The 125,687-nt window shown below is 47.6% G+C and overlaps 3 protein-coding genes and 1 long non-coding RNA gene across 6 annotated transcripts; all 4 read left to right on the top strand.

The window, feature by feature from the left end:
* The first annotated feature begins 4,360 nt into the window (after positions 1 to 4,360).
* LOC126530339 (sperm-specific sodium:proton exchanger-like) lies at positions 4,361 to 52,802 on the top strand. Of its 3 annotated transcripts, XM_055070272.2 has the most exons (20): positions 4,361 to 4,413; positions 11,313 to 11,567; positions 17,724 to 17,994; positions 21,237 to 21,380; positions 21,950 to 22,121; positions 22,664 to 22,745; positions 22,870 to 23,054; positions 23,603 to 23,689; positions 25,540 to 25,634; positions 25,801 to 25,861; positions 27,344 to 27,622; positions 34,827 to 34,892; positions 37,296 to 37,508; positions 38,343 to 38,480; positions 39,044 to 39,169; positions 39,298 to 39,393; positions 40,008 to 40,187; positions 45,370 to 45,507; positions 48,937 to 49,134; positions 52,042 to 52,802. In XM_055070272.2, the coding sequence occupies exons 1-20, from the start codon at positions 4,407 to 4,409 to the stop codon at positions 52,213 to 52,215; spliced, it is 2,967 nt and encodes a 988-aa protein (XP_054926247.1). In that variant the 5' UTR covers positions 4,361 to 4,406; the 3' UTR covers positions 52,216 to 52,802. The 3 variants fall into 3 exon arrangements, with proteins under 3 accessions (XP_054926247.1, XP_054926248.1, XP_054926249.1); XM_055070273.2 differs by lacking the exon at positions 34,827 to 34,892; XM_055070274.2 differs by lacking the exon at positions 40,008 to 40,187.
* A 17,969-nt stretch (positions 52,803 to 70,771) lies between these two features.
* LOC129384646 (sperm-specific sodium:proton exchanger-like) lies at positions 70,772 to 91,504 on the top strand. The gene is made up of 11 exons (XM_072288319.1): positions 70,772 to 72,437; positions 73,389 to 73,454; positions 73,560 to 73,618; positions 77,357 to 77,611; positions 80,222 to 80,362; positions 81,113 to 81,211; positions 83,765 to 84,035; positions 89,459 to 89,602; positions 90,172 to 90,343; positions 90,886 to 90,967; positions 91,092 to 91,504. Coding segments are annotated over exons 1-11 (1,527 nt in total). The 5' UTR covers positions 70,772 to 72,435; the 3' UTR covers positions 91,328 to 91,504.
* Positions 91,505 to 93,054: 1,550 nt separating this feature from the next.
* Positions 93,055 to 95,299, top strand: LOC126530286 (uncharacterized). The gene is made up of 3 exons (XR_007599388.3): positions 93,055 to 93,137; positions 94,978 to 95,072; positions 95,239 to 95,299. It is a non-coding gene; the product is annotated as an uncharacterized lncRNA (long non-coding RNA).
* Positions 95,300 to 96,745: 1,446 nt separating this feature from the next.
* LOC129384648 (sperm-specific sodium:proton exchanger-like) lies at positions 96,746 to 122,077 on the top strand. Its single transcript, XM_055070240.2, has 10 exons — positions 96,746 to 97,051; positions 104,020 to 104,223; positions 106,566 to 106,778; positions 107,599 to 107,736; positions 110,658 to 110,783; positions 110,912 to 111,007; positions 111,670 to 111,849; positions 117,157 to 117,294; positions 118,443 to 118,640; positions 121,459 to 122,077. Exons 1-10 carry the CDS (start codon positions 96,746 to 96,748, stop codon positions 121,630 to 121,632), a joined length of 1,773 nt encoding a protein of 590 aa, XP_054926215.1. The 3' UTR covers positions 121,633 to 122,077.
* The last annotated feature ends 3,610 nt before the right edge of the window (positions 122,078 to 125,687 follow it).

Raw genomic sequence — 125,687 nt, 5'->3', positions numbered from 1 at the left:
TGCTTGCTTTAGGTCTGAACATCGTAAAAAAAAATAAGACTTTTTGCCAAATTCGGAAGTAATTTCCCGCAAAGATACTTCATTTCGTAGTCAAACATTTTCTTTAGCATAAGTTATATCAAATGAGAAAAATAGTAAAAAAGTTTTCTTGGTGAAACGCTAACAATGTTTATTTTAAAAAATTCTGAAAACGCAAATTCTTGTTGCTTTTTCACTGAGCCAATTAAACGCGCAAAATTAATAAATGAGCTCACCCATTACGTCACATGAAAGAACAACGGCCGTAGAATATTATAATGTAAGCCATTGTACCCAGTTTCACACTTGATTAAAAATTACCTGAAACCAATTTTTGATTGTTCGCGGAAACTTCAAAGAGCGCTGAGGTCACCGCAATACTTTTTATGTGAAAAATACTTCGGTGAAACCTCATGCACACGATCACCAACAAGCCCAATTTCTTTTTCGACAGAATCAGTGACGGTCACTTTTCGGGTCGAGGACGTTTCTAGCGTAATGACACACTGCCAAATGAACTTGCGAGTCCCTGTTCACAGGGTGAGACCTGTGCTGCTTCAATTGCTAGAGACGTACGAATCAGACGACGAGCTCATGCAAGTCGTGGTCGGTAAGATGGAAAAGCAACACTCAGATACTGCCGCCTTAACATTCCGGACGTAAACCCGTGAGCAAAAGTACACGGACCAGGGATTGCCCGCTAACGCTGATTTTTTCCTCTGCCTGTGAGTGCAACTTGAAGTTGATTGTGAATGCAACTTGATTTGAGCACTGCAGTCCAAACTTGGCATTGCGAACCTTCCAGTGTACTCGTAAATTTAAGTTTATGCATGTTAATTACAAAGAAATGTAGTTTTTTCGGTGACCCTGTGGTCCGTATACTTTTGCTCACGGGTGTACAACACAAGCGCCTGTTCTGCAATGAAACATCTCGCGTGGGATAACACAGGTAGACCAGGCAGCACATCTGCATCGGCTCAAACATGGCCCAATGCGGGCCGAATACGGCACCAGCACTGGAGCGACGCCTGGGTGATGAGCTGCCCACTTCTGAGCTGGCCCATTGTTAAAACCAGAATTGGGCGAACAGCGTGCCACTGTATCGGTCAAGATGTTGCTGTCGTAGGGCCAGTGCTGGGCCATATTGTTGCTATGGTCAATGCCAGCGCTGCGCCAATGGCCGCTGTATGAAGCATACTGTAAATGCACTGGCTGGAGAGTACGCAGCCATTACTATATACCCCGAACCTTTTGCCGTCAGCATGTTTGATAGCATTCTTCTCCGATACTGTTATATCAGTTAATAGTTAAGAAAACGGGACAGAAATATATTCGCGCAGGAAGCAAAAGTACTGCATACATGCAAATGAAAACTGATAAGAATACTGAACGATATTTTATAACAATTTATTTACAGACATCTGAAGTGGATTCAGATGGATGACGGTGTGTTAGCCAGAGCTCCGAGAATAGGAATTGGGTAAAGTGCCGAGGGCGGCAGGCTGGCCAGGGCCCTGATGATGGCGGGCTGGTTAGAGCCCTGGAGGCAGAGATGAAACAGAGAGCTGACAGTGGGGCTGGCCGGAACCCCGAGGGCAAGCATCAATGGGCTGTCCTGCTGAAAAAGCTGGCGTGAAGCGTCTCTTCCTGACACCATCCCGGCCAATAGACCCTGGCAGCCATCTTATTGTGAAATATTGAGCTCACGTTATGTCGATACCTTTTTGTTCGCAGATGACATCTGTAAAGAATACGAAGGACACAATTTAGTCGAACTTGCGTTGGAGTAAAGCATCTGCAGAGGACTTCAACAGTGCAAAATGTGGACTAAGTTAGCTGTGGCTACCGTGCGTATGACTTCAAGTTTACGAATGCCCTTTCACCGTTCCTGCCGCGGAGGCTTACCTGACGAGGTTTTGGCTGTAGAGGCTGTGTTCTCGTTTTCCGCGCTGTGCTGGTTTTTGCCATCTCATGTGCGAGCGCCCCGGTATTGAAGCTACTCTGGGGTCCTACCATGAAAATATATCGATTTACGAACACTAGGCCTCAGGCTCACCGCAAAGCAATCTTACTCGGCTGTTGAAGTACCTGTGGGACTTTGACAATAAATGAGGCCATTTCTCACCAACATTACAGTTCTGCTGTTTTCTTAAGGCAGTGTCTTCTCTCGCAGTTACGCTTACTTTTCCGTATCGGGTATGTGTGCCCCTTTTGTGGGCCGATCCAGGAAATCGTGCAATCTGAAAACGTTACGGTGCTCCAGAAGATAGATCTGGTACCGGTTGCACCGGTGCTCCAGCTGATATCGGTACCAGTGGTACCGTGGTTATAAGGGGAGCATTCTCGAATTCCTCCCTCTTGAGAGCTAGCACTTTCAGGCGCAGGACGCTGCTGCGCCTGTGGTCGAAGGCGCAGACGCTGCATGCCGTTTGAAACGCGGTGAGCCTCTCGGGCTAAATCGTACAGTCCGCGCAGCCTATTTTCACCCGCAACTCGCTCTCAGGAAGGCATTGTGCCTCATCGACATCACCTAGAGGTTGCATCGCGTTTCAACGTTTTCGTTATTGTTCCTTTTCCCAAACAGATAAGTGCGCCACCGAACTTTGTAAAAGCTTTTTGTTTTATCGCATCTGTTGCATCAATGCTGCCGACTGCCCTTCCTTAAAGCTAACGTTTCTCGACTTCCTTCTGTGACTCTGCGGGTACTTGCTGCCAACTGCCGCTGTAATGCCGAGTAAACAATTCGGGTTACCGGGTATATGTGACCACCGAGCATGTGCCCATTCTTGGCTATATCTCCGAAATGTGGATGTACCACTGTGACACCAGAAGCATAGAAGTCCTGAAAGTATTCATATATGTGCCGTATCTCTCTGTACTAAGACCTCAAATCAATGTCCTATTAGTGGACAAGTGTCATACATCGCCTGGGCTCTTGCGACGTCGACAGTTAGGAGCTACAAGGGACGTTGAGGCTGCGCTCATGTTCATCCTCTACTGCTGCTACCTTGCTAACTCAACCAAGCTTTGCGTCATTTAAATTCCGGGAATGCGTTGGATCCGCGCGGTTTCTAGGCGCACAAGAGAAGAAGAAGAAGAAGATCCGGTGTTGGTTTCACGAGCTCGAGCGTGTCGCGAGGCCCTGCACCGAGAAGAAGACGTGAGCTCCCGTTCATGGTGCGGCGGGGTTCGATCGAAGCTCTGCGCCATGTAAGTTTCCTGGCCCTAGCTCCCTTCCAGCTACTGTTGATAGCTTTCATTCCGTAGTCGGTCGTCAGTGGCCCACAGCAGGAGCTCCTGCTAAGAGCCAGCATCCTATTAGCTCTTTTATGGCGGACTAACAATGTCACCAATCGCCAGTGCGTATCGTGACGCAAGGCAAACTTTTCTTTACATCGAGACTGATGAGAGCTAGATTATTTCAACCAAGTGAGCGCATAACTTTCAAGCTGGCGGAAATGAACAGCCCGGACAAAACATTGCCAGAACTTTGTCTTATACCCTTACGGATGTCACTTCGCTCTAGGCAAATTAACCATCCGCCTTTCGAGGAGTAAAAACAAAACTTCCAAAGGGCAGCACCGCGACTTGTCTCCGCGCATACTGCAACCGGTTCTCAAATTCATCGCGCGTTTTTTTTTTTTTTGCGTAAATTAGCGACGCCATATTTAGCCGCTTGACACTTGCCTTTTCGAGTGGGTGTGGTGGATATGAAATAAAGTCCTTCGATGGCGCCTCAACGTATTCGGCTGGTCCCACCCCTCTTATACCCCCTTCCTTTCACAAAGACACATAGCCCTTTCCTACAAAACGAGCATCCCAGCATTTCAGTGCCTGGAAAGTTGGTTCTTCGTGTTGATTTTATGGCTTCATCGTAACGATTTGTCTTTCGAGAGGCCTTTCAGATGCTTTAGTTACGCCGGCAATCTATATTGTATGGCATCTCTTAGTTGCCGGCAGGTTTCTGTCCGGTCGAGTAACTCTATTCTAATACGGCGTTGGGCAATATATGACCAAGTGAATGACAAAATTTATTAGGATATAATCGCCTACTACTTTTTTAAAAAAGTTACGAATTAGACAAGGTTTTTAGCAACCTAAGCTCACGTAACCTTAAGAAAAAACTTCTTTGAATATGCCTACGCATCCATAAATTTACCCACAGGGATGAACTCTTGGACGAAGTTTCGGAGCCAGTCATCGAATATTACTCAAAAGATTCCGCAGAAGAGTGAGTCAGCGTTTCAAATTTCATTACTTCGACTTGGGCTTCGAAGATACGTTCACTTTCTGGTACCTATATGCTTGTTAATTGTTCTTCGCATTTCTCTTGCAGTGAGGAACACGACTACAGAACGGACTACCTGAAGTTCACAGTGTTCCTTATCATGGCATGTAAGTGGAAGAGATTGATCTAATCATTGTTCTACATATCGCCAGATAGGGTAGTCGGCCCGCAACCTTGCAATTCGTCTCAGCTTGAGGCAAATAAAACCTCTAAGTCACCGATATTCCAAGAACAGTGACGTGCTGTAGCCGAGTGCAGCTCACATGGTGCGGCTGCTCCTCACGCCCCCCGGCAACTAACTACAGATTCACTAAGGGCGTACAGACTTGAGCACCCCGTAGCATGCCACCTATGCTGACATGCTGTAGCTCTGTGCCAGGTCGAGTTGCATAGGTCGTTAAAAATGGCGTGAAAACTCGTCAACCGTGTCCGTTGTTTATGTATGTGTGTTTTGTGTCGAATGTTTTGAAAGGTAAATGTTTAGGACACAACAGCGAGAAGGGACCGTTCGACGATAATGCGCTAAATTTACGGAGCGCATTTTGCTTAGAGCAATGTTTTGTTCTACACTCTGAGCATGCGCAATTGATACTGCCTTTTTTTAAAAAAGCAAATATTAGAGCAATAGCTTTCTTTGGCTCTCTTGGCCGTGGTAGGTCGATGGTGCGACGGTAGGTCGGACATGGGCGAGGGAAGTCGAGGAAAGGCGCCAAGGGAGAGGACACGTCCCCTCGGGCGACACTTTCTAGATGGCATGTCTGTGCACTCTGCTTGCCTCGGGTACCCCCTTATAGTACACTGAATCTCGGCACAACCGAGTTGCGAAGAGGGGCGAGGAGGGAAAGTGGAGGGGAGGGGGGACAACCTGTTCTAGATGGTGGGGGGGGGACGCACTGCCGTTCGTTCGTCGCAGGCGACAGTGAGGGCGCGTACCCTTGGGCAAGCGAGTGGCTGCAATTTGAGGCGAATGCAGAGAGGTGCAATTCTTGAACTCTCTCATTACCGCACACATGCACACACGCATCCAGGATATATGGGGGGTGTTCTTGTGTGGATGCCTGTGTGTGTGTGTGAATGCGAGAGCGCAGAAAGTTCACCAACGATTAGGATGGCGGACATGAGCGCCATCTGGTGGTGCTTCAAGGTGGTTTCCTCTGCTTTCCCTCCTCGCGCTCTCTTTACTACCTTCTTTCATCCCCCGCTGTGCTTTGCGTCCGCCCTTTCATTGTTCCCTGTGCTCGATCGGTCGGTTACGCCGAGGGACGCTGACCCTCAACGCAGGAACGGATGCCTTAAGGCCACTTTACGTGCACATCAGCCAGCGTCGGCGGAGGCTGGCGACGCCAGGTTCGTTACGTTACGGTGGCGCGAAAACCGACCCTCTATCGTTAAGCCCAGTAAGGGGCTTTATAGTACGCCGCGTGCGCCGCGCCGCGCCGCGTAGATGCGCATGCGCGTTTTATGCGGAGCTACGAGTTTCAGCATCATGAGAAACTGCGAGCTCGCGCTGCAATGCGCAGGGGAACGTGCCACCACCAGCGGCGAGACGCGGGCGCGCTGCATTCTGGGCCCGGACGAAGCCTGCGCGGAATGCAGCATGTCGCATCTTGCGCAGGCTGCAGCCGGGCTACAGCCTTGCCGCGGGTGCACGTGCGTTAACGCTACGTCGGACTACATCATCATCATCATCAGCCTGATTACGCCCACTGCAGGGCAAAGGCCTCTCCCATACTTCTCCAACTACCCCGGTCATGTACTAATCGTGGCCATGTTGACCCTCCAAACTTCCTAATCTCATCTGCCCACCTAACTTTCTGTCGCCCCCTGCTACGCTTCCCTTCCCTCGGAATCCAGTCCGTAACCCTTAATGACCATCGGTTATCTTCCCTCCTCATTACATGTCCTGCCCATGCCCATTTCTTTTTCTTGATTTCAACTAAGATGTCATTAACGCGCGTTTGTTCCCTCACCCAATCTGCTCTTTTCTTATCCCTTAACGTTACACCTATCATTTTTCTTTCCATAGCTCGTTGCGTCGTCCTCAATTTAAGTAGAACCCTTTTCGTAAGCCTCCAGGTTTCTGCCCCGTACGTGAGTACTGGTAAGACACAGCTGTTATACACTTTTCTCTTGAGGGATAATGGCAACCTGCTGTTCATGATCTGCGAATGCCTGCCAAATGCACCCCAGCCCATTCTTATTCTTCTGATTATTTCACTCTCATGATCTGGATCAGCAGTCACTACCTGTCCTAAGTAGATGTATTCTCTTACCACTTCCAGTGCCTCGCTACCTATCGTAAACTGCTGTTCCCTTCCGAGACTGTTAAACATTACTTTAGTTTTCTGCAGATTCATTTTTAGTCCCACCCTTCTGCTCTGCCTCTCCAGATCAGTGAGCATGCATTGCAGTTGGTCCCCTGACTTACTAAGCAAGGCAATATCATCAGCGAAGCGCAAGTTACTAAGGTATTCTCCATTTACTCTTATCCCCAATTCTTCCCAATCCAGGTCTCTGAATACCTCCTGTAAACACGCTGTGAATAGCATTGGAGAGATCGTATGTCCCTGCCTGACGCCTTTCTTTATTGGGATTTTGTTGCTTTCTTTATGGAGGAGTACAGTGGCTGTGGAGCCGCTATAGATATCTTTCAGTATTTTTACATACGGCTCGCCTACACCCTGATTCCGCAATGCCTCCATGACTGCTGAGGTTTCGACTGAATCAAACGCTTTCTCGTAATCAATGAAAGCTATATATAATGGTTGGTTATATTCCGCACATTTCTCTATCACCTGATTGATAGTGTGAATATGATCTATTGTTGAGTAGCCTTTACGGAATCCTGCCTGGTCCTTTGGTTGACGGAAGTCTAAGGTGTTCCGGATTCTATTTGCAATTACCTTAGTAAATACTTTGTAGGCAACGGACAGTAAGCTGATCGGTCTATAATTTTTCAAGTCTTTGGCGTCGCCTTTCTTATGGATTAGGATTATGTTAGCGTTCTTCCAAGATTCCGGTACGCTCGAGGTCTTGAGGCATTGCGTATAGAGGCTGGCCAGTTTTTCTAGAACAATCTGCCCACCATCCTTCAGCAAATCTGCTGTTACCTGATCCTCCCCAGCTGCCTTCCCCCTTTGTATAGCTCCCAAGGCTTTCTTTACTTCTTCCGGCGTTACTTCTGGGATATCGAATTCCTCTAGATTATTCTCTCTTCCATTATCATCGTGGGTGCCACTCGTACTGTATAAATCTCTATAGAACTCCTCAGCCACTTGAACTATCTCATCCATATTAGTAATGATATTGCCGGCTTTGTCTCTTAGCGCATACATCTGATTCTTGCCAATTCCTAGTTTCTTCTTCACTGCTTTTAGGCTTCCTCCGTTCCTGAGAGCTTGTTCAATTCTATCCATGTTATACTTCCTTATGTCAGCTGTCTTACGCTTGTTGATTAACTTCGAAAGTTCTGCCAGTTCTATTCTAGCTGTAGGGTTAGAGGCTTTCATGCATTGGCGTTTCTTGATCAGATCTTTCGTCTCCTGCGATAGCTTACTGGTATCCTGTCTAACGGAGTTACCACCGACTTCTATTGCACACTCCTTAATGATGCCCACAAGATTGTCGTTCATTGCTTCAACACTAAGATCCTCTTCGTGACTTAAAGCCGAATACCTGTTCTGTAGCTTGATCTGGAATTCCTCTATTTTCCCTCTTAGCGCTAACTCATTGATCGGCTTCTTATGTACCAGTTTCCTCCGTTCCCTCCTCAGGTCTAGGCTAATTCGAGTTCTTACCATCCTGTGGTCACTGCAGCGCACCTTACCGAGCACGTCCACATCTTGTATGATGCCAGGGTTAGCGCAGAGTATGAAATCTATTTCATTTCTAGTCTTGCCGTTCGGGCTCCTCCATGTCCACTTTCGGTTATTCCGCTTGCGGAAGAAGGTATTCATTATCCTCATATTATTCTGTTCTGCAAACTCTACTAATACCTCCCCCCTGCTATTCCTAGTGCCTATGCCATATTCACCCACTGCCTTGTCTCCAGCATGCTTCTTGCCTACCTTGGCATTGAAATCGCCCATCAGTATAGTGTATTTTGTTTTCACTCTACCCATCGCCGATTCCACGTCTTCGTAGAAGCTTTCGACTTCCTGGTCATCATGACTGGATGTAGGGGCGTAGACCTGTACAACCTTCATTTTGTACCTCTTATTAAGTTTCACAACAAGACATGCCACCCTCTCGTTAATGCTATAGAATTCCTGTATGTTACCAGCTATATTCTTATTAATCAGGAATCCGACTCCTAGTTCTAGTCTCTCCGCTAAGCCCCGGTAGCACAGGACGTGCCCGCTCCTTAACACTGTATATGCTTCTTTTGGCCTCCTAACTTCACGGAGCCCTATTATATCCCATTTACTGCCCTCTAATTATTCCAATAGCACTGCTAGACTCGCCTCACTAGATAATGTTCTTGCGTTAAACGTTGCCAGGTTCATATTCCAATGGCGGCCTGTCCGGAGCCAGGGATTCTTAGCACCCTCTGCAGCGTCGCAGGTCTGACCGCCGCCGTGGTCAGTTGCTTCGCAGCTGCTGGGGACTGAGGGCCGGGGTTTGATTGTTGTGTTCATATAGGAGGTTGTGGCCAAGTACTGCACCAGGGTGGCCAATCCTGCTCTGGTGAGGGAGTGTGTTACCGGTTCTGGTCACCGGCATCAGGCCACACTCCAGGCCTGTTTATGCAATTTTATCAACACGCGGATTTTTTTTTTTTTTAAATCCGGTGGAAAATTGCGCGGCACCGGGGTTCGAACCACGGACCTCTTGCACGCGAGGCGGGTGTTCTACCTCTACGCCACCGCTGCACAAGCGTCGGACTACAAAGTGGCCTTAAGAGGCAGGTTCAGCTCGGGTGCTCCTACATAATGCACGTAAAAGGAGAATTCGTTTTTCTCGACAACTACTGCACCAAGTTTGACGAGGTTTCTAGCATTTCAAAAAAAACTTACAATCTAGGGACTGTTGATTTCGAATTTTTCATTTAGGTGGTAAATTTTTTATTAATATTGCCAAAATTGCAAATTTTCAGAAAACAATACCATCAAGTTTACAACTCTAACTCACCAACGAAAAATGATTCCACAATTCTGTGAATTGCATCTAATAGTACACCTGAAGCGGACAAAAATGATATGCTACACATGAATCTCAAAAAAAAATGTCGTTATATTGAGATGCAGCTTTTGCAGAACTCTTGTGCACAACGTAACCAATTGAGATAAGGTATAAATTGACATATAGAACTTGTCCGCTTTGAATGGTCTAATGGATGCCGTTGACAACACCACGATATCTGGTCTCGATGCAGAGCTATTGTCAACTTCGTGCTTCTATTTTTTTTTTCGAACTTCCTAATTTTTGAAAATTCTTTAAAAAAAATTCAGCCCCTAAATCGAAATTCTGCTTCAACAGTCACTAGAATTTAACTTTCTCTCTCAAATGCAAGAAATTTAATTGAAATCAGCCCGAGGGTTGCCTCACAAAAGCATTTCTGCGTTTTGCATGGATTTGAATAGGCCGCGTCGTAGTTGGGCCCGTGCTCAAGCTTCCTCTGAAGAGCTGCGCTCTCATATTTCGCGTAACTACTTCAATAGGAGTGGCGGGGAGGAACCGGACAGAGGAGGGGAGGCTGTCGCGGTGCTTGTTAGTCGCACGTCCCGCTGGCCGCCCGGCGGTGACTGGCCGATAGTGGATGGTGCGGCGGACGAGATACACCCCGGGCGCCGCCTAGGGTTCCGCCTAATACTGACGGCGATGACCACGACGAACCTTCACGGCGGTCACGAAGGAACTACGCGAACGCGCCGAGGGAAAGCTGATGATACAAACTTTTATTATAATAGAGGAAATATCCGAAGACGGGTGGGGCCCTTAGTCCAGGGCTTCAGTGCTGACCGCTGCTGCCTTGGCCCACGCAACCAGTCGACGTTGGTTGTGTCGGTGCGTCGCTTCACAGTTCTCTGGAGAAGGGGAGGAAACTGGGGGCGGGGGGGGGGGTGGTATGGGTGAGGTGCACAGACCCACGTGACATGGTATAGGAAGGGGTATTCAAAGCAATGTGGGCAGCTAGCTGGATTCACAGTGGGATAGAACTTGTGGAGGAAGGCGAGGTCCTTATAAGTGCGTGATTGTAGCTAGCGTGAGATTACGGCCTTTTCCCGCGTTAGGCTCCGGTTTGCAGAGGGGAATCTATATCTCTGACCTCGTCGATGAGTGAGGATTTCTGAGTACTGATTATGTACGGGAAGAAATTTGGGAGGCCTGGTCTGATCTGTTTCTTTCTTTTTTAGGTACGGGGTGTGTGCAGGCTCGGGCTACGGCATGGGCTTGCAGGTCTACAGCTGCAGATTCATGGCCAACGACCGAGATGGGCTTCCTTTGTAGGAGCAGGGTCCGGAGACATGTTAAGATGCGTAGAGCGCATGGTGCGATGTCGCCGGCGCGGAATCCTCGCAGGGCAACCGACAGGAAGGGCGTATCCCCTCAGGCAACCAAGTTGAGGGTGTGAGCGGCAAGGAGGGAGGAAGATTTCCTTCACGACTAACGTTTGGCATACAAGCCAGGACATGCTTTTAGAACACGGTGTTATGAGATAAAGCTTGATCTGAAGCGGCCTCTGTGTGGGGGTCCCGACAGAGCATCAGTGAAATACCTCGTTTTGAACTGGGACATAATGGTACGTACAGTCACCGTCGAACTTAATCCGAACGCCCGTTAGAAGTTTTTCGTTTTTTTTTTTTCCTGTGTAGGGTGCTGGAGATTTCTGGTTGGAGTGCCTTGCACAGTGCTAGCTTAATACGTCTTTCTTCCAAAACCCACAGCTCCTCACAGAACGCGTTTGTTAAAGCTAAAGCGCCATACTAGATGTGTCTTCAAAGCTGGGGTTGGCCCTGACGGTGGCTTGTACCACGGCATCGCACGGACGGCGTTTCTCGCGCAGGTTTCTTCAAGGCGTTCCAGAAGCAGCTGCGCGTGCCCTACATGAGCTGGGTGTTCCTGCTGACCACGGTCCTGCTGTGCCTGATGTCGATGACGGGCCCGCTTCGACGAAGCAGCGGCCTGGAGGCTGCGGTCGGCGTGCAGGCCATCCGCGCTTTCCTGCCGGCATTCGTGGTGCACACGACGCAGGGCATCAACAACTACATCTTCCGCCGGTGCCACGTCGAGATCATGGTCTTCTCCGTCGGAACATTCAGTACGTTTTACACTGGGATCGGGGCCGCGATTTCGCAGGCGGCTTAGCGAAGACTGTCTTCATATAGACAGAGCCACCTTCGTAACTGTATTAGGCATTCGCAGGCGACGGGCTTACACTGTTTCACAGCAAAGCTGTATGCCTCTACCCCCAAATGCATCTGTCGTGTCCGTGGGCAAAAATGTGGGCCGATCCCGGAAGTGCTGCAATATAGGGCCGACCTACGGCGGAGGTGAAGCAGGCTTCAAGCACTTCGCTCCTCATAATGATAAAAATAAATAATAACAAATGAAATAAATCTATCAGGACTCATTGTTTCAATTAGATGGGCGTACTGGAATCGTTTGTAAACAGCACACGGACTTACGAGTAGAAGGCATTGTCATATACGCAAAGGACAATATATACGTACAACTATACACCGTTACCTCGTAAGAGCACAACGCTAACGACCGTTGGGATGTCTGTGCCGTACAAACGAAAGACAGAATATGTATACACTGTGTATATGTATCCAGTTACACCAGAGTGCGATATCGAGACGTTCATGACCACGCACTTTGCATACTAGGTTAGCCGTGATGACAGTATGCCCATGTGATCATCGTTGGATACTTCAATCTGGGCATTTAGAAACCATTCAAGAAATTGTTTGCTCAGTTTGTGCTGGAAGGGTTCAGTTTGAAGTGCCACACTAATCCAAGTCGCTCAACGGTCGGGGGTAGATTTAACTTTGGCGAAGATTATGTCTAAGTTTGTAACCGAACCAATCAGGAAATATCACGGTAATCACAAAGCTAGCGTCACTACCACTACAAAATTATGAAAATAATGAGCTTCGCTGGCCGTCCACCATTCCACAGAGTGGAATGGCTCCTCAGTTTTTTTTACAGCGAAGGTGTTAGGCTCTAATTGGTGGGAATTTCTTGTGTCCGCATCCGTTAGCAAAAATTTGGGCCCATCCCGGTGACAGTGCAGGACCAGGAACAAAGTCTCGCGCCCCCGTAATGAAGAGGCTTCAAGAACTCTGCAATGTGAAGCGAAAAGTGCATACATTCTTTGGAATCACGCATACAACATACAGAACAGCATACGTTTCATTAAAGGACAAGCTCAAAACAAGCACCCGAACCACACAATTGATGATAAGCTGCTCCTGATAACAATGCGAAGCACGCAGTGCCCCCAGCACACGTTTTCCGGTAAAGATTACTCTTGCTCAAGCTGCCTGGGCGACGGCAGCTTGCGACGTGGGGAGTGACATTCGTAGCCTTCCGTATACAAGATAACCAGCCTAGCAACTGATTTCAATTTTGTTGCAGCACTGTTATGGGTGGCGGCGTGCTGTCAAAGTTACCGATACTCCTATTACTACCATTACTCTAAAGCAATAAAGCATTGCATACTCCCTTAAGCAGTTGTGGCGGTGGTTTTCAAAAGCTTCGCTGGACATCCACTTTCCCAGGGCCGGGATGGCGGGTCAACATTTTAAACCAGTCCCATCATTTTGGCCAAGTAAATACGGTGTTGTACAAGAGCTAGAGGTTCGCGCAGTTATCTTAGGAATCAAGGTGCGCAGATGGCAAAAACATGGCAAATAACACCGGGGAGTTATTTTAATAAACAAGGAGAGTACACTGTAAAATAGTTTACACCATTAAAAGTGAATCAGGCGCTAATTATTTTGCTGTGTAGATGACATAATGTCAAGTAACACTGCACCTCACCGCTCTATCGGTTTTAACCTGGTCTGTTTTCGTGACGCGTAAGCTCTGAAGGGCACAGCACCTAAACACGTGTGACGCGGCATTTTCTGAACACAGGAATTCATGTTAATTTCTGGTCTGCACTTGTTAATATTTTTACTAAGTGTGGCGTGAAAATCTTACGGTATATAGTGGCCTTCACTCTTACCGTCCCAATTAGAGATTGCGCACTCGTTTTGATAATTCAAATATATAAGAAAGCTTTTTCGCACAAGTGTTGTCTTCTACCTGTGTAAAAAGACAAAATGCGGATATGTACAAGCGGTCAGGTAACATGCCCGTTAACTTGCGCATTTAGCGTCCTTGAGAATAGTAAGATACAATCATCATGCAGAAGATCGCACATTATACACTCGGGGCTTCGCAGTATTCCAGAGGGGCAGCGGCACATTGCAAGAGCAGTGTTAGTAATTATGAAAACCGCGATCATGAATAATTCATTAAACAAAGCAGACCATATATGTGCCTTGTACACATGCATCCAGTTTTGAATTGAGGGTGGTGACCGCTATGTAACGCTGGTATTCCGGACCGAAAAGGTTACTTAGGTAAGTTTTGACATTGCACAAATCAGTGAGACCGAAATACGAACACGGAAGGTTTTTCTGCGGTGACAAACAACAAACGATCTGCACGGCGTCCAGACGGCATGCGAATTGTGGTGGCTATAGTGAGTGGGAACGAGGGTCTCGATTGCGATATTGCTTCCTGTGTAACGGCGCGCTCGTCTCGTGAATACACGTTAAATCGAGAACATTAAAGAAAAATGCATACTCATTCACTATACTTTGAAGACAGCTCGCACAGATCGTGCATGTTCGGGTGAGAAGTGTCGCATTTCCGCAACTTCAAATTCCGGTTGCGCAGCCATCACCATCGTGATGGCTTCCGTGTACGCGCTCCACAAGGTGTCTGACGGAACGTGGAGCATCAGGGACTGCGTCTTCTTCGGCCTCTTCATGTGCTCTGTCGAGCGGGTACCCTTGAGCAGCGTCATCTTCGACGAAGGTGGGTGTCACGAAGTCGAAGAAAACTTGACTTTGCAAACCCGGCTTCGTCACGAGGTGCATGGGCGATGAGATGGTGCATAGGACTGATCAGCACTAAAAAAGATAAAAAAGAAGAAAAGAAACCGAGGAGTGCCAATTTCACAGTGTTGTACTTGACGCTACCACGAAACAGCTTCCGCGTAGGCGCACTGACATTTTTCAGTTTAATGAAACGCCCGAACTTTGAATGTACCTTCTAAATTTAAGATTGTTTGGGTCACCATTAGTCTTGTGCCAACTGAGAGGCAAAGGTAGCTTTAGAGTAACAGAAAACCTTCGCTGGCATTTGGATGGAGTGACAGCGGAGGGCGGCCGAAACGTCAGACGTGCAGATTATATCGAAACTGTCGTGGCGCCCATGGCATGCTCCGGGATGAGAAAAAGAAAGTTGAATGCATGAGGAATAGCTTAATTCTGGAAACAATAGCAATTTAAGATCAACGAGCAGCTGTCAGGACCTCATTGATACACCTCGTAATCACACACACACACACATCTCGGGTTCACATTCCTTTAAAAATAGATCCAAATCGTGAAGATGCGTTTCACTGCATCTCCTACTCAGGTGCTGGTTATTTAAAAGAAAACGTAATCCGTTGATGGGAAGCGATTTTGCCGCAACATTGCAGCCCTCTTGGTTATTGTTTATACTAGTTCATAATGTAGCAAGCATAACGAAAACCTGTTCATCGCAAGATTCTTTTTTTTTTTTTAGGTCGCTACCCTGTAATCGCCACAATGATTCAGTCCGAGGCCCTGTTCAATACTGGCATGGCGTGGTGCGTCTTCGGCTTTCTTGGAGGAAACGTAAATCGTAAGTTAGATTTCGTCTCGTCACTTTGTCGAAGATGTGACCAACGCTGGGCCAACGCTGTATTTACCTCAGCCGGCAGCCAGTGTTTTTCATGAGTGGACCCATCTTCAAGCAGGCAATGACCATATTGCCCTTGCCACGGTACGTTGGCTGCGGACAGCAGTTTCGCATCGTGCAGAACCAAGCGCCTTTCCTTTCTTTAGATCACTATCAGCGGTTTCGCACTTGATTACCGCTGATCTGCTCTAATCCGTTACCGTGACCCAGATTTTTTCAGCGCGCAGAAATCGCGAACGCAAACGGAATGACGAGCGCCAGTGCGACCCCCCCCCCCCCCCCCCCCCACTGTCTCGCGTGAATTTTCGTTAAATTTAACCTCAACGAGTTGAACGTGCGTAGACGTTGTTGTTTAGATGCTACGAAAAAAACACCACAACAACGTTTGAAGGAACAAACGCCAGGGCAAAGGGAATTTCTGTGGGCGCAGTTATTTTACGGGCGCTGGAATTATCTGTTGATAGAGTGACGGAATGCGTTCACAGAAAGCGGCCAGTATACAGGCACTGTGTTATGGAACCACTAAAAGTATCCGTTGAACGAGACTCATCAGATGTGCCTGGAGGTATAGCGCTACGCGGTCTTCGAAAGACTTAGCCTCTCATTGAAGATTTGCTATTATAATGAAGCAAACGAACGCGTCCGCCGGCTTGGCTCCTAAAGCCATCTTTTCGAGGACTAAATGGTACTTCTGAAGTGATGTTTGAATAGATGGGGCGCCCCTGCCAACTTTAGCCAAACTGCTAAAGCAAAAATTTGCCAGCCCTTCCACTCTGGGAAGAAGGACGAGCAGCGAAGTATTATTAATATTATTATTATTATTATTATTATGTCGTCTAGGTGACTGTGACGTAACCACAACACACAACGCCCACTCGTGGTAACAGTGCGTATAAGACGCAGGTGGGCATTCAACCGAGCCTCGACGTGAGCGACGATACGCGTTGACCAGGGCGCCGTCCAAATGGGTGCGCGAAACAGAATATGTTTGTAATTTGCGATTAAGCGTGCTTTCTAGTTACTGAGCTGGATGAAACTTGGAAGGACTAGAGCTCTATTCTAGTGGACAAACATGGGGCTCTCTCTCTGTTTCTGTGCGGTTATACAAGCCCGTGTGTTCAGAGCAAACGGGAATTCCCCAATGTTCACAACTTCACTGTGAACTGCGTAGTTGTGACATGTACATGAAACTTGGCGCCATGTTAAAGTCGTCTTAGCGGCAAATTATCGTATAACTTGTTTTGGGATAGTCTTGATAAAACAATAGTTGCCGCCATTTTCTGTAAACATACGCCCTCCGTAGACGGCCATGTTGTGACAGCATGACGGGAGTTTTGTAACGTTTACGACTTCACTGTGAACTAATTAAGACGAGTAAATGAAACTCGGCGTAACCATAGAGTCGCATTACCTGCCCAATTTCAGTTATTCTTTTCCGATATGCCTGCGTTAGATGGAGATCTACAGAGCATTCGCGAGAAACTGGAGACATTCTGTTTTCGTGTCTACGCGACGCGTATAGACGGACGGACGTCGACCACCACCCGCAGGATAGCTATGTACAGCTTCGCTGTAAAACATCGTACGATGTACGATTATGAGACCTACGGCATTCGGTCATAGCTGCTCTTCCGAAAGAATTTTGTGTGCAAACGAACAACAAATAATGATAATTCAGTGGGCAATTCACTACTGACTGATAAAAAAGAAAATCAAGGTGTCTTAGGACGACGAGCTACGGCACAAGATAGTCAGGTGAAGGCTATTCATGCTTATATGGCGTGTCTGAAAGCGGCAGAACCCGTTGAGCATTACTGTTCTTGTATGACATCATGGCGTATATATATATATATAGCAAAACCTGTGCAGATACCCGGACGAGATGCAGGAAAGGGGAATGGTATACAGACGTTATAACCGAACATTTACTCGTTTTAAGAAGGTTGTTAACACTAGCATTAAGCAAGTCAGCTGTTTAGGCGCAGGAAATGCAAACGTGTGTGACCAACACAGCCTAGAACGAGAAAAAAGGGTATAACTGAGGGGCCCGATTTTTATTAATCGTATCCTGAGAAGCCAACAAACTAAGACACCAAGGAAACCAAAGAGGGAATTACTTGTGCTTAGTGATTGAATTAAAGAAATGATAAATTAATGGCAATGAAAGTGTATAAAAAAACTACTTGCCGCAGCTGGGGAAAAGAGAGAGAGAAAAAAAGAACAACACATGCGCGAGCGTATTTGAACACAAGAGAAACATGTTTAAACGTGTGTGCATATTGTCGGTAATCTCCGAGCGCACATCGTTTACTTTGCGCTTCTATCATGTCCACTCTCTGTGCCCCATTCAAACGTTTGTGCTGTTTCTTTTTTTTCAACGTTGTCGACAAACCAACTCGCCCAGCTTCCCTTCTTGCGTTCCCAACGTGTTCAAGCCGCGGTTGCGCCCATCCGCCTCCGGTTCTCGCAGAGTACTACGACGTGCTGCTCTTCCCGGTTCAGAACCAGCTGGTGGCAGTCGTCGTGGGATGCGCTCTTGGCGCGGCCACCATGAGCGTGCTGAAGATGATGACCTACGGCGACGACTCGGTCGTCGTGGTGGTGATGGGCGGCACCTACCTCACTTTCTTCCTGCTCGAGTCGGTCAACAGCTCGGGCGTCACCGGCGTCATCGCGTACACCATGGTGGTCTCGTCGGATCGACTCATCTCCTGTTCGGAGCTTGAAGGCACGCTCGGGTCGTGAGTGTCTGTTACGTGTTTGCTCGCGCATTAAAACAACAAAAGTCGCAGTTTTTTTCCGAAAAGCAAAGCGTCGATTGCGATTGCAAATTATTAGACAGCTATAGGAAGTAAGGCTAGTAGTTCTATGTGGCGCGTAAACCGCTCTAAGCATTCGCTTACTAACTAAACTAACAAACGCGCTGTCACGCGCGCACAGGCAAACACGAACATATCTCAAACGATGACTTTGGGTGTGAGAACGCTAGCGTGAAGGAATAGCGGTAGCAGCACCGAGCGAATCGTGCTGCCTCTCGTTTCAGTGCAAACAAGACGCGTGTGAACACAGCGCACACGAAGCCATCCGGTATTTCGGGTCGCGTAGGCTTCGAACCCATCGCAGATTGTCTCCAGGATAGGGCGAGGGAGCTGGAGCAGAGATGTAAGCCGCGGTTTGATTGAAAAAAAAAAGACATTGAAAATTTCAGAAAAAAGTTATTTTTCTTTTTTCAACCAGGATAAATGTGGAAAAAAAAGAGAAAGAGAAACAGCGCTTCCCCACAGAATTATTTTGCGACAATGTGACTCCTTTCGACATATCTAAAAGTTTGGTCAAAAGAAAGAGTTTGGTAGTCTGCGAAGCACCTGGATATATCCGCGTGGTGGCCGTTGAGCCCCCTCGCCTGTCGCGTACTGCAGATTCCCCCTTCTTCTTCTGCATGTGAGAGATACTGGTCCGAGTTTGGAATTGCGCACACCAAGGTACGCAACAGGCTCGCAGGGGATCGACTGCAAGAACGTGTGTACGCGCACTCAAACCTAAATATCTGGAAGGCTTCGTCCACTGCACAACGAAGTGTTGACGCGTCAAGCGGAAATGAATCGGGCACAGATTGATACATATGTCCGTCTTGAAGCCTTGATGTGAAATTATAGTGCCTTGAGGTGAAATAGTGCTTAGATGTTCTACCTGGAAGCACTGCTTGGACTTTTGTGATGCAAGAATGTAACAAATATATCCTTTTCAGTGTTAGATAAATGTATCGGGTTTGTCGTAGCCCCGTGCGCAATCGGCTTTTTCCCCCAGTTTTTCGCAATTTCAGAAAAACAAAACATGAAAGAAACTAGTCGTTTCCACGTCCCTCAAAATTTCACGAAACATTTTATTCCTAAGAAGGAGTAGACTAGGAGATGCGCACTAACCTGCCCTCTCTATCCCCCTTGCGTGCCTGAGACGACCGCCCACCCTCCCGCCTTCCTCCCTTCCGCGCGCGAGAAGGCGCCGTCACATTGAGCCGCCATCATTCTTGGTTCACCCTCGCAGCCTTTCCCTCGCACCCTACAGCATACGGCGCGTGGCCGCGATATTATCGCACTTGTACTTTATACGGAACCTCACGGCGACGCCGACGCCGCCGCCGACGGAAATTCGCCTCGAGTGTGCATATAAATTGCTATCTCAATAATAAGCGGGACAGCGTTGTCATACGCCACCCTTTTTGCCAGTATTCCTATTCGCTAGACTATCAGCGCATCAAGCTAACTTTCGGCGCAGGACACGACCCCATATTCGAAATTTCACGAGCATTGGTCAACTTATTAGCCGGTAAGACGTCATCACTTACGTCGCGTTGAGGACGCCATGTTGCAGAGCGAACGCGGTGATCATTTCGATCTGCTTACTTCCCGTTAGTAGTACAGCAAAAACTATATGAATAGGACAACCAAGTGGGGCCGGCCCGTGACGTCACGGGAATACTGCTTGTAACTAAATTGACGTCATATTTACTGCGCTTCGGGAGTAGTGCGGCATTTTGGAATGGCCCGCAAGCACCTGTGATTATTTTGGAATGTGCGGTGATGCGTGCACAACTAGCGGGACAAACTTCATCTGCGAGCTTAAATTCTGCGACCGACGACTGTGCTCGTTTCATTTCGAATGTTGCTCGTTCTTCTCGGCACAAGTTCACTGAATTAAGAGTTAGATTCGTATCCGGAAACTTTGGCAGTGTTATGGTCTTACCGTCACTACAAACCGAAACTAATGCTGTTTTTTTTTTTCGATGGAAGTTGTTCAAGTCATAGTAGAGGCGTGCTGTCTAGAAGGGATACTTATAGCTATAATGTCACTGTTGCGCGCTACATTCTATAAGCATTGCAGCTTTCCCAAAGGTACATATTTTCATTCTTATATATAGGTAAACCGTAGCTACTACTTATTCTAACCGTAAATAACGATAATAGCTGCGTGGACCTGAATTCTATGGTAAATGCTTCGCTAACTTGGTTATTTAAGTATGTCCGGGCAGTGTACCACCTTCAGCCGCATGCACGTATTGTTATGCATTCCGTAACAAGACGCGTGGCGCCACAGTTGTTGTCCGTCCTAGGAAAAAATTGTCTGATTTAAGTCATTAGCCTGACCCATTTAGGCGTCGTATTAGACTTTCAGGGCCAATTACCCAATATTTATGGCACATTTCTATTATTTGTCTAAATTACGGAATTAGCTTTAAAAGTACGAAAAAGTGCGCTTTGATGAATGTTTCTGTGGTTTGGAGTGTAGGCAAACGACAGGACGATGCTTCACTGGAGCGACAATTCGGCACGGGAGTGGTGAGCTTGCTTGACTTATTCAGCCCACGCATGTACTTACGTGTGGGCTGCGCTGTCAATGCAAAACACACGAGTGCCGAGTACGCGCAAACTCTTTCCTCTTGTATATGTCGCACGTTCGCATCGACTTTACAACAGACAGCTTGCGGCTTGCAGCACTTACACATTTTTATGCGCCTCTATGATTTTAAAACATTGATATAGCTTCAGTCAGCAGTTTCAGCTACAGCTACAGCGAAGCCATTGCCGTACATTTGTGCTTTCTCGTTAACATTTAGTAAAGCAATGAACGGGGCTAGCTGGTGGACATTCATGATTATATTGCGCTTAGTGATACATGGCGAACCTGCGTCCGCATCCTGTCCTTTACGTTCGTGAGTGTATTACTAAGCGCAATATAATCATAAATTCTCTTTAACATTAGACTGCACAGTCTTCATGTGCTGGCTATTTGATAAATATTGTGCCAGTATCGCGTTCACTCTCGCTCCCCGACCTTTTTATTTAGCGGTACATTTTTGTAGAGCTCAGTGTGGTACTCCAGTTTGTAGCGATGTTTCGCTGCCAGATTTCGTCTCAACGTCCGCAGGACTGAAGCCTATATCCGAGCGATGACCCACGGGTGACCCCGCTGCGCCATTGTGCAGGTGCTGGTCGGTGATGTTGGACTGGACCGGAACGCTGTCCACCTTCATCTGCGCCTCGTTCACGGCCTACATGCTTGTCTACTACCTACGCACGTACAACTGGCAGGACATAATGCTTTGCTACATCGCCAAGATGAGCATGCGGTCAGTGCCCGCTTCAGCAACCCACATTTTTTCCACGTGCCTTATATTGCAGTCATGCGAATGTTGGCTGCGGCAGAAGGCAATGAACATGTTACCAAAAAAATGAAGAATGTACAATTGCTCTATGGGATGTTGGAGAAGTGCACTCTCATTTTCTGAAAGTTCTGAGCGTAGCAATTTAACTTTTCGCCGTTACTGTAGTTGGTGACAACGTAAAAAAGCTCAGTGAGAACACCACTGCCAAATTCAAAGATAGTATGTAAAGATGCGCCGGTCAATCACACGAATCACCAATCACTTGCAGTGAAATCTTAGGCTGTTGCCGAATGTAGGTGGTATGGGTCGTAATCTCTCAGCGCACAAGAATTCGCAATAAGCGTTTTTCTTCTTTCTGCTTTGTGAGATGCGACAAGGTGAAGGGCTTCGAAGTCATAGAGGCGGGTTCATTGATCGTGCTATACATGCTGCCGCGCAGCTCAAGCCAAAGTCCTAGGGAACACGCATCAAAATAATCTGCCGTGCGATGTCGTCCTACAGTTTCGCGCACCTTTCGCGCATTTGTAACGCAGGTGCCTCGCGGTGTTGATGATATACCCGTTCATCGGCCACTTCGGCTACCGCATCACGGCCAAGCAGGCGATCGTGCTGGCCGGCATGGGCCTCAAGGGCACCTACATCGTCTCCCTCGCCACGCTCTACCACATCACGTACCAGGACATCCACGACGAAGACCTAACTAAGGTCAGGACTCCGTTGGTGGTCACATCTTAGACGCACGGCTGCGATATATAGTCGCAGGAAAAAATCTCTGGGTGTTCGGCCTATATATGAAATGCGAGATTTTCCCCCGATTGGTATAATTGTATTGCAAGAAGGCACTTCCATCGGGATTGCCTAAATCCTTTGGGTTCATGTTCATTTTGACGGCCCGAACGCTTCATTTACGACCTCCCCGGTTTTGCGAAGATCGAAACGATAGCGTATCCGCGCAACTTGGTTTAACGACGCGGCATCACAAAAGATGGAATTGACAACACGAACGCTGCGTTTATACTACACTTCCCGCCGCCTGCGTAGCATGCTTCAGCGCCTGCTATAAACTATAATGAATCATTATGAACTTGCTCCCAGTTTTCTATAAGATATATCAAACTGTTCACCTTCGCGGCTTGCTTCGGCACTTATAGAGCTTCTGTTTTAAAAGACCTCACTGTCTAGTGGTTAACGTTTTCAAACCGTTCCCTGGTAGCGACGTCAAAAACGACCATCCTTTCCGTTTGCAGTCGTTCATGTACGTCACCTCGGACATGGTCCTCACGCAGTTCATAAACGCCTCCCTCGTTCCGTTCCTGCTCAAGATGCTCGGTAAGCTAACGCAGTGCACCCACCAAGACGCGGAGTCGACTTCCACCTTGTCTTCATAGTGCCATGACTCGCTTTGCTTCGAGCGACAGCGCATCACGAGCATACGCTCCCGGTGCGTTCACAGGCATCCTCGACGTGTCCGAGGTGGAGTGGAACACGATGAAGGACGCCGTGGCGTACCTGCAGGAAGCGGTGGACGTGGCGGTGCATATGAGCCGCCACAACCCGTACTTCCTGGCCGCCGACAAGACCTGGGTCCTGCGCAACACTCGCTTCCGGAACCCGCTCGACGTCGTGCCGCGATACAAGGCAAGGCTCCCACCGGTCTGGCTTTGCCACCTCTTGACGCGTACTACTTAACTACATCCCGGCCGCGACGTGTAGAGAACGTTGTGGGAAGCGCGCTTCTGACCAGGTTCAAGCGCTGCGGTAATTGCTTTTGGGACCCTCGCCACCATGGACGTAAGGCCGAACCAAGATGTTATGGACTCGCGCACTTTTCCTCCGGCCCGGACCGCAGGCCACAACTCGGTCCGCGTGCAGCGTCTGTCAAAGAGGATGAAGTTGGCTCCCGGCCGCGCAGCGCGTGCGAAAAAAAAAAATGAGAGCGAGAGAGAGAGAGAGAGAGAGAGAGAGAAATACCCTCGTCGAATGCAAAGTACGAGGAAATAAACAATGCGTGGCCTCGATAACCTTGCAGGAACATGCGTTATAAACAAAAAAAAAGAGAAAGAAAAGGCCGCGATGATTTGCGTGTCACTGTTTTACTATTAAACACGGATCAACAACGCTCAATCGTGCTATGCGTTTTATTCATACAACATCCTCCTTTCCCTCTGGTTTTTTTTTTTCGGCAGAGGAAGGAGAAGGCCCTCTGGCGCAGCTCCCGCAGGAGACACCACGCCGAGATTCTCGCGGTAGAGAACGTCCTCCGCATCGAATCGGTGAGTGTAGTGTTGCACCAGTGCAGGCATCGTGCACGCGTCTGTTTAGTGCGCACCACGTGCACGAAGTGCAAAGTGCATTGCATCTAGTTCGTTGCCACCCCAGTTATAGACACGATTCTGGTACTAATGCCCCCTTCAGAAGGTCGTGTTAGAGATGTCTAGACCGCTTTCGGGAGCAGCGTGGTCTTCAGCTGGCCTGAAAGCGAGCGAACGCCGTTAGTTCGCCTGGTTCTTTTCGATTCCTAGGTCTATGAAGTCCTTAGATAAAACAAGTATCTGCGGATCAGCATGTCGTGCTTGCTTGTGGCACGCTACTCGTACGTTCTTGAATTTCGCCCCCATCGAAATGCGGTCGTCGTGGCCGGGATGAAAAAAAAACATGAAATTAGTTTCCTTTGCTTTAACAAGGAGCAGTACTGCGTAGTTGTCCAAGCGCAATAGATTAGAACGTTACAAACCCTTCATAAAACTACCGCGCTAGAAAGTAAGACCGGAATAATAATTCAACACACCGTCCCTTGAACGCACGCAGCGTCGCATATATGGCCTGTTAAAACTGTCGAGCGCCTCTGAAAATTAACGCGCCATTCATTTTCCGCAGGTACTTGAAAACGAGACACAGCCGCCTAACCGCTCTACAAATAAATCAGCTGTTGCGGTGCCGTTCCGACCATCTTCTAATGTTGTAGGGCATGGGCGCGGACTCGTTAGCTTGTCTTTTCGGGCCTCCCTGAACGTCCCGACGTTCACCCTAAGCCGCAGCCACAACATATCGTTAAAGCTTGCGTATGCTTTTCTGATCGATGTCGACGATTGACATTTTGCTTACCGATGCCGCTTCCAGACGAACACTTCGGCTCCAACAAAGTGCGCGATACAAACCTTTCATTGGCACCGTCACATGTTTGCCGATCGAGAGCTCAAACCCCCACTAGTTTTTAGACATGGGTCTGTCGGAAAGGAATGAAAGACTGATTCCATCCTTCGCCGCTCCATTGGTGCACTGAGGCACGCAGGATATCCTGTTGCTTTTAAATTGTTTTATTTTCATGGCGTAAGTGCAAGCTGTCAAAACATCAGAAACGCGCCCGCACAAACGGAGCCATACGGAGACACTGCGGATAATCCTTGAAGCATTTTCTTTACTGGCCACGCCGCGGCGCGACCGTTTGTGTACTACTATTAGTAGTAGTACGCAACTACTTGTTGTTCTACAATGAGGTCCCAGAGGGTGGAGTCCTCAGACCAGGGCCCCATTTGCTGCTGGCCCGGTCAATCGGGTATCGCTGGTAGTCCAAGGCCGTGCTGGAAAGAGTGGCTTCCCACTGGGATGGGGAGGCGTTGGGTACTTTAGGAAGGCTGGGTGGTTTGGAGCATTCCCACGTAGAATGGTAGAGGTTGGGTTGTCCTCCACAGAACGGACATTTCTCGGGTCACTGGACAGGGTAGAAAGTGTGGCGGAAAGCAAGGATGGGGGACGTATTAGTTTGGAGCTGGCGCCAAGCGGCTGCATCTGCGCGGTCTAGTTTCACGTGTGGCGCAGAGAATGTTCTACGGGATAATCTGTAGTGTTGTAGCATATGTGTGTATCTAAGTGGTATCTTTTCCGCCTTGTCTGGGTTGGACCGTTTGTGTCCATTGAGAATAGACGTGCCCTAGACGTTTTCTAGACGTCCCTTTCCTTTTACATTTGAACTGCTGCCCGAAGAATTTCGACATCCTAAGCTCTCTGGGCCTTGTAATTTTACGAGGGAGACGCAATGTCGTCAGGACAATGGAACACACATTATACCTGCGTATTCCTTGGGAAAAGGTACATAGCTACAACATTGCGCATCTTCCCACAGGTGAGCTACTGTCGGCAGCACAGGCAAGGAGTGGTCCAAAAGCAGACATTGATGGCCCTGCTTGCAGCGCTTCAGTATCCATACGACAAGAAAATGTGAGTCCTTAACCACGCCAGTCATCTTTTATTCGGCGTGGCTGTCAAGTGCGCACATGTTTTCTCCAACACAAGATAACATGTTTAATATTAGCGGGGTACACCTGGAAAGCAATTTAAGATACGTTAGATTTGAGTAATAATGGCAAAACTTTGTCTTCGCCAGATACCTGGACATCGACATCATCAGCTCACTTGTCGATGTTCCACAATGGATTCTCTGGGTGGTAAGTGACTGCATTAAATCTACGTACATGTGAGTAAAAAAAAATCAGTATGTCACGAAGTCTGTAGTGGGGATTGAGTTATCGCCTATATATCTTAGTGCTCTTTTTCTCAGTGCCTCAACATATATAACAGGAGAACGATAGTATGAAAGCCATCTGCTGGGCTTTATCGCAGGGAATTTTTGGCGTAGCTGGTAAGTCCAGAATAGCCATAGGAAATGAGCTGATCACGTTCGTTCGTTCGCAATCATGCAGCCGTTGTGGAGCATACATGCCGTAGTAGATGCACGATGAGAATGGCTATTAGGAGAGTGTATATATTCCCCCGTTCCCTGACTCGTAACGCTAATGACGTGGAAGGATAAGAATCTTACTTGATCGTTCATTCTTTTTTAACATGCCATGGATATGCTCCGCTCTTCAGTTAACAAAAAAAAAAAAACATGTAACGTTTCTCCGGTGCTGGGTGGGATCGAACATGCGTGATATAAATTCAGACAATCTTGTGTGAATATACACAGACGTGCGCCTCACAGACTTCGTGGCGGCAACGCTAGATGGCGCAAAGTGTCGAGAAAGAAATGCGAGAGAGGAACCCGGCTGCATACGCACCTCACACAAGACGCGTCTCTGCGGTGACAGTGCGGTGTGCCGCTAGATTGTTTCAAGGCTAATCGTACTAACGTCGATGTTCACCGTGAGATGAATTCTGTCTGAATTTTTTTGTGCCTGAAATTTACCCACATATGACATGATGACTGTCTTTGTTAATGCTATGGAGACGTGGCTGGACTAACAGCTGGGACAGTGCGCAGGCGGCTGGAGCATTCAATGACATTTACGTTTATTTTACAACGTTCACATCGTTCTCTAAGGCACATCTCCACATTGTCATTTCGCGATTGATTTTAGGAATGGTCAAGTGCATAGCAGTACCGACCAGTAACTACTACCAACGCTTTCAGTTTCTTTTTATTTGCCGTGAAAGTACAAACAGCAGCATTGGGTAGGCGTCTCAATGAATGAAAATAATGCTTTGTTCCCCGGTTGCGGCTCCTTCTGAGTGGCCAGATTAAGGAGATCTAAAGCACACGCTGCGAGGTAGCGGATCGGTTGCGGTTTAGGGTCGCTATGCCTAACTTTTTTTTTTCCGTACCAACATCCTAAAAACCGTCACGAGCGAAGTCGTCTTTTTGCGCCGTTCTTGCGGCCTCGTATTTTTTATCTTTCGTCCCGTGTTCGCCTCGGAAAATTGCTTTTATACATCCCGGGCGAGAGGACCTGTCAACTATACAGGAAAGAATGCCCGAAAATATGCTATTTGACGACGCTCGCGCATGTACTCGTATACATCTCGTACTCGTACCAGCGTTTTTATCCTAACAACTTTGAAATACTGCGCGCACGTAGACACGTTACGAGTGATAGCGTTCACAAACGGTCATTGAATGCGGGTGGCGCGGCCCTGCGGCGTGCTCTCAGAAGGACCGGCTGGGCGAACCGCTCCACGAGGAGACCGAGCTGGACGACGAGTCGGTCTCGCTGTCCGAGAAGGTGGCCAAGCCGCTCAACGAGCGCCTCATGGACCTGTTCGAGCACGAGTGCTACGAGGTGATCATCACCAACACCACGCTGGCCTTCGTGCTGCTCCTGGTGGGTCTGCTGCGCGCCGCCATCTACAGCAACGAGCGGTACTTCACGATCGTCATGCTCGTGGAGTTTCTGTACCAGACGGCGTTCTTCGTCGAGGTCGCCACCATGGTCAGTACCCCTGCCGCTTCGCTCGCAAAACGTTATACCGTTAACAAGCTTCAAAAGCAAATATAGCTTGCGACCTTTCCTGCGGAAAGAAAGAGCAACTGTTCAATCAAATAAGTATGCTGTCGAAACAAGAACACGTGGATGTGGGCGTTTAGCCATCCAGTTTTTTTCAAGCACAGCACCTCGTAAGCACTGACGTATCTGTCACAAGCGGAACTTTTATGAGCAGGCGCGAAAATTAGCCAGCGAGTGTAAATACAAACATTGTCGCGGCAATAACCGCTATAGAGCAAGTATTGGATGTATGGTTAATACTACCGCCGCTCAGGTTAGGAATCAATTCGCACACAAATTATGTGTATAGTAAGATCAAGAGCTCAAAAAAGCTCCTCTGATTTTACTTGTAGCGCCCGCAACTGCTACGATCATAGGTGGCGCCCACGTCTAGAACAAATCAAGAGCTCAAAAAAGCTCCTCTGATTTTACTTGTAGCGCCCGCAACTGCTACGATCATAGGTGGCGCCCACGTCTAGAACAACGAAGGAAATAAATATGGTAGCGGGGCGTGTCGGTCTTTCTTTCGCGCTAGGCAGTCGTGACGCGGACGTGATACTGAGGAGCGCGAAAGAACGAACAACCGACACACAAGCTGAAGAATTGATCACTGCATCCTACGCCCCGCTAACCTCTATTTATCCTTCGTTGTTCTAAGGTCACTAAATAAAAGTTTTCAAGGTAGCGTCACTCCGCCTTTCCTGCTGGTTTCCTCCTCCCCGAACTAAAGCCATTCAATAAAAAAACGAAAGTAGCGCCATCCTTTGAATATTGCCGCCGTAATTCACGCTTGTTGCTTTCTTTCCACTCCGACAGCAAGAAATAGGAAATCAACCATCGCTTAGCCTCGCATCATGCTGAGGGAAGAAAATTAGGTATGATTTGTTGTTATTGAGATCAGCTCTTTGTTTTGACGCCGTTAGGCCTACACAGATGATGCCGAGGTATAAAAGAGGTTTGAATTTAACCTAGCAGATGACACCACAGCCTTGGCGCTGAGGATGCAATTACGATGCGGAACGCTTTTAAAGCCTAATGGTTCATTCCATTATTATTTTCTACTCCGCCCGTGTACAGCACGCGATGCTGGCAAGGAGCAAATGCCAACTAAACGCCGAGCAGACGACACGGCGTGGGTGAGCATATTAAGAAGGACGTTTATCACTTTTATTGGCTAAGCAAACATGATTGAACTGATGACAAAAAGTGTACTGTAAATAAACGAAGCGCGAGCATTCAAGTAAACGCGGCCTATGGTTACAGCGCCGAAACATTTATTGTTGTGATGCATCATCGACGCCGGCATCGGGCTTCGTGTTCGCACCGACAACCTAGCAGCTTCGGGGCTCCAACGCGGGCCGCGTTTCACTCTAAAAAAAAAAAAAAAATTGAGCGCCCTTCCACTACTGTGAAGAGGGATGCAAGCGAAGCTCGAAATCCACTTCTCTTGGTTGTTGTAACGCCTCTGCTTCACGCTCTCTCCCGGTGAGGTCGGCACGTCGACGACGAGCCCTTTCTCAAGCGGGTTCCGGGTGACGTAGTACATCAAACGCCGCCAGTTCCTCGATCGAACTCGCGATGCGCGGCCGACCCATCGCAGCTCCGATAGTGTTCTGAGGCGAGAAACACTCGTTTCTCTCACGTTACCTAGACGCACGACTCCTATTGGCGAAAAGAATAACGTCAGTAGCGCGGCGGCGCAGCAGGATTCTCCGTACAACGGGTCCATTGCTTGTCTTTTTTTGTATAGCAATCCGTGGACGCGTGCAGTTCTGAGAGCAGCTTTTTTTTAGCGTTACATCGCCGGCGCACGCTAGCGTATACAAGTTTCGCAGGAAAAAGAAGTATTCACAGAAGTGTACTCTGTCTCATAAGCAGCGTTTAGCAGAGCCGAAAGGCTGCTCGGCATGGAGACGCAGGTGCTCGCACATCATCATCATCATCATCATCATCATCATCATGGTTACGCCCCTTGCAGTAAAAAGGCCTCTCCCATACTTCTCCAACTACCCCAGTCATGTACTAATTGTGGCCATGTTGTCCTTGCAAACTTCTTAATCTCATCCGCCCACCTAACTTTCTGCCACCCCCTGCTACGCTTCCCTTCGCTTGGAATCCAGTCCGTAACCTTTAATGACCATCGGTTATCTTCCCTCTTCATTACATGTCCTGCCCATGCCCATTTTCTTTCCTTGATTTGAACTAAGATGTCATTAACTCGCATTTGTTCCCTCACCGAATCTGCTCTTTTCTTATCCCTTAACGTTACACCCATCATTCTTCTTTCCATAGCTCGGTGCGTCGTCCTCAATTTAAGTAGAACCCTTTTCCTAAGCCTCCAGGTTTCTGCCCCGTACGTGAGTACTGGTAAGACACAGCTGTTATACACTTTTCTCTTGAGGGATAATGGCAACCTGCTGTTCATGATCTGAGAATGATTGCCAAACGCACCCCAGCCCATTCTTATTCTTCTGGTTATTTCAGTCTCATGATCCGGATCCACGGTCGCTACCTGCCCTAAGTAGATGTATTCTCTTACCACTTCCAGTGCCTGGCTGCCTATCGTAAACTGCTGTTCTCTTCCGAGACTGTTAAACATTACTTTAGTTTTCTGCAGATTAATTTTTAGACCCACCCTTCTGCTTTGCCTCTCCAGGTCAGTGAGCATGCATTCCAATTGGTCCCCCAAGTTACTAATCAAGGCAATATCATCAGCGAATCGCAAGTTACTAAGGTATTCTCCATTAACTCTTATCCCCAATTCTTCCCAATCCAGGTCTCTGAATACCTCCTGTAAACATGCTGTGAATAGCATTGGAGATATCGTATCTCCCTGTCTGACGCCTTTCTTTATTGGGATTTTGTTGCTTTCTTTGTGGAGGATTATGGTGGCTGTGGAACCCCTATAGATAGCTTCCAGTATCTTTACATATGGCTCATCTACACCCTGATTCCGTAGTGCCTCCATGACTGCTGAGGTTTCGACTGAATCAAATGCTTTTTCGTAATCAATGAAGGCTATATATAAGGGTTGGTTATATTCCGCACATTTCTCTATCACCTGATTGATAGTGTGAATATGGTCTATTGTTGAGTAGCCTTTACGGAATCCTGCCTGGTCCTTTGGTTGACAGAAGTCTAAGGTGTTCCTGATTCTATTTGCGATTACCTTAGTAAATACTTTGTAGGCAACGGACAGTAAGCTGATCGGTCCATAATTTTTCAAGTCTTTGGCGTCCCCCTTCCTATAGATTAGGATTATGTTAGCGTTATTCCAAGATTCCGGTACGCTCGAGGTCATGAGGCATTGCATATACAGGGTGGCCAGTTTTTCTAGAACAATCTGCCCACTATCCTTCAACAAATCTACTGTTACCTGATGCTCTCCAGCTGCATTCCCTCTTTGCCCCTTTGCATAGCTCCCAAGGCTTTCTTTACTTCTTCCGGCGTTACTTGTGGGATTTCAAATTCCTCTAGGCTATTCTCTCTTCCTTTACCTTCATGGGTACCACTGGTACTGTATATATCTTTATAGAACTCCTCAGCCACTTCAACTATCTCATCCATATTATTAATGATATTGCCGGCTTTGTCTCTTAACGCATACATCTGATTCTTGCCTATTCATAGTTTCTTCTTCACTGTTTTAGGCTTCATCCGTTCCTGAGAGCACGTTCAATTCTATCCATATTATACTTCCTTATGTCAGCTGTCTTACGCTTGTTGATTAACTTGGAAACTTTCCAGTTTTCTTCTAGCTGTGCTTGCACAAGGTGAATATAATTCGTACATCAGCTATCACGCCCCATTTGCGTATTGTCACGCAGCGACGGACGATGCGGACGCTACATGGCGTCGGCCGCAGGCGACAAAACGTGGACGAAAACACTTTGATGATGTGTTCGCCTTTCTCGTTGTCCGAGGCGCCAGTAGCTTCCACAGAGCTGGGAGGAGCTTCTCATGCGGATTATTGCTAGCGCATGCGCACTAGTTTGCAATATGTTAAATGTCACCTCTAGCCATTTAGCACATCAAGTGCAGGCAGTGCACCAATCACAGACTCGAGTGAAGTAGAAAATAGAGTCAGCGCGAGAGTGAGGAAGACGGCGCAAAGAACGACGAGTGTTGCTACCTTGTAAACTTCCTTCATCGAGGGACGTTACGTTGTTCTATATGCGGGCGCCAGCTGGCGTCGTAGCAGACGCGGGCGCTACGTACTATGTATCACGAAACAACTAGCCCAGTAGCAATCCTTGATGAGTTCTGCATTTCGTCTCAGGCGCTGGCGGGTGTTCATTTGCTTCTGCGAAACTGCTTTCTTTAAAGAGCGCGCTTAATGAGTCGATTCGATAATGAGGCATTTGCTTCATCACTGTAATATATCTTGAGTACTGTTGCTCGCACTACGCGAACTGTAATTGGTAGAAACACCGTGTCTTCACATTCATGTGCCATTGTCGAGTCTCGTCTCGTTGGCGCTGCATCAGTATTCCGAGATAGCATGCAAACAAGCCTGCATTGCAGCCTTCGTGGCACGACAAGTGGTTTTTATATTATTAGCGCAGGTGGTTGGCAGATGAATAAAGTTTAGTAACACCAAGCTTTATAAGTTCGACCCCTGGTAAGGTTGGTTTGAACAAAACATAAATTGACGAAAAAAGAACGACCATAAGAAAGGACGCATATTTGACAATGACTAGATAACACACTTGACTACACTTAGCATTTCCGTTTTTCGTTGATTTGTAACACGTGTATAAATTCGGCGTGGCTGAACACAAAGCCTGAAAATATTGACGTTGCCTGTATCCTTCCTTGCCTATATTGTCAGAGTTGGTTTTTTTTGTAACGCTTTAAGGGCTCCGTGTCGCAGAATATCCGGTGTCGGCGTCGGTGGCGTTGTCAGTATGAGAGAAATCATCCGGCACCACACAGGCCTTCTGCGTGGCGCATAGGCATTACTGAAATAATTGAATATCTCTAAGTAAAACGCGTCAGCAAATTACTAAAGTACGACTTACACACGACATACAGAAATGATAGCGCCGTAGTGTAGTTTGAATATACGAGAAAACCTAATTCTGCTCCGCGGAAACTAAACCCGAACCCCTTTTCCAGTTGCCGGTTGCGGTCTGTTTTTGTAGGAGCGGTGCGCCCCGCTCGGTTCCTTGCAACGCCTTCCAGATGGCGCTCGCGTCCGCGCAACCGCGGCAGCGGTGGCGCCTGCCGGGTGGGGGGGGGGGGGGGGTGAGGAGAACAATAAAAAACCCAGAAAAGTCGCCTTCGTGCATATCGTTCGCAGCCAACGTTTCCAGCAGAACATCACCGTTACATAAGCGTGAAAAGCAGTCGGAGATCCTTGAATGCTGTCACGTTCCACTCTTAAAGGCGAAGCTTAAAGGGACGCTGAAACGACTTTGACGATTTTCTACAAACGTACTGAGTCGTTAGAGTAGATCCTTCTGATCAAAAATTGACGCATCTATGTGCTCCGCGTAAAGCGTGTAATTTATTATAAGGTTTTAAAAATGTGCATCACTGTCGATCGCGGCACACTGCTCGGCGGAATTTTAAGCCGCCCCTACCCATATGAAGTAAATCACCCATTTGACGTCATGTGGGCGAGCTATCCGATTGGCTGCCCAGGGCGCGTCATCCATAATTTTTCCACCTTTATGGTGAACAAATGATGTTCGTAATAGTTGGAATGTTAGTTAATTTGTTTCTATAAAGAGAAAGTAACAGAAAGAGAATTCACAAGAAAATTTCTCACTACACTTAAGCTCATCCGGCACACAGCGAGTGTCGTCTGCTTGTGTTACAACGTGTTCCACTTTGACGAGAGGTCCGCGGTCGGAGTAGGTCTCAGTCTTTTCGCGAGCACTATGATTCGACTTTGTTGCGTTGTGGACTGCAAACGTGGCGAGTGGCAATACGTCAAGGTGCGACATCGTGTCCCTCTGCAAGGCAGCAGACGAGCGGACTGGCTGCAGCGCATCGGACTGCCGCTATCCGATCGGCGACAGGATTTGCGCGTTTCTGGCCATCACTTTACACCGCAAGATTATAATGCAATAGCGTTTCGCGAGTGCGGTATTAGGGCAAGCGCAAGTGCAAGGGGACAGGGCCTGGCGCAAACGTGAAGGGTCTGCACGGTGCAGCCACATGGTGGCACAGAGCTCAACCACACACAGTAGCAGTAACGAAATGTATTCTTCTTTGCTGCTGGCGTAAATTTTACGCAGGAGTGTAACCCTTAAGACGTTGTTTTTGTAAATGTTTAGAATGTTTTACAATTGGTTAGAGCAATATTAGCTCTTTGTTTGGCTGGTTAAAAACGTTTTACACCTGGTTAGAGCAATATTAGCTCTTTGTTTGGATGGTTAAGCTCTGCGCCAACGGGTGGCTGGGCCGTGGAGACCGATCAGGCAGCTCACGTACGCCTACGATAAGGTTCCTTCATCAGCTTGAGTTTATGTATTCACCGTTCCGTCGAAACGTTCTGCTAGTGTGTGATTACCGGAATACACGTTCGGCACTACGACAGAATGCTCGCAACGCACGCTGCTTCGATAGCTCACGTTTGGGGTCGACTTCCGAGCAGCTAGCGGAGAGTTTGGAGAGGCTTCGCGCCCTCGCTCCTAGAGAACCGGAAGTCGACGACACGACGTGCCATCATGACGCAGAGCCAGTGAATGCGGAGCTAAGCCCCGATCACTTGGCGAACGAGTTGAGAAGAAAATGCATGACTATGGAGGAGGGTAACTTGTAATCGTCCGTAGCTCTCTTAATATGAGACGTCTCACACAAATTGTGGTGCGAATGATTAACTTTAGCTGCACCCTACGCGTCTACAAAGTTTGTCCGAACCATCTCAGGGGGGCTTTAAGCCTCCTCCAATTTTCTTCTTGCTGCAAGTGACCTGGCAAAAGTCTCATCACGGCAGCGATAACATGTGCTTAGGCGAACGTCGTTATATTTAGCCAAATAATCTGCCCGTGGCGTTTCGCAGCTGTCGGCGTACGGCCAGAAGGTCGTCAACTTGGATAACTACAACAAGCTGGACCTGATTCTAATGGCGTCGTGCATGGCGGTGCTCTTTGTGCATGTGCTCGTGCATGTGGTTGGTCTGGGCGTGAGGCACGAGCAGATGCTCTGCATCCTCTTCATCGTGGTCATCTCCGCCCGCTTCACGCACGCCATCAAATACGTCGAGGTACGTGTGCACGGACAGAACATGGCCTCAGAGACACGCGCCACAACAACACATTGCCACATTCGGACAGGTTGCCGAGTGTGGTGGGGTTGTAATTTTGAACAACGAGGGCGAATCAGAAAGTATTTGCCGCTATTTCTTTTAGCCAAATTACGGCTGTAAATGCGAAGTTAGCGTATCGATTCCCAGCGGTGGACCTTTCTTGGACCGCCCGGCCTTATCTGTGGGTAGCTCCGCGGCACGGCTCTGCTATCAGTTTATTAGATTTGGCGGTCGTAGCTGTAGAGATGAACTTGGGACGACAGGACTAGGCGAGCAGGCTTTAATTGCAGGATTTACATTTAAAACAGGACATACATTGGCAGCCTAGCGCGACTCCCATATGGAGCCCGCAAGACTAACATAGAGCAAACAGCTTACGAGCACACAGCTCACTAGTGCATTTCTAGCCTGACAAAGAGCACTCAGCTCCCGACAACAAGCACGACACGAGCACACACTAGCAGCCGGCAAACGCTGCTTATAAGCTCTCCGCTTGACGTCATAGTTCGACGTCATCGTTCGACGTCACTCTTCGAGGTCCCCGTGGACGGAGTCCCAGTGGACGGAAACGTTCGTCCAGTCATTGCAAACTAGCCGCCCCCCCCCCCCCCCCCCCCCGCAGGACGGCCCACACACACAAAGGCTCACACATTTGAGTGCCCCGTGGACGGAAATGTTCGTGTTGCACACACACACAGGTGAAAAGGCCGGACAGTTCTCGGTACCGCCCAGCTTTCAGTGCCGACGTCAGAGGGCTTCGTAGAACTCTGCTTTGTCCCGGATGGCTCGGCCAAGTACCAATTTGCTGAGTTGATCGCGCGCCACGTGGCTGCCGGCCCTTCGCAGTTCTCCGAAGGGCGCCCCGTCTGGTGGGCTTGGAACATGTGCAGCGGGCTGAAAGCTGGCACGTTGCCACCCCGTAGGGCCATTCTTAACAAGTTGTTGAAGATGGCACTTGTGCTTGCCGCGTCCACGGCGTACAAGCAACGAAGTGTGATTCGTTTTCTGTGGAGCAAGGGACGATCGCAATTCACAGGGAAATGCAGCCCACGTATGAGGAAAGGTGTCTCGCTTTGAAAGTGTGAGGGTGGCGTTGTGAGTTCGCAAAAGGCCGAGAATACCGACGGTGGTTCCGCAGTGAGCCAGACGAATCCTACCACAGGGGCATCAAAAACGTAGTGCTGCGATGGGTCAAATGTTTGAACCGGTGCGATGACTTTGTGGAAAAATGGAGTAAGGTGCGTAGAATAGTACGTATGTTTGTAAGTACCTGTATATGCCATATTTTGGCTAATAAAGAAATAGGGCCATAGACTTTCTGATTCACCCTCGTACTTCACCACTGAAGCACGCAGTTGAAATAGCGGTCAGACACGCTTCTATACCTTGAAGCTAGAAATACACGGCGTTTTATAAGCAACAAAAAGTTATGACAAATAAAACGATTCGTTACATTGATTTCAATACCTTTAAGCTCTCTACATGGAGGTTCATATCAGCAAGTGCACGCCACACAGAGACAAGAACATGTGCGGAGCGTTTCCGTTTGCGCATTACCAGTTCTCCTAATTGATATAAAAGAAATGCCCTACAGCAACGAAATGTAAATATTGCCCGAATTGTGATTGGTAGTTCTCCTTCAAGGAACAGCGCAGAAGCTACACCATCGCATCAACTGTTCACGCTGAAAGCATCGTGGATGATTGGCGTGGCAAAAATAAAGAAAAGATAAACATAAAATTTTCCTACAATATATTGGCGGACTGTTTCTGCATAGGCTGCCAAAATAAAATAATTTCAATGTTCAGTGCACTGAACATTGAAGGATCTGCACTGAGCACCCTTTTTGAGTATGCCGCTCTTACCAGCGCAAGAACAGCTAGAGTTTCGACGATAAACCGTATTATTACCGCACATTGGTTGCTTAACCATGCACCCAAACTTAATACCCACCTACGAAGCCACTCTGAGAATTTTGGCATACGCACCCGTTGAAGCCCGTGCGTACACACACACACACACACACACACACACACACACACACACACACACACACACGCACACACAGAGAGAGAGAGAGAGAGAGAGAGAGAGAGAGATTATGGGATTACAGTTACAGGTCCGTGCAGACGGCGACAAAATTTATGACGTGCTGACGAGCTGTTTCGGAAATTTCAAGGCCACCCGTCTTTCTTTTCTTTTGTTTCATCTTTTCTGGCTTACCTAGCAGCGTCTCGCTGCAAAGACGGCTTATTATTTTTTCTTTTGTATTGTAGAAGGGTAACTTATACTAACGCAGCTTAAGTAATTTTTCGTTTTAGTGTCCCATCAAAGCAAAGTGTGCTTGCAAATGCGTCGCAGCTGCTTCTGGTCCAGTGTGCGGAGCTGATCCACAGGGCGCTGGACACTGTCATCTACTCGGCGTACGAAGCGGGCCACGCCATCGTCATCGGCGAGGAGGAGGTCCAGAGGAACGTCTGGAAGTTCGTCGAGTCGGCCGACATTGCCATGGAGATCCGCGGCCGCGCCACTCTCAACCGGCTGCTCGTCCTCCAGAAGCTCGCGGAGGTGCAGGTGTGCTGTGTTACTCGCTCGCAACCTGGAGCAGGGGCCGCACAAGGGCGACACTCGTGTGTTCGTGACGCAATTAAGGAGCGCACTGGAGCAACCTAATTGCACCCCGAGGACATTTTCGCGATGTACAGTGATCAGCGATTCGAACGCAACATCCTGTGCGCGTGGCTGCCGGGGTTATTCGCACCACTGGCGGACGCTAAGGCTCACAGAACTGATGTTCCATTGTAGTATAAAGAACACCATACGTCACTACCAGGCTTAGCCTGCCCTTGTTAACTGACATTTGAATGAGTTGCATGAAAGTTCTTATCAGTGAAGGAGAAGAGTCCCCCGCCGTGGTTGCGGGATCGAATCCTGGCCACGGCGGCCGCATTCCGATGGGGGCGGAATGCGAAAACACCTGTGTACTTAGATTTAGGTGCACGTTAAAGAACTCCAGGTGTTCCAAATTTCTGGAGTCCCCCGCTACGGCGTGCCTCATAATCAGAAAGTAGTTTTGGCACGTAACACCCCATACTCTTTTTTTTTAAGGAGAAGAGGATCCGAGGGTCTCGATTTTGTAAGTCGATCACAATCATAGAGTCACTCGTTTTTTTAATTTGTTTTCTTTTATTCCAGTGTAGAAATGTTAAGCTAAAAGAAAGTGACAGTAAACGAAAAGGCATGCCCAAGTGGGAGCTGAACTCGCAACATTCCCATTACGCGTGCGTTGCTCCACCAGTTGAGCTACGGCGGTGGCTGTTACAGCGTCTGACCCTTGGAGTGCTAGCCTTGGAGTCTTATCAGCGACACACGTGTTCACACGAGATGCGGTTTAAACTCCTCCTGCAGTCTCGCTTCCCGGGAATAATGGTTTCGTTCCGGAGCCGCCAGGCCAGCGCCACGATCCTGAACGACCTGACCAAGCAGATCAACGAGATGCAGCGCGACGGCGTTGTCGATTCCGAAGACTACAAGTGGCTGCGCTTGGTAAGGTGACCAACGGAATCGTGTGGTTGACGCTAGCTCCCCGTGTCAAGCAACTTTCGACTAACGTGACTCGTGAGCACGGGTTTACAAAACCTTGCACCTACTGGGAAGAACGAAAATACTCCTGCAAGAGGCTCCCTTGGCAGCTCAATACGCTTAGTACCACACTTCCTAGTACACTCAGGGCACATACACATGCACTTAGCGCTGGAGATGTTGAGGACACACAAATAATTTAATCAAATGACTATATCCCTGCTCAAAACTCTCCTCGATTTCCCCTGTGCCTCGAACAAATTTGTGCCGGCAGTCCTGTTGACTATGGGTTCAAACAAGGTTCTCTGCATTCTTCGTAATTGTAATGAATAACTATGAAATTAAATCCAAGTTGTAATGTGAACCCAGTTGTGTTACTGCATGGGAGGCGTGAATTTTCCTGGTACGCATAAGAAGGGTTCTAATAGTTAGAACAATTTCTTTAACGCGTCGTTGGTGTTCGATAATGTCGACGAGTCGATAACCCAATGCTCAAGCGTTTTCCACCTCCTCCATCTTTCACGCAGGCTGTCAAGGACCGGCGCATGTACATCCTGTCCGAGGCATGTAGCTTGCCCACCAGCTACAAACCGATCGCCATGCTCCGGGTCATTCCGTGGATCAACTCGGACAGCATTCGGCAATTTCTAGCGGTAAGTAAACGCGGCTAGGCCGTGGCGTTTGTTTTAAATAGACTCTACATCAAGAGACCGAGACCTGTCCGTTCTCAGTGCTTTCGCAATTACGCTCAACTTTCCTGTTCACAACCTTTGTCCTTTAGATCAAGATCAAACCGGTGTCCTTTGCTCCAACCGAAGTCATCGTGGAGAGGAAGGAAGAGAATGACATCATACTGACCTATTCAGGCATATTGAAGGTATGCATGGATCGTGAGCTGTTAACTGGTGGCACCAATTTTATATTGACAAAGGGCGATGCAGCGTCGAGAATATTTGCTTACGACAAAAAGAAAATGAGCTATTGATCGGTAAACTGCGAAAAATCGGAGACGTTTCTTGCGCCTTGAGCGCAGTGAAACAAATGTGAAGGTGTGCTGATACGCCTAGAAACCATGTCACATAATCGTTGCTTGCACACGGCGCAGTTTCATGGTACTTCTGAGGGCGTACGATATGAATAATCAGTTGCTTTCTTTACAGACGCTTTTTTCCCCACAAGGGCACATGAACGCATCCCAACTATCTACGTTATGCTGCTGGAACGCATAATCTTTTCTGCCGTATACTATTGAAAAAGGGTTAAAGAACTTGCTTGAAACACCATGCAACGTGCATTACTTCCTGTTTGCATCAGACATACATTTTCTTACGTGTATCGACCGCCCTTGAGAATTTCACACTGTATTAGACGGAACACACTTCGTAACTCGCATATACAGCTGCCCGCTAGTTGCCCAATTAAACCCGTCGCGCTCTGTGGATATCATCTCGATCGTCACGATAGACGCCTATGGATCGGTGGTCTCTGCAGATAGAGGGGGAGTACGAGGAGGTTGGCGACGGGGCGCTGCCCAACTCGGCGTCGACGCTGTTCTTCTTCAACGAGGGCTACTTCGTCGACTACGTGCCCGCGCCCGCGTGCATCGGCGACCTCGGCCTCGTCACCGAAGAGCCCTCGATCACGCGAGTCATTGCCGAGACGCAGGTCAACGTAAGCACGCGCTCTCTTCCTCTTCAATAGTTGGTTTTGTGCGTGGTGTGTACGGGGTGGTTATCTTTCACGCGACTCGCTTTGAAGGTCGGAGAGGCGGAAAGGAGCACGTGAGTGCCGCTGCAAATCGGTCCCAAACTTTCTTGGCAGCTGGACACGCGGAACGCAATTTGTGCTCTCATAGCGGAACCCAGTTCTCGCATTGTAAGCGAGCCACGACTCGAACGAAGCTGGGCCTACACTCCACCGAGTCGAGTGCAGCGCTGCTCTTCGGCTAAAAAGGACACTGCGCTTCTCAAGAATTTCTATGGAGTGTCGGTGAAGCGTAGTAAGCACTTCTGTCGAGGGGCGGCGTCACCGTCTGCTTTATTAGTAGTCAGAAAGTGAAAGAAACAGAGATGTCGAATTGGGTGCAAAGAACGGAAAGAAAAAAGACCATGGAGATTTACAAGAATGGGAGGAAAGAAATGAAAACGCACGTTTAAGTATTGGTGCAAATAGAGCAGGGAAGAGATTGCTACCACCGGATCCGTTGCAGGCATAGGTAGCGGTACCAGATAGAGAGGCTTTGAGGAAGAGAAAGAAAATATTAGGGCGATGTATAAAAAAATGGCTAGTATGAAAGGTGTGTATAGCATACCTGATTAGCTCAAGCAGGCTAGATGACTATTTGTTACCGCCCCCTTTCATGGCTGATGCCCATAAATCCTCCTCCTCACCAGTTGAGGCGAGACGGAGTGTTGAGTGGAGGAACGTTCTCGTACACGGGGGTTCATCACTAGGCGTTTTGCTTGGTTGGTGTTCTACAGTGAGCTAACAGTGTAAGGGTGGGGGGCGTAAGGTCCCTGGACAAAACCATGGAAGGACTCTGACAAAACTTAAAGGTAGCGACATTCCTCCTCGCCCGGCCTCTCCTTCAGCTGGCCTTCTCGCAGCTCGCTCTTTCTCTCGCGTAGCTCGCCCTCGCAGTTGGGCCGTTCGCTCGGAAGCCACCCATAGAGTTACACGAGGGGAGACATCAAAAATTATTGTGGGGTGTTTGCGCATGAATTTTTACCGCAGTTAAGACTTGACCATTGTGTGCTCTGCTAGCAGCGATGATGGGACGCTATGAAACTGGCCGAAGCAGATGTCTTTTGTGCTTTTTCAGCGCGTAACTGCACGCTTTCTAGCTTCGGGTTGGCTGCCAGCTTCCAGTTAGAAGAAGGCTCTCGAGCCTAGTTTGGTGCACAAATTCCTTTTAATGTAGAGTGCTAGCACAAAAATCAGAATTCTGTCTCGCCAATAATGTATACCTAATGTACACGATGTTTATATAAATGCCAGAGCTTTGTTTGAGTGTTATGTTGTCCACTGCCATGCATTGCACTCGTAGGCAAGAACACTGTCGCGGCTTGCACAGATCAATCCGCTTCGCGAGTCATTTCTATTGCATTGATCTAATTCTTTATTTGGCTTTCTAAAGACCTTTGCCGATCGTGAAAGGGCGGTGATGAACGTTTCGCTGGTACACGCCAAAGGTACAGGTGTGCAGCACTATGTAACTACCCATTCAACGACTCGGATCCGTTTGCGCTGCTCGAAGTGCGTACGTGTGTACGTGCGTGTAACCAATCGATTGCTGTGTGTGCAGCTTGCGCAGCTTCATAATTCAATCATCTTAGTACCACGATGACCCAACGCAAGGCGCGTGACCTATGCGCCTGAATAACGCGAGCGTCATATATATAGAAACGTGCGCGATCAACGCGGAGCATCTCAGCTATTCTCGTCGTTTCGTCATGACGCTGGCATGTCTTTACGGTAGTGAAACTGGTCCTACGCTTTTATGACAAACTGGTGCCGTTGGTTTTCAAGCGCAACCATCACAGTGAAACCTGTACTTGATTTCTTAACAAAGCGTATGCAGGGACGAAAGTTACTCAGAGAAATGGTTTCCATCAATGAGCACTTCCCCCTTCACGCAGTTCCAAGTCAATATGAGCCAACAAACTGGTGCACCACTTTATCCTGCCGAGGCGGCGAAGCGGAGAAAGCCTACTCACAATAGTCAATCATTTGCGCTGGTAGTGAACAGCTTGTCCCCTCACAATATATTTGCAGAGCCTAGCAAAAGCATGGGCTTACAAAGCTACGCACTACAAAAGTACTACAACAAAAACACGTGTTACGTTTCTAGCACGATATATGACAAAACACAGCCTACGTACTCCATAGCTTCTTACACCTGTTGACGATAGCGCGATCAGGAAAACAAATCTAAACGAGCACCGGGAGTAGCACCCGTACATAAGTTTACCCATGCCTGAGCTCCGTAACCCGTCAACAAGGCAAAAAAAGCTCCGTTCGTACACGTTTGCACCTCCAGTGCTCTTAAAAGTAATCCCTAACATAAAACAAACAAAAACTGAGTTCTTCAAAACTCGACGGCCCACGGTCATGGTGGTGAGTACGCCGAGACGCGAAAATAAAGGAAAAATAGAGAAAAGGGCGCGGGAAATACCACGTGATGGCGCTCAATCAAGAGTCGCAGACCTCCTGCCTCCTCTCAGGCTCCTCGCAGCAGCGGCGGCGGCAAAATACAAGTATGTCGCTACCTCTAAGTTTTATTCAGGGACCTTAGGGAGGTGCACCTGGGAACGCCGTGATGGTGAAAGATTGATCTACGGCGGAATAATGCAGGCATCCACATTCAGCGAGATATTTATGATGCACTATACATGGGTGGCGTGTATGGCCCTCTCTCTCCGCTCGAGCACACACGTATGCAGGGTCAGCAATATCTCGCCACTTTTTCAGGCGAAGCTTGTATTGCCTCACTCGTGTCGGTGTCGCCGTACGGAAAAATCTAAGCCGCGAGAAAATAAAAATTGTTTGTCGGGCTGCGGAGTCGAGCCACTGACCTCGCGGTGGCGAGACCACCACGCTAACCCATTCGGCCACTGTCGGTTCGTCAAACGTCACCTTTAAAGTGGGGTTTTATACGCACGAAGAAGTAGACGCAGCGCAAGGCGCGAGCCAATCACAGGCCTCCCCTCCCTCCGGAGGAGGGAAAGGATGTTATCGCGTGTTCGCTCGCCTCGCGCCCGCCGTCTTCCGTCTATTCAGGCCCGGCAGCCAGATGGGGAGGCCGCGCTTGATTCGTTCTGCCGAAGAGCAGGCTGCGTTGAAGGAACGGGAGCGGGCACGCGTCGTGCGTTCTGCCGAAGAACAGGCGGCGCTGGATGAACGCCGCCGGGAACTCGCTCGAGAAAGGGCTCGTTGTCGACGTGCGCACCTCACCGTGAGGGAGCGCGAAGTCAAAGCGTTACGACAACGAAGAACCGCGCGTCTCGAGCTTGGCTTGCACCCCTCTTCACAGTAGTAAAAGGGCGGTCATCTTTTTTCTAATGTGCATACCTTTTTTGTAAATTCATATTGCAGATCATAAATAGGCCATTTTGCAAAATAGATAGCACGTCGTAAAGCTTTTCTAGCATCTAACTGTGCAAGAATAACCGCCGCTTACGAGCTGTGCCTGCCACTCCATACTGAAGGATTTAGGATCACGCATTTTAGAGCAGGCAAATGTGGATTGGCTATAACACCACGTTTCGAGCCATGGGGTTGCGCTTTGAAGCAAATACAACCAGAATATAGACACTATGGAGCGAAAGAAAGATTTATCTTCGTTACCTGCCGGCATGCTATGGGTGTTAGATAAGCATTCCCCACTTCATGGGTCATTCGTTGCACACGCCGTATCCGTATAAGCGCGTCATAACTATCGATACCTCAGCAAGCGATGGGGCTATTGAGAGACTGTTGCCATATCTTATATTGCGCTCTGCCCGCGCTAAACTTAGAGATGTATACCTGCCAACCTGAGTACTTCGTTGATGGGGAGCTGAACCACGCGGAAAAATGGGGAAGGAGGGGGGGCAGGCGACGTCAAAAAAAAAAAAATTCTACCGTGTTTCCTGCACTGCAGCAACGTATTTGAATGGCGGACAGTACAGTTACTAGACGTCTCGGGGCTCGTACTGTGACCCGAAACGGCGCGTATAATTAAAGAACATGCACTATGTCGCAAAACATTGGCAGCTTGACACACTTTAATATTCGTCATCGCACAGCAACACTGTATGACGGAGAAGCTAACTTAAGAAAATCGGTCATAATGCAACACATAGACCTTTGTGTCACGCGAATTCCTTCGCACCTATCACGATCATAAGCGAACTGAAGTTAGGGCTACGCTGGCTGCACACAAAAGGCTTGGTCTTAAAGCGTACTTCGTCTAGCTATCAAGCGCGTACTGGTAATCACGATGTGGCTGGCTGCATGACGCGTTTTGTTTTGTTTTTCTCTCAGTGGGATTGGGTCAGTATTTTGGGAGGTTTATGACCGTGTTCATACAAAAAGATATTGATTTACGACACCAAGGAGGAAAATTACGCGCACACTAAGGTTGGAATGAGTTCGTTCTTGTCTAACGTCACCTTTGTTACTCGCCAAGTAAACTTTTTTTATTAGTAATTTTTCTTTACTTGCGTCCGAGCAGCGTGCTTAGACTAAGCTGCGTAACTTTGCTTGATGTACCGTGCTTTGAAGTTTGTAAACGATTACATAGAAGTTTACAGAAGTTAGCTTCGTGAGAAACTTCTCTAGCACAAGCAAAACGAGAAAGTGGTAAATGAGAACTGAGTAATGGGGAATGATTAGAAGGCGGGTACAGTTCACTGCAACGTCCCAGCTGGTTAATTTGCTTGGCCCAATACCATTAGTCAGCTATCAATATCCAACTACCAGGCTAGATTACATTCACAAAGGACCAGCTTACACATTAAACAGAACAATCAGGGTTGTTTTTATTTCCAAGTACTTAACTCTGGCCTAAAAAATACAATACGAAGGGTTTTGTGCATAAGGTAATAACTAGCAACATGACATACATTACACAGCAGAATTTCAAGCACACATTAGCGCTCCCCTTTTCTCTCCCTACAGAAAAAAAAAGAAAGGAAAGGAAAGAAGAACGTTCCCATTGATGCACTCATGAATCTAATAATTAGATTGCAGCTTGTAAACCTCCCTCACTCCTGTAGCGCCCTTCGTAATCTTCAGTGTCGCGAGCCCCATAAAGACAATGTTCACGAAACATCCCATAATTTTCAACACGCTCTTTTTTTCTTTATTTCAGGCCTATATGATACCAAGAGAGCGAGTGATTGAAGCTATAGGAATCTTCACAAACGCACCGAGTTTTCTTTACGACATCTGGGCGTACATTGCGAGAAATATAGGACTCTTGGTTCTTCAAACGCATCCCAAGTACCAGGCAAGTGGGATACCGCAACATTATTATTGAGACGTATTCTTTGAAGAACAGTGTTATCCGGAGTGGAATTGTGTTGTCCGGCAAAAGATATGCCCTATAACATAATACGTAGTTCTAGCGCAGCTCGATGGACCCTTGAATGAGGCCACGCACCAAAGGATTTGGGGGGTGCTGGCTGTGACTGTGGCACCCGGGCAAGCACTCTGTCCTACAAGTATACGATGTTTTCTGAGATAGAGAATCCTACATCGAAAGGGAAAATTCTCGACCACCCGAATGTAGCACTGAGCTACGAAGGAAACCCACATGGGTTTCTCAGAAAGAAAGCGTCTCAGTTGAGGAAAAAATTTCGTCCTGCTCCCGGATTCTCTAGGAGAAACGCGTATCGGTTTTCTTTGTAGCTTCGTGATACATACAGGTGGGTGACCAATTTTCCACTTCCGTGACATTTCCTCCGCCTTGCGAGATTCCCAGATGATGATGATGATGATGAAAAAGATGATGAAGGGGGCTATGGAATAGAGGGTGGGGGGAGGAACTACTTGAAGTAGGCCTCCTTTATCCTCTCAGCCCACTCCAGGATGGCCTCCTGAAGATTGGGCCTGGAGCTGCGCAAGGCAGCCTCCCGTTGCTCCTCACTAGATATTAATTGCCTGAGGACAGGGGGAAGGGGGTGCTTAGGGCACCCCCACATGATGTGGTTTAAGTCTGCTTTGGGAGACACAGAATTTACAAGAGAGAGAAAGGTAAATGGCGGGATGAATGCGGTGGAGGAGGTAAGGGGACGGAAAGGTGCGAGTCTGCAGCTGTCGCCACAGAACTTCACACCTACGCGGGGATTTGCCCATGAGTGGCGGAAAGGTTAAGCGGTCTAATCGGCAGTGTGTGAAGATGTCGTGGTAAGTAATAAGTCGATCCCGCGCTGTAAACGGCGCCTCCTCCGTGGCGAGGTCCGACACATCTGATGCCTGTGCCCGGACTGTAAATCCTCGGGCACTGGCATGAGCCGCCTCGTTTCCGGCAAGGCCCGCACGCGCGGGAGTCCAGATTAATGCCACAGTTTGATGGAAAGGATGGGCCAAGAGGAGAGAAAGGGCTGGCTTAGAGACCCTACCCGCTCCGAAGTTATGTATGGCTGCTTTGGAGTCGCTAACGATAACTGATGAATTTGGGATTGTGAGGGCCAGGGCTATGGCCGCTTCCTCCGCCTCCTCCGAGGAAGAGCCAGGAATGGAGGCGGCCGCAGCGACCTGGCCGTGAGAGTTAATGACTCATATTGCGTAATGATTTCTGTTCCCATATTCGGCGGCATAAACATAGAGCACGTCTTTTGAGGTGGAGAATTGTTTTTGGAGAGCCTTTGCTCGCTGCCTCCTGCGCTGTTTGCGGTGCACAGGGTGCATGTTTTTAGGAAGTGGGGGGATGCAGAGGTTCTCGTGTATGTGATGTGGAATGGTGTATTTAGTCTTGATGATGGGTGCCGGAGTGATAGAAAGAGTTTGTAGAATGTGTCGACCTGTTGCAGTGTTAGAAAGTCTGCTATATTGGGATGTGAGGTGGGCTTCTGTGAGTTCAGTAAGTGTGTTCAAAGTTCCAGTAAGCATTAGCCTTTCAGTGGAGGTACGTATGGGGACCCCCAGAGCGAATTTATATATTTTGCGTAAAAGAGAGTCGATCTTATCTGATTCTGATTTAAGGAAATGTAGATATGGTGTTGCGAATGTAATCTTACTGATAACGAAGGCCTGGATCAAGCGGAGAATTTCGGCCTCCTTTAGTCCGCCATGTTTATTGGACACGCGCCCTAGAAGGCGCAGGGTGTGATCGACTGTGGTGTGGAGTGTATGTAGGGTATATGTGTTGAGCCGGTTGCTTTGAATGTGTAAACCGAGCATCCGGAGCCTGTCCACTCTAGTAACGGGGATGTGGTTTAGAATGGCCTGTATACTAGACATGTGTTTTCCGGCCCCCCGGTGGGATGGCTCGGATTTCTGAGGGGAGCATGTGAGATTCATAGCCCCTGCATGAGCCACGACGGCGTCTGCTGCGGCCTGTAGAGTGTCTTGAATCTCTCCGTCGGAGCCGCCAGTCGTCCAAAGAGTGATGTCATCGGCGTAGAGTGAAAACTTGAGATCGGGAATAGACCGCAATGCTTGCGCCATCGGCATCATAGAAAGATTAAAAAGAAAAGGGGACAACACTGAGCCTTGGGGCGTGCCGTAGCTATATACCTAAAGCGTACGAAAGGGATTGCTCTGTTGCCTATGTGTATTGTTGCGGTACGGTTGGATAAGAAGGTACATATGTAGTCATATGTCTTTCCGCCAACGCCAATGAGATTAGGCTCTCGGAGGATGGCGGAATGTGAAACGTTATTAAAGGCTCCGTGTAGGTCCAGACTGAGAATCGCTTGCGTATCTATTGGGTGTAATGATGTCATGCTTCATTCGAAGCATGATATCTTGGCATGAGAGAGATTTTCGAAAACCTACCATTTCTGATGGATAAAGATTGTTGTCTTCCATGTATTTACTGAGTCGGTTGAGGATGACGTATTCGAGTGTTTTACCTAGACAAGAGGTTAGTGATATAGGCCTGAGATTAGAAGTGTTGAATGGTTTGTTTGGCTTTGAGATAAAAATTACCCTGGCACCTTTCAACGAAGTAGAGAGGGTGCCAGTGTCAAAGCAATGATTGAAGTACGCCGTGATGGCTGTGACAGAGTTTTCGTCTAGATTGCGGAGTATTTTATTTTTAGTAAGGTCGGGGCCTGGTGCTGACATTTCGCAGAAGTGATTTGTCAGAACCTACTATAGGAGCTATGCAGTCATCGGATGCCGTCTATGCCTATCCCCCGTATAGATAATGACAGAAAGTTCAGGAGCATATAATGGATTTACAATATTGCTCGGACTGAAGCCCTACCAGCCCAGGCCAGAACATTTGCTTCCTTATTTCCAGTAGCTGGAATCGCGCCGACCAAGCTTAGCAGTGCAGAATAGCACTCATGAAATGAAGGACACAGCTTCTTGTAGAATGACTGGTCGCCTTCTTTCATTGCGACTACTGCCGGTTTATCTAAGAAACCAGGAATTCTTTAAATTCCCGATTAAGCTTAAAGTGTATGTGTTATCATCATCATCATGTGTGTGACCTTAACCTTCATCACGCCTGTGCGCGCATCATCAGAGTGGACTGTGTCGAGGGTCCTTCGCCGCGTCTCTCGGGCTCAATAAAAGTCAGCCCTTACTGTGACGTCACAAGATATATATGACTGTTCGGACGGCACGGTTCACACTTGAAAAACGCTTCAGAACTCGACTGTGCCTCCCGTCTTCCGGTGTTTTTATGCTATTTTATAACGATTTGAAGCCGTTGCGTCACGGTTACTGCGCAACGCATTTAGTTCACTTACTTCAACTTGCACAGACATGGCCGCTTGAGAAGATCCAGCGCCGCTTGGACTCGTTCCTGATGCCCAACCTGGAGATAGCGACAAAGTTCATACTGACGCCCGACATCCACGACGCCATTCTGATCCAGGGCGTCGCTATCGATAGCGAGACGCAGGAGTACCTGGTCGGACCCATGTACGTGCCTCGCACCACTCGCAGGCTCAGCTTCCCTGTAAGTCATTCACCGCTGTCGTGTATCTTTGCATGCACCCACACTGCACTATTCTACTGCACTATTCAAGCAGCCTAACGCGTTCTTGTACGAAGATTTAAGTGTGCAGTTGTGGTGGTACCAAGGTGAATGCACTTATAGCCGTACCGAAATCATGCTGTCGGCCGGATGCTATTGCTGCTGTAAAAAAAAAAAAAAACACCTCATCAAAAAGTCCGGATGCAATCAGCAAACAGGTGACGTAAGCGTTATCACTTTTACACCTTGTTAGATTCTACAGGGTGCAAGTGATAAAAGCGTGATAACATGAGCCACGCATGTGTCAGAATGGTCATGTACGCAAGATCGTCGTGGAATGAAATGCCCGCATATGTACGCCTCCTTTCTCCACTCGTGCGACGGTGTAAATGGCTGTCGTTTTGGAGTTGAGATCATCTAGCTATGCCGCGGTCCCTAAAATCTTAGAGATTCCTGCAAAAATTACTACAGGGGAACTCTGGCACTAGTTTCTAAGGGAGCTGTAAGCATATATCGCTTTAGCCTTCATGGGAATGATGGTTAGTAAACGTATTTGCGCAGTCTTCGTCCTACTGGCTTCGCATGGCATTGTGGCTTTGCAACTGTGCAAGCGGATCATATCCGACAAAATATTCCATTAAAAATGCCACACCTCGCAGTTCTTATGCATGTGCGCAGAGTCAAATCGCCTTCTGCGTTTACACACACAGAAAAAGGGGGGATTGCTTCGAGATTTAGAGCAATAAAGGCCAGACAAAGCAGAGTAAACAAAGCCACATGAACGCTGGGAGCAACAAACCCGAAGATGAGACAAATTCATGTACTACGCATCATTCCCATGGTTGATGAACGATGCTGATGATGATGATGATTATTATTATTATTTATTGGCATTCTCTTTGAAACGGGACGCTGGAAAATATTCACCTAGACTGCGTAAGTTAATCAGGTATGCTATACATGCTTTTCAGTGTATCATTTTGTCTAGGTCACATTAATCTTTTTTTTTTCTATTCCTTAAAGCTTGTACATCTAGCTGGCACCATTACTTAAGCTTTTAACAGATCCGGCACAATCAAATCTCTTTCCGATTTTTTTCCTCCAATACTCTCAACTTCTCTTGTTTACCTCGACTGCTCAATGGCTAATGCTTCCATCTACTTTAGTTCAGTGGTGCTGGAAAGTGTACGTTAACTACGGGTCTCACTGGGTGAAACCCTTCGCATTCCATTCGGATGTGCTGACTTGTCCCCCAATTTTTGCTGTAGCAGACACGTGTCTTGTATTATTGCGAACGCAAGCTTCGTTAAATTTTTGTCCTTGGGCAGCCAGCTCGGGCCTTTAATAACAAGATCATTGTGGTTTGTGTTATCGTACGGTATGGAACTCTGTGTCTAAAATAGCCCATTCATTTATTAATAATGTTCGCCTGTTATGTTATGTGTATCAATGCGCTTCTGAAGAAAGACGCAGTTTTGCACGGAAGGCGATGCATCGATTACGATAGCAATTAGCAGACAGCCATACGAAGTAAGGATAGTACTCTTATCGGCCGTATCTACTTGTAAACATTCGCTTGCTAACTAAATTAGTAATAAGCATGATGTCAGCGCACACAGCAAACATGAACACATCACACTCAATGACTGCAGACATTCGCTGTCAAAACGCTGGTGTGAGGAAATGCGGCAGCAGCAGCGAGGGAAAGGACATTCATACTGTCTGTCGCCTCAACGCAAAGCGATCGCCGAGGACACACAGCACGCACAAAGCTACGGGCTGCCGACATACTTCGGAATTGGAATGTCGAACATAACGAAGAAAATGGAAATGAAGGTGGACGAAAAGATAATTTGTCGCGGGTGGTAGCCGAACCCTACAACCTCCACATTACACGTGCACGGCACTACCAATCGTGCTACGGGGATGCACTCATCCGCAGTTGCGATCTTGCCATTAATAAGCAATGGCGTTCGACCATTTTTGCAGTGCCCCTTTAGTTAGTGTCCAAATTTACGCCCCAGCGATGACTCTCTCTGCACCCATGGTAACACAAGCTAATCTCGAAGGCCATGTTTTATGCTTAGTGCAACCGCCGGAAGCGATGGCGGAGCCTGAAAAACGTTGTATAGACGCCATGTTTTGAACACCACTTATTACAGAGTTTTAGGGGGGGCCAAAAGTTTGGGGCCCCAAAGAGCTTTGCGGGTGTTAGCGTTGGGTTACCCAGGAGTGAAGATTTTTAGAATAGGGCTTTGTGTTTGCGCATAGCGTCTTGCGCTTGCAGCGCCACTACGGCGTCAAAGAAAAGCTATTATAAATAATAAAATAAAATATACTATTTCAGGATAAGAAGAGTAATTTTGACATTCGTGTTTCCTCGTTTAATTACAATTTATAGGTTATTCTATTAGCAGCAAGCAATTACTTGCGCTTAGTTTTGAGTAACCAATTTTGCCTGCCTTCATGGCTATGCTAAGCCGTGTTAGGCCTACGAGCCATTAAATCGAGACTCGAATTCGGAATCAGCGGCGTCTAATAAATCAATCTTCATAACGCATGCTAGTTGAGAGAAAGCGATAACCGCAGTTACTTCTAGCTTGCGAACTTCACGCGTTACCACGAATCAAGCCCAGTTTGGTGATAGGTTAGAGCCGTCGCTTCGATGGGTGCCGCCATGCTTGTTGACGCAAAGCTTTTGGAGCAGCTTTAGGGGCTCCCGATAAATCAGTGAAATAGCGTGCCAGACGCAAAACCCAAACGCAGTTTGCGTCTCGCGCAAGCGCAGTGGCTTCGACGCTATTTCTTTGGGGCCCCAAGCGTTTGGGGCCCCTATTCAAAAACTCTGTTAACTGTGCTATACGCACTAAACTGTGGATCACTTTGCAGGGAATCTTTCACCAGCGGGTGAGGCCAGTGGTGATAGTGATGGCCGACAAGCGCTATCGCTTGCCAGCCGAGATTGACTGGCTGCAGCCCACCGAAGGCGGTGATAAAAACTACGACGAATACATGAACCAGGAGTTCGGACAGGAGCAGATGTACATCCAGGAGGACTACTGACCTGCTCCGGATGGTTCGCCCGTTAGAAGCCGGCGTCATCTGCGCCTTCGTGAAGCGCCTGTAAATAACGTTTAGCGAAAATGTACACCGCGGAAATTCGCGAAACGAAACGTCGGCGGTTACCGCCGGGTGCGCATTTTTGTGTGTGTGTGCGCACGCGATGATTTTCACAAGCCAAATGAAAGCGAGTCAGTGAACTCGCGGGCTTGAAACTTAATTCGTTTTTCATTGTTTATTTCTGGTGGTCATTGCGCTTCGAATTCTATTTAATTGTAATCGACGATCGGTTATCTATATAGCGAGAAAGCACGACGGTGCGTTCATTAAGCACGCCGTGAGGCACTCATTGGAGTGAGTAGTGGAACGCGTTCAGCAAAATGTATCGAAATCAAGCCGAAGTGTACCTGGAACGTTTGTTGTGCACTTATGCCGTTTTCTAAACGAAACCTGTCTGATTTGGCCGACCGCCGCTGTTAACCTGCTGGCTTGCCCAGTAGGTTTTTCGTTTTTCATTGTTTATTTCTGGTGGTCATTGCGCTTCGAATTCTATTTAATTGTAATCGACGATCGGTTATCTATATAGCGAGAAAGCACGACGGTGGGTTCATTTAGCACGCCGTGAGGCACTCATTGGAGTGAGTAGTGGAACGCGTTCAGCAAAATGTATCGAAATCAAGCCGAAGTGTACCTGGAACGTTTGTTGTGCACTTATGACGTTTTCTAAACGAAACCTGTCGGATTTGGCCGACCGCCGCTGTTAACCTGCTGGCTTGCCCAGTAGGTTTTTCGTTTTTCATTGTTTATTTCTGGTGGTCATTGCGCTTCGAATTCTATTTAATTGTAATCGACGATCGGTTATCTATATAGCGAGAAAGCACGACGGTGCGTTCATTAAGCACGCCGTGAGGCACTCATTGGAGTGAGTAGTGGAACGCGTTCAGCAAAATGTATCGAAATCAAGCCGAAGTGTACCTGGAACGTTTGTTGTGCACTTATGCCGTTTTCTAAACGAAACCTGTCTGATTTGGCCGACCGCCGCTGTTAACCTGCTGGCTTGCCCAGTAGGTTTTTCGTTTTTCATTGTTTATTTCTGGTGGTCATTGCGCTTCGAATTCTATTTAATTGTAATCGACGATCGGTTATCTATATAGCGAGAAAGCACGACGGTGCGTTCATTAAGCACGCCGTGAGGCACTCATTGGAGTGAGTAGTGGAACGCGTTCAGCAAAATGTATCGAAATCAAGCCGAAGTGTACCTGGAACGTTTGTTGTGCACTTATGACGTTTTCTAAACGAAACCTGTCGGATTTGGCCGACCGCCGCTGTTAACCTGCTGGCTTGCCCAGTAGCTTACACACGGGTCAGCACTCGTGTCGGCGCTCACTTATAGCCCCGTCTGTACAGTCCCTGTAAATACCCCGCTGGCCGGCTTGCTTCTTTACGGATTGTGCATTGAAATGGCCAAGGCTATAGGTAAGTGTTCTCAGTGCAACAAATTCATGCCTTTAATTCTTTAAAGTTTCTTGCCGTGGTCTCTTGGGTCTGCTCAGTCTGTCTTGCCGAGTAAATTGGGAGGGCTGGACGGTGGTCGGAAAGTGGACTGATCCTGCGAAGACTGTGTAGTCCGAGATCGCGTGGACCACGTGGTTCGCGCGGTACAGGGCAGTGGGGGGGAGGGGGGGCGGAAGGAGGTTTCCGCGTCTTTCCGATTTGCCAGACTGGCACGTCATCGCTTCGTCGCAGAAGATGCGTTGCAGTAGATAAAAACGCGTTGCAGAAGACTAATTTTATAACATTTATTTGGAAGCGCTTAGCTCGTGGCGGACTTGCAGTGGTTGCATGGGTATGTCGCCCATCAGCAAAAGCCGCAGTTTCGCTCGAAAGGCGAAGCATCGATTGCGATAGCAAACTACGAGTAACAAATACGAAGGAACGATAGTAAATTTGTCGGCCGAGTAATCTTGTAAACATTCGCTTACTAAATCATAAAGCGTGGTGTCGCGCGCGCACAAGCAAACATCAACACATCTCGCTCGATGACCGCAGAAACTCGTCGTCAAAACGCTGAAGCGCCGAAGCAGCAGCGGCGAAAACGCGGCGCGCACGAAGCTTGCAGCACTCGGCGCGCACTCTCTCCCATCCCAGATGGCTTTCAAAAATAGAGCGCGCACGGTCGTGCCGTACCCAGCAGCCGCCGGAGTACAACGCCCCGCCCCCCCCCCCCCCCCCACATGCCTTGCGCGCGACGAAAGACTGCGCGCTTCCTTCCCGATTTCCTCCCTGGCGCGCGCGAGATTGAGCCGCCATCGTCGCCTCGCCCTCGCAAGTTTTCACTCGCGCAGACAACACACGGCGCGCGGTGACGATGTCATCGCCCTTGGACTTTGTACTGAACATCACGATGACGCCGACCGCAGCGGCAGAAATTTGTCTGGAGTGTCCATATTATAATAAAAGAACAGCGTCAAACATGTTTGTGCGTGGCGTTTGGGGCTGTTTTAATGCAGCACAATTTCTTGAAACTTGCTAACCGCACCCTTTGGATTCCTTAGAACACAATGCAGTCCATGTTTTTTTGATGGAAAATTAACTAGGCCTGAGCAGACGGCGTCAAAATCTATGACGTCGCGGCGGGGTGGTGTGGGAACTTCAAGGCAGCGCTTCCACTCCCCTCTCGTTCTGGCGTCCTTCCTGGCTTGCAAATGGTAACTGTGGTTTCTTTTTGGTATTGTGTAAAGGTGGTGTACACGTACTATTGAAGCTCAAGTAACGTTTATCTTAAGAAGTTAGACTTCAGATATAAATAACAGCCCGCCACCAGGCCGTTCCCATAGCCGTGGTCGCTGATGCTGATACGAACCCTATCTCTCCTTTCACATCCCCCTATACCTCTAAAATCCCACACATCCTCTATCAATAAATTTTCCTTTCCTTTCAAAATGTAAATCTCTTATCAATTTTGTTATTTAAAAAGAAAAAAAATTATATGGCACTCTGCCATGTTCTTTTATGTTTAATTTGACTTTCCCTTTCCACCTGCGATACATTAGTGGTGCTGGTCTAGGCATCTCCCGTTTTAGCCTCTCTCGCTTTCTGTCCGATTCTTCAACATCATTTTGGCTGGAAGAGGACAGCCAATTAGGGGACCCTCTTTAAACGTAAACTCAAGGAGCCAGGGAGATTAGTTCTGTTTATCAAGTGCTCCATTTACTGAGAGACATTGCAGAGAGCATTTCAAGAATACAAAACCAATTAACCGTGAGGATGGTTTTCCGTTGAAGCTGCGTTTCCGTTAAAGCGATTTCTGTTTATTGAGATTCCACTGATTACTGGAGGAAATGGAAGCACCTTTTTTGTTTTCTTACTGCGCAGAAACCACTGCTCCATCGCGACGAGACCGCACTGCAGGAGCGCGTCATAATTCTGACGGACTCTCAGACGGCATGCCAAAAATTTTCCAAGGTCAAAATTTCCAGGGCCGCACATCCCTTTCTGACTGGGGCGCACCAGCTCCCGTCATACATACAGTATGGACTCCGGAGCTTGAGTCCTCAGGCACACGCCTACGCACGAGCGCATGCCTACCCGGAGCCGCGAGAGGGTCACGCCGAGCAGTTCCACCCCCAGCCCATGCCATTAATCTACACGCACACCCTACGACACTATCGCCTTTCACGAAAAACACTACCGCCGCCTCATAATTCTCTGACGTGATACGAAACCGTCATAGAGGGCACTGCCTCCACTTTTGAAAGCCGGCACTTTCCGCCGCACGCCGGAAACTCCAACAAAACTGCAGCTCAAGCCAAATTTTCGTTATACAGTGTCCAAGTGAGGGAAAACACGGGGAAGGGGGGAGATGGAAATTGAAGATGACGAGCGAATCGAGAACAAGGTAAAAACGGGAGCCAGCGTTACGACAAGGGGACTTGTGTTTTTCAAGGCCTTGAAAAAGACAAGTCCACTTGAGGTAACGTTGGCTCCCGCTGTCTCGTTTTGCTCAGTGCACGTCCAGGTAAGTAATCATTTTTCTCTACTACGCATTCCTTGCTTGGGCAGCGAGGATCGCCTTTGTTCTTCTTCGGGACGCGCTGTAGCGGACGACGTTCGGGACTCGTCATACACACTCGCACTGCGGAGAAGGCGTGGCGCTGGGGCAGTTCCCGCCCTAACAAATTTCCGCTTGCGCTCCTTCATCGTGCCCAGTTATTTTTTTTTTTTTTAGACCACCTAGCTGTATTTGAAAACACAAGCACCTTGCTGTTTTAATCTGCGGGCGAGGGGAGAAGTCCAGATGAAGTACATTATAATCAGCCGCGCCCAAATATCGGGGGGCCTTATACGACATGAAGTCGTTCGATTATCAAACGCTAGATCTATTTAATCCCTGTCCACAGACAGCCTACATAGCGTCGCAGTCTCAGTATCTTATCGCCATCAGAAATCCAATTAAACCTCTTAGAGGTACAACTCTCGAAATTCATCGTGTAATCACGGCTTATCGTAGATATGCTCGTGAAAATGACCTTGGTCGAACGTGCAGAGCCATTTCAGTACCAAAAGAACACCGAATTGAATTTTTTCTAAAGGGATGTGTCACTTCTGACTTCGACAATTTCATTTTCAGGCTCTTGCTAAATAAGAGCTGCACTATTGTTTCTCGGCAGGAAAAAAAAATCGGCAGATGTTTCGTATTTGTGGGCTCTTAGAACAGTTACCCAATAGCCGCTTTCTCCCAATTTTTATGCGTTATGCACGGCATTTAGTTGTTTTCTCCCGGTGCCTTTGGTAAAATATACGGGGCACAGTGTTTATTTCAACTACGAAGCAATGTTCTGAGTGACGAGCGATAAACGTTTATTCTGTGTAGGTTCATCAGAGTCTTTATAAAAAGTTGCTAATTGAAGCATTCCAGGGTGTCATACTGCTGCTAGTCGGAATGTTTCGCAGACTCCTAAAACAGCTGCATGATATACAGACTTGAAATTCAATGATTGTAGGAAAATTTATTAGCGCAATGCGTTGCGAAACTTTCTCTTTCCTGCTTTAAATGCGAGTGTTGTAGATAATTACTGAATTATTTTTCCGTGTGTCTTCGTGCGTCATACAATGTGCGTACTTTGTGTCCCCGGTGTCCTCGGTGAGTCAAACTGGACATCTTGTTTATATCTGGGGGATATTAGGGCATGGTATGGGCGCGACATGTGGGCAATGTTCCAAATGAGTGGGCGAAATGGGCTTTTTCCCATAGAATGCGCATGCAAGTGCATGGTCAAGAGCGTTATTAGTCCCACTTACGAGTGCTGTAAAACTTGGACGGCTGCGCTGGCACAATTAGAGCTACAATTGAGGTCAAATTTTGCGAACATAGGGGCAACAATACGCCAAGTTTATGTGCGATGGTAAATGCGTGTTGATCATAAATACATGGCAGCGTTAAAAAGGAACTGTAAGCAAGTGTTCGAAGGTATCACGCTGCTGCTATTAGCTAGGTCTCCCAATGTGAAAACTCTGCATTTCAGGTATTTTATACCTTGAAGGAGTTTAAGGAATTGAAGCAATTTTAAGTGGAATGTGTCGAGAAATTTTAATGCTTCTAATTCTTTAGAAGCGTTACCAATAATTATTCAACTTCATTTTGTTTTCATTTTTATTTTTTCCTGCGATATATATTAGGTTAGCCTGGTGTCCTCACTGAACTAAAGGAGGCAGCTGCTCTACGTTTGGAGACTCTAAGGACCAGGTAGTGGGTGATGTGTATATAGGTAAAGTGCAAAATACATGAGCCATTGGGGCTTTCGCAAAAAAATTATGCATGCAAGCAGTCTGGAGTGTTATGAACCTGTCTAAGGAGCGGCGAGGAATAAAACCCACTTACCTGGCCGAACTATAAACGCCACCAAGACCAAATTTAGCGAACATTGGTGGTACGCTATGGAAACTTTCTGTGCGAATAAGTGCGGTTGGATCAAACACAGTCATCGTAAAAAAAAAACCATTTTTATTGAAGCTTTGGAGCTTGTGATATGACCGCTTTTAGCTATGCTTCCGAGTGTCCCAACATAGCTGTTGGTTACAGCAGGTTTATATTTCGTGGAAAATGGGGGGGGGGGGGGGGGTCACTGCAAGTGCAATGCCCAACAAAATTTTTACGTTCCCAGTCCAGCTAGAAGCGTTCCAAATAGTTAGTGAGCTGCATAGGCTGCATAGGCGCGCGCTCACGCCACGCGCGCAAGCAATCAAAGCGGTTTCGCTTCCGTCGGGGAGAGAAAGGGCAGGAAAGGGTCCAGCGCGCCGCCGCCGGCTTGGTTTTTGTTCAGTTCAGTCTCGGGAAACGCATGGAACGGCCACGCGTTCCCTGCTGCGTTCCATCCTGCGTTCCATCATGCGTTCCCCTGAGAAAAGGGCAGCCTTCGACGAGCGGCGGCGAGAACTCACCCGTGAAAGGGCTCACCGCCGGCGCACCGATCCAGCCGTTAGAGCCGCTCGAGCCCCGGCAATCCGACAGCAACGAGAAGAAGATCTGGAGCTGAGGGAGCGGGACGCCGAAGCAATCCGGTACCGTCACCTGTGGGCTACTTAAGCGTGACGAAGGTCAGGTGCGCGAAGGACAAGCTTCGCTTACTCCCATTTTCCGGTGAGGGAAGGGTTGGCCATTTTTTTTATACTGATTGTACAACCGGAAATACGGCCGATCATGCACACCGAACCGAAAGAATCATTAACGAAGTGTTTCTCGAAATAATCTCTAGCTCAGCAGTTAAGGTTGGTTGCTGACGTTTCGCTTCGGGGCATTGAGTGGTGCGCGGTCTCCCGTCGTCCAGTCGTTGCTGCAGTTACGCACTCCTTCTGAAAGGACAATGTAGTCAAGTCTTTTCGGCACGGAGACCCCGTCACTGTGATAACTTTTCTTCAGCGAGGATCCATTTTTGTGGCGTTCTTAGCGTCCCCTTGCACGCCGCAGCGACCTTGAAGAAGCCAACTCAAGTGAAGCAAGGGGAAGTGAACCAATCGCAGACGCCGGCGCAAACCCTTCTCTCCCAGTGGTCCATTAATACCCTTATCACTTGTGCGCGCTCTACTCAGCTGTTGAGATGAGCAAAAGGGTGTCAAAGCAGACAATATTATACATGGACCCAGTGGCGTAGCAACAGGGGGTGGCCGGGGGGCCGTGGGCCCCGGGTGCAAGGGGCCAGTCGGGGGGGGGGGGGGGGTGTCATACGCCTGAAGACACCCCTCTTTCTGCCGGCTTGACTGGGCACAAATGGCAAAGAATGCTCCAGTATCCAGTAGCCCGAGCTCATGTACCCGACGCGTTGAGCCGCAGAATTGTCGGCTGCAGGTCTATCAACACCCCACGAAATAATTGCACGAATGTGCGGGCTAAAAAATTTAATTCGCAAAATGGTCGCTTAACTATTCGCCTTAGCGGAACGTTTCATGTGTGGTGCGCTCGTGCCGTGCGTTCATGCTGGGAGCAGGCGTCGCTAAACATACAGTGAGGCGTTATAAGGCGTTGAGGCTCTTGGGTCCCTCTTCCGTTCAGAACGCGCAGCGAAGACGAAGAAGGGCAGTAGAAAGAGGGCGTTCAACCAGCGCGCCCGGCGCTCGCGTTTACGTCGAAGCGTTCGTTGAGAGCGACGTTGCATATGTGCGGCCGTCAAAAGTCGCGAATGGGATTCTCTGCATCGTCTTCAAACTCGGTGCGGCCGAAGAGTTTGGCGGCGTATGACTGGACAGGCCGTATATAGTCGCGGGCGCCGCGATGTTCAACTTGCCTTTTACTTCCCCTCTCGCGCTCGCTCCGAGAAGCCGCTGCGAAACCTGCCGTTATCTTTCACGCTTTCCTTCCTACCCTCGAAAGTTTTAGAAAACTGTTGTTGTTGTTTGACTTCATGTCACAAGTACAGTGTCTGTGTCAGCTGCACAGAATTTTACAAAAATAAAAACGTGAATTTTGTAAGGGTATTTCCCGATACTCCAACAAGTTATATGTGTCTTTGTGATTACTAGGAACTCGGTAGCGCGAAAAATATGGCAGATAGGTAATAACCATATCCTTAATAATTCCTTAATTAGTACTTTTAGAGGAAGCACTTCAATTCCCAGAATTGAGGACTCAAAGTCATATTATTAACTCAACAAAAATTTCTTAAACAAAATCGTTTTGGGTGCTACGACCTACAGTACTTTGGCACGGCGGGTGGCGCCCAGTATGGCATTAGCGAAAGAAATATGAAATAGTGGACCAGTGGCGTTGATCCCTCAACCCTCTCCATTGCGAGTGCAGACGAACAGGTTTCGCTGGCCCGGGCTTCATGGTGACGCCAAGAATCGACGCGAAGCGTGCTCTATTCGTTTCCCAATCTTTTGGTGGTACCGCAGCTCGGATAATCACGTTTGTATGCATAGCAGCAAATAAAAACAAGGCTTTATTGATCCGAATAAAGAGAACTCGTAATTGTCATAGCATTGGCGCCCGCGCAGCAGGGAGGCAGGTGGCGTTTTCCATTTTTGTAATATGGTGGGGAGATCAGCGTCACTGAGACACAATTTAGTTTTCGTTTTCGTTCAGGGCTTCCCACAGCCAGAATACTGCGGGCCATAGTACCTACGACGATTTTTGTGAAGTTTTTGCTGGGCACGATATGAATGTCGGCCTTCAATTTTGCAAATGCATTGTTGCCGCTAAAACTGGTAATTAAAACTTCATAAAAATATTTTTTTATTTGTGACGTGAGCCGTATTTGCCACGATGCCGCATTTGTATTGGTTGCCAAGCCTTACAGTCTGACAGAATATGTGCACATGTGCTTATCACAAGTTATCAGTGCAGCACCCTATGTTATTTGGCGCAGAAAAAACAGCGTGCACTGGCCTCGAGCTGCACCACTGGAAAAGCTGGCGCCACCGTCGGCGTGACGTGCTATTAGGGATCACGTGGACTTGCGGCCGCGTCGGCTGCTTCGGGAGCGCCGAAGCGCGAGCCGGAAACGAGAGCTTAAGATCCCTCGTATGCTGCAGCCCCCATTTAGTGGCGAGATTTCCCCGCTTCGAGTGTCTCCTTTACAACGATAGAAAGCACTACAATATGTAGTGGCTGCCTTTGAAGGAGTGCAACATGGTAGGCTACTGCTCGGTGCCGGACGTACGCAACGGAGCCCAGTGTCAGCCTTATTCATACGTAGCCGCAGGACAAGAAGCTGCGCGAAGCTTGGCTCGCGAAACATAAAACCGGCAAACAGTCATCGGCTACAACTCGGGTATGCAGCAAGTACAGACGCGAGGAAGATTTCTGGGACGACACCGGGTCTGCGATGTTCGAAACACGCGCACTGAGACGCTCTCCCGAGTCCGCTGCCCGACTAACGTCATGAAGGTTTGGTCTATGAACTTATCGATGCTATAGATACTGGCAAGTTTGCTGGAGTGGAAAGGGAGCGACATAAAAAAAAAAAAGCATGACATATGGTCGTGTTTGTGTTATGAAATAATGCACTGGATTACAAAAAAAAGCAGCACCGGGAAATCGCACGCTGAGAACACCGATAAACATATAGTGCGATGCAACTCGAGAAATAATATTGAAACGTCCAAGAATTTAGAAAAAATAAAGATTGAATCGTCGCGACGGCACATCACAGTCCCCGTAGGCGTCGAAGTCTCTACAATGAAATAATTTTTGAACAGCTCTGATAGTGCCGACGCAACAATGCTTGCTTGTATACTGTCAAATGCTCATATTCTGCGGCCTAAAGCTCATGGCAGGGTGCGAAAACGCTCACGCGGAGAAAGCGAAACAGTGCGCGGACAAGCATGCAGACGCGCAGTCGGTCACTGCGAAGCTGTGCGATCGCTGCATTGAGGCTTCATTCTATTATGCTCAATTTAGTTGTACAAACACTATAAGAACATATTTCACATAGTTTGCTCTCAGCGTTTGCCTACCTTTCACGCAAGAAGCCGGTTCGGGAGACTCCATCGCGGCGACCGCGCACAGTGGCGTTCACTGTACGTATTCGGTAAAGAGATAGCGTCTGTAAACAATTCGGTGCTTTCAGTTAGCCCAAGATTATAATTTAGACAGTAAAAACCTTCTCTCGCTTCGAAAGTACTTACAGAAATGTCCGGGAGAGCTCGCGCGTGGTGTTTTCAGTGAGCGCTGAAAGCAAAACCTATAAGAAGCGCGCCGCGTGATCCTTCATACTACGCCAGCGAGGCGCTTCCGAGAGATGGCGACTGCCTAACTCCTCGCCGCCAATACCTGCTGCATTCGCGATCTCTGGGAAAGAAAGCGAAGGAGAGGGGGATCCAGGGCACTTGCGCGGTATCGAAGGCGGCTGTACTGGTGCTGAAACCCGGAAATTGTCGATATCCTCGCCTTCCTCGACTATAGCCGAGGCGGGGGGGGGGGGGGGGGGGGGTGACAGAAGACCTATGGGCCCCGGGTGCCAGACAACCTAGCTACGCCACTGCTTGTGCTACCCTCTTTTGGAGCATGAATAAAACACACTCTGTGCGATGAAAGGCGCGATTTTGAATGACCCACTGAACGGTTCCCAGATCAATCGATGCTGAAAGATGACTCGAACCTGTACGGACTCCCAGCACAGCAGGGGAGCACGTGTCTCTGAGTAAAGAAGGGAGAAGGGAAGGCTGCCTCCTTGCTGCCACGTTAATGGCCCCGCTTACTTACCTTCTACTCTCTGAAGGGGCAAAATTGGAGGTGGGGAGGAAGCACTTAGCTCGCTTCCACAAAGTAGGCGGTTGCCTCACGTTTCGGAAAATCGCTGTAAAGAGAGGCGGAAGGAGGGGCGGGGGCATTCGTTGCTTTGGGAGTCGCTACGGCGTCGCACTGCTCAGGTCGCGGGTTCGACCCCGACCGCGGCGGTCACATTTTGATGGGGATGAAACGGAAAATCGCACGTGTACATATATATTTAGTTGTACGTTAAAAAAAAGCCTAGGTGGTTAAAATTATTCTGGAGTCCCCACTGCATCTGATATCCTATTGTGGTTCCGGCAAAAAAAAAAAAAAACACAAACAAACCAGTAATTAAATTTTAATTAGTTAACCATTACCCTCTTCATTACGCGAAGTAGAACAATAAGAAATTCGAACCCTTGTACGTAAAGGACGTCTCATCGAAGCAAAGTCTTCTACTAACAAAGATTCCAAATCCTTAACATGTAAGAGTACAAAAACTAAATGTGTAACATTTGCACTCCTAATCTCGTTAGAGCAAAATGCAATGAAATGTTCACACTGTGAGAAAACATATTTTGGGCCCGCTATTGGTGATATAAATTGTGGGAAGCATGAACACCGGATCGCATTGTATTGCTTTCAAACACAGCTACTTGAGAAATTAAAAAAAAAAAAACGTGGTGGAAGTGGGTTACGCCAATTCCACAAGTATATGCAGTGCTTAAAGTCAGCGGGAGGGGGGGGGGGAAGGGGTCCCCCTTTTACATTAAGGAGAGGCTCGGCCCCTCCTCGGTAGGTCAACTGTAGCACTGTGACACCCATTTGACAAGCTCTTGAAGCGATTTTATTACCAGTTGTGTCAATTGTGCGAGACAATATTTATTGTTTTTCCTATATATATATATATATATATATATATATATATATATATATATATATATATATATATATATATATATATGAACGAGAAGAAAAGGAACCCAGGGGCCTGATTTTTATTCAGCATATCATAAGCCAACCACAAAAAGACACCAAGGACAACATAGGGAAAATTGCTTGTACTTACTAATTGAATTAACGAAACCACACACACATACGCACACACACACACACACACACACACACACACACACATATATATATATATATATATATATATATATAATGCGAGAAGAAGGGTAACCGGGGCAGCGTTGCCAGATTGGAAAGTCGGCACGACACCAGAAACTCACTAAAATTTCCCCAGATTTCACCAGAAAATAAAATTGCTTTAACATGCACAAAAATGACCAAGAATTAACATTTGTCAAGCACTCCTCTTATTATTTATATAAAATCACGATGAGAATCCTTTAATTATCTCATGGAGCATCGTAGACGCCTGAACGAAACCTGCGTAGCATATCGTCTGTGATAGTGAACTTCACGCAACACCCCTCTCTGGAGGCGAACGTTGTGCGAATTCATGCAATGGAATCCAAAGTTTTCAGCGACATCTTGTTCCTGTACTTCGTCTTAACACACGTGACCTGACTGAAGACTCGCTCCACCACTGCATTCGACACTGGGCAAGAAATACATGCCAGTGCATACAATGCAAGTTTTTCCATTTTTAAACTTGAAAATTCTAGCCCAGAATGTTGCAGAATCCTCAGGAAGTTTCCCGTCGAAGACGGCCTGCGCAACAGGTTTTTGTGACAGCGAAACGAGCGGAGCGTCAGCACGTGTGTTGGCTGGCCACTTGACGCATTGCCGGTGGCCCGGCGTTGCTCTTCCCGTGCTTCCCACGGTAAATTCATTCCTCCACTAGAACAACGACTTTTAACTATACGTGCGTTGAAACCTAGCGCTAGCCCCATCACACGCTAGCACAAACCTTAGCTACAGTAAGCTTTATATAGTTCACTGTACCCTAGCAGTAGCACAGCAACACAGGGATTTCATGAGGAATAAACAAATACAAATATAGGCCTGAGAATCGTGGCGGCCGCAGGCGCTACTTAGTGTTAAATGTTTGGATGAGCAGCGCGGGTAGACGGTAATTTCGGTAGAGTGGTTTTCCCCAGATATCCCCAGATTTTGTCTGGTGTAGTAGTTTGTTGGCCTGGCCACCAGGAGCTCTACATTTTCACCAGATTTCCGAAATCTGGTGGCCAATTTCACCAGATGGCAACGCTGAACCGGGGGGCTCTGTATTACAACAAAGCTGTTAGCCTCTAATCGGTCGGGATTTTTTTCGAGGCGCGTCCACACACACAAAAAAAAGAGCCCTTCAGCGATAAAAAAAAAAGAAATACCTTCAGCGATTGAAGTGAGAAGTGCATATATTTCTTCGTAATCCCACATAAAACATACAGCGCATCGTTCGCTTCAATAAAGAACAGGCGCAAAACAAGCATCCAAGCCCCGTCATCGATGATAAGGCGCTCCTGACAACAATGCGAATCACGCAGCGCTCCGCGCAAACGTTTCCCGGTAAATACTACTCTCGCGCAAGCTGCCTCGGCGACGGCAGCTTGCGCGACAGCAACCCTCCTCGACAGTTGCAGCAGTGGTTTTCAGCGGCTTCGTTGGACATCCACTTTCGCGGGGCCGGCCCGGAGGGCGAGTCAATTCTTTTTCTTTTTTTTTCCCCTTTAATCACGACCATATATAAAGCCAACAGACAATGAAGCCAAAGAAAGCATCGGGAAAATCAGAGCTGCGCTTTAAATGGAAATGTAGAAAATAATAAAGAAGCGGGAAATGAAGGTGGACGAAAAGGTAACCTGTCGCCGGTGGAAGCCGAACGCACAGCCTTCGCATTACGTGTGCGTTCAACTACAAAATGTGCTACGGCGACCGCTGTCAATCCGTCCACTAACTTGGGTATTTATGTTTACTATAGGTCAAGCCCGGGGAATGTTAGCCAGCGCCACTCAAAGCTATGGTAGGCGAATGTGGAACATTCCTTTTTTTTAACATCAGATATGTTCCATATCAGACAGATATGAAACATCCATCGCACCGTGGCTTTGAGTGGTATGGTTCTTCGCGAAAACTACCGTGAAGTACCAGAAGTTGGTTGGAAGCAAATTTTTTTAGTCGGATGTGAAACTAAGTACGATGGCAGATTTTATATTAGAATAGTCTATTGCCGTGGCTCTTTTATGTGGCGTAATAGGTGAGCCCATTTATCAGTTTTCTGCGTTTTATTGGCTCAGTAAAAGAAAAAAGAAGAAAAAAGCGTGTGTTTTCAGAAATGTCATGCATAAAGGTCGTTAGCGTTTAAGCCACACCGTTTTCAGCTCTATTTTTTCCCGTTGTTATAATTTACGCTAAAAATAATTTACTTCCGAATTCGGCAAAACGTCAGTTTTCGGCGATGTTCATTCATAAATTAAGCATTGGCTTGCCAGATCAAAATACGTGAAATAGTTAATTATACGCACCATTCTTTCATCTCTTGATCTAGAAATATCAATTGGAGTAAATTTTGTTTCACGTGAGTAATATAGTATTGGAAGTCGACAACCAATCTCACTGGAAGGTTGTACCTTTAGTGCTAAACTCGCGCGGGCAGCAATTCAATTATTTCCGCGCTTATGAACTCTTTACGCATAAAATATGGGCGCATGCATTTTTTATGCCCAGTAGACGGCAGTAAAGTATCCGTCTACACTGAATGTTCATGCCTCCGCAGCTAAGCTTTACAATAATACACTTGTGATAAGAGCAAACCATGACTGCTTCGAGGTCCTCGTCTGCGGAGGTTAGTTATACCGGTCACGAGATATTGTACACGGCGCTGATTCACTGTTTCGCAAGTACTGCAGGTCAGCAGATTACGATTTGGGCAAGAAGAACCTGAGTCATCGACATTCCACCCCAACCGTGGCATAGAAGACATTTCAAGCTTGCAGGCTATCGTCTGCTGTGAGTGTCCGTGGGCCTGGTCAGGCGCCGGGGTTATTCCGCTGAGAAGGAGCAAAAAAGTGACCGTGTGATTATTCTGCCTCCGCGTAGGAAAGAATAAGACTAAGTTAGCCACTATCCGTTACCAAAATATTCCGCGTTTGCCAACCGACCGCCCCGAGCCCCCAAAATTAGACGGGGTGAACAGACGGACGTACGCAGTTTGCAATGTATTTATATATACTAATGTCGAGTGACACAGGATGCGGTCGTTTGGCAAATGGCCCTAATGCATATGCGTGGAAGAAATGTAGTCGGCGGCGCATACAGGTTTTGCAGTGAAGACACAGTTTGGGAGTGTCTACCAGTGAAATCGGTAATGTAATCCGAACATTTTTCTCGACTCGAACAGTAAAATTTACTCGAAATAATATTTCTAGATGAAAAGGTTGGCGCGTATGATCGTCTATTTCAAGGATGTTTATCTGGAGGGCCCTAATGCTTGCTTTAGGTCTGAACATATATATCGTAAAGAAAAATATGACTTTTTGCCAAATTCGGAAGTAATTTCCCGCAAAGATACTTCATTTCGTAGTCAAACATTTTCTTTAGCATAAGTTATATCAACTGAGAAAAATAGTAAAAAAGTTTTCTTGGTGAAACGCTAACAATGATTATTTTAAAAAATTCTGAAAACGCAAATTTTTGTTGCTTTTTAACTGAGCCAATTAAACGCACAAAATTAATAAATGAGCTCACCCATTACGTCACATGAAAGAACAACGGCCGTAGAATATTATAAAGTAAGCCATTGTACCCAGTTTCACACTTGATTAAAAATTACCCGAAACCAATTTTTGATTGTTCGCGGAAACTTCAAAGAGCGCTGAGGTCACCGCAATACTTTCTATGTGAAAAATACTTCGGTGAAACCTCATGCACACGATCACCAACATGCCCAATTCTTTTTTTTTTTTTCGACAGAATCAGTGATGGCCACTTTTCGGGTCGAGGACGTTTCTAGCGTAATGACACACTGCCGAATGAACTATCGCGTGGATTGCGAGTCCCTGTTCACAGGGTGAGACCTGTGCTGCTTCAATGGCTAGAGACGTACGAATCAGAGGACGAGTTCACGCAAGTCGTGGTCGGTAAGATGGAAAAGCAACACTCAGATACTGCCGCCTTAACATTCCGGACGTAAACCCGTGAGCAAAAGTACACGGACCAGGGATTGCCCGCTAACGCTGATTCTTACCTCTGCCTGTGAGTGCAACTTGAAATTGATTGTGAATGCAACTTGAATTGAGCACTGCAGTCCAAACTTGGCATTGCGAACTTTCCAGTGTACTCGTAAATTTAAGTTTATGCATGTTAATTACAAAGAAATGTAGTTTTTTCGGTGACCCTGTGGTCCGTATACTTTTGCTCACGGGTGTACAACACAAGCACCTGTTCTGCAATGAAACATTTCGTGTGGGATAACACAGGTAGACCAAGCAGCCCATCTGCATCAGCCCAAACATGGCCCAATGCGGGCCGAATACGGCACCAGCACTGGAGCGACGTTGGCGCCTTGGTGATGAGCTGCCCACTTCTGTGCTGGCCCATTGCTAAAACCAGAATTGGGCGAATAGCGTACCACTGTATCGGTCAAGATGTTGCTGTCGTAGGGCCAGTGCTGGGCCATATTGTTGCTATGGTCAATGCCAGCGCTGCGCCAATGGCCGCTGTATGAAGCATACTGTAAATGCACTGGCTGGAGAGTACGCAGCCATTACTACCCCGAACCTTCTGCCGTCAGCATGTTTGATAGCATTCTTCTCCGATACTGTTATATCAGTTAATAGTTAAGAAAACGGGACAGAAATATATTCGCGCAGGAAGCAAAAGTAATGCATACATGCAAATGAAAACTGATAAGAATACTGAACGATATTTTACAACAATTTATTTACAGGCGTCTTCAGTGGATTCAGATGGATGACGGTGTGTTAGTCAGAGCTCCAAGAATAGGAATTGGGTAAAGTGCCGAGGGCGGCAGGCTGGCCAGGGCCCTGATGACGGCGGGCTGGTTAGAGCCCTGGAGGCAGAGAGGAAACAGAGAGCTGACAGTGGGGCTGGCCAGAACCCCGAGGGCAAGCATCAATGGGCTGTCCTGCTGAAAAGGCTGGCGCGAAGTCTCTTCCTGACACCTTCCCGGCCAATAGATCCTGGCAGCTATCTTATTGTGAAATATTGAGCTCACGTTATGTCGACACCTTTTTGTTCGCAGATGTCATCCGTAAAGAATACGAGGGACACAATTTAGCCGAACTTGCGTTGCAGTAAACCATCTGCACAGGACTTCAACAGTGCAAAATGCGGACTAAGTTAGCTGTGGCTACCGAGCGTATGACTTTAAGTTTACGAATGCCCTTTCACCCTTCCTGCCGCGGAGGCTTACCTGACGAGGCTTTGGCTTTGACAATAAATTAGGCAATTTCTCACCAACATTACAGTTCCGCTCTTTTCTTAAGGCAATTTATTCTTTCGCAGTTACGCTTACTTTTCCGTATCGGGTATGTCTGCCCCTTTTGTGGGCCGATCCAGGAAATCGTGCAATCTTAAAACGTTACGGTGGTCCCGAAGATAGATCTGGTACTGGTTGTACCGGTGCTCCAGCTGATATCGGTACCAGTGGTACCGTGGTTATAAGGGGAGCATTCTCGAATTCCTCCCTCGTGAGAGCTAGCACTTTCAGGCGCCGGACGCTGCTGCGCCTGTGGTCGAAGACGCAGACGCAGCATGTCGTTTGAAACGCGGTGAGCCTCTCGGGCTAAATCATGCAGTCCGCGCAGCCTATTTTCACCCGCAACTCGCTCTCAGGAAGGCATTGTGCCTCATCGACGTCACCTAGAGGTTGCATCGCGTTTCAACGTTTTCGTTATTGTTCCTTTTCCCAAACAGATAAGTGCGCCACCGAACTTTGTAAAAGCTTTTCGTTTTATCGCATTTGTTGCATCAATGCTGTCGACTGCCCTTCCTTAAAGCTAACGTTTCTCGACTTCCATCTGTGACTCTGCGGGTACTTGCTGCCAACTGCCGCTGTAATGCCGAGTAAACAACTCGGGTTACCGGGTATATGCGACCACCGGGCATGTGCCCATTCTTGGCTTTATCTCCGATATGTGGATGTACCACTGTGACACCAGAAGCATAGAAGTCCCGAAAGTATTCATATATGTGCCGTATCTCTCTGTACATAGACCTCACATCAATGTCCTATTAGTGGACAAGTGTCATACATCGCCTGGGCTCTTGCGACGTCGACAGTTAAGAGCTACAAGGGACGTCGAGGCTGCGCTCGTGTTTATCCTCTACTGCTGCTACCTTGCTAACTCAACCAAGCTTTGCGTCATTTAAATTCCGGGAATGCGTTGGACCCGCGCGGTTTCTAGGCGCACAAGAGAAGAAGAAGATCCGGTGTTGGTTCCAGAATTTTTGCGATCAAGAGAATTTTATTGCTTTAAGGACGGATGTTCTTCGTCTAAATTCAGACAAACTCGCGGAGTTCCCCAAGGATCTGTCCTATCCCCAATATTGTTTAATATATTAATGAGCTCTATCCCCACTTGTCAGGACGTGCACGTTTACGTGTATGCAGATGACATTGCATTCTTTGCTGCCGACACTGACATTAACACATTATACCAAAAATTACAAAGCTACATGAGCATGCTAGAAGTATGGCTTCAGACAATTTGTATGTCATTAAATGTAAGCAAAAGTGCCATTTTAGTGTTCTCGGTCATGGATCCGGTTTCAATTTCTATTACTTATAAACACGAACCCATTCCACAGGTTGAGTCTCTAAAATATTTGGGAATCACATATAATGGAAAACTCAACTGGAGTCCCCACATAGAGAGTGTAGCGGGTAAGGCACAACGGGCTTTAGGTATTCTGCGCAGAATGAGCAACCGAAAATATGGACTGCGTAGGGATTCACTGTTGATGATTTATAAAATGTATATGCGTCCCATATTGGAATTTGGGTGTGTCTTGTTCTCAGGCGGCCCTGCTTATAAAATAAAGCCTCTGGTTCTTTTGGAGCGTGAGGCTCTACGCCTATGTCTGGGACTCCCCAGGTTTGTGGCTATTAATGTTATCTACCAAGAAGCGCGCCTTCCAACATTGCCCTGCAGATTTCGCATCTTAACAGTTCAAGCCTTTCTGAAATTTTACAGCTTGCAGCTTAGACGATCTGAATACGCATTCATTGATGATCCAAATTCCTTCTTCCTTGCTCATTGGCCTCGATTTCACACTCCACAGATCATATTTGTTCAAAAAGAATTAGATAGCCTGAATGTGAACATTCGAGAGGTAATTCCGTCAACCGAATCACATCAGAATATTAAGATAGATTTTGATGACATATTCCCCCCCAACTCTAAGTATCAATCTGCCACTTTTTTAAATAACCTGTTGCAAGATTACCTAGCGCACGTGCAAACAAATAACATAATAGCTACAGACGCTTCAGTGAGCAACGAAAAGGCGGGCGTAGGCATCTTCTCGCTTCCGCTTGGCTGGTCATTCTCCTTGAGACTGCCAGATTTCACACCTGTTTTTGAAGCCGAGCTTTTAGCAATTCTTTTAGCGCTTCGGAAACTCCCGTCGAACTCAATAAGTGCAATTATTATAACAGATTCCCTTTCGGTCTGTACTTCGCTTACGGCTTCACCCAATTCGCCACCAATAAAGACGTTTCTAACATTAGTTCCTCCACAGTTGACTTCTCTAAAACTATTATGGGTACCTGGACATTGTGGCTTACATTCAAATGAAATGGCAGACGCATTAGCGCGAGCATCCCTGAGTGGACCTATAATGCCTGTTCTTCCTTTGGTGGCTCACATAACAGCAATCAGATATAGAAAATATTCAATTCATAGAGATGTCAGTGAATCAATAACGACATGGACAGAATATCAGCACCTCAGATTTCCGTGGAAGATCCAGTGGTGTCCATCAAGACAATCAGAAGTAGCGATCACGAGATTACGCTGCCGTGTCCCTCCATTAAACCTATATTTACACAGGACTGGTCTGACGCTATCGCCTCTGTGCCCATACTGCCAAGAAACAGAATCACTAGATCATTATTTTTTGGTTTGTCGACGATACAAATTGTTAAGAAAAAGACACCTAGAACTTCCATTCGCAAAATTAGGGTTAATATTATCACCTGAAATCATACTATCTTTCGGTGCGTCAGTTATAGGGGTCAGCCACAGGGACGTATTTGATGCCGTTTGCAGTTACATTCATTCAACAAAACGTATAACTCTTTAACTTTTGTCTTGTATTTTGTTTGTTCTTGTACGTTTTTTTTTTTTTTTATCTCTCTTTCGTTATATTTTTTCTCATCGAATAAGTAGCACTTCAAAAGATTAGGCGAACGTTTCAGCACGCAATTCTTGGCCAATCCCCCAGCGTGGGTATGAGCCATAACATGAGGCCACCATCATCATCATCATCCACGAGCTCGAGCGTGTCGCGAGGCCCTGCACCGAGAAGAAGACGTGAGCTCCCGTTCATGGTGCGGCGGGGTTCGATCGAAGCTCTGCGCCATGTAAGTTTCCTGGCCCTAGCTCCCTTCCAGCTACTGTTGACAGCTTTCATTCCGTAGTCGGTCGTCAGTGGCCCACAGCAGGAGCTCCTGCTAAGAGCCAGCATCCGATGAGCTCTTTTATGGCGGACTAACAATGCTGATCACCAATCGCCAGTGCGTACCCTGACGCAAGGCAAACTTTTCTTTACATCGAGACTGATGAGAGCTAGATTATTTCAACCAAGTGAGCGCATAACTTTCAAGCTGGCAGAAATGAACAGCCCGGACAAAACATTGCCAGAACTTTGTCTTATACCCTTACGGATGTCACTTCGCTCTAGGCAAATTAACCATCCGCCTTTCGAGGAGTAAAAACAAAACTTCCAAAGGGCAGCACCGCGACTTGTCTCCGCGCATACTGCAACCGGTTCTCAAATTCATCGCGCGTTTTTTTTTTTTGCGTAAATTAGCGACGCCATATTTAGCCGCTTGACACTTGCCTTTTCGAGTGGGTGTGGTGGATATGAAATAAGGTCCTTCGATGGCGCCTCAACGTATTCGGCTGGTCCCACCCCTCCTATACCCCCTTCCTTTCACAAAGACACATAGCCCTTTCCTATAAAACCAGCATCCCAGCATTTCAGTGCCTGGAAAGTTGGTTCTTCGTGTTGATTTTATGGCTTCATCGTAACGATTTGTCTTTCGAGAGGCCTTTCAGATGCTTTAGTTACGCCGGCAATCTATATTGTATGGCATCTCTTAGTTGCCGGCAGGTTTCTGTCCGGTCGAGTAACTCTATTCTAATACGGCGTTGAATGACAAAGTGAATGACAAAATTTATTAGGATATAATCGCCTACTACTTTTTAAAATAAGGTTACGAATTAGACAAGGTTTTTAGCAACCTAAGCTCACGTAACCTTAAGAAAAAACTTCTTTGAATATGCCTACGCATCCATAAATTTACCCACAGGGATGAACTCTTGGACGAAGTTTCGGAGCCAATCATCGAATATTACTCAAAAGATTCCGGAGAAGAGTGAGTCAGCGTTTCAAATTTCATTACTTCGACTTGGGCTTCGAAGATACGTTCACTTTCTGGTACCTATATGCTTGTTAATTGTTCTTCGCATTTCTCTTGCAGTGAGGAACACGACTACAGAACGGACTACCTGAAGTTCACAGTGTTCCTTATCATGGCATGTAAGTGGAAGTGATTGATCTAATCATTGTTCTACATATCGCCAGATAGGGTAGTCGGCCCGCAACCTTGCAATTCGTCTCAGCTTGAGGCAAATAAAACCTCTAAGTCAACGATATTCCAAGAACAGTGACGTGCTGTAGCCGAGTGCAGCTCACGTAGTGCGGCTGCTCCTCACGCCCCCCGGCAACTAACTACAGATTCACTAAGGGCGTACAGACTTGAGCACCCCGTAGCATGCCACCTATGCTGACATGATGTAGCTCTGTGCCAGGTCGAGTTGCATAGGTCGTTAAAAATGGCGTGAAAACTCGTCAACCGTGTCCTTTGTGTATGTATGTGTGTTTTGTGTCGAATGTTTTGAAAGGTAAATGTTTAGGACACAACAGCGAGAAGGGACCGTTCGACGATAATGCGCTAAATTTACGGAGCGCATTTTGCTTAGAGCAATGTTTTGTTCTACACTCTGAGCATGCGCAATTGATACTGCCTTTTTTTAAAAAAGCAAATATTAGAGCAATAGCTTTCTTTGGCTCTCTTGGCCGTGGTAGGTTGATGGTGCGTTGGTAGGTCGGACATGGGCGAGGGAAGTCGAGGAAAGGCGCCAGGGGAGAGGACACGTGCCCTCGGGCGACACTTTCTAGATGGCATGTCTGTGCACTCTGCTTGCCTCGGTACCCCCTTCTAGTACACTGAATCTCGGCACAACCGAGTTGCGAAGAGGGGCGAGGAGGGAAAGTGGAGGGGAGGGGGGACAACCTGTTCTAGATGGTGGGGGGGGGACGCACTGCCGTTCGTTCGTCGCAGGCGACAGTGAGGGCGCGTACCCTTGGGCAAGCGAGTGGCTGCAATTTGAGGCGAATGCAGAGAGGTGCAATTCTTGAACTCTCTCATTAACGCAAACATGCACACACGCATCCAGGATATATGGGGGGTGTTCTTGTATGGATGCCTGTGTGTGTGTGTGAATGCGAGAGCGCAGAAAGTTCACCGACGATTAGGATGGCGGAAATAAGCGCCATCTGGTGGTGCTTCAAGGTGGTTTCCTCTGCTTTCCCTCCTCGCGCTCTCCTCACTACCTTCTTTCATCCCCCGTTGTGCTTTGCGTTCGCCCTTTCATTGTTCCCTGTGCTCGATCGTTCGGTTACGCCGAGGGACGCCGACCCTCAACGGAGGAGCGGACGCCTAAAGGCCCCTTTACGTGCGCGTCAGCCAGCTTCGGCGGAGGTTGGCGACGCCAGGTTCGTCACGTTACGGTGGCGTGAAAACCGACCCACAATCGCTAAACCCAGTGAGGGGCTTTATAGTACGCCGCGTGCGCCGCGTGCGCCGCGCCGCGTAGATGTGCATGCGCGTTTTATGCGAGGCTACGAGTTTCAGGATCATGAGAAACTGCGAGCTTGCGCTGCAATGCGCAGGGGAACGTGCCACCACCAGCGGCGGGACGCGGGCGCGCTGCATTCTGGGCCCGGACGAAGCCTGCGCGGAATGCAGCATGTCGCATCTTGCACAGGCTGCAGCTGGGCTACAGCCTTGCCGCGGGTGCACGTGCGTTAACGCTACGTCGGACTACAAAGTGGCCTTAAGAGGCAGGTTCAGCTCGGGTGCGTCTACATAATGCACGTAAAAGGAGAATTCGTTTTTCTCGACAACTGCTGCACCAAATTTGACGAGGTTTCTAGCATTTAAAAAGAAAACTTAAAATCTAGGGACTGTTGATTTCGAATTTCTCATTTAGGTCGTAAATTTTTCATGAAGGTTGCCAAAATTGCAACTTATCAGAAAGCAAGACCATCAAGTTTACAGCTCTAACTCACCAACGAAAAATGATTCCACAATTCTGTGAATTGCATCTAATAGTACACCTGAAGCGGACAAAATTGATTGCTGCACATGAATCTCAAAAAAGATTTTGTAATATTGAGATGCAGCTCTTGCACAACTTTTGTACACAACGTAACCAATTGAGATAAGATATAAATTGACATACAGAACTTGTCCGCTTTGAATGGTCCGCTTTGAATGCCGTTTACAACACCACGATATCTGGTCTCGATGCAGAGCCATTGTCAACTTCGTGCTTCTATTCTTTTTTCAAACTGCCTAATTTTTGAAAAAATTTTAAACGAAATTTAGGCCCTAAATCGAAATTCTGCTTCAAGAGTCACTAGAATTTAACTTTCCCTCTCGAATGCAAGAAATTTAACTGAAATCAGCCCGAGGGTTATCTCACAAAAGCGTTTCTGCGTTTTGCATGGATTTGAATAGGCCGCGTCGTAGTTGGGCCCATGCTAAAGCTTCCTCTTAAGAGCTGCGCTCTCATATTTCGCGTAACTAGTTCAATAGGAGTGGCGGGGAGGAACCGGACAGAGGAGGGGAGGCTGTCGCGGTGCTTGTTCGTCGCATGTCTCGCTAGCCGCCCGGCGGTGACTGGCCGATAGTGGATGGTGCGGCGGACGAGATACACCCCGGGCGACGGCTAGGGTTCCGCCTAATACTGACGGCGATGACCCCGACGAACCTTCACGGCGGTCACGAAGGAACTACGCGAACGCGCCGAGGGAAAGCTGATGATGATACAAACTTTCATTACAATAGAGAAAATATCCGAAGATGGGTGGGGCCCTTAGTCCAGGGCTTCAGTGCTGACCGCTGCTGCCTTGGCCCACGCAACCAGTCGACTTTGGTTGTGTCGGTGCGTCGTTTCAGTTCTCTGGAGAAGGGGAGGAGACTGGGGGCGGAGGGGTGTGGTATGGGTGAGGTACACAGACCCACGTGACATGGTATAGGAAGGGGTATTCAAAGCAATGTGGGCAGCTAGCCGGGTTCATAGTGGGATAGAATTTGTGGAGGAAGGCGAGGTCCTTATAAGTGTGTGATTGTAGCTAGCGTGAGATTACGGTCTTTTCCCGCGTTAGGCTCCGGTTTGGAGAGGGGAATCTATATCTCTGACCTCGTCGATGAGTGAGGATTTCTGAGTATTGATTATGTACGCGAAAAAATTTGGGAGGGCTGGTCTGATCTGTTTTTTTTTTTTTGAGGTACGGGGTTTGTGCAGGCTCGGGCTACGGCATGGGTTTGCAGGTCTACAGCTGCAGATTCATGGCCAACGACCGAGATGGGCTTCCTTTGTGGGAGCAGGGTCCGGAGACCTGTTAAGATGCGTAGAGCGCATGGTGAGATGTCGCCGGCGCGGAATCCTCGCAGGGCAACCGACGGGAAGGGCGTATCCCCTCAGGCAACCAAGTTCAGGGTGTGAGCGGCAAGGAGGGAGGAAGATGTGCGACGTTCACGTGCAACGATTTCCTTCATGACTAACGTTTGGCATACAAGCCAGGACATGCTTTTAGAACACGGTGTTATGAGATAAAGCTTGATCTGAAGCGGCCTCTGTGTGGGGGGTCCCGACAGAGCATCAGTGAAATACCTCGTTTTGAACTGGGACATAATGGTACGTACAGTCACCGTCGAACTTAATCCGAACGCCCGTTAGAAGTATTTCGTTTTTTTTTTCCTGTGTAGGGTGCTGGAGATTTCTGGTTGGAGTGCCTTGCACAGTGCTAGCTTAATACCTCTTTCTTCCAAAACCCACAGCTCCTTACAGAACGTGTTTGTTAAAGCTAAACCGCCATACACCGTCAGAGCCAACCCCAGCTTTGAAGACACACGTCTTCAAAGCTGGGGTTGGCTCTGACGGTGGCTTGTACCACGGCATCGCACGGACGACGTTTCTGGCGCAGGTTTCTTCAAGGCGTTCCAGAAGCAGCTGCGCGTGCCCTACATGAGCTGGGTGTTCCTGCTGACCACGGTCCTGCTGTGCCTGATGTCGATGACGGGCCCTCTGCGGCGAAGCAGCGGCCTGGTCACTGGGATAGGCGTGCAGGCCATCCGCGCTTTCCTGCCGGCATTCGTGGTGCACACGACGCAGGGCATCAACAACTACATCTTCCGCCGGTGCCACGTCGAGATCATGGTCTTCTCCGTCGGAACATTCAGTACGTTTTACACTGGGATCAGGGCCGCGATTTCGCAGGCGGCTTAGCGAAGACAGAGCCACCTTCGTAACTGTATTAGGCATTCGCAGGCGACGGGCTTACACTGTTTCACAGCAAAGCTGTATGCCTCTACCCCCGAATGCATCAGTCGTGTCCGTGGGCAAAAATGTGGACCGATCCCGGAAGGGGTGCAGTATCGGGCCGACCTACGGCGGAGGTGAAGCAGGCTTCAAGCACTTCGCTCCTCATAATGATAAAAATAAATAATAACAAATGAAATAAATCTATCAGGACTCATTGTTTCAATTAGATGGGCGTACTGGAATCGTTTGTAAACAGCACACGGACTTACGAGTAGAAGGCATTGTCATATACGCAAAGAACAAAATATACGTACAACTATACACCGTTGCCTCGTAAGAGCACAATGCTAACGACTGTTGGGATGTCTGTGCCGTACAAACGAAAGACAGAATATGTATACACTGTGCATATGTATCCAGTTACACCAGAGTGTGATATCGAGAAGTTCATGACCACGCACTTTGCATAGGTTAGCCGTGCTGACAGTATGCCCATGCGATCATCGTTGGAGACTTCAATCTGGGCATTTAGAAACCATTCAAGAAATGGTTTACTCAGTTTGTGCTGGAAGAGTTCAGTTTGAAGTGCCACACTAATCCAAGTCACTCAACGGTCGGGTATAGATTTAACTTTGGCAGAGATTATGTCTAAGGTTGTAACCGGGAACCAATCAGCGGATATCACGGTAACCACAAAGCTAGCGTCACTACCACTACAAAATTATGAAAATGAGCTTCGCCGGTCGTCGGCCTTCACAGAGTGGGATGGCTCCTCAGTTTTTTTTTACAGCGAAGGCGTTAGGCTCTAATTGGTGGGAATTTCTTGTGTCCGCATCCGTTAGCAAAAATTTGGGCCCATCCCGGTGACAGTGCAGGACCAGGAACAATGTCTCGTACCCCCGTAATGAAGAGGCTTCAAGAACTCAGCAATGTGAAGCGAAAAGTGCATACATTCTTTGGAATCACGCATACAACATACAGAACAGCATACGTTTCAATAAAGAACAAGCTCAAAACAAGCACCCGAACCACACAATTGATGATAAGCTGCTCCTGATAACAATGCGAAGCACGCAGTGCTCCCAGCACACGTTTTCCGGTAAAGATTACTCTTGCTCAAGCTGCCTGGGCGACGGCAGCTTGCGACGTGGGAAGTGACGTTCCTAGCCTTCCGTGTACAAGATAACCAGCCTAGCAACTGATTTCAATCTTGTTGCAGCACTGTTATGGGTGGCGGCGTGCTGTCAAAGTTACCGATACTCCTATTACTACCATTACTCTAAAGCAATAAAGCATTGCATACTCCCTTAAGCAGTTGTGGCGGTGGTTTTCAAAAGCTTCGCTGGACATCCACTTTCCCAGGGCCGGGATGGCGGGTCAACATTTTAAACCAGTCCCATCATTTTGGCCAAGTAAATACGGTGTTGTACAAGGGCTAGAGGTTCGCGCAGTTATCTTAGGAATCAAGGTGCGCAGATGGCAAAATCATGCCAAATAACACCGGGGAGTTATTTTAATAAACAAGGAGAGTACACTGTAAAATAATTTACACCATTAAATGTGAATCAGGAGCTAATTATTTTGCTGTGTGGATGACATAATGTCAAGTAACACTGCACCTCACCGCTCTATCGGTTTTAACCTGGTCTGTTTTCGTGACGCGTAAGCTCTGAAGGGCACAGCACCTAAACACGTGTGACGTGGCATTTTCTGAACACAGGAATTCATGTTAATTTCTGGTCTGTACTTGTTAATATTTTTAATAAGTGTGGCGTGAAAATCTTACGGTATATAGTGGCCTTCACTCTTACCGTCCCAATTAGAGATAGCGCACTCGTTTTGATAATTCAAATATATAAGAAAGCTTTTTCGCACAAGTGTTGTCTTCTACCTGTGTCAAAAGACAAAATGCGGATATGTACAAGCGGTCAGGTAACATGCCCGTTAACTTGCGCATTTAGCGTCCTTGAGAATAGCAAGATACAATCATCATGCAGAAGATCGCACATTATACACTCGGGGCTTCGCAGTATTCCAGAGGGGCAGCGGCACATTGCAAGAGCAGTGTTAGTAATTATGAAAAACGCGATCATGAATAATTCATTAAACAAAGCAGACCATATATGTGCCTTGTACACATGCATCCAGCTTTGAATTGAGGGTGGCGACCGCTATGTAACGCTGGTATTCCGGACCGAAAAGGTTACTTAGGGAAGTTTTGACATTGCACAAATCAGTGAGACCGAAATACGAACACGGAAGGTCTTTCTGCGGTGACAAACAACAAACGATCTGCGCGGCGTCCAGACGGCATGCGAATTGTGGTGGCTATAGTGAGTGGGAACGAGGGTCGCGATTACGATATTGCTCCCTGTGCTCGTGAATACACGTCTCGTGAATACACGTTAAATCGAGAACATAAAAAAAAATGCATACTCATTCACTATACTTTGAAGACAACTCGCACCGATCGTGCATGTTCGGGTGAGAAGTGTCGCATTCCCAACTTCAAATTCCGGTTGCGCAGCCATCACCATCGTGATGGCTTCGGTGTACGCGCTCCACAAGGTGTCTGACGGAACGTGGAGCATCAGGGACTGCGTCTTCTTCGGCCTCTTCATGTGCTCTGTCGAGCGGGTACCCTTGAGCAGCGTCATCTTCGACGAAGGTGGGTGTCACGAAGTCGAAGAAAACTTGACTTTGCAACCCGGCTTCGTCACGAGGTGCATGGGCGATGAGATGGTGCATAGGACTGATCAGCACTAAAAAAGAAAAAAAAAAGGAAGGAAACCGAGGAGTGCCAATTTCACAGTGTTGTACTTGACGCTACCACGAAACAGCTTCCGCGTAGGCACACTGACATTTTTCAGTTTAATGAAACGCCCGAACTTTGAATGTACCTTCTAATTTTAAGATTGTTTGGGTCACCATTAGTCTTGTGCCAACTGAGAGGCAAAGGTAGCTTTAGAGTAACAGAAAACCTTCGCTGCCATTTGGGTGGAGTGATAGCGGAGGGCGGCTGAAACGTCAGACGTGCAGATTATATCGAAACTGTCGTGGCGCCCATGGCATGCTCCGGCATGAGAAAAAGAAAGTTGAATACGCGAGGAATAGCTTAATTCTGGAAACAATAGCAATTTAACATTAACGAGCAACTGTCAGGACCTCGATGATACACCTCGTAATCACACACACACACACATATCTCGGGTTCACATTCCTTTAAAAATAGATCCAAATCGTGAAGATGCGTTTCACTGCATCTCCTACTCAGGTGCTGGTTATTTAAAAGAAAACGTAATCTATTGATGGGAAGTGATTTTGCCGCAACATTGCAGCCCTCTTGGTTATTGTTTATACAAGTTCATAATGTAGCAAGCATAACGAAAACCTGTTCATCGCAAGATTCTTTTTTTAGGTCGCTACCCTGTAATCGCCACAATGATTCAGTCCGAGGCCCTGTTCAATACTGGCATGACGTGGTGCGTCTTCGGCTTTCTTGGAGGAAACGTAAATCGTAAGTTAGATTTCGTCTCGTCACTTTGTCGAAGATGGGACCAATACTGGGACAACGCTGTATTTACCTCATCCGGCAGCCAGTGTTTTTCATGAGTGGACCCATCTTCAAGCAGGCAACGACCATATTGCCCTTGCCACGGTACGTTGGCTGCGGACAGCAGTTTCGCATCGTGCAGAATGAAGCGCCTTTCCTTTCTTTAGATCACTATCAGCGGTTTCGCACTTGATTACCGCTGATCTGCTCGAATCCGTTACCGTGACCCAGATTTTTTCAGCGCGCAGAAATCGTGAACGCAAACGGAATGACGAGCACCAGTGCGACCCCCCTCCCCCCCCCCCCCCCCCCACTGTCTCGCGGGAATTTTCGTTAAGTTTAACCTCAACGAGTTGAACGTGCGTAGACGTTGTTGTTTAGACGCTACGAAAAAAACACCCCGACGACGTTTGAAGGAACAAGCGCCAGGGCAAAGTGAATTTCTGTGGGCGCAGTTATTTTACGGGCGCTGGAATTATCTGTTAATAGAGTGACGGAATGCGTTCACAGAAAGCGGCCAGTATGCAGGCACTGTGTTATGGAACCACTAAAGGTATCCGTTGAACGAGACGCATCAGATGCGCCTGGAGGTATAGCGCTACGCGGTCTTCGAAAGAGTTAACCTCTCATTGAAGATTTGCTATTACAATTAAGCAAACGAACGCGTCCGCCGGCTTGGCTCCTAAAGCAATCTTTTCGAGGACTGAATGGTACTTCTGAAGTGATGTTTGAATAGATGGGGCGCCCCTGCAAACTTTAGCCAAGCTGCTAAAGCAAAACTTTGTCATCCCTTCCACTCCGGGAAGAAGGACGAGCAGCGAAGTATTATTATTATTATTATTATTATTATTATTATTATTATTATTATTATGTCGTCTAGGTGACTGTGACGTAACCACAACACACAACGCCCACTGGTGGTAACAGTGCGTATAAGACGCAGGTGGGCATTCAACCGAGCCTCGACGTGAGCGACGATACGCGTTGACCGGGGTGCCGTCCAAATGGGTGCGCGAAACAGAATGTTTGTTTGTAATTTGCGATTAAGCGTGCTTTCTAGTTACTTAGCTGAATGAAACTTGGAAGGACTAGTGCTCTATTCTAGCGGACAAACACGGGGCTCTCTCTCTGTTTCCGTGCGGTTATACAGGCCCGTGTGTTCAGAGCAAATGGGAATTCCACAATATTCACAACTTCACTGTGAACTGCGTAGTTGCGACAAGTACATGAAACTTGGTGTCATGTTAAAGTCGTCTTAGCGGCAAATTATCATACAATTTGTTTTGGGATAGTTTCGATAAAACAATAGTTGCAGCCGTTTTCTGCAAACATACGCCCTCCGTAGACGGTGATGTTGTGACAGCATGATGGGAGTTCTGAAACGTTTACGACTTCACTGTGAACTAATTATGACGACTAAATGAAACTCGGCCTAACGATAGAGTCGCATTATCTGCCCAATTTCAGTTATTTTCTTCCGATATACCTGCGTTAAATGGAGATCTGCAGAGCATTCGCGAGAAACTTCCTTTTTCGAGAAATTCTTTTTTCGTGTCTACGCGACGCGTAGACGGACGGACATCGACCACCGCCCGCAGGATAGCTATGTACAGCTTCGCTGTAAAACATCCTACGATATACGATTATGAGACCTATGGCATTCGGTCATAGCTCCTCTTCCGAAAGAATTTTGTGTGCAAACGAACAGCAAATAATGATAATTCAGTGGGCAATTCACTACTGACTGATGAAAAAGAAAATCAAGGTGTCTTAGGACGACGAGCTGTGACACAAGATATTCAGGTGAAGGCTATTCATGCTTATATAGCGTGTCTGAAAGCGGCAGAACCCGTTGAGCATTACTGTTCTTGTACGACGTCGTGGCGTATATATATATAGCAAAACCTGTGCAGATACTCGGGCGAGATGCAGGAAAGGGGAATGGTATACAGGCGTGATAACCGAACATTTACTCGTTTTAAGAAGGTAGTTAACACTAGCATTAAGCAAGTCAGCTGTTTGGGCGCAGAAAATGCAAACGTGTGTGACCAACACAGCCTAGAACGAGAAGAAAGGGGGTTAACCGAGGGGCCCGATTTTTATTACCCATATCCTGAGAAGCCAACAAACAAAGACGCCAAGGAAAACACAGGGGGAATTACTTGTGCTTAGTGATTGAATTAAAGAAATGATAAATTAATGGCAATGAAAGTGGATAAAAAAAAACTTGCCGCAGCTGGGGAAGAGAGAGAGAGAGAAAAAAAAGAACAACACATGCGCGAACGTATTTGAACACAAGAGAAACATGTTTAAACGTGTATGCATATTGTCGGTAATCTCCAAGCGCACATCGTTTACTTTGCGCTTCTATCATGTCCACTCTTTGTGCCCCATTCAAACGTTTGTGCTGTTCTTTTTTTTTCAACGTTGTTGACAAACCAACTTGCCCAGCTTCCCTTCTTGCGTTCCCAACGTGTTTAAGCCGCGGTTGCGTCCGCCCGCCTCCGGTTCTCGCAGAGTACTACGACGTGCTGCTCTTCCCGGTTCAGAACCAGCTGGTGGCCGTTGTCGTGGGATGCGCTCTCGGCGCGGCCACCATGAGCGTGCTGAAGATGATGACCTACGGCGACGACTCGGTCGTCGTGGTGGTGATGGGCGGCACCTACCTCACTTTCTTCCTGCTCGAGTCGGTCAACAGCTCGGGCGTCACCGGCGTCATCGCGTACACCATGGTGGTCTCGTCGGATCGACTCATCTCCTGTTCGGAGCTTGAAGGCACGCTCGGGTCGTGAGTGTCAGTTACGTGTTTGCTCGCGTATTAAAACAAAAAGAAAGTCGTTGTTTTTCCCGAAAAGCAAAGCGTCGATTGCGATTGCAAATTATTAAACAGCTATAGGAAGTAAGGCTAGTTCTATGTGGCGCGTAAACCGCTCCAAGCATTCGCTTATTAACTAAACTAACAAACGCGCTGTCACGCGCGCACAGGCAAGCACGAACATATCTCAAACGATGACTGTGGGTGTGAGAACGCTAGCATGAAGGAATAGCGGTAGCAGCAGCGAGCGAATTGTGCCGCCTCTCGCTTCAGTGCGAACTAGACGCGCGTGAACGCAGCGCACACGAAGCCATCCGATATTTCGGGTCACGTAGGCTTCGAACCCATCGCAGATTGTCTCCAAGATAGGGCGAGGGAGCTGGAGCAGAGATTTAAGTGATTGAAAAAAAAACATTGAAAATTTCAGAAAAAAAGATTTTCTTCCTTTTTTTTCAAAGAGGATTAATGTGAAAAAAGATAAACAGAAACAGAACTTCTCCACAGAATTCTTTTGCGACAATGTGACTCCTTTCGACATATCTAAAAGTTTGGTCAAAAGAAAGAGTTTGGGAGTCTGCGAAGCCCCTGGATATATCCGCGTGGTGGCAAGGACTTTGCTTCAACCAACCGTTGAGCCCCCTCGCCTGTCGCGTACTACAGATTCCCCCTTCTTCTTCGGCGTGTGAGAGAAACTGGTCCGAGTTTGGAATTGCGCACACCAAGGTACGCAACAGGCTCGCAGGGGATCGCCTGCAAAAACTTGTGTACGTGCACCCAAATTTATTTATCCGGAAGGCTTCGTCCACTGCACAGCGAAGTGTTGACGCGTCAAGCGGAAATGAATTGGACACAGATTAATACATATGTCCGTCTTGAAGCTTTGATGTGAAATTATAGTGTCTTGAGGTGAAATAGTGCCTAGATCTTCTACCTGAAAATACTACTGGGACTTTTGTAATGGAAGAATGTAACAAATATATTCTTTTGAGTGTTAGAGAAATGTATCATGTTTGTCGTAGCCCCGAGCGCAATCGGCTTTTCCCCCCAGATTTTCGCATTTCAAGAAAAAAAAAAAACATGAAAGAAACGAGTCGTTTCCACGTCCCTCAAAATTTCATAACATATTTTATCTCTAAGAAGGAGTAGACGAGGAGATGCGCACTAACGTGCCCCCTTTCCCATTTCCCTTGTGCACATGAGAAGACCGCCCACCACGGAGGAAGAAAACTCAGGAGAGGCCCTGTCGTCACTCTTTGTGAAGCTAAAGTGAAGCCGGAAGTTGGAGTTGCTCATGGCGTTGCTCCGCCTATCGGGCCAGCTCTCCTCTGTTGTTTACATTTCTCGCGAAACCACGCCGCGCTGCGCGCAACCGGGCTGCTCGGACGCGCGCTCTCCGCAGCAATACTAAACAATCGTTAGCACGTCAGCATGATTCCGCCAAAAGGGCAAAATTTTCCACGGATATTCCTACCTCGATTGCCATTGCCGTGGCGTGTCAGGATTGGGGGCTCAATCCCATCGCTCGTAACCCGTTGTCAAGATTGGAGTCCGGCATGAATTCGAAGGTAGCTGGCCCATGCCGTCGTCCAACTTATCCACGCTGAGGACATTGATGAAGGGAAGGACTGCTGCTCATCGAGAACGAGGAATATGGGTTTATTTACAGTATCTATATCAGTCTAACATGACTGTTTGAGAAAGTACATCAGTCTAACATGACTGCTTGAGAGAGAGTGTCAGTCTAACATGACGGCTTAAGTGTGTCGAGCATCCGCACAACAGCGGTTTATAAGCACTCGGCCCCCCCTTGATTCCAAGGGGACAGAAACGTTCGTCTAGTCATTGTAAACACGCCGCCTCTCCCCGGGACGGCTTACACACACACACGCACACACGCACACGCACACGCACACGCACACACACACACACACACACACACACACACACACACACACACACACACACACACACACACACACACACACGCACGCACACACGCACACACGCACGCACACACACTCACACACACACACACACACACACACACACAGGTAGCATGGTCCGGAGCCGACGTCAGAGGGGCTTCGTAGAACTCGGAGCTGATCCGGGTAGCGAGCCCGGGTAGCACATTGTCTTGCGTCTTGGTCGGCGCGTGGGAAGGGGCCTTCGTCGATGTTCCCGCGGTAACTGCCCCACTCATAGCAAATCAGGTCCGCGTTGGGGAGTTCGGTAACAATAGTTGGCCCGCCAAACTCATTCCGTCACAACGGCGACGAGGCTAGAGCGTAACGGTGGCGGTTTCAGCACAAAGCCTGCTTCGTCAAAGGCATCCTAGCTGAAGCGAAGGAGAGTGGAGGACGTGCGTATTGTTCCCGACAAAAAGTCGACTTAGTCACGCCGTGGCTAGAGGTTGGCGGCGGCGTTCCAAGATGAGGTTGCCACCGCTGGCGTAAATGGCTGGCAAACTTGCACTGCAGCTGGCCGTTCTTAACAGGCGCGGTAAATTGCGTACAGCGTTGCATGCGCGTTCATTTCACGATCTTTAGCTCCTCCTGTTCCACCTGGCCACAGCAACATCCGGTAGAGCACGGTCCAGATAACGCAGCGCAACAAAACACGGAGACCAACGCGAACCTGCCCGCACGGCACCTTTGCCACGGTACGAAACCTACGGAGCAACACGTGTGAGCGCACAGAACAATAACAAAGCCGCCATTGTGGCCCGAAAGGCGTGGCCACACCAGCAAATAAATAAAAAAACCGCAAAAAAGGAGAGCATACTACGTCATTTCCTCCACACTTTTCTCCTAGCGTGCGGAGGGGGTGGGCCTCTTCTCAGTTTCCTTCCTCCATGCCGCCCACCCTACCGCCTTCCTCCCTTGCGCGCGCGAGAAGGCACCGTCACATTCAGCCACCATCCTCCTCGGTTCACCCTCGCAGCCTTTCCCTCACACCCTACAGCATACGGCGCGTGGCCGCGATGTTATCGCACTTGTACTTTATACGGAACCTCACGGCGCCGCCACCGCCGCCAATGAAAATTCTCCTGGAGTATGCATATAAATTGCTATCGCAATAATAAGCGGGACTGCGTTGCCATACGCCATCATTTTTGCCAGTATCCCTATTCACTAGACTATCAGCGCATCAAGCTAACTTTCGGCGCAAGACACGACCCCATATTCGTAATTTCACGAGCATTGGTCAACTTATTAGCCGGTAAGACGTCATCACTTACGTCGCGTTGAGGACGCCATGTTGTAGAGCGAACGCGGTGATCATTTCGATCTGCTTACTTCCCGTTAGTAGTACAGCAAAAACTATATGAATAGGACGAACAAATGGGGCCCGTGACGTCACGGGAATACTACTTGTAACGAAACAGACGTCATATTTATTGCGTGTCGTGAGTAGTGCGGCATTTTGGAATGGCCGCAAGCACCTGTGATTATTTTGGTATGTGCGGTGATGCGTGCACAACTAGCCGGCTTAAATTCTGCGACCGACGACTCTGATCGTTTCATTTCCAATGTCGCTCGTTCTTCTCGGCACATGTTCACTGAATTAAGAGTTAGATTCATATCCGGAAACTTTGGCAGTGTTATGGTCTTACCGTCACTACAAACCGAAACTAATGCTGTTTTTTTTTTTTCGATGGAAGTTGTTCAAGTCATAGTAGAGGCGTGCAGTCTAGAAGGGATACTTATAGCTATAAGGTCACTGTTGCGCGCTACATTGCAACTTTCTCAAAGGTACATATTGTCGTTCTTATATATAGGTAAAGCATAGCTACTTCTTATTTTAACCGTAAATAACGATAATAGCTGCGTGGACCTGAATTCTATGGTAAATGTTTCGCTAACTTGGTTATTTAAGTATGTCCGGGCAGTGTACGAACTTCAGCCACATGCACGTATTGTTATGCACTCCGTAACAAGACGCGTGGCGCCACAGTTATTGTCCGTCCTAGGAAAAAATTGTCTGATTTAAGTGATTAGTCTGACCAATTTAGGCATCGTATTAGACTTTCAGGGCCAATTACCCAATATTTATGGCACATTTCTATTATTTATGCCTAAATTACGGAATTACCTTTAAAAGCGCGAAAAAGTGCGCTTTGATGAATGTTTCCGTGGTTTAGAGTGTAGTCAAACGACAGGACGATGCTTCACTGCAGCGACATTTTGGCACGGGAGTGGTGAGCTTGCTTGACTTGTTCAGCCCACGCATGTACTTGCGTGTGGGCTGCACTGTCAATGCAAAACAGATGAGTGCAGAGTACGCGCGAATCCTTTCCTCTTGCAGATGTATACGTTCGCATCGACTTTACAACAGACAGCTTGCGGTTTGCAGCACTTACACATCTTTATGCGCCCCTATGATTTTAACACATTGATATAGCTTCAGTCAGCAGTTTCAGCTACAGCTATAGCGAAGCCAGAGCCGTACATCTTTTATGGGGGTTTTAGGCGCCAAAACCACTTTCTGATTATGAGGCACGCCGTAGTGGAGGACTCCGGAAACTTTGACCACCTGGGCTTCTTTAACATGCACCTAAATCTAAGTACACGGGTGTTTTCGCATTTTGCCCCCATCGATATATGCGGCTTGATTGTTGCGTTCATATAGGAGGTTGTGGCCAAGTACTGCACCAGGGTGGCCAATCCTGCTCTGGTGAGGGAGTGCGTTACCGGTTCTGGTCAACGGGATCAGGCCACACTCCAGGTCTGTTTATGCAATTTTATCAACACGCGGATTTTTTTTTTTAATCCGGTGGAAAATTGCGCGGCACCGGGATTCGAAGCACGGACCTCTTGCACGCGAGGCGGGTGTTCTACCTGTACGCCACCGCTGCACCCGCTGCGCCCGCTGCATAGTACATGACCGCGGTTGTTGGAGAAGTATGGGAGAGGCCTTTGCCGTGCAGTGGGCGTAACCAGGCTGATGATGATGATGATATATGCGGCCGCCGTGGCCGGGATTCGATCCCGCGACAGCCGTATATTTGTTTTCTCTTTAACATTTAGTAAAGTAATGAACGGGGCTAGTTGGTGGACATTCGTGATTATATTGCGCTTAGTGATACACTGACGAACCTACGTCCGCGTCCTGTCCTTTACGTTCGTGAGTGTATTACTAAGCGCAATATAATCACAAATTATCTTTAACAGTAGACTGCACAGTCTTCAGGTGCTGGCTATTTGATAAATATTGTGCCAGTATCGCGTTCGCTTTCGCTCCCCGACCATTTTATTTAGCGGTACATTTTTGTAGAGCTTAGTGTGGTACTCCAGTTTGTAGCGATGTTTCGCTGCCAGATTTCGTCTCAACCGGCAGGACTGAACCATATGTCAGAGCGATGGCCCACGGGTGACCCCCGCTGCGCCATTGCGCAGGTGCTGGTCGGTGATGTTGGACTGGACCGGAACGCTGTCCACCTTCATCTGCGCCTCGTTCACGGCCTACATGCTTGTCTACTACCTACGCACGTACAACTGGCAGGACATAATGCTTTGCTACATCGCCAAGATGAGCATGCGGTCAGTGCCCGCTTCAGCAACCCACATTTTTTCCACGTGCCTTATATTGCAGTCATGCGAATGTTGGCTGCGGCAGAAGGCAATGAACATGTTACCAAAAAAATGAAGAATGTACAATTGCTCTATGGGATGTTGGAGAAGTGCACTCTCATTTTCTGAAAGTTCTGAGCGTAGCAATTTAACTTTTCGCCATTACTGTAGTTGGTGACAACGTAAAAAAGCTCAGTGAGAACACCACTGCCAAATTCAAAGATAGTATGTAAAGATGCGCCGGTCAATCACACGAATCACCAATCACTTGCAGTGAAATCTTAGGCTGTTGCCGAATGTAGGTGGTATGGGTCGTAATCTCTCAGCGCACAAGAATTCGCAATAAGCGTTTTTCTTCTTTCTGCTTTGTGAGATGCGACAAGGTGAAGGGCTTCGAAGTCATAGAGGCGGGTTCATTGATCGTGCTATACATGCTGCCGCGCAGCTCAAGCCAAAGTCCTAGGGAACACGCATCAAAATAATCTGCCGTGCGATGTCGTCCTACAGTTTCGCGCACCTTTCGCGCATTTGTAACGCAGGTGCCTCGCGGTGTTGATGATATACCCGTTCATCGGCCACTTCGGCTACCGCATCACGGCCAAGCAGGCGATCGTGCTGGCCGGCATGGGCCTCAAGGGCACCTACATTGTCTCCCTCGCCACGCTCTACCACATCACGTACCAGGACATCCACGACGAAGACCTAACTAAGGTCAGGACTCCGTTGGTGGTCACATCTTAGACGCACGTCTGCGATATATAGTCGCAGGAAAAACTCTCTGGGTGTACGGCCTATATATGAAATGCGAGATTTTCCCCCGATTGGTATAATTGTATTGCAAGAAGGCACTTCCATCGGGATTGCCTAAATCCTTTGGGTTCATGTTCATTTTGACGGCCCGAACGCTTCATTTACGACCTCCCCGGTTTTGCGAAGATCGAAACGATAGCGTATCCGCGCAACTTGGTTTAACGACGCGGCATCACAAAAGATGGAATTGACAACACGAACGCTGCGTTTATACTACACTTCCCGCCGCCTGCGTAGCGTGCTTCAGCGCCTGCTATAAACTATAATGAATCATTATGAACTTGCTCCCAGTTTTCTATAAGATATATCAAACTGTTCACCTTCGCGGCTTGCTTCGGCACTTATAGAGCTTCTGTTTTAAAAGACCTCACTGTCTAGTGGTTAACGTTTTCAAACCGTTCCCTGGTAGCGACGTCAAAAACGACCATCCTTTCCGTTTGCAGTCGTTCATGTACGTCACCTCGGACATGGTCCTCACGCAGTTCATAAACGCCTCCCTCGTTCCGTTCCTGCTCAAGATGCTCGGTAAGCTAACTCAGTGCACCCACCAAGACGCGGAGTCGACTTCGACCTTGTCTTCATAGTGCCATGACTCGCTGTGCTTCGAGCGACCGCGCATCACGAGCATATGCTCCCGGTGCGTTCACAGGCATCCTCGACGTGTCCGAGGTGGAGTGGAACACGATGAAGGACGCCGTGGCGTACCTGCAGGAAGCCGTGGACGTGGCGGTGCATATGAGCCGCCACAACCCGTACTTCCTGGCCGCCGACAAGACCTGGGTCCTGCGCAACACTCGCTTCCGGAACCCGCTCGACGTCGTGCCGCGATACAAGGCAAGGCTCCCACCGGTCTGGCTTTGCCACCTCTTGACGCCTACTACTTAACTACATCCCGGCCGCGACGTATAGAGAACGTTGTGGGAAGCGCGCTTCTGACCGGGTTCAAGCGCTGCGGTAATTGCTTTAGGGACCCTCGCCACCATGGACGTAAGGCCGAACCAAGATGTTATGGACTCGCGCCCTTTTCCTCGGGCCCGGACCGCAGGCCACAATTCGGTCCGCGTGCAGCGTCCGTCAAGAAGGAGGAAGTTGGCTTCCGGCCGCGCAGCGCGTGCGCAGTGCGAAAAAGAAAGATATATATATATATATATATATATATATATATATATATATATATATATATATATATGTAGAGAGAGAGAGAGAACAGTTCAAAACCCAACACTGCCGGGGGTGCTGGGTCTTCCTCGCATTGGCTCCGACATTAGCTTTGCGAGGTCAGTTTTGACGTGGATTGTGCCTTTTCCATTGGAGGAAAAACCAAGGAGGATAGTTTGAAACAAGGTAGAAAAATGTGAGCTAATTTATTTTTGTAGGTGTGCACATCGCTCTCCAAGCGCTCAGTGGCACACGGTAGTTGTCTGTGACCACCATGAACGAGTGGAATAAAAATCGCACAACTATGCAGTTGGGAAAGTAAACGAATCGGAGAAAAAAAGCAGTGTGCGATGGGGCCCCCGTTTTCCGTTTGTGAGTACAGCAGTCAAGGTGCTATCCTGAGTAAAGCATCGCGATAAGCCTCGTTTGTCGTTTAGTTAACCGAAATATATTATGCGTTCTGAAATCCCCCTGCATGAGTAGTGCATGTCATCGTAGATGCTCAGACATGAAGATGCTATTACTGACAATAAAAGAGTGATAATGTTGCTAAAAAAATAGCTTTCGCCGACAGCATTTCTTGTCTGCCAGAACAGACTTCATCCGTCGTGCTTCAAATGACCACGTGTATTCTTACATCGTCGTCTTCAGAGCCAATTTCTTATCGCAAATGCGTTGCGTAGCAACACTTCTATCTACGCTAATATCTAGATGAACAATCACTTAGAAGAAAAAATAATCATTCAGAACATAAAAAAAATATCACACCATTGAGGGCTACTTATGACGTTATAATTAGTAGCCCTCAACCTTGCGCGAATGCCTTTTTATACTCGTTATACTAAGAATAAAAAAAATGTTTAAGGCGTTCTCGAGACTGTCCAGTGTTCGAATAAAACAATAATGTAGTTTTCGTGACACGCAAGCTTGTGTCGTAGTTTGTTTAACCACTGAAAACCGTAAAAGGTAATATGAATTATTTGTGATAGCAAAATTGGCAGCATCGCAACCCAACACTTAGCAAAACTCTTGAGTGGCAACTAGCACCAGATTTCTTCCGCGAATTCCTTTGAACACTAGACAATCCTTGCAAGGCCAAAAAAAAAAAAGGGAGAGGGGGAGGCCTCCTAATCGCGATCCACTCGAACTGCGTCTGTAGATTAAATGTAGTGACGTCTTGCAGCCACGGTGCACAGAAAGTGCCGTTATTTTCCACGTCTAATAAATATCCTCGTCGAATGCAAAGTACGAGGAAATAAACAATGCGTGGCCTCGATAACCTTGCAGGAACATGCGTTATAAACAAAAAAAGAAAGAGAGAGAGAAAAGGCCGCGATGATTTGCGTGTCACTGTTTTACTATTAAACACGGATCAACAACGCTCAATCGTGCTATGCGTTTTATTCATACAACGTTCTCCTTTTCCTCTTGTTCTTTTTTTTTTCGGCAGAGGAAGGAGAAGGCCCGCTGGCGCAGCTCCCGCAGAAGACACCACGCCGAGATTCTCGCGGTAGAGAACGTCCTCCGCATCGAATCGGTGAGTGTAGTGTTACACCAGTGCAGGCATCGTGCACGCGTCTGTTTAGTGCGCACCAAGTGCAAAGTGCATTGCACCTAGTTCGTTGCCGCCCCAGTTATAGACACGATTCTAGTACTAATGCCCCCTTCAGAAGGTTGTCTTAGAGATCTCTAGACCGCTTTCGCGAGCAGCGTGGTCTTCAGCTGGCCTGAAAGAGAGCGAACGCCGTTAGTTCGCCTGGTTCTTTTCGATTCCTAGGTCTATGAAGTCCTTAGGTAAAACAAGTATCTGCGGACCAGCATGTCGTGCTTGCTTGCGGCACGCTACTCGGACGTTCTTGCATTTCGCCCCCATCGAAATGCGGTCGTCGTGGCCGGGATGAAAAAAAAAAACATGAAATTAGTTTCCTTTGCTTTAACAAGGAGCAGTACTGCGTAGTTGTCCAAGCGCAATAGATTAGAACGTTACAAACCCTTCATAAAACTACCGCGCTAGAAAGTAAGACCGGAAGAATACTTCAAAACACCGTCCCTCGAGCGCACGCAGCGTCGCATATATGGCCTGTTAAAACTGTCGAGCGCCTCTGAAAATTAACGCGCCATTCATTTTCCCCAGGAACTTGAAAACGAGACACAGCCGCCTAACCGGTCTACAAATAAATCAGCTGTTGCGGTGCCGTTCCGACCATCTTGTAATGTCGTAGGGCATGGGCGCGGACTCGTTAACTTGTCTTTTCGGGCCTCCTTGAACGTCCCGACGTTCGCCCTAAGCCGCAGCCACAACATATGGTTAAAGCTTGTGTATGCTTTTCTGATCGATGTCGACGATTCACATTTTGCTTACCGATGCCGCTCCCAGACGAACACTTCGGCTCCAACGAAGTGCGCGATACAAACCTTTCATTGGCGCCGTCACATGCTTGCCGATCGGGAGCTCTAACACCCACTACTGTTTAGACGTGCGTCCGTCGGAAAGGAATGAAAGACTGATGTCATCCTTCGCCGCTCGATTGGTGCACTGAGGCACGCAGGATATCCTGTTGCTTTTCAATTGTTTTATTTTCATGGCGTAAGTGCAAGCTGTCAAAACACCAGAAACGCGCCCGCACAAACGGAGCCATACGGAGACACTGCGCATAATCCTTGAAGCATTTTCTTTACTGGCCACACCGCGGCGCGACCGTTTGTGTACTACTATTAGTAGTAGTACACAACTACTTGTTCTACAATGAAGTCCCAGAGGATGGAGTCCTCAGTCCAGGGCCCCATTGGCTGCTGGCTTGGTCAATCGGGTATCGCTGGTAGTCCAAGGCTGTGCTGGAAAGAGTGGCTTCCCACTGGGATGGGGAGGCGTTGGGTACTCTAGGAAAGCTGGGTGGTGTGGAGCATTCCCACGTAGAATGGTAGAGGTTGGGTTGTCCTCCACAGAACGGACATTTCTCGGGGTACTGGAGAGGGTAGAAAGTGTGGCGGAAAGCAAGGCTGGGGGACGTATTAGTTTGGAGCTGGCGCCAAGCGGCTGCATCTGCGCGGTCTAGTTTCACGTGTGGCGCAGAGAATGTTCTACGGGATAATCTGTAGTGTTGTAGCATATGTGTGTATGTAAGTGGTATCTTTTCCACCTTGTCTGGGTTGAACTGTTTGTGTGCATTGAGAATAGACGTGCCCTAGACGTTTTCTAGACGTCCCTTTCCTTTTACATTTGAACTGCTGCCCGAAGAATTTCGACATCCTAAGCTCTCTGGGCCTTGTAATTTTACGAGGGAGACGCAGTGCCATCAGGACAATGGAACACACATTATACTTGCGTATTCCTTGGGAAAAGGTACATGGCTACAACATTGCGCATCTTCCCACAGGTGAGCTACTGTCGGCAGCACAGGCAAGGAGTGGTCCAAAAGCAGACATTGATGGCCCTGCTTGCAGCGCTTCAGTATCCATACGACAAGAAAATGTGAGTCCTTAACCACGCCAGTCATCTTTTATTCGGCGTGGCTGTCAAGTGCGCACATGTTTTCTCCAACACAAGATAACATGTTTAATATTAGCGGGGTACACCTGGAAAGCAATTTAAGATCCGTTAGATTTGAGTAATAATGGTAAAACTTTGTCTTCGCCAGATACCTGGACATCGACATCATCAGCTCACTTGTTGATGTTCCACAATGGATTCTTTGGGTGGTAAGTGACTGCAATAAATCTACGTACATTTGAGTAAAAAAAATCAGTACGTCACAAAGCCTGTAGTGGGGATTGATTTATCGCCATTATATCTTAGTGCTCTTTTTCTCAATGCCTCAACATATATAACAGGAGAACGATAGGATGAAAAGCCATGTGCTGGGCTTTATCGCAGCGAACTTTCGGCGTAGCTGGTAAGTCCAGAATAGCCATAGGAAATGAGCTGATCACGTTCGTTCGTTCGCAGTCATGCAGCCGTTGTGGAGCATACATGCCGTAGTAGATGCACGTTGAGAATGGCTATTAGGAGACTGTATATATTCCCCCGTTCCCTGACTCGTAACGCTACTGACGTGGAATGATAAGAATCTTACTTGATCGTTCATTCTTTTTTAACATGCCATGGATATGTGCCGCCCTTAAGTTAACAAAAAAAAAACATTTAATGTTTCTCCGGTGCTGGGTGGTATCGAACATGCGTGATATAAATTCAGATAATCTTGTGTGAATATACATGGATGCGCGCCTCGCGCACACTTCGTGGCGGCAACGCTAGATGGCGCAAAGTGTCGAGAAAAATGCGAGAGAGGAAGCCGGCTGCATACACACCTCACACAAGACGCGTCTCTGCGGTGACAGTGCGATGTGCCGCTAGATTGTTTCAAGGCTAATCGTACTAACGTCGATGTTCACCGTGAGATGAATTCTGTCTGAATTATTTTTTGTGCCTGAAATTTACCCACATATGACATGATGACTGTCTTTGTTAATGCTATGGAGACGTGGCTGGACTAACAGCTGGGACAGGGCGCAGGCGGCTGGAGCATTCAATGACATTTACGTTTATTTTACAACGTTCACATCGTTCTCTAAGGCACATCTCCACATTGTCATTTCGCGATTGATTTTAGGAATGGTCAAGTGCATAGCAGTACCCACCAGTAACTATTGCCAATGCTTTCAGTTTCTTTTTATTTGCCGTGAAAGTACAAACAGCAGCATTGGGTAGGCGTCTCAATGAATGAAAATAATGCTTTGTTCCCCGGTTGCGGCTCCTTCTGAGTGGCCAGATTAAGGAGATCTAAAGCACACGCTGCGAGGTAGCGGATCGGTTGCGGTTTAGGGTCGCTATGCCTAACTTTTTTTTTCCGTACCAACATCCTAAAAACCGTCACGAGCGAAGTCGTCTTTTTGCGCCGTTCTTGTGGCCTCGTATTTTTTATCTTTCGTCCCGTGTTCGCCTCGGAAAATCGCTTTTATACATCCCGGGCGAGAGGACCTGTCAACTATACAGGAAAGAATGCCCGAAAATATGCTATTTGACGACGCTCGCGCATGTACTCGTATACATCTCGTACTCGTACCAGCGTTTTTATCCTAACAACTTTGAAATACTGCGCGCACGTAGACACGTTACGAGTGATAGCGTTCACAAACGGTCACTGAATGCGGGTGGCGCGGGCGTGCTCTCAGAAGGACCGGCTGGGCGAACCGCTCCACGAGGAGACCGAGCTAGACGACGAGTCGGTGTCGCTGTCCGAGAAGGTGGCCAAGCCGCTCAACGAGCGCCTCATGGACCTGTTCGAGCACGAGTGCTACGAGGTGATCATCACCAACACCACGCTGGCCTTCGTGCTGCTCCTGGTGGGTCTGCTGCGCGCCGCCATCTACAGCAACGAGCGGTACTTCACGATCGTCATGCTCGTGGAGTTTCTGTACCAGACGGCGTTCTTCGTCGAGGTCGCCACCATGGTCAGTACCCCTGCCATTTCGCTCGCAAAACGCTATACCGTTAACAAGCTTCAAAAGCAAATATAGCTTGCGACCTTTCCTGCGGAAAGAAAGAGCAACTGTTCAATCAAATAAGCATGCTGTCGAAACAAGAACACGTGGATGTGGGCGTTTAGCCATCCAGTTTTTTTCAAGCACAGCACCTCGTAAGCACTGACGTATCTGTCACAAGCGGAACTTTTATGAGCAGGCGCGAAAATTAGCCAGCGAGTGTAAATACAAACATTGTCGCGGCAATAACCGCTATAGAGCAAGTATTGGATGTGTGGTTAATACTACCGCCGCTCAGGTTAGGAATCAATTCGCACACAAATTATGTGTATAGTAAGATCAAGAGCTCAAAAAAGCTCCTCTGATTTTACTTGTAGCGCCCGCAACTGCTACGATCATAGGTGGCGCCCACGTCTAGAACAACGAAGGAAATAAATATGGTAGCGGGGCGTGTCGGTCTTTCTTTCGCGCTAGGCAGTCGTGACGCGGACGTGATACTGAGGAGCGCGAAAGAACGAACTACCGACCCACAAGCTGAAGAATTGATCACTGCAGCCTACGCCCCGCTAAGCTCTATTAATCCTTCGTTGTTCTAAGGTCACTAAATAAAAGTTTTCAAGGTAGCGTCACTCCGCCTTTCCTGCTGGTTTCCTCCTACCCGAACTAAAGCCATTCAATAAAGAAAAACGAAAGTAGCGCCATCCTTTGAATATGGCCGCCGTAATTCACGCTTGTTACTTTCTTTCCACTCCGACAGCAAGAAATAGGAAATCAACCATCGCTTAGCCTCGCATCATGCTGAGGGAAGAAAATTAGGTATGATTTGTTGTTATTGAGATCAGCTCTTTGTTTTGACGCCGTTAGGCCTACACAGATGATGCCGAGGTATAAAAGAGGTTTGAATTTAATCTAGCAGATGACACCACAGCCTTGGCGCTGAGGATGCAATGACGATGCGGAACGCTTTTAAAGCCTAATGGTTCATTGCATTATTATTTTCTACTCCGCCCGTGTACGGCACGCGATGATGGCAAGGAGCAAATGCCAACTAAACGCCGAGCAGACGACACGGCGTGGGTGAGCATATTAAGAAGGACGTTTATCACTTTTATTGGCTAAGCAAACATGATTGAACTGATGACAAAAAGTGTACTGTAAATAAACGAAGCGCGAGCATTCAAGTAAACGCGGCCTATGGTTACAGCGCCGAAACATTTATTGTTGTGATGCATCATCGACGCCGGCATCCGGCTTCGTGTTCGCACCGACAACCTAACAGCTTCGGGGCTCCAACGCGGGCCGCGTTTCACTCTAAAAAAAAATTGAGCGCCCTTCCACTACTGTGAAGAGGGATGCAAGCGAAGCTCGGAATCCACTTCTCTTGGTTGTTGTAACGCCTCTGCTTCACGCTCTCTCCCGGTGAGGTCGGCACGTCGACGACGAGCCCTTTCTCAAGCGAGTTCCAGGTGGCGTAGTACATCAAACGCCACCAGTTCTTCGATCGAACTCGCGATGCGCGGCCGACCCATCGCAACTCCGATAGTGTTCTGAGGCGAGAAACACTCGTTTCTCTCAAGTTACCTAGACGCACGACTCCTGTTGGCGAAAAGAATGACGACAATAGCGCGGCGGCGCAGCAGGATTCTCCGTACAACGGGTCCATTGCTTGTCTCTTTTTGTATAGCAATCCGTGGACGCGTGCAGTTCTGAGAGCAGCTTTTTTTTTAGCGTTACATCGCCGGCGCACGCTAGCGTATACAAATTTCGCAGGAAAAAGAAGTATTCACAGAAGTGTACTCTGTCTCATAAGCAGCGTTTAGCAGAGCCGAAAGGCTGCTCGGCATGGAGACGCAGGTGCTTGCACATCATCATCATCATCATCATCATCATCATGGTTACGCCCACTGCAGTACAAAGGCCTCTCCCATACTTCTCCAACTACCCCAGTCATGTACTAATTGTGGCCATGTTGTCCTTGCAAACTTCTTAATCTCATCCGCCCACCTAACTTTCTGCCGCCCCCTGCTACGCTTCCCTTCCCTTGGAATCCAGTCCGTAACCCTTAATGACCATCGGTTATCTTCCCTCCTCATTACATGTCCTGCCCATGCCCCATTTTCTTTTCTTGATTGCAACTAAGATGTCATTAACTCGCGTCTGTTCCCTCACCAAATCTGCTCTTTTCTTATCCCTTAACGTTACACCCATCATTCTTCTTTCCATAGCTCGGTGCGTTGTCCTCAATTTAAGTAGAACCCTTTTCCTAAACCTCCAGGCTTCTGCCCCGTACGTGAGTACTGGTAAGACACTGCTGTTATACACTTTTCTCTTGAGGGATAATGGCAACCTGCTGTTCATGATCTGAGAATGCCTGCCAAACGCGCCCCAGCCCATTCTTATTCTTCTGGTTATTTCAGTCTCATGATCCGGATCCACGGTCACTACCTGCCCTATGTAGATCTATTCTCTTACCACTTCCAGTGCCTGGCTACCTATCGTAAACTGCGGTTCTCTTCCGAGACTGTTAAACATTACTTTAGTTTTCTGCAGAATAATTTTTAGACCCACCCTTCTGCTTTGCCTCTCCAGGTCAGTGAGCATGCATTGCAATTGGTCCCCCGAGTTACTAATCAAGGCAATATCATCAGCGAATCGCAAGTTACTAAGGTATTCTCCATTAACTCTTATCCCCAATTCTTCCCAATCCAGGTCTCTGAATACCTCCTGTAAGCACGTTGTGAATAGCATTGGAGTGATTGTATCTCCCTGCCTGACGCCTTTCTTTATTGGGATTTTGTTGCTTTCTTTATGGAGGACTACGGTGGCTGTGGAGCCGCTATAAATATCTTTCAGTATTTTTACATACGGCTCTTCTACACCCTGATTCGATAATGCCTCCAGGACTGCTGAGGTTTCGACTGAGTCAAACGCTTTCTCGTAATCAATGAAAGCCATATATAAGGTTTGGTTATATTCCGCACATTTCTATATCACCTGATTGATAGTGTGAGTATGGTCTATTGTTGAGTAGCCTTTACGGAATCCTGCCTGGTTCTTTGGTTGACAGAAGTCTAAGGTGTTCCTGATTCTATTTGCAATTACCTTAGTAAATACTTTGTAGGCAATGGTCAGTAAGCTGATCGGTCCATAATTTTTCAAGTCTTTGGCGTCCCCTTTCCTATGCATTAGGGTTATGTTATCGTTATTCCAAGATTCCGGTGCGCTCGAGGTCATGAGGCATTGCATATACACCGTGGCCAGTTTTTCAAAAACAATCTGCCCACCATCCTTCAACAAATCTACTGTTACCTGATCCTCTCCAGCTGCCTTCCCCCTTTGCCCCTTTGCATAGATCCCAAGGCTTTCTTTACTTCTTCCGGCGCTACTTGTGGGAATTCAAATTCCTCTAGACTATTCTCTCTTCCTTTATATTCATGGGTGCCACTGGTACTGTATATATCTCTATAGAACTCCTCAGCCACTTGAACTATCTCATCCATATTATTAATGATATTGCCGGGTTTGTCTCTTAGCGCATACATCTGATTCTTGCCTATTCCTAGTTTCTTCGTCACTGTTTTTAGGCTTCCTCAGTTCCTGAGAGCATGTTGAATTCCCTCCATATTATACTTCGTTATGTCAGCTGTCTTAGGCTTGTTGATTAACTTGGAAAGTTATGCCAGTTCTATTCCAGCAGTGCTTGCACAAGGTGAATATAATTCGTATATCAGCTATCACGCCCCATTTGCGTATTGTCACGCAGCGATGGACGATGCGGACACTACATGGCGTCGGTTGCAGGCGACAAAACGTGGACGAAAACACTTTGGTGATGTGTTCGCCTTTCTCGTTGCCCGAGGCGTCAGTAGCTTCCACAGAGCTGGGAGGAGCTTCTCATGCGGATTATTACTAGCCTATGCGCACTGGTTTGCAATATGTTAAATGTCACCTCTAGCCATTTAACACATCAAGTGCAGGCAGTGCACCAATCACAGACTCGAGTGAAGTAGAAAATAGAGTCAGCGCGAGAGTGAGGAAGACGGCGCAAAGAACGACGTGTCGCTACCTTGTAAACTTCGTTCATCTAGGGACCTTACGTTGTTTTATATGTGGGCGCCACCTGGCGTCGTAGCAGACGCGGGTGCCACGTACTATGTATCACGAAACAACTAGCCCAGTAGCAAGCCTTGATGAGTTCTGTATTTCGTCTCAGGCGCTGGCGGGTGTTCATTTGCTCCTGCGAAACTGCTTTCCTTAAAGAGCGCGCTTTATGAGTCGATTCGATAATGAGGCATTTGTTTCATCACTGTAATATTGAGTACTGTTGCTCGCACTACGCGAACTGTAATTGTAAGAAACACCGTGTCTTCACATTCATGTGCCATTCTCGAGTCTCGTCTCGTTGGCGCTGCATCAGTATTCCGAGACAGCATGCAGGCAAGCCTGCGTTGCAGCCTTCGTGGCACGCCAAGTGGTTTTTATATTATTAGCGCAGGTGGCTGGCAGACGAATAAAGTTTAGTAACACAATGTTTTATAAGTTCGACCCCTGGTAAGATTGGTTTGAACAAAAGATAAATTGACTAAAAAAAACTACCATAAAAAAGGACGCATATTTGACAATGACTAGATAACACACCTGACTACACTTAGCATTCCCGTTTTTCGTTGATTTGTAACACGTGTATAAATTCAGCGTGGCTGAACACAAAGCCTGAAAAGACTGACGTTGCCTGTATCCTTCCTTGCCTATATTGTCAGAGTTGCTTTTTCTTAACGCTTTAAGGGCCCCGTGTTGCAGAATATCCGGTGTCGGCGTCGGCGGCGTTGTCACTATGAGAAAAATCATCCGGAACCACACAGGCCTCCTGCGTGGCGCATAGGCGTTACTGAAATAATTGAATATCTCTAAGTAAAATGCGTCAGCAAATTACTAAAGTACGACTTACACACGACATATAGAAATGATAGCGTCGTAGTGTAGTTTGAATATACGAGAAAACCTAATTCTGCTCCGCGGAAACTAAACACGAACCCCTTTTCTAGCTGCCGGTTGCGGTCTGTCTCTGTAGGAGCGGTGCGCCCCGGTCGGTTCCTTGCAACGCCTTCCAGATGGCGCTCCCGTCCGCGCAACCGCGGCAGCGGTGGCGCCTGCCGGGTGGGGGGGGGGGGGGGAGGAGAGCAATAAAAAACCCAGAAAAGTCGCCTTCGTGCATAGCGTTCGCTGCCAACGTTTCCAGGAGAACATCACCGTTACATAAGCGTGAAAAGCAGTCGGAGATCCTTGAATGCTATCATCACGTTCCACTCTTAAAGGCGAAGCTTAAAGGGACCCTGAAACGACTTTGACGATTTTCTACAAACGTACGGAGTCGTTAGAGTAGGTCCTTCTGATAAAAAAATCTGATAGGTCCTTCTGTAAAGCGTGTTATTTATTATAAGGTTTTAAAAATGTACATCACTGTCGATCGCGGCACACTGCTCGGCGGGATTTTAAGCCACCCCTACCCATATGACGTAAATCACCCATTTGACGTCATGTGGGCGAGCTATCCGATTGGCTGCCCAGGGCGCGTCATCTATAATTTTTCCACCTTTATGGTGAACAAATGATGTTCGTAATAGTTGGAATGTTAGTTAATTTGTTTCTATAAAGAGAAAGTAACAGAAAGAGAATTCACAAGAAAATTTCTCACTACACTTAAGCACATCCGGCACACAGCGAGTGTCGTCTGCTTGTGTTACAACGTGTTCCACTTTGGCGAGAGGTCCGCGGTCAGAGTCGGTCTCAGTCTTTTCGCGAGCACTATGATTCGACTTTGTTGCGTTGTGGACTGCAAACGTAGCGAGTGGCAATATGTCAAGGTGCGACATCGTGTCCCTCTGCAAGGCAGCAGACGAGCGGACTGGCTGCAGCGCACCGGACTGCCGCTGTCCGATCGGCGCCAGGATTTGCGCGTTTCTGGCCATCACTTTACACCGGAAGATTACTAATGCAATAGCGTTTCGCGAGTCCGGTAGTAAGGCAAACGCAAGTGTAAGGGGACAGGGCCTAGCGCAAACGTGAATGCTCTGCACGGTGCAGGCACATGGTGGCACAGAGCTCAACCACAAACAGTAGCAGTAACGAAATGTATTCTTCTTTGCTGCTGGCGTAAATTTAACGCAGGAGTGTAACCCTTAAGACGTTGTTTTTGTAAATGTTTAAAATGTTTTACAATTGGTTAGAGCAATATTAGCTCTTTGTTTGGCTGGTTAAAAGCGTTTTACATCTGGTTAGAGCAATATTAGCTCTTTGTTTGGATCGTTAAGCTCTGCGCCAACGGGTGGCTGGGCCGTGGAGACCGATCAGGCAGCTCACGTACGCCTACGATAAGGTTCCTTCATCAGCTTGAGTTTATGTATTCACCGTTCCGTCGAAACGTTCTGCTAGTGTGTGATTACCGGAATACACGTTCGGCACTACGACAGAATGCTCGCAACGCATGCTGCTTCGATAGCTCTCGTTTGGGGTCGACTTCCAAGCAGCTAGCGTAGAGTTTGGAGAGGCTTCGCGCGCTCGCTCCTAGAGAACCGGAAGTCGACGACACGACGTGCCATCATGACGCAGAGCCAGTGAATGCGGAGCTAAGCCCCGATCACTCGGCGAACGAGTTGAGAAGAAAATGCATGACTATGGAGGAGGGGGGTAACTTGTAATCGTCCGTAGCTCTCTTAATATGAGACGTTTCACACAAATTGTGGTGCGAATGATTAACTTTAGCTGCACCCTACGCGTCTACGAAGTTTGTCCGAACCATCTCAGGGGGCCTTTAAGCCTCCTCCAATTTTCTTCTTGCTGCAAGTGACCTGGCAAAAGTCTCATCACGGCAGCGATAACATGTGCTTAGGCGAACGTCGTTATATTTACCCAAATAATCTGCCCGTGGCGTTTCGCAGCTGTCGGCGTACGGCCAGAAGGTCGTCAACTTGGATAACTACAACAAGCTGGACCTGATTCTAATGGCGTCGTGCATGGCGGTGCTCTTTGTGCATGTGCTCGTGCATGTGGTCGGTCTGGGCGTGAGGCACGAGCAGATGCTCTGCATCCTCTTCATCGTGGTCATCTCTGCCCGCTTCACGCACGCCATCAAATACGTCGAGGTACGTGTGCACGGACGGAACATGGCCTCAGAGACACGCGCCACAACAACACATTGCCACATTCGGGCAGGTTGCTGAGTGTGGTGGGGTTGTAATTTTGAACAACGAGGGCGAATCAGAAAGTATTTGCCGCTATTTCTTTTAGCCAAATTACGGCTGTAAATGCGAAGTTAGCGTATCGATTCCCAGCGGTGGACCTTTCTTGGACCGGCCCGGCCTTATCTGTGGGTAGCTCCGCGGCACGGCGCTGCTATCAGTTTATTAGATTTGGCGGTCGTAGCTGTAGAGATGAACTTGGGACGACAGGACTAAGCGAGCAGGCTTTAATTGCAGGATTTACATTTAAAACAGGACATACATTGGCAGCCTAGCGCGACTCCCATATGGAGCCCGCAAGACTAACATACAGCAAACAGCTTACGAGCGCACAGCTGACTAGTGCATTTCTAGCCTGACAAAGAGCACTTAGCTCCCGACAACGAGCACGACACGAGCACACACTAGCAGCCGGCAAACGCTGCTTATAAGCTCTCCGCTTGACGTCATAGTTCGACGTCATCGTTCGACGTCACTCTTCGAGGTCCCCGTGGACGGAGTCCCAGTGGACGGAAACGTTCGTCCAGTCATTGCAAACTAGCCGCCCCCCCGCAGGACGGCCCACACACACAAAGGCTCACACATTTGAGTGCCCCGTGGACGGAAATGTTCGTGTTGCACACACACACAGGTGAAAAGGCCGGACAGTTCTCGGTACCGCCCAGCTTTCAGTGCCGACGTCAGAGGGCTTCGTAGAACTCTGCTTTGTCCCGGATGGCTCGGCCAAGTACCAATTTCCTGAGTTGATCGCGCGCCACGTGGCTGCCGGCCCTTCGCAGTTCTCCGAAGGGCGCCCCGTCTGGTGGGCTTGGAACACGTGCAGCGGGCTGAAAGCTGGCACGTTGCCACCCCGTACGGCCATTCTTAACAAGTTGTTGAAGATGGCACTTGTGCTTGCCGCGTCCACGGCGTACAAGCAATGAAGTGTGATTCGTTTTCTGTGGAGCAAGGGACGATCGAAATTCACAGGGAAATGCAGCCCACGTATGAGGAAAGGTGTCTCGCTTTGAAAGTGTGAGGGTGGCGTTGTGAGTTCGCAAAAGGCCGAGAATACCGACGGTGGTTCCGCAGTGAGCCAATCGAATCCTACCACAGGGGCATCAAAAACTTAGTGCTGCGATGGGTCAAATGTTTGAACCGGTGCGATGACTTTGTGGAAAAATGGAGTAAGGTGCGTAGAATAGTACGTATGTTTGTAAGTGCCTGTATATGCCATATTTTGGCTAATAAAGAAATAGGGCCATAGACTTTCTGATTCACCCTCGTACTTCACCACTGAAGCACGCAGTTGAAATAGCGGTCAGACACGCTTCTATACCTTGAAGCTAGAAATACACGGCGTTTTATAAGCAACAAAAAGTTATGACAAATAAAACGATTCGTTACATTGATTTCAATACCTTTAAGCTCTCTACATGGAGGTTCATATCTGCAAGTGCACGCCACACAGAGACAAGAACATGTGCGGAGCGTTTCCGTTTGCGCATTACCAGTTCTCCTAATTGATATAAAAGAAATGCCCTACAGCAACGAAATGTAAATATTGCCCGAATTGTGATTGGTAGTTCTCCTTCAAGGAACAGCGCAGAAGCTACACCATCGCATCAACTGTTCACGCTGAAAGCATCGTGGATGATTGGCGTGGCAAAAATAAAGAAAAGATAAACATAAAATTTTCCTACAATATATTGGCAGACTGTTTCTGCATAGGCTGCCGAAATAAAATAATTTCAATGTTCAGTGCACTGAACGTTGAAGGATCTGCACTGAGCACCCTTTTTGAGTATGCCGCTCTTACCAGCGCAAGAACAGCTAGAGTTTCGACGATAAACCGTATTATTACCGCACATTGGTTGCTTAACCATGCACCCAAACTTAATACCCACCTACGAAGCCACTCTGAGAATTTTGACATACGCACCCTTTGAAGCCCGTGCGTACACGCACACACAGAGAGAGAGAGAGAGAGAGAGAGAGAGAGAGATTATGGGATTACAGTTACAGGTCCGTGCAGACGCCGACAAAATTTATGACGTGCTGACGAGCTGTTTCGGAAATTTCAAGGCCACCCGTCTTTCTTTTCTTTTGTTTCATCTTTTCTGGCTTACCTAGCAGCGTCTCGCTGCAAGGACGGCTTATTATTTTTTCTTTTGTATTGTAGAAGGGTAACTTATACTAACGCAGCTTAAGTAATTTTTCGTTTTAGTGTCCCATCATAGCAAAGTGTGCTTGCAAATGCGTCGCAGCTGCTTCTGGTCCAGTGTGCGGAGCTGATCCACAGGGCGCTGGACACTGTCATCTACTCGGCGTACGAAGCGGGCCACGCCATCGTCATCGGCGAGGAGGAGGTCCAGAGGAACGTCTGGAAGTTCGTCGAGTCGGCCGACATTGCCATGGAGATCCGCGGCCGCGCCACTCTCAACCGGCTGCTCGTCCTCCAGAAGCTCGCGGAGGTGCAGGTGGGCTGTGTTACTCGCTCGCAACCTGGAGCAGGGGCCGCACAAGGGCGACACTGGTGTGACGCGAGCACACCGGAGCAACCTAATTGCACCCCGAGGACATTTTCGCGATGTACAGCGATCAGCGATTCGAACGCAACATCCTGTGCGCGTGGCTGCCGGGGTTGTTCGCACCACTGGGGGACGCTAAGGCTCACAGAGCTGATGCTCCATTGTAGTATAAAGAACACCATACGTCGCTACCAGGCTGAGCCTGCCCTTTTTAACAGACATTTGAATGAGTTACATGAAAGTTCTCATCAGTGAAGAAGAGGCACCCGCCGTGGTTGCGGGATCGAATCCTGGCCACGGCGGCCGCATTCCGATGGGGGCGGAATGCGAAAACACCCGTGTACTTAGATTTAGGTGCACGTTAAAGAACTCCAGGTGTTCCAAATTTCCGGAGTCCCCCGCTACGGCGTGCCTCATAATCAGAAAGTAGTTTTGGCACGTAACACCCCATACTTTTTTTTAAGGAGAAGAGGATCCGAGGGTCTCGATTTTGTAAGTCGATCACAATCATGGAGTCACTCGTTTTTTTTTTAATTTGTTTTCTTTTATTCCAGTGTAGAAATGTTAAGCTAAAAAGAAGTGAAAGTAAACGAAAAGGCATGCTCAAGTGGGAGCTGAACTCGCAAACTTCCCATTATACGCGTGCGTTGCTCCACCAGTTGAGCTACGGCGGTGGCTGTTACAGCGTCTGACCCTTGGAGTGCTAGCCTTGGAGTCTTATCAGCGACACACGTGTTCACACGAGATGCGGTTTAAACTCCTCCTGCAGTCTCGCTTCCCGGGAATAATGGTTTCGTTCCGGAGCCGCCAGGCCAGCGCCACCATCCTGAACGACCTGACCAAGCAGATCAACGAGATGCAGTGCGACGGCGTTGTCGATTCCGAAGACTACAAGTGGCTGCGCTTGGTAAGGCGACCAACGGGATCGTGTGGTTGACGCTAGCTCCCCGTGTCAAGCAACTTTCGACCAACGTGACTCGTGAGCACGGGTTTATAAAACCTTGCACCTTCTGGGAAGAGCGAAAATGCTCCTGCAAGAGGCTCCCTGGGCAGCTCAATACGCTTAGTACCACACTTCCTAGTACACTCAGGGCACATACACATGCACTTAGCGCTGGAGATGTTGAGGACACACAAATAATTTAATCAAATGACTATATTCCTGCTCAAAACTCTCCTCGATTTCCCCTGTGCCTCGAACAAGTTTGTGCCGGCAGTCCTGTTGACTATGGGTTCAAACAAGGTTCTCTGCATTCTTCGTAATTGTTAATACAATAAATAGTACCAACTGGTCATCAATTGGTAATCTATGTGATCCTGAAGAGGCACTCGAAAAATTCTGCTCATTATTTTTGAAGGCTGCGCGCGCTAGCACTACAACTGTCAAATGCAAAAAAAAGTTTAAGTTCCCCCGTAATCCCTGGATAACTAAAGGTTTGTTAACGAGCATGCGTAAAAAAGATAATCTTTACAGGAAGACTAAAAAACAGCCGTTCAATGTGAATCTAGCGCATCGCTATAAAAAATACAATACCATGTTGAACAACCTACTCAAAAAATCAAAACGGCTTTATTACGAGAAAGAATTCTGCAAAGCTAAAAATAATCCTAAGAAACAATGGCAACTTTTCAACGACTTTTTGAATGTTCCCCAGGCTAGTAGAACCATTGATAAAATAACTTATAAACATGACACTTGCACTGCATCGTCTTGCATAGCTAACTCGTTCAGTGATTACTTCCGTGAAGTGTACAGTAATTGCCCGATAGCCTCTTCCTATCCATGTAACCGTTGCAATCACACATTCTTTCTTTTTCCCGTCACAGCCGATGAGGTCTGTTCTGCTATATTAAATCTAAAAAACACTTGCCCAGGTCTAGATAATGTCTCTGCCTATCAATTAAAACTTGTTGCCCCTTGCATTGCGGAAACACCTAGCAGCATAATTAATCTAATTTTTAAATGCGGTACCTTTCCAAGTTTGCTTAAGAAGGCAAAAGTAATTCCTGTCTTTAAAAAAGGTGATAAATCTCTTGTGTCTAATTATCGCCCAATCTCCATTTTGTCCTCCATTAGTAAGCTTATCGCGAAATTATTTCTGAAACGTGTAAACAGTTACCTAACAAAGTTTAAGTTGTTGAAATCTTGTCAATTCGGTTTCCGTCCTGGCAGTTCGACGAGCTTAGCTCTTATTGCCTTAACCGATTACATAAGGTGTTCTATTGACAGTGGTAAATTTGTTGGCTCAGTATTTTTGGGTTTTACTAAAGCTTTTGACACTGTGAATCATACCATTTTATTTGCCAAACTAGAATCTTTAGGTATAACAGGTCCAGCTTTAACTTTTCTTAAAGATTACTTACATGACCGTGAGCAAACAGTCTGTGTAAGGGGCGCTTATTCCGAGTCGAAAGTTGTTAATCAAGGGGTACCACAGGGCTCAATACTGGGACCCTTGTTATTTTGCATTTATATTAACGACTTACCCGACGTTCTTGACCTTTCTAATGCCATTTTATATGATGATGATACCACTATTTCCATGTCTGATAACTCATTAGCAACCTTACTCCTTAAGCTGAACAATGAACTAGCAAAAGTTGTTGAATGGTGTCGTTTAAATCATTTAATTTTAAACCCTCTCAAAACTCAGTTCATGTTATTTAAAACAAAGCAGAAGATCGTGCCGTTTTTCCCCCGAGTAACTCTCGACAGTCACCTTATTTCTGCAGCGGACTGTGTTTTGTTCCTTGGCATAAAATTAGATCCTCACTTGAAATTTACTAATCAGATTGCGTTTATTAAACAGAAAACCGCTTTCGGCATAAGAGCTCTCATAAAATCACGTGCATTCTTTTCAGAACACGCATTATTATCTTTATACTTTGCGTTCATTCACAGTCATATCACCTATGGTATTGCTTCCTGGGGAAATACGTATAACTGCCACCTCTCGTCTATTCAACACATACAGAACCAGGCTATTCGCATTATCACCAACAGTTCCTGTAACTCAAGTGCTCTCCCGCTACTCCAGGCAAACTTTATACTACCTGTATCTGGCTGGTTTAAGTATCATCTAAGCGTTTTCTTTTTTAAGTTACTTAACAAACAGCTTCCTTACGAATTTGTGGCCTACAAATTACTCACCAATACCAACCACTCTAGGTTTGCGCATAATTACAACTTCTTATTACCTAAATGTAACACTAACTATGGGAAAATGGCATCCTCGTTTTCAGCTTTAAAAATATGGAATGACCTACCCCATTCACTTAAACTAACGTCATCTTTGAATATATTCAAACATGAGTTAAGATGCTTTATTTCTTATTGTAAATCGTTTCATGTCCTATAATATGTTCTCTGTATAATTATGCTTTTTGATATATGTACTCTTTAGTTTGTTGTCTCTTACTAATGTATTGCATTACGCGCATTCATTTGTTTTCCTTGTACTCTTTTATATTTGCTGCTTTAACCTACGTTTTGTATACATCTTTCTTTTTTTCTTTTTAGAACCGAGGGTCCCGTTGCAGTCATTGACTTTGGGACCCTCGTCTGCATACTATTTGTTGTTTACTTATTGTTTTTGGAATGACGAATAAAACTGAAACTGAACTGAATGAATAACTATAAAATTAAATCCAAGTTGTAATGTGAACCCAGTTGCGTTACTGCGTAGGAGGCGTGAATTTTCCTGGTACGCATAAGAAGGGTTCTAATAATTAGAACAATTTCTTTAACGCGACGTTGCTGTTCGATAATGTCGACGAGACGATAACCCAATGCTCAAGCGTTTTCCACCTCCTCCATCTTTCACGCAGGCTGTCAAGGATCGGCGCATGTACATCCTGTCCGAGGCATGTAGCTTGCCCACCAGCTACAAACCGATCGCCATGCTCCGGGTCATTCCGTGGATCAACTCGGACAGCATTCGGCAATTTCTAGCGGTAAGTAAACGCGGCTGGGCCGTGGCGTTTGTTTTAAATCAACTCTACATCAAGAGACCGAGGTCTGTCCGTTCTCAGTGCTTTCGCAATTACGCTCAACTTTCCTGTTCACAACCTTTGCCCTTTAGATCAAGATCAAACCGGTGTCCTTTGCTCCAACCGAAGTCATCGTGGAGAGGAAGGAAGAGAATGACATCATACTGACCTATTCAGGCATATTGAAGGTATGCATGAATCGTGAGCTGTTAACTGGTGGCACCAATTTTATATTGACAAAGGGCGATGCAGCGTCGAGAATATTTTCTTACGACAAAAAGAAAATGAGCTATCGATCGCTAAACTGCGAAACATTGGAGACGTTTCTTGCGCCTTGAGCGCAGTGAAACAAAAGTGAAGGTGTGCTGATACGCCTAGAAACCGTGTCACATAATGGTTGCTTGCACACGGCGCAGTTTCATAGTACTTCTGAGGGCGTACGATATGAACAATCAGTTGGTTTCTTTACAGACGCTTTTTTCCCCCAGAAGGGCACATGGACGCATCCCAACTATGTACGTTATGCTGCTGGAACGCATCATCTTTTCTGCCGTATACTATTGAAAAGGGGTTTAAGCGCTTGCTTGCAACACCATGCAACGTGCATTACTTACTTCTTGTTTGCATCAGACATACATTTTTTTACGTGTATCGACCGCCCTTGAGAATTTACCACTGTATTAGACGGAACACACTTCGTAACTCGCATATACAGCTGTTGCTGAGTTTTAAGAAAACCACGAGGACAGGCCCCCTGCCTGCCCGCTAGTTCCCTAATGAAACTCGTCGCGCTCTGTGGATATCATCGCGATCGTCACGATGGACGCCTATGGATCGGTGGTCTCTGCAGATAGAGGGGGAGTACGAGGAGGTTGGCGACGGGGCGCTGCCCAACTCGGCGTCGACGCTGTTCTTCTTCAACGAGGGCTACTTCGTCGACTACGTGCCCGCGCCCGCGTGCATCGGCGACCTCGGCCTCGTCACCGAAGAGCCCTCGATCACGCGAGTCATTGCCGAGACGCAGGTCAACGTAAGCATGCGCTCTCTTCCTCTTCAATAGTTGGTTTTGTGCGTGGTGTATGCGGGGTGGTTATCTTACACGCGACTCGCTTTGAAGGTCGGAGAGGCGGAGAGGGGCACGTGAGTGCCGCTGCAAATCGGTCCCAAACTTTCTTGGCAGCTGGACACGCTGAGCGCAACTTGTGCTCGCATAGTGGAACCCAGTTCTCGCATTGTAAGCGAGCCACGACTCGAAGCTGGGCCTACACGCCGCCGAGTCGAGTGCAGCGCTGCCCTTCGGCTAAAAAGGACACTGCGCTTCTCAAGAATTTCCATGGAGTGTCGGTGAAGCGTAGTAAGGACTTCTGTCGAGGGGCGGCGTCTCCGTCTGCTTCATTAGTAGTGAGAAAGTGAAAGAAACAGAGATGTCGAATTGGGTGCAATGAACGGAAAGAAGAAAGACCATGGAGATTTACAAGAATGGGAGGAAAGAAATGAAAACGCACGTTTAAGTATTGGTGCAAATAGAGCAGGGAAGAGATTGCTACCACCGGATCCGTTGCAGGCATAGGTAGCGGTACCAGATAAAGAGGCTTTGAGGAAGAGAAAGAAAATATTAGGGCGATGTATAAAAAATGGCTAGTATGAAAGGTGTGTATAGCATACCTGATTAGCTCAAGCAGGCTAGATGACTATTTGTTACCGCCCCCTTTCATGGCTGATGCCCATAAATCCTCCTCCTCACCAGTTGAGGCGAGACGGAGTGTTGAGTGGAGGAACGTTCTCGTACACGGGGGTTCATCACCAGGCGTTTTGCTTGGTTGGTGTTGTACAGTGAGCTAACAGTGTAAGGGTGGGGGGGCGTAAGGTCCCTGGACAAAACCATGGAAGGACTCTGACAAAACTTAAAGGTAGCGACATTCCTCCTCGCCCGGCCTCTCCTTCAGCTGGCCTTCTCGCAGCTCGCTCTTTCTCTCGCGTAGCTCGCCCTCGCAGTTGGGCCGTTCGCTCGGAAGCCACCCATAGAGTTACACGAGGCGAGACATAAAAAATTATTGTGGGGTGTTTGCGCATGAATTTTTACCGCAGTTAAGACTTGACTATTGTGTGCTCTGCTAGCAGCGATGATGGGACGCTATGAAACTGGCCGAAGCAGATGTCTTTTGTGCTTTCTCAGCGCGTAACTGCACGCTTTCTAGCTTCGGGTTGGCTGCCAGCTTCCAGTTAGAAGAAGGCTCTCGAGCCTAGTTTGGTGGACAAATTCCTTTTAATGTAGAGTGCTAGCACAAAAATCAGAATTCTGTCTCGCCAATAATGTATACTTAATGTACACGATGTTTATATAAATGCCAGAGCTTTGTTTGAGTGTTATGTTGTCCACTGCCATGCATTGCACTCGTAGGCAAGAACACTGTCGCGGCTTGCACAGATCAATCCGCTTCGCGAGTCATTTCTATTGCATTGATCTAATTCTTTATTTGGCTTTCTAAAGACCATTGCCCATCGTGAAAGGGCGGTGATGCACGTTTCGCTGGTACACGCCAAAGGTACAGGTGTGCAGCACTATGTAACTACCGATTCAACGACTCGGATCCGTTTGCGCTGCTCGAAGTGCGTACGTGTGTACGTGCGTGTACCCAATCGATTGCTGTGTGTGCAGCTTGCGCAGCTTCATAATTTAATCATCTTAGTACCACGATGACCGAACGCAAGGCGCGTGACCTGTGCGCCTGAATAACGCGAGCGTCATATATATAGAAACGTGCGCGATCAACGCGGAGCATCTCAGCTATTCTCGTCGTTTCGTCATGACGCTGGCATGTCTTTATGGTAGTGAAACTGGTCCTACGCTTTTATGACAAACTGGTGCCGTTGGTTTTCAAGCGCAACCATCACAGTGAAACCTGTACTTGATTTCTTAACAAAGCGTATGCAGGGACGAAAGTTACTCAGAGAAATGGTTTCCATCAATGAGCACTTCCCCCTTCACGCAGTTCCAAGTCAATATGAGCCAACAAACTGGTGCGCCACTTTATCCTGCCGAGGCGGCGAAGCGGAGAAAGCCTACTCCCAATAGTCAATCATTTGCGCTGGTAGTGAACAGCTTGTCCCCTCACAATATATATGCAGAGCCTAGCAAAAGTATGGGCTGACAAAGCTACGCACTCTAAGTACTACAAAAGTACTACAACAAAACACGTGTAGCGTTTCTAGCACGATATATGACAAAACACAGCCTACGTACTCCATAGCTTCGTACACCTGTTGACGATAGCGCGATCAGGAAAACAAATCTAAACGAGCACCGGGAGTAGCACCCGTGCATAAGTTTACCCATGCCTGAGCTCCGTAACCCGTCAACAAGGCAAAAAAAGCTCCGTTCGTACACGTTTGCACCTCCAGTGCTCTTAAAAGTAATCCCTAACATAAAACAAACAAAAACTGAGTTCTTCAAAACTCGACGGCCAACTGTCATGGTGGCGAGTACGCCGAGACGCGAAAATAAAGGAAAAATAGAGAAAAGGGCGCGGGAAATACCACGTGATGGCGCTCAATCTAGAGTCGCAGACCTCCTGCCTCCTCTCAGGCTCCTTGCAGCAGCGGCGGCGGCAAAATGCAAGTATGTCGCTACCTCTAAGTTTTATTCAGGGACCTTAGGGAGGCGCACCTGGGAACGCCGTGATGGTGAAAGCTTGATCTACGGCGGAATAATGCAGGCATCCACATTCAGCGAGATATTTATAATTCACTATACATGGGTGGCGTGTATGGCCCTCTCTCTCCGCTCGAGCACACACGTATGCATGGTCAGCAATATATCGCCACTTTTTCAGGCGAAGCTTGTATTGCCTCACTCGTGTCGGCGTCGGTGTCGCCGTACGGAAAAATCTAAGCCGCGAGAAAATAAAAATTGCTTGTCCGGCTGCGGAGTCGAGCCACTGACCTCGCGGTGGCGAGACCACCACGCTAACCCATTCAGCCACTGTCGGTTCGTCAAACGTCACCTTTAAAGTGGGGTTTTATACGCATGAAGAAGTAGACGCAGCGCAGGGCGCGAGCCAATCACAGGCCTCCCCTCCCTCCGGAGGAGGGAAAGGATGTTATCGCGTGTTCGCTCGCCTCGCGCCCGCCGTCTTCCGTCTATTCAGGCCCGGCAGCCAGATGGGGAGGCCGCGTTTGATTCGTTCTGCCGAAGAGCAGGCTGCGTTGAAGGAACGGGAGCGGGCACGCGTCGTGCGTTCTGCCGAAGAACAGGCGGCGCAGGATGAACGCCGCCGGGAACTCGCTCGAGAAAGGGCTCGTTGTAGACGGGCGCACCTCACCGTGAGGGAGCGCGAAGTCGAAGCGTTACGACAACGAAGAACCGCGCGTCTCGAGCTTCGCTTGCACCCCTCTTCACAGTAGTAAAAGTGCGGTCATTTTTTTTTCTAATGTGCACACCTTTTTTGTAAATTCATATTGCAGATCATCAATAGGACATTTTGCAAAATAGATAGCACGTCGTAAAGCTTTTCTAGCATCTACCTGTGCAAGAATAACCGCCGCTTACGAGCTGTGCCTGCCACTCCATACTGAAGGATTTAGGCATCACGCATTTTAGAGCAGGCAAATGTGGATTGGCTATAACACCACGTTTTGAGGCATGGGGTTGCGCTTTGAAGCAAATACAACCAGAAGATAGACACTATGGAGCGAAAGAAAGATTTAGCTTCGTTACCTGCCGGCATGTTATGGGTGTTAGAAAAGTTTTCCCCGCTTCATGGGTCATTCGTTGCACACGACGTATCCGTATAAGCGCGTCATAACTATCGATCCCTCAGCAAGCGATGGGGCTATTGAGAGACTGTTGCCATATCTTATATTGCGCTCTGCCTGCGCTAAACTTAGAGATGTATACCTGCCAACCTGAGTACTTCGTTGATGGGGAGCTGAACCACGCGGAAAAAGGGGGAAGGGGGGGGGGGGGGCAGGCGACGTCAAAAAAAAAAATCTACCGTGTTTCCTGCACTGCAGCAACGTATATGAATGGCGGCCAGTACAGTTACTAGACGTCTCGGGGCTCGTACTGCGACCCGAAACGGCGCGTGCCTGCGTGTATAATTAAAGAACATGCACTATGTCGCAAAACATTGGCAGCTTGACACACTTTAATATTCGTCATCGCACAGCAACACTGTATGACAGAGAAGCTAACTTAAGAAAATCGGTCATAATGCAACACATAGACCTTTGTGTCACACGAATTCTTTCGCGCCTATCACGATCATAAGCGAACTGAAGTTAGGGCTACGCTGCCTGCACACAAAAGGCTTTGTCTTACAGCGTACTTCGTTTAGCTATCAAGCGCGTGCTGGTATTCACGATGTGGCTGGTCTGCATAACGCGTTTTGTTTTGTTTTTCTCGCGCTGGGATTGGGTCAGTTCTTTGGGAGGTTTATGACCGTGTTCATACAATTGGCAGGACTGGTAAGAATTCGGGAGTCCCCGGACAAATCGGGAGAGTTGGCAGGTATGGCACGGACATGTCACTTGATGTCCAGACGGAAGTAAAAAAACAAGGTATTGATTTACGACACCAAGGAGGAAAATTACGCGCACACTAAGGTTGGAATGAGTTCGTTCTTGTCTAACGTCACCTTTGTTACTCGCCAAGTAAACTTTTTTTATTAGCAATTTTTCTTTACTTGCGTCCGAGCAGCGTGCTTAGAATAAGCTACGTAACTTTGCTTGATGTACCGTGTTTTGAAGTTTGTAAACGATTACATAAAAGTTTACAGAAGTTAGCTTCGTGAGAACTTCTCTAGCACAAGCAAAACGAGAAAGTGGTAAATGAGAACTGAGTAATGGGGAATGATTAGAAGGCGGGTACAGTTCACTGCAACGTCCCAGCTGGTTAATTTGCTCGGCCCAATACCATTTATCAGCTATCAATATCCAACTACCAGGCTAGATGACATTCACAAAGTACCAGCTTACACATTAAACAGAACAATCAGGGTTGTTTTTATTTCCAAGTACTTAATTCTGGCCTAAAAAATACAATACGAAGGGTTTTGTGCATAAGGTAATAACTAGCAACATGACATACATTACACAGCAGAATTTCAAGCACACATTAGCGCTCCCCCTTTCTCTCCCCACAGAAAAAGAAAAGAAAGGAAAGGAAAAAAGAACGTTCCCATTGATGCACTCATGAATCTAATAATTACATTGCAGCTTGTAAACCTCTCTCACTCCTGTAGCGCCCCTCGTAATCTTGAGTGTCGCGAGCCCCATAAAGACAATGTTCACGAAACATCCCATAATTTTCAACCCGCTCTTCTTTTCTTTATTTCAGGCCTATATGATACCAAGAGAGCGAGTGATTGAAGCTATAGGAATCTTCACAAACGCACCGAGTTTTCTTTACGACATCTGGGCCTACATTGCGAGAAATATAGGACTCTTGGTTCTTCAAACGCATCCCAAGTACCAGGCAAGTGGGATACCGCAACATTATTATTGAGACGTATTCTTTGAAGAACAGTGTTATACGGAGTGGAATTGTATTATCCGGCAAAAGATATGCCCTATAAGATAATACGTAGTTCTAGCGCAGCTCGATGGACCCTTGGATGAGGCCACGCACCAAAGGATTTGGGGGGTGCTGGCTGTGACTGTAGCACCCGGGTAAGCACTCTGTGCTACAAGTATACTAAGTCTTCTGAGATAGAGAATCTTACATCGAAAGGGAAAATTCTCGACCACCCGAATGTAGCATTGAGCTACGAAGGAAACTCACATGGGTTTCTCAGAAGGAAAGCGTCTCAGTTGAGGAAAAAATTTCGTCCTGCTCCCGGATTCTTTAGGAGAAACGCGTATCGGCTTTCTTTGTAGCTTCGTGATACATACAGGTGGAGGACCAATTTTCCCCTTCCGTGACATTTCCTCCGCCTTGCGAGATTTCGCAGAAGTGATTTGTCAGAACCTACTGTAGGAGCTATGCAGTCATCGGATGCCGTCTATGCCTATCCCCCGTATAGATAATGACAGAAAGTTCAGGAGCATATTTCAGGAGCAATTTACAATATTGCTCGAGTTCAGGAGCAATTTACAATATTGCTCGCACTGAAGCCCTACCAGCCCAGGCCAGAACATTTGCTTCCTTATTTCCAGTAGCAGGAATCGTGCCGACCAAACTTAGCAGTGCAGAATAGCACTCATGAAATGAAGGACACAGCTTCTTGTAGAATGACTGGTTGCCTTCTTTCATTGAGACTACTGCCGGTTTCTGTAAGAAACCAGGAATTGTTTAAATTCCCGATTAAGCTTAAAGTGTATGTATTATCATCATCATCAAGTGTGTGACCTTAACCTTCATCACGCCTGTGCGTGCATCATCAGCGTGGACTGTGTCGAGGGTCCTTCGCCGCGTCTCTCGGGGTCATTGAAGGTCAGCCCTTACTGTGACGTCACAAGATATATATTACTATTCGGACGGCACGGTTCACACTTGAAAAACGCTTCAGAACTCGACTGTGCCTCCCGTCTCCCGGTGTTTTTATGCCATTCTATAACGATTTGAAGCAGTTGCGTCACGGTTACTGCGCAGCGTATTTAGTTCCCTTACTTCGGCTTGCACAGACATGGCCGCTTGAGAAGATCCAGCGCCGCTTGGACTCGTTCCTGATGCCCAACCTGGAGATAGCGACCAAGTTCATACTGACGCCCGACATCCACGACGCCATTCTCATCCAGGGCGTCGCTATCGATAGCGAGACCCAGGAGTACCTGGTCGGACCCATGTACGTGCCTCGCACCACTCGCAGGCTCAGCTTCCCTGTAAGTCATTCACCGCTGTCGTGTATCTTTGCATGCACGCACACTGGACTATTCTACTGCATTATTCAACCAGCCTAACGCGTTCTTGTACGAAGATTTAAGTGTGCGGTTCTGGTGGTACCAAGGTTGATGCGCTTATAGCCGTACCGAAATCATGCTGTCGGCCGGACGCTATTGCTGCTGTAAAAAAAAAAAAAAACGCTCATCAAAAACTCCGGATGTAATCAGCAAACAAGTGACGTAAGCGCTATTACTTTTCCACCTTGTTAGTTTCTACAGGGTGCAAGTGATAAAAGCGTGATAACATGAGCCACGCATGTGTCAGAATGGTCATGTACGCAAAATCGTCGTGGAATGAAATGCCCGCATATGTTCGCCTCCTTTCTCCACTCGTGCGGCGGTGTAAATGGCTGTCATTTTGGAGTTGAGATAATCTAGCTGGGCCGCGGTCCCTAAAATCTTAGATTCCTGCAAACATTACTGCAGGGGAACTCTGGCGCTAGTGTCTAAGGGAGCTGTGAGCATATATCTCTTTAGCCTGCATGGGAATGAAGGTTAGTACACGTATTTGCGCAGTCTTCGTCCTACTGGCTTCGCATGGCATTGTGGCTTTGCAACTCGGCAAGCAGATCATATCCGACAAAATATCCCATTAAAAATGCCACACCTCGCAGTGCTTATGCATGTGCGCAGAGTCAAATCGCCTTCTGCGTTTACACACAGAAAAAGGGGGGATTGCTTCGAGATTTCGAGCAATAAAGGCCAGGTAAAGCAGAGTAAACAAAGCCACATGAACGCTGGGAGCAACAAGACCGAACATGAGACAAATTCATGTACTACGCATCATTCCCATGGTTGATGAACGATTATTATTGTTATTATTATTATTATTATTATTATTATTTATTAGCATTCTATTTGAAACGGAACGCTGGCAAATATTCACCTAGACTGCGTAAGTTAATCAGGTACGCTATACATGCTTTTCAGTGTAGCATTTTGTCTAGGTCACATTAATCTTTTTTTTCTATTCCTTAAAGCTTGTACATCTATCTGGTACCGTTACTTATGCCTATAACAGATCCGGTACTATCAAATATCTTTCCGATTTTTTTCCACGAATACTCTAAACTTCTCTTGTTTACCTCGACTGCTCACTGGCTAATGCTTCCATCTACTTTAATTCAGTGGTGCTAGAAAGCGTACGTTAATTACGGGTCTCGCTGGGTGAAACCCTTCGCATTCCATTCGGATGTGCTGAGTTGTCCCCCAATTTTTGCTGTAGCAGACACGTGTCATATTATTGCGAACGCAAGCTTCGTTACGTTTTTGTCCTTGGGCAACCAGCTCGGGCCTTTAATAACAAGACATTGTCGTTTGTGTTATCGTACGGTATGGAACTCTGTGTCTAAAATAACCCATCCATTTCTTAATAATGTTCGCCTGTTATGCTATGTGTATCAATGCGCTTCTGAAGAAAGACGCAGTTTTGCTAGAAAGGCGAAGCATCGATTACGATAGCAAATTAGCAGACAGCCATACGAAGTAAGGATAGTACTTTTATCGGCCGTATCAACTTGTAAACATTCGCTTGCTAACTAAATTAATAATAAGCGTGATGTCAGCGCACACAGCAAACATGAACACATCACACTCAATGACTGCAGACATTCGCTGTCAAAACGCTGGCGTGAGGAAATGCGGCAGCAGCAGCGAGCGAAAGGACATTCACACTGTCTATTGCCTCAACGCAAAGCGATCGCCGAGGACACACAGCACGCACAAAGCTACGGGCTGCCGACATACTTCGGAATTGGAATATCGAAAATAACGAAGAAAATGGAAATGAAGGTGGACGAAAAGATAACTTTTCGCCGGTGGTAGCCGAACCCCAGAACCTCCACATTACACGTGCCCCTTTAATTTACAGTGCCCCTTTAATTAGTGTCCAAATTTACGCCCCAGCGATGACTCTCTCTGCACCCATGGTAACAGAAGCTAATATTGAAGGCCACCTTTTATGCTTAGTGCAACCGCCGGAAGCGATGGGGGAACCGGAAAAACGTTGTATAGACGCCATGTTTTGAACACCACTTATTACAGAGTTTTAGGGGGGCCAAAAGTTTGGGGCCCCAAAGAGCTTTGCGGGTGTTAGCGTTGGTTCACCCAAGAGTGAAGATTTTTAGAATAGGGCTTTGTGTTTGCGCATAGCGTCTTGCACTTGCAGCGCCACTACGGCGTCAAAGAAAAGCTATTATAAATAATAAATAAAATATACTATTTTAAGATAAGAAGGGTAATTTTGAGATTCGTGTTTCCTGGTTCAATTACAATTTATAGGTTATTCTATTAGCAGCAAGCAATTACTTGCGCTTGGTATTGAGTAACCAATTTTGCGTGCCTTCAAAGCTAAGCTAAGCCGTGTTAGGCCTACGAGCCATTAAATAGAGACTCGAATTCGGAATCAGCGGCGTCTAATGAATCAATCTTCATAACGCATGCTAGTTGAGAGAAAGCGATAACCGCAGTTACTTCTAGCTTGCGAACTTCACGCGTTACCACGAATCAAGCCCAGATTGGTGATAGGTTAGAGCCGTCGCTTCGATGGGTGCCGTCATGCTTGTTGACGCAAAGCTTTTGGGGCTCCCGATAAATCAGTGAAATAGCGTGCCAGACGCAAAACCCAAACGCAGTTTGCGTCTCGCGCAAGTGCAGTGGCTTCGACGCTATTTCTTTGGGGCCCCAAACGTTTGGGGCCCCTATTCGAAAACTCTCTGTTAACTGTGCTATGCGCACTAAACTGCGGATCGCTTTGCAGGGAATCTTTCACCACCGGGTGAGGCCAGTGGTGATAGTGATGGCCGACAAGCGCTATCGCTTGCCAGCCGAGATTGACTGGTTGCAGCCCACCGAAGGCGGTGATAAAAACTACGACGAGTACATGAACCAGGAGTTCGGACAGGAGCAGATGTACATCCAGGAGGACTACTGACCTGCTCCGGATGGTTCGCCCGTTAGAAGCCGGCGTCATCTGCGCCTTCGTGAAGCGTCTGTAAATAACGTTTAGCGAAAATGTACACCGCGGAAATTCGCGAAACGAAACGTGGGCGGTTACCCCCGAGTGCGCATTTTCTTTGTGTGTGTGCGCGCGCGATGATTTTCACAAGCCAAATGAAAGCGAGTTAGTGAACTCGCGGGCTTGAAACTTAATTCGTTTTTCATTGTTATTTCTGGTGGTCATTGCGTTTCGAATTCTATTTAATAGTATTCGACGATCGGTTATCTACATAGCGAGCAAAGCACGACGGTACGTTCATCAAGCACGCCGTGAGGAACTCATTGGAGTGAGTAGTGGAACGCGTTCAGCAAAATGTATCGAAATAAAGCTGAAGTGTACCTGAAACGTTTGTTGTGCGCTTATGACGTTTTCTAAACGAACCCTGTCGGATTTGGCCGACCGCCGCCGTTAACCTGCTGGCTTGCCCAGTAGCTTACACACGGGGCAGCACTCGCGTCGGCGCTCACTTATATAGCCCCATCTGTACAGTCCCTGTAAATACCCCGCTGGCCGGCTTGCTTCTTTACGGATTGCGCAGTGAAATGACCGAAGCTACAGGTAAGTGTTCTCAGTGCAACAAATTCATGCCTTCAAGCGCATAATTCTTTAAAGTTTCTTGCCGTGGTCTCTTGGTTCTGCTCAGTCTGTCTTGCCGAGTAAACTGGGCTTATTACGGGGAGGGCTGGACGGTGGTCGAAAAGTGGACTGATCTTGCGAAGACACTGTAGTCAGAGGTCGCGTGGACCGCGTGGTTCGCGCGGTACAGGGCAGTGGGGGGCGGAAGGGGGTTTCCGCGTCTTTGCGATTTGCCAGACTGGCACGTCATCGCTTCGTCGCAGAAGATGAGTTGAAGTAGATAAAAACGCGTTGCAGAAGACTAATTTTATAACATTTATTTAACCTTTTCTAAGCGCTTAGCTCGGGGCGGACTTGCAGTGGTTGCATGCGTATGTCGTCCATCAGCAAAAGTCGCAGTTTCGCTCGAAAGGCGAAGCATCGATTGCGATAGCAAACTACGAGTAACAAATACGAAGGAACGATAGTAAATTTATCGGCCGAGTAAACTTTTAAACATTCGCTTACTAAATAAAAAAGCGTGGTCTCGCGCGCGCACAAGCAAATAACATCTCGCTCGATGACCGCAGAAACTCGTCGTCAAAACGCTGAAGCGCGGAAGCAGCAGCGGCGAAAACGCGGCGCGCACGAAGCTTTCAGCACTCTGCGCGCACTCTGTTCCATCCCAGATGGCTTTCAAAAATAGAGCGCGCACGGCCGTGCCGTACCCAGCATCCGCCGGAGTACAACGCCCCCACCCTCCCCCCCCCCACATGCCTTGCGCGCGACGAAAGACGGCGCGCTTCCTTCCCGATTTCCTCCCTGGCGCGCGCGAGATTGAGCCGCCATCGTCGGCTCGCCCTCGCAAGTTTTCACTCGCGCAGACAACACACGGCGCGTGGTGACGATGTCATTGCCCTTGGACTTTGTACTGAACATCAGGATGACGCCGACCGCGGCGGCAGAAATTTGTCTGGAGTGTCCATATTATAATAAAAGGTGCTGTAATGTAAAGGGAAAGCGTCAAACATGTTTGCGCGTAGCGCTTGGGTCTGTTTGAATGCAGTACAATGTCTTGAAGCTTGCTAACCGCACCCTTTGGCTTCCTTAGAACACAATGCAGTCCATCTTTTTTTGATGGAAAATTAACTAGGCCTGAGCAGACGGCGTCAAAATCTATGACGTCATGGTGGGGTGGGATGGGAACTTCAAGGCAGCGCGTCCACTCCCCTCTCGTTTTCGCGTCTTTCCTGGCTTGCAAATGGTAACTGTGGTTTCTTTTTGGTATTGTGTAAAGGTGGTGTACACGTACTATTGAAGTTAAAGTAACGTTTATCTTAAGAAGTTAGAACTTCAGATATAAATAAAAGCCCGCCACCAAGCCGTTCCCATAGCGGTGTTAGCTGATGCTGATACGAACCCTATCTCTCCTTTCACATCCCCCTATATATACCTCTAAAATCCCACACATCCTCTATCATTAAATTTTCCTCTCCTTTCAAAATCTAAATCTCTATCAATTTTGTTATTTTCAAAAAAAAATTATATCGCACATTGCCATTTTCTTTTCTGTTTAATTTGACTTTCCCTTTCCACCTGCGATACATTAGTGGTGCTGGTCTAGGCATCTCCTGTTTAAGCCTCTCTCGCTTTCTGTCCGATTCTTCAACATTATTTTGGCTGGAAGAGGACAGCCAATTAGGGGACCCTCTTTAAACGTAAACTCAAGGAACCAGGGAGATGAGTACCGTTTATCAAGAGCTCCATTTACTGAGAGACATTGCAGAGAGCATTTCAAGAATACAAAACCAATTAACCGTGAGGATGGTTTTCCGTTTAAGCTTCATTTCCGTTAAAGCGATTTCTGTTTATTGAGATTCCACTGATTACTGGAGGAAATGGAAGCACCTTTTTTTTTTTCTTACTGCGCAGAAACCTCTGCTCCATCGGGACGAGACCGCACTGCAGGAGCGCGTCATAATTCTGACGGACTTTCAGACGGCATGCCAAAAATTTTCCAAGGCCAAAATTTCCAGGGCCGCACATCACTTTCTGACTGGGGCGCACCGGCTCCCGTCACACATACAGTATGGACTCCGGAGCTTGAGTCCTCAGGCACACGCCTACGCCCGAGCGCATGCCCACCGGAGCCGCGAGAGGGTCACGCCGAGCAGTTCCACCCCGAGCCCATGCCATTAACCTGCACGCACACCCTACGACACTATCGCCTTTCACGAAGAACACTACCGCCGCCTCATAATTCTCTGACGTGAGACGAAACCGTCACAGGCGAATCTACCGGGGGGCACTGCCTTCACTTTCGAAAGCCAGCACTTTCCGCCGCACGCCGGAAAGTCCAACAAAACTACAGCTCAAGACAAATTTCCGTTATACAGTGTCCAAGTGAGGGAAAACACGGGGAAGGGGGGAGATGGAAATTCAAGACGACGAGGGAATCGAGAACAAGGTAAAAACGGGAGCCAGCGTTACGACAAGTGGACTTGTGTTTTTCAAGGCCTTGAAGAAGACAAGTCCACTTGAGGTAACGTTGGCTCCCGCTGTCTCGTTTTGCTCAGTGCACGTCCAGGTAAGTAATCATTTTTCTCTACTACGCATTCCTTGCTTGGGCAGCGAGGATCGCCTTTGTTCTTCTTCGGGACGCGCTGTAGCGGACGACGTTCGGGACTCGTCATACACACTCGCACTGCGGAGAAGGCGTGGCGCTGGGGCAGTTCCCGCCCTAACAAATTTCCGCTTGCGCTCCTTCATCGTGCCCAGTTATTCTTTTTTTTTTTAGACCACCTAGCTGTATTTGAAAACACAAGCACCTTGCTGTTTTAATCTGCGGGCGAGGGGAGAAGTCCAGATGAAGTACATTATAATCAGCTGCGCCCAAATATCGGGGGGCCTTATACGACATGAAGTCGTTCGATTATCAAACGCTAGATCTATTTAATCCCTGTCCACAGACAGCCTACATAGCGTCGCAGTCTCAGTATCTTATCGCCATCAGAAATCCAATTAAACCTCTTAGAGGTACAACTGTCGAAATTCATCGTGTAATCACGGCTTATCGTAGATATGCTCGTGAAAATGACCTTGGTCGAACGTGCAGAGCCATTTCAGTACCAAAAGAACACCGAATTGAATTTTTTCTAAAGGGATGTGTCACTTCTGACTTCGACAATTTCATTTTCAGGCTCTTGCTAAATAAGAGCTGCACTATTGTTTCTCGGCAGGAAAAAAAAATCGGCAGATGTTTCGTATTTGTGTGCTCTTAGAACAGTTACCCAATAGCCGCTTTCTCCCAATTTTTATGCGTTATGCACGACATTTAGTTGTTTTCTCCCGGTGCCTTTGGTAAAATATACGGGGAACAGTGTTTATTTCAACTACGAAGCAATGTTCTGAGTGACGAGCGATAAACGTTTATT

Source organism: Dermacentor andersoni, chromosome 5 (genome assembly GCF_023375885.2).
Source record: "Dermacentor andersoni chromosome 5, qqDerAnde1_hic_scaffold, whole genome shotgun sequence".
NCBI lineage: Eukaryota > Metazoa > Arthropoda > Arachnida > Ixodida > Ixodidae > Dermacentor > Dermacentor andersoni.
Note: the sequence above shows the minus strand (reverse complement) of the source record. Positions and strands in the feature narration are given on the sequence as shown.

Excerpts from the sequence above, each read along its gene's own strand:
- LOC129384648 (XM_055070240.2), top strand. The coding sequence starts at position 96,746 with ATGCGGGTGGCGCGGGCGTGCTCTCAGAAGGACCGGCTGGGCGAACCG. Across the intron at positions 111,008-111,669 it reads CCTATTCAGGCATATTGAAG|ATAGAGGGGGAGTACGAGGA; the intron begins GTATGCATGAAT and ends TGGTCTCTGCAG. Across the intron at positions 111,850-117,156 it reads TTGCCGAGACGCAGGTCAAC|GCCTATATGATACCAAGAGA; the intron begins GTAAGCATGCGC and ends TCTTTATTTCAG.
- LOC129384646 (XM_072288319.1), top strand. Across the intron at positions 73,619-77,356 it reads AGTGTTCCTTATCATGGCAT|GTTTCTTCAAGGCGTTCCAG; the intron begins GTAAGTGGAAGT and ends TTTCTGGCGCAG. Across the intron at positions 84,036-89,458 it reads CTTGAAGGCACGCTCGGGTC|GTGCTGGTCGGTGATGTTGG; the intron begins GTGAGTGTCAGT and ends GCCATTGCGCAG.
- LOC126530339 (XM_055070272.2), top strand. Across the intron at positions 22,122-22,663 it reads ACGACGAAGACCTAACTAAG|TCGTTCATGTACGTCACCTC; the intron begins GTCAGGACTCCG and ends TTCCGTTTGCAG. Across the intron at positions 39,394-40,007 it reads CCTATTCAGGCATATTGAAG|ATAGAGGGGGAGTACGAGGA; the intron begins GTATGCATGGAT and ends TGGTCTCTGCAG.